Raw genomic sequence first — 139,113 nt, forward strand, 5'->3', positions numbered from 1 at the left:
CATAACTTAAGCTATTGGTGGTGGCTCTTACGATGTGTGTGGAACACATTTTTTAAGTTGTGTAAAACACACAGACATGAACACAAACCCTGGGCTGATTACAGCCACCCTCCTTATTATGATCAGCACCACACCACAGCTAGATTTTAAAGGTCCCAAACTCACACTTAACATAATCTGGCCTTTGCAGAATCCACACACACATACTGTACTTACAAACACTCAAGCAAACGTTAAGAACACACATTCACTGCCACAGCCTCCTCTGGCAGGTCCCTGCCATTATCCTGTCCTCTACCCTAAACACGCAGTTTTAATTTCAAAGCCCTGATTAGCTGATGATTGCATGACAGCCGCCGACCAGGTTCCCTTTTCGCCCGGCTCCCAGACTGCAACTCAATCATGCCCAATTAGTGGGTCCCCAAACACTCTCTCTTATTAGAGGACTCATAATCGACTCATTGTGTCCTGATTTGGCAAATAAATCACTCTGGAGGCTGCTGACTCCCCCACTTCCACTACTCCTTTTCTCTATCACCCCCACTTCTCTCCCTAGGTCTTGCATTGCCCACTCCCCTTCCAATCCTCGGGTTTGGTGGCAACGTTTTCATGCGCCCTTCTCATTGGAGCTGACAGTTTGAGCAACGGCAGACTCCATTTTTTTCTCCCCTGAAGAATGAAGAATAATTTAGCAGCTAAGGCAAGGCAGGCAGCATGTGTGTGTCCTTCTCATACAAGGTTAAAAATCCATTCCATCTGAGCAAGAAAGGGGTGAATTAAAATAAATGATGGCCAGATATTTATTGCTAGTTTGTAGATTAAGCCAAGTCATTGCGGTGGACCAGTGGGGCTTGAGCCGCCAGTAGCTCAGCCTAGTTGGGTGACCTCCCCCCCTCTCTGCCTAGCTGTGAAAAAACGCTCAATGTCACATCCCATTCTGCATTTCATTTATTTGCATTCTTGTTTGTAATTATTTCTATAAATGCACAAGCTCAGGACACATCAGGTCAAATACAAATGTGAAATTATCTAGTTGCAAAATGCATTAAATAATGATTTGATTTTAATGAGGAACATATTTGGAAAACTGAGCTTAAGAGGCAAAGTTTTTTTTTTGCTGAGCAGAGACACATTACAAACTTAACTTTTTGTGAAGTGAATATTTAAAAAGTTAGCATTGTCTGAGTTGTTTGTTTTGTGTAGTTCTTCAGGACTGGGATCCAACCAGAGAGACTTAAAGGCTCAGCTGCTGACTTCAGAGGCCTGTGATGTGGCACTGAGGCGGCAAATGTTGGACTGTGATTTGGGGTCAGAATCTGAGAGAAGCTTTAGCAATGTCCTGCTGTGATGCGAGCCCCCTCTGCAAAGCTCTAATAACCACAAATCTTGCAAAGAAAAACCTCAACCGGCTGCGCTCCTACGCAAACAAGCAGAGCCTTTTCACTTACTCTCCCCCTGCACTCCACCTCAGGGAGAAGTGTTTAGTGTGTGTGTCTATGTTGAATGGTCATTAGTCTCTGTTTACAGGGGAGAAAGTCTGGCCAGCTGGCAGGTGACATGTGATGTGCCGTGCTGTGGTCTACCACTGTGAGACCCTGTGGCAGAGTCACACAGGCCCACCAACCCCTTTCCCCAGGCGGGCTGCAAAGACCGCAGCGAGCCCTCAGCAGATGGAGCCTCCAGCGCCTCTCTTCTCCTTTCCGCAAGCTACGAAGAGGTGGAGCAAGCACTGGAGGTGGGACTGGCCCGAGCTCCCATCACAGATGCCAGGAGAAGGCTGAGACCCTGACGGGACCCTGCTGAGAGCGTGCTGGGCCGGAACAGGTGCAGCCTCAGCCCCTCTATCCACTCTGTCAGCACCTCGGTGGTGGAGCTCGACGCTCTTCCTGTCCTTACTCTGCCTCATTCACACACTCCAGGGGTGTTGCGGGACCACATCCAGCCCTCCCCGCACCCAGCAACAAATAGGCAGCACAAATTACAAGCAGTTCAACAATAAAAAGAATAATAAATGTCCCGCCTCTTGCCTTTTGTCTTCCCCTCCGAAGGAACAAAATTACAAAGCACAGAGTTCAAGACAGACTTGACCCTCCGAGGGCAAAGACAGAGTTTGTGTCGACTCAGACATTTTCTTCTGTCGGCCATTGTGCCTCTTTGCTGCCAGGAGGCCAACAAAATCACTTTCCCATCAGCCAGTTCTTTATCGCCAACACCTACAGGAAAAAAGTGGTTCTGCGGTGGACCTGGCCAACATTCTCCACGACGGAAAGTGTTTATGGCTGGGGCAGGAGGGGCAGGGGTATCAGACCCAACAGGCCACCTTGACCCGTCCCTGCACACAGAGCCCAGATGAGCCTTTTTCCTGTTGCCCCTTCACCTTCACAGTGACCTGGTCATTCCGACCGCCACTGAATTATTATCATAATTTCCCGGGAAGGCATTGCAGGGCCTCCGGACCAGAGAGGCATCCATGTTTTACGGAATGTTTTGTGTTTTATTGCCTTTAAGTCACTCATAGGCCAGCAGAGAGGGCCCACAATGATAAGAAAACCACTCATGTGAAAAATGAAGGACCTTGCCTACAAGACAGAGAGGTGAGGGAAGGGAAATAATAAAATACATGACAAATGTTGAACCTGACTGTATTTCATGTTCTTCTCGCCTTCAAACATGCAGCAGAACACCAACAAAATATATAAAGAATCAAATAAAAACGGGGAGTTATGCTCCAATCCCAACAGTTTATACCAAAAACTGTTTTTTTAATGATTTCTTTTTTCAACCTTTCTACTCTTTGATTTACTGGTTTGCTAACAACATGAAGGCTGTCTGATGTTTAGGGACTTTCCATGTCATATGCATGTCATTTCTGAGCCCTCCTGGGGTAAACAAAAAAAAAAATTAATGACATAGGAAAAAAAGTAAATTTATAAAAAGAAATACTTTTGTGTCACTTTTGTAATGTAACTCCCTCTCCCCTCCCACAACCCCCTGTGGGCTTCTAACCATGCAGTAAAACTGATTAAAAAAATCTGTTTAATCTAACATTTTCAAAGGTAAACCGCCTGTTTGATCAAAAATGATATCGATTTGACTGCGTTTGTCGCATGTGGAGGACTTTAAAGTAAAAAAAAAAGCATGAAGTCTTTGTTTCATATCAGTACTGTGGCCTCTTTCGAGGTTTATTTCAAAGACTTCTGAATGAATATGGTTGTGTTTGCATGTCGTTCCATTTGACCTTGCAAATATGTGTAACTTTATAAGTAAAAGGTGCCATAATAGTGATTTCTATTTGCCACTTATCCTGTTTTAGTTGGTGCTACCCGCTACAGACCCACCGGGTCACTGACAGGGAAGCTGTGACAAGCACACGGCCCTGGCTAAAATGAGACGGACCTAATAATGCTTGAGCTTTATCCTGTCTGTCCTCACTCCTTACTCTGTGTCGGAGGGGCCCCAACCTATCTCCACATCTCCCCATTTTCTTTAATTAACGACTCAGCATATTGCTTTTAAGCCATATGGAAGGGAGATATTGAAAACAGATAAGATGTATAAACTTCTGTCAACACTACAGCATATTAGCCTGAGCTGGAAGCATATTTGCTCGAGCCTGCATGCGCTCACAATTAGCACCCAATATCAAATACATTATGAGATCCCTGTCGAAGGACAGCAGGAAAACACTTAAGTGGGCCTTTACTGGATTTTTCCTAAAACTGTATTACTTTGCAGCGGGATAAAAACCAGATGAGTGGATTTGGCATAAACAAGCTGCAGCTTTTAAGTACAAAGCTCCATCATTAATTTACATCAGTGTCAGTTCATACGGATTTTAGCAGAACAAAAAGGTTTGTTAATAAAAAAGGGAAAGAATCTTTTTTTTTTTAAATCTGTAAAAAAAAAAAAAAGGATTTAATCTCTCCTTTATATTTTGTTTTTATACTGGGAAATTAAACATGATATCAGAAAGATCCAAAAAGAAAAATAAACCACTTTTTCTGCTGGAAATCTTTTGTTGTTTTTGACTTGATGTGATTGAATTCCCAGCACCCGGACAGCGAGAGGTCATCCTCTGCCCCGCTGCAGCGTCAGGATGTACAGTAGACACAGAGACATGGAGAGAATAAAGGAGGACAGGAAAGCAGCGGGATGAGGCGGGAGAGAGGTCACTTTGAAAATCTGGATGCAAGCACATGGCAAACAGCACTTTTGGATCCATGTCTGCCTTTAATCCTCTCTCTGATCCGCAGACGGCGGGGCCAATCATTCTAGGCCGGCCGCAACTCATGATCGCAGGCCCTAATCTGAGTCCTCGGTCCGTCCAGCGTCCACCTCGGACAGCACCGGCTGGATGCCAGCGGAGGAGTAGCAGGCTTAGGCTTCTCTAGAGAGACAGCTAGAGGTTGTCTCTACATGGATGGGCACTTCGCAGCTCGGCGGGGGCAGGAGGAAGGGGCAACATAGCAGCTGCTCAGGGCATATGGGCAGAATTCATTATGTCTGGCTGAACAAGCCAATTGTGAAGGCGGCAAAGAAGAAAAAAAGTGTGCATTTGTATGTCTGATGGAGACCTGAGATCACTCACAGAATGAGAGTGCCAGACTCTGATGTCCTGTACAAACATTCTGATCACAGGTATCCCGAGTGAAGGCTTCAACCTGAGTATTACAAATGAAGAAAGCTGATTCGAGGCCTGCTAAATAAAATTAAAAATCGGGATGTTTAAGTGATGAGCAGTGATTGAGCTGTTGGATGCGTACATTGTGTCCTTGAGGGCTTCGCTGTGCATCTCCAAATGCCACCAGACTGATCTCTGCCACTGAAATAAACTTAATCACACATCTGTAAATGTTACAACCATTTCCTCATAGACCTTCCTGGACTTTGGAGGTCCGCATTTATATTCAGACGCATGAACCAAAGACAAGATTGAATGTTGATACATGCAATCAGCACGCCTGAAGCACGACATGCAACATATTTAACAAACCACAAATGACTGAAGGGAATTAGAGCAAACGCAGTCTGCACTCTGTGCTTCAACAGGCCTGTGTAGAATTTGCTCGCTACTTTGAGAAAGATTTCACATTCTCTTGATTCAGTAAAAAAAGTATAATGTATGTTAATCCCTCAGGTGTCAATCGGAACTCTGTTCAATGCATTTGAGATAATAGTGAAGAAGGGGCTGTTCCTGTCGAAGAGCTGCAAGATAAAGTCAATGGCAGAGTCAATAACAATAAGGTTGTAGGCTTTAATGAGGAATGTTAATTTAAACACAATCAAGTGGATTTCAGCTTAGCTGATTATCAACCTTGGACTTGTATGTTGCTGTTGATAATGTTGTCGGTACAGAGAGGGCATGTTTATCTGTGACTGCTATTTTTAACAAACAATTCAAAACCTTGTGGGTTTATATACAAAAAAAGTTAGGCAACAAAACTGTTTAAAGACATTTATAAAAATACAACTCTGTGTAAAGAAGTAGTAAAATAAACTTTAATTAAAGGATCCAAAGTCACTTCAAGCCTGGTTCGCTGCTCTCTCCTTGATCCCATTCAATCAGCAGCTCCGAGGACACCTCTGTAAACAGATGATCCCAGTCCCAGCTCACATCATCCTGAAGAGCAAGGAGGAACAGAACAGAGGCCGAGAGCAGGAGTGTAGGAAGCAGAGGGAAGCACACCAAGAAGGAAAAGCAGAGAGCAAGGAGAGGAGAATGGGGGTGGGGGGGAGCAGAGGTTGTTAATGTACACATCATAAATCTTGATTACCTGAGAGACAAGAGTGGCAGCCTCCACTGGTGCTTTCAGAACAGCTGGGCAGTTCTTTATGTGGAGCTCAGGAGCTATATTTACTAAAAAAGAAAAAAAAATATTCTCACCTCTTTCACCTCCTGCTCTGGGGCTAAAACCTTAGTGAGAAGCTTCAAGTCGATCTCTCCATCCTGAAGAAGGAGAGATGTAAAAAGTTCCTGATTTTCAGTAACTGATGAGCATCACAGAGCTGAAGAGGCCATCTTGAAAAATGAATGAACCCAAACGCCATGACTTACTAAAGTTTGGAAAGCAGAGTAATGCTTGAGATCGTTGTCCAGATCTCTGTAGGTCATCACCTGGCTCACGTGGATGCTGAGAGTACAAAGAAGTCAGAACAATGAAGAAAAGTAAGCCAGAAAAGAAGAGTACCAAAATAATTATGCCTTCACTTTATCTGATACAAATCTGAGAAATATCTTCAGATAAGTTTGAGGTTTCCTCTGAAATAAGCTTCAGGACTTCAAGCAAAGACCACAGAGAGAAAAAGATGGTTGCCAACTGTTAAACGCTTCAAATTGAAACCCAGCTGCTTATCAGTGGGTTGAAATTAAGTGGGGGGGGGGGCTCTGAAAGTGGCCGGGACCTAGCAGCGCATGCCAGTCCTACTTACTGCACATTATACGCTACATTGCCCCTGCAATGAGTTCAATGTGGATATTATCTCTCACAGAGAGCAAGCCCCAGCCTAATAACCTCCACCACTGTCATAGCCTTGCTACACTGTCGACACATGTCGCCGTGTCTCTCACTGCCCTGTAAATCAGAGGACCTGGGTAGTACGGGGCCTGGAAACGGAGTTGCATAAATCACATCAAACTGTTATTTCTCTATTTCAGACACATAAAGCAAGGCGCACTGCGACATCACAGTCCCCACAGCAGCCTGCTTATAAGTATCCCGGGCACGGTCAAGGGTTAACTGTCACCCGCCTGTCTGGGACGAACAGTTCATATTTATTTGAATCTAAAGTGGTTGGGGGGGGGGTGACTTTAAGGAGCACCTTGGTGGAACAGCAACCTGCATCGTCAGATCTTCCTCCTGCACTTCATCAAGGTCCGGAATCACAGGAATATCTAAAAACAGAAGCAATATGATTGTATCTGGAAAAGCGTCAAGAATAAAGTCAATGCTTATCAATGCATAAATAGTTATTGAAGCACACTGCTTATCCAGCGTGAGGCTGCTGGAGGTGTGTGGGTCTGCATGTCATCTACGCTGTGTGACACTTTCTTTTCTCTCACTGCCTCATAAGAGCTGACCTGTCACAATAGCCATGCGGCTATGAATATTCAGCAGGCCGGGCAGCAGCTCATCCTGCTGTGATGGGGGGTGGGGGGTGGGGTGCTGGCCAGGGGCTCCCCCAGAAAGCCCCCCCCCCACTACCTTAGCATTTGGGCCCTGTCAGCGCCACAACCCCCAGGACCCACGGTGGCCAGTAGGCCGACCTCCACGTCCACTCTGCCACTCCGACTGGGGCCGCATCCAGCCATGTGCAGGAGTATTTCGTCGCGGGCCCATCTGTGTGGGGTCGGAAGTCACCGGGCGGCCTGGCAGGGGCTGCGGGTGGCAGCCGCCAGCCCGCTGCTCAAACAGTGGGAACCCACTTTAATTGGCAAAACGCAACAGGACAGAGTATGGCTCTGCTCCCAAGAAGGCCAGGGCAAACCATCACAACGTTTCTCAGACTGACATATTTATTTAAAAAACTGAAGCATTATTGAGAAGTAGCTACAGAAAAAAAGGAAGAAAAAAAAGTTAGGACTTAAAGAAATGTGTTTTTATCCTATGAAACATAGTTCCAGATGGGGAAGCAAACTCTACCCCCTTTCAAGGACTACATCCAAGTGTTGATGGAGACAGAGAACGAGGAAAAAGAAGCTAGACGGCTGAACTGCATGAAGAAGGTTGTCAGTAATCTCTAACCACACTACTGCACCCTGAGGGGAAAGTCAATAGAGCAGCTAAATAGAGGTGGGGAGATGGAAGTCTGAATCTGATGTGAGGAAATATCTCAGCATCTGTGTCACCCCTCCTTCAAAATAACCGCTGAAAATAAACTGTTTAAAAAGGCATCAGTGTGTGTGGTGTGAAAACTGAAAAAAAGTGTCAAAAAGTAGAACTCAATCGTTGAGTTTCACAGGATCGCAAACCTTTTTTTTATTTTTTCCGATGACTCATTTCTTTTTCTTTTTTTTTAATTAAACCCAATTAAAAATGCCATGCTCGTTTAGCTGCTGACAAGATTCATCTGTGTTTCTGATATCCAAATAAATGCAGGCGCGGGTACTTCATATTCATGAGGCCCTGGTGACACTTTGTCCTCTCATTTACAAAGCACAGCGTTCAGCAGAATCCGTCCCCCCTGGACTCCCAATCAAATTTAATGGTCTTAGTGCAATGACATCAAAAAGCTTTGCCTTCCAGCTTTGCAAAAAGCTACCTGGCTTGCCTATGTGTCCATTGCTCACTTTTTTTTTTTTACTTCAGCTGATAATGTGCCCCTAACACACTTCATGAGAGTTCAATGTGAACCACAGATCATATGCTGTCTATATGCAAAGTTTGTTAAAAAATAATAGAACAGGAGTTTCAAATGGTTTTTCCAGCTCAATCTATTACAAGAGGTCAACAAGGCCGTTGGAGGTGCTGCAAACAGGCGTTTTCCTCCAAAGCAAAGGGCGACTTCATCAGCAGGACTCGTCTCTCCTCAGGGAAGCACACATCTCATTCAGCCACTTCCTGCGCTCAGCTGGACGTGTATCAAGGTGGCTTTTGTCTGGCAGCAAGCGGGCCACGCGTATCCCTATTACAGAGCCACGTCCGGCTTCCTCACTGAAGCATGTAAATATCAAAAGGGGATAATTTGCTGAGAATGTACACATACTCCCGGTGGGCGCATTCCAGGCAGCGACTTTGAAGAAGAGGACATTTCTGCGCACCACTTGTGCTCCAGTAATCTGAGTCCAGCCAAATTATTACCTAGGCGCAAATCCCTCTGAAAGGACTCCTAAGACAATATTCAACTCATCGAAGTGTAAGAGTGAGACATGAAACAGATGATTGTGTTTGGGAGACTGGGGCTATTTGAAGGGACCAGCAGGGCGCTGCGGGGGCAGGTGATAGGAGAGGTGGGAGCAGGGAGCCGGACAAGCCTTCTCTCTGCAGGTCCCTCTGCTTTTAGCCAGGAGACATAAGGGATAAGGGTTGGGGACATAATCAAGATTGCAGGGGCTATCTCACTAACCCTCAGCACTGTAATTTCCAATGGCCCTGCCTCCAGCTCTGTATTAAGAGGTCTCCCTTTTTTCAGAGTAATAATCTTTCCAAAACCAGCTGTCTGTACTTTTTATTCAGCTGGCTATTTATGGACTGCAGCTTTTGCTGGTAAAGCATTGATTTTTTTTTTGCTGTTCAGCTTCATATTATTCCAGTTATAGTGTTCTTACAAGACTCAAAGATGTGTTTTAAAATAACAAAATAAGATTTTTAATAGATAAAATTTGAAAACAGAGGGAGTGGATGCTGCACAGCTGTAATAAGTATGCTTCAGAAGGAGTGATCAAGATCAAAAATGTCAGTTGTTAATTTGTCCAGTGCTAATATCTCAGACACAGGGGTCTGCAAGTTCTTCAATAAAAGGAGGCGAGCGCAGCATGCTAACTGCTCTATTCTGTGACTGTTTGACCGATACGTACAACAACTGCGAAACAGAACAATTATCTTCAAGATCACCTCAAAGAAACACCCAGCCTAAGTTCACACTCTGTTTGGTGGGAGCCCAAAGGTCACTCAGTCAGAGCAGCAGAGCTAGCAACACATCTGTATTCAGCAGCCTCTATCTGACACTGTGCGTGCATGCAAGTGTGTTTGTGTCTGCCATTCCAGGTGGATGGCTTCCAACCAGCCGCAATGCTTTCCATTAGCTGTGGGTTTCTATAAATGAAAGCTTGTATTTAAAGAACAAGATTTTGATTATTTCTGGATTGAAATGTATAAAATGGACTACTTGTTTGTACATGCTGGAAACATTTTTTTTTTTTACATTAAAAAAACTTTAAAGGGGAGCTTTTTTTAACACAAATTTAGATTTCTTTGTGGTCTTATCATAAAAAAAATGAGTGTTGACTGATTCGTAGAATCCATCCCTATAGTTTTTATTTTCAAAAACCCACTTCTTCGGGTTCTTATTCAGGGTCTCACAGATCTGAGAGGTTGCTGCATTTACGAAAGTGTAAGAGATGAGGTGCAACCTGGACAGGTCACCCATGCAAATCATCCCAGAATTTGACCAAATGAGCGATCACATGGGTTTTTATCATGAGGATTATGAAATGAACTTTCACAGAAAGACCCACATTCACTGTATGTTTGTTTTGCTGTCCTTTTGAGTGCTAAGAAAGCCTTTAATCTGCACATTTTTTTCTGCAAAGTTTAGTCTGAGTTTGAACTACTTGTAGCAATTTCTAGGAGTCTTAGTTACTCTGAAGAAAATTCACTAGGAATATAACATGCCGATGCACTGTATATTTAACTGTTTGTGTGAACAATATGTAAAAAATAAAGTTACCGGTAATACCAAATGGGAAAAAAACTTATACACTTCTTAAATCTCACAAATGTATTCATGGCTTTTACACTGCCTCTCTACATTGTTCAATTTCAGCTGGATGTGCTTCACATGGTCAGTAGCTTTCTCCTACTCTCCATTCATCTCAAATACATTTGCTAAAGGTGTAACGAGTAATTAAATTAATCAATTGTTTTCCCACCATCCCATCAGATGGATATGTCTGAGGCATGTTGTTTACCAAATTGACCAACACAATGAGAAAAACCGTTTCGGACTGAAATAAACCAACTATATAAATCTTTGAAAATACCATTTGAATTTTATTTCATTTTACTATAACGTAAAAACGACCAAGTACCATCACAGCGGACAACACACACGTGATGGCAGCAAAAAACTGATCAGTCCATCATTCCAGTCCAATGTATGGAAACACTTTGACTTTTGCAAAGACACGTGACTATACAGTGGGCTAGAATGTTCTAATAATGTGTTATTTTGATGTGGAAAAACAACAGTGGGCTGAACATTAGGAAACCTAAATGTGAATGGATTTACCCTTAATTCCCATTTACTTGTTAAACATACATTTCATTATCTTGCAAGACATACAAGGAATCTTGAAAACTTCACCTGTACTGTTCAATACCCAGGTATTTATCTCCGAGTCACACTGGTTGAATTTTAGGCTAAAGATTTTAGATCAGTGAATTGGATCAAAATGAACCAATATAAATTATGAATCATATCATTAACCACAAATTATGATATGAATCGAATAATTCTTAGAATGAATTGTTACACCCATTATATTAATATATATATACTTCTGTTTAATGGTATTTAATTGATGCCAATATAATTATTTGCATTTGCTAACAACAAAAATACCTTTAGATTTAATGTTATAATATTTTAACTCTTCCCAATGATCAGAGAATGAAACCAGTAAACAGTTTATTCATTGGTTTTTTAGTGAATAAGGGTCCTGGGATGGACTGACGAACTGTCAGGATGTAGCCTGCTATCGCTAGTCAGTAACTGGCCAGGCTCCAGCATCTCGATAGGAATAATGGTTGTATAGACACTGGATTAATGAACGGAAATATTGAGATCTGTAAACAGTTGAATTTTACTAGTAGATCCAAATACTCCACACAAGGTCTGATTTGAATTTTTTTCCCCTACTTACTCAGTGGTTAAACATAAACTTTTAGTTCATGAATCCATGCAGGATTCAGGAATAAATATGACATGAGCGTCACTGAAAAGCAATGATCTGACTGTCTGCTTATCTGCTCTATTTTCAAAAGATAAATGTGCGGGAGAGGCACTGGAGGGCTCCTTTTTGCCCGTGAGGAGACATCACAAAGAGTAGGGGGGTGGGGGGCTGTAAGGGTGCTCTTACCTCCTTCATCATCTGATCCTTTGGGGGTTTGTGGTCGCAGGCGATGGCTGTAGGAACAGGAAGTGTGAGCGTATGAGTTACTGAATGCTTTTAAAACTCATCCTGACAGTGAGGTCATGCTGGGGAGTCGGAGGCGAGAGAGCTGGCTAGTAGGCTTGGCTTTGATGATTTACCCATTTTTGTTTATTTTCCAAAAGCTTTAAGAACGACTGCTTCAGACAAAGCCACACTATTGTGTTGTCAGGGCTGCAGACAGACTGAATAACCCTCATTTGTGTGCAACTACAAGTCTGTCACATTGCAGCAAAATACTAAGGCCAAGTTTAACAATATTTCTTAAAAATTGTTGTTGCAGTTGTATGAAAATATAGCACCTTATTAATCATGCAAAAAACTGACAAAATAGGCAAATTGTTTTACTATAAATGCAAAAATATGCACCCGGAAAATTAACAACTTTGTTGAGCTGTCATGTGAACTTACTCCTCAAAGTTCTCTGTGTGTCTTCTAGAAGATCTGTAAAACCACAGAAAAAAGCATTAGCATTTACGCCACAATCAATCAGACTGCATAGTATTACCCTTTTATCATTAGTTTCTTCATGGTCACCTATTTGTTCACATGCCCCTACTCTTGGCAATTCATCCTCAATGACAACTAAAGAAGTTACTAAAACTTCTTTTAAGGATTTTAGTTTGACCAAAAGGATTTTCCTGGGACTGCTGGTTGTGTAATGCCCCCTTCTGGGCAGTTGTTTCTCAGTACCGCAGAATTCCTTCCATGTTACTACTAATATAGATCACACACTGCCCAAAGAAAAAAAAACTACAATCTTTAATTTTTTTAATCAAAAATGCAACTGAAAATTACATCTAATAAATATGTGGAATATCATTCTATTTATTGTAATATCCCAGGAAAAGTTGACTATTTTCTTTTTTGACAACCTTTTGTAAAAGGTATATTGATACAAGTTCACAAAACATTAAAAATTAAATGAGTGAGAGTCAATTATTCTGGATTACCACTTGTATTATGATATGAGCAAAATGAACAAAACTGAACTATCAAAAAAATTGTGTTTTTTTTTACCCCACATATTTTAAATGCAGTTCAACACTGAAGCTAAAAATCACAAATGGACTTTCCCAGCTAGGCATGGATGAGCTGAAGAAGCCTACCTGCCTGCCCTTGAACTGTGTCCTGTCTAGGGGGCGGGAGTGGCGACACTTAAGACACATTACAGGCCCCTTGATTAAGACTCATGTAAGGCAAAGCGATAGACATGGTAAAACTGTCTGGAAAAAGTTGTTAGGGATAAAATATATTGTGGCAACCTAGTTTCAAAGGTTCATCAATAAACTGACAGATCATTTAGTGTCAATTACAAGTGATAGATCTACAAATCCTGGGATTTCTGCGCCTGGATTAGTGGGAGGAGGGCGGTGGTGATTGAGCATGAGGGGTGACATTGAAAGGAAAAGTCCTTGCTGGTTCCAGTGGGGACCATTACTTACTTTGTTTCAGAAAGGATCAATGCACGTGCAAACCCCCTTTACACCTCTTGTGTTTCAATCACTTTCAGACTCAGATTCAAGCCCAGTTACGCAAAAGCGGCGATACAACACGCTGACCTTCTGTTTGAATGGAAATATCCATTGAGTTTGCTGTTTTTCCTGCACTAACGGTGCAGTAAACTACGTAAGTAAGCACAAGTGACTCCGCCCGTTGACTTCAATGAATCCTCCGTGTCCTCATTTGCATTGAGATGAAAGAGGAAAAGCAGAGAGTGGCAGGAAGAAGAAAAATCTGCTCACTGGTATATTAAAACATCTCATGTTCAGTTTAGAAGAGTATTGAGATCTCTGGAATAGTTAGTTTTGGATCAAAACCTGTGGCGAGCACTTTCCATCTGTTTCAAATATTTCAGGAATTCTCTGTGTCGTGCTCCCAGAGTAAAGAGCAGACTGCAGTGGTAAGGGGTGATAAAGTGGCTTGAACCCCTGTGATGAAGTGTCTGGCTGACTAACAGTGCCCTCCTGTGGCTGATGCATTAACCATGTCAATTACTGCCTTGCTCACAGATGAAGACGAATGGAGAGTTGCCCGCTCAGAGGTTCCCTCTAACCTTGTTGATGCACAGGCTGAGTGCCAAATATTCACTGATAAATAAACTCATTCAGCAGTATGAGAGTTCATTAATAACACATAACACAGACTTGCTGTGTCCACTTTGAAGGAGACGGGAGAGTGGGAGTGACGATACGTACTTGGCAGAACCTGATCCAGAGCTTTCTTCTGCCCAGCCACCCTGCCGCCGGGCCGGCTTAGGAGGGGGGCCCTGCAGAAAGAAATTCATTTTTACTATAGAAATCAGTCAAACCTAATTTTGTCATTTTGACCATTTTTGCATTTTTTTCAAAAATTAAAGCACCAATACGGCATGATTCTGCTTTAGTCTCGTTTTTATTTTAATTTTCTGTCAAATCAATGTATTGTTTAAATTAGCACAGATACGATGTGCTTCTTTGACTTTTAAGATCAATAAAAAGAAATTTGTGTCTCAGAGGTGATTTAAAAGGATAAATATTCCAAAAACCAACTTGAGCGTATCTAAAGAATGAAGGGAAAGACCAGGAAATAAAAGTGCCCGTTCTGGTTTTAGTGACCAGAGGCAAAAAGAGCTGCTACATTTCTACCTTTGTGTCAGCTAAATTTAACACAAGTAACAGTAAAAAAAAAATTTAAAAAAAGAAAACTTCAGTTAGCGTCAAATCCACTCGTGATTAGCAGTGTGCGGCGTAATTTAATGTTGAAATCTTTTTAAAAATACAAAAAAGGTATTCATGTTATGAATGTTATTCATGATAATGATTGTCAAAAGCCTTCATAGATATCGAAAGCAATACCTGATGTGTAAAACAAATATTCATATAAAATGAAACGATGCGACTAATCCATGGTGGCAGAGTAACAGTTGTGGTTCTTCATTACCAATTTCCTTAAAGAAAATTAAAACATTTCTAAATTAAATATCTTGTTACACTTGACAAAACTAATTCACTACAATAATTCATTTCATTGTACAAATGACAATGACAAATAAAGATCTACCTATCAACCTATTTTAGGACAATAGATCTTGAATAACTGTTGATGAGTCATTGGATTTCAAAACATCTTTTTAAAGCAACACATGTAATGATAAATTGATCTGATGTTTTTTTTCAGTAAATAATGTGAATAGTGAATGGTCTTGTTTAAGAAACCAACTTGCTTAATTTGGGGAAACATGACAGTTTAAACCTTTGAAAGTAACTTTATATATAGTTTTGATCCTAAAAGCTGCAACAGTCCGTCTTCAAAAAGATTACTGTCTAACAATAAGAATTGTTGGACTGCTGTAGAGGTTAATATTTGGCATTTTGAGGGAGACATATCAATATACCTACTTTGAAGATATAAAACTTGTTTTTTGAGCAATACAAACTTATTTTAAGACCCAATATTTCCAATTACCTGAACTATATACCTAAATATGAGGGTTCATGGCTACTTTCAAGATTTCATTTTGACTTAAAAGGGCAGGGCATCGCAAAGTACTTTGAGATCTCCTTAAGACTAATTCTATTATTGGCAGTTTTTCTTTTTGACTTGGTTGTGTCCAAACTCCCTGACTACTTTCTTAATGCACTATTTCAGGCGCTCACCGTTTTGATGGGGTTTCTGAATCTACAATTCCAAAATCCAATGTCCTGGAAATTTCCCACAAGTCTCTACAAAAAAACTAGCGTGCTAACAAGATTGGAATATATATGAACAATTTGCCATTTGAAAAAATATATCAAAATTAATATTTTTGGACATTCTACAAAATTTCATCATCAAAACACAGTGGATTCATAAATAATCTTCGTAAAATGTTCATATTTATTAGCTTTTTACTTTGGCAAAAGAGTGACGTCACTATTAGCGTTTTGAAAAAGAAAAAAGTAGTGAGCATGTGTCTGAATTGCATTAAAATCGAGGGTGCGAGCGCTATGAAGTCTTTTAGGGGTTATAGAGAGGGAATTTGCACGTTTTAACTTGTTTTGAGAAGAACATTTTTTTCCCGTGTAGGGTCGTGTAGGAAGCCTATTTGTCTGACAAAACATCTTTAAATGCATAAATGGTAAGCAGTCTGCTACATGCTAAAAAAAAAAGATCTGCTTGCAGTATTCTATCACTCATATTTAAGTGTGGGAAATATATGTCTGACCCAAAAACAAATTTTTCTTTAGGTTTTTCTTTCTGAAAATAGCACGCTTCTTGATCCTGAGACCAGCTCCGGAATGAAGGAATTCCTCAGGGAATATGAGTGTGGAAGTTGACTACTATAGACAAATGTTGGAAATGAAAAAGGCTCAGCTTTCCTCATTACTAAATTGCGTCTGCAAAGGACAATGTGTTCCTGATTAATTTATTTCATTTATGATGAAAGGAGAAATAATCTTTCATGACTGGTTCCTTTACCGAAACCATTTATAAATTTAAATGTCACCATTAAGTAAGGCAGAGAAGAGGGGGGGACCCCCCCTCTTCCCTAGTATATTACTATTAATCAGGAGAGCCAAGGCTGAGCAAGCTCTCTCAACTTTGTGTGATTAGTAACTGTCTCTTTAATAAGAACCGAGATTATTACAATGACAACTTTCTGAGCAAGATTATAAAATTCCTCAGAGTGATCTCTAATATTTAGAATTTTTTTGACAATGAGTTATTTTCAAGAGAGACAAGATAATGAGGTCAAGCACCCTTGTGAGAAAGAATTTTATCCTCTGCTATTTTTTTTTCTCTTAACAAAAATGTATAAGACCATACATGTCCTGAGAAGCAAAACAAATCTCCTCCTGTAAATCTTCATGACCAAATATGAACCCGACAGTTGTAGTAAAATAGTTTGGGGCTGTTCGGGGCAATTAACTTATGGTTTCTAAATTAAGACTCACTGCCAGTCTGTATGGAACTTGTGGCCAAACCTTAAGAGCCCATAAAAGCAACTTTTTTACTTAAACAATGTCAAGAATGTGACCAGTCAGTTGGGTATTTTAGTCAGGACACGAGAGGGTTAGAAGCAAAGAAAAAAAAAAAATCTGAATTGCACGACACTGAAAAAATGCATTGCATGTGCACAGGAGGTCAGAGGGGCGTGAGAATATGGGTTCATACATTAGGGAAGTTGGCCTAATTTGGAAAGAATTGCCTAAAGCGAGTGCACTACTGGAATTTCTGCTTTGGGAATGTTGGCCTGTTTACAGTCCAGCAGAGCAGAGATGTGACCGATTCCACAAATGCCAACAATAGCATCGCAATTTCCTTCTATTTGACCTCTCTCATAATGTTTAGTCTTACTTGTTAAATTCTAAATTTACCATCATCCTTTTTTTTTTTTTTTTTTTAAGAGTTCACAGAGAAAATGTTCCCTCTCTATGGGGAGTGGTGTGTAAATTTAAATTATGCCAGGAGTTTTGCACAAAATAGCGCTTCAAACTCTTGCATGTAGATAATGTTAGTGTTTTAAAATAAATGTTTTAATATATGTGTTTATTTCATGTGTTTATTACTTTTGTATGCACTGGAACAACACAAAAAAGCAGAACTTAAGTCAAACCTGACAAAAATTCAACACATATGAAAAATGAACTGGACAAAATGATTTAAAAAAAAAAGCAAGGCTGGAGAGAACTGATATAGCAAAAGTGCAATCCTGGAAGAAAGTGATACAAAAGTGGAACTTTTTGGTAAAGGACATCATAATACTGTTTACAACAGAAGAAATGAGGCCTTCAAAATAAAATATACAGTACATGTTGGACCTTCAAAGATTTTTTAGGTTTGCTTTACTGGATGCTTTGACTGTCTGAACGCCACTGTTATCAAGACATTTTTGATGCACAACATAGTGGTCAGAAAGCTGCATCTCCTTCAGAGATCATGGACCTCCCAGGAGAACAATGACCCAAAATGTTTTAGAAAGCACTCAGAAATAGATCCAAATAAAGAGCTGGAGAATTCTGCCAACAAGCAATGAGTCCAGATCGAAATCTAATAGAACAGCTGTGCAGAAATTTTAAAACATTAAGGAGAAAGGATCCTCTTGACTTGAATAATCGGGAGCAGTTTGCATAAGAAATGTCCAAAATTCACGTAGAGAGGTGTGAGATACACTTTCATGATTACAGGAAGCAACAATTTTTTTAAAGGGTGCAACTAAATATTAAGTTATGGGTGCCAATACTTTGATTCATGGAGTGAATTTTAGACAGTTTTTTTGTTTCCGTTTCTCCAGTGCAAACAAACAAACGTAACAACAACAAAACGGCAAGAACCAAAAGATTTTCAAACAGAACTTTCTAAGAGCAATATGCATTTTCCGATAGAATTAGGAATAACAATATACCTATGGGGAGGTACTATTTCATACCAACTAGAAATAGGCAAACGTGCAAAAACAATTTTAAAAAGGCATCTAAAAACTGTAAAAATGTTTAAAGTAAATTATATTTAGAGCATTAAAGGCAAATGTCAGGCATGGTCAGGCAACCTACCTCATCAGCATCATGTGATTCATGTATGGGACAAAACAAAGCAGTTATTGCATCGGGAAATGTTTAGACAAAAGAAATGCAGCTAGCTTGGCCTTATCAGTAGATTACATACTTCTAATGATGCAGAAGTGGAGGACTTCCTTGCATGGCGAGAATCTTCAAATGACGATTGGTTCGCCTGAGGACGAGCTCTTCGTCCAGATTTAGCAACCTGGAAAATGAGGAGGAACTTAGGAAAATGTTTTTTTTTCATCAGTTACTAAATATTTGCAAGTTTTGCTTTAAGCTTTTCATGATACTTGGGTTTGCACAAAAAAATGCAACATGTCTTGCTCCACTAAATATACATGAAAAAAATTTATCTATTATTAATACCCATTAAAGGGCTGCTGAAGCCCTTCATAGCTACCGTAGGCAAAGGTGGGGTAAAGCAGACCAGGTCACCAGTTTAGGGTCACCACAACCATCCATTCATCCCTAAGGTACCATTTAGAGTCACAAATCTCTAATCAGGAAGGAACCTGGAGAGCCTATAGAAAACCTAAGCAGGCAAAGGGAAATGATGTGAACCTGACCCAGGTTCACCAACAAAATAAGTTTAAAAAAATTGAGTTGCACTCAATGTATAATCTTTATCACAGTTTTTGTTTTGTTTTTTGTAAAAATGCATAATAAGAATATAATAACCTATATATATATATATATATATATATATATATATATATATATATATATATATATATATATATATATATATATATATATATATATATATATATATATATATATGTTTTTTTTTTGTTGTTGTTTTAGTAGTGCCCCTGTCGTGACCTTGATCTGTTCTACATAACTGTCTGGTATAGCTTTCTATGAAGGTAAAATGCAGAAAGAACTGTCCCCTAACGAAAAAAGGTGCATGTCGGGAATTTTTTCTAGCTAGCATAGCAAACCCTTTCGTTAGATAGCAACTCGAGTACAAATCTGTCGGCTTTCGTAGCCCAGAAACAACAAGCTCATTTGTATCGGTGTCGTTGACTGTTTCAATAAAAAGTGAACTAGCTGTAACAACCCCCGGCGTTTTAACTTTAGGGCCTACTAGTGGCTAGTTAGCTAACCGTACCGTGATTTGGCTTTTAAAGTGCGTCTTCACCCCTTACGCCACACAAATGTGCAAAGACGTGCTCTTCTCCACCTGTTATGAACCAATTCAACCAAACTGCTTACGTTTTTGGGCGCTCCACCATATTCAAGCTGAAAGGTGTCGTCCATTTTTCTCCTCAGCTGAGGAGAAAAAGACAGAAAACCAAGCTCCTGTTTGACGCTAACGCGTTACATAGCAACAGCGTCCATAGCAACACCAATCAGCGTGCGAATCCGAGTTGCTTGACTAAAAGACAGGAAATCAATTAACGTTTTTATAATTGCCCACCTGTATTTAATTTCAAAATATTACACACATCACCTAAAAAGTATATATTTGCCATACAGTTATAAAAACAATAAAAGGAGGGGGATGGCAAAGCTTTAAAAATGGATGTGGCTAATAATTCACAAATTCACATTTATTTGGGACCATCTGACGATAAAAGTAAACAAATATACAATATTTTCAGTTTTCTGCAAAGAAACAAAAATCATTCTGAACACAGTTCCCTTCTTTTGCCACTAGATGTCAGTGTTGTGCATGCTTTTAAAAAACAGACGGCCCATTGAACGGTAGCACTCAAAAGCGGATCAGGTTGCACTCCTGCGCACACTTGGTGCACCTCATAAATGTTGCTTCACCATCTGCATTTGCACTTTCCATCAAATGCAACTTTTGAGTTTAGTCCTCCCAAAATATTCAAAATCTCGGCTTATTATCGCCTTCTTTGACATTTTAAGGATCCCCAGACTAAATCAACAAGGAAATTAATGATTAATAAATTACGCATTACTAACTTTTTTTTTCTTTGAAAAACGAAAGTTCTTTCACCTTTAAAATGTTAAAGCATATTTAATGCCATCATTTAAATTGAGATTGCAAGAGCGCCCATTGTTCAAGCACAATAAATTGCTGCCCCTCCTTCCAAAACGTCACTGCTTGTAGCTATAAAGTCTGACTGAGGGCTCAGCGCAGAGCGTGTCTGAGGTCGGACTACAGGGAGATAACGGAGCCACACGGACCCCAGAAAGCGCAAGTGGATGGGGAGGGAACCCTCGTGGAATAGAGACAAGTTCACCACGGCGCAGAGATTGAAATAAAGCTAAAGAGGAGAGATGCTTGAATGACACAAGGGGTAATGAAGAGTGTAATTGAGAGTTTTGATGGAGAACTGAGAATATTTTCCAAAATGGTACGGATTTGCGCCCAAGCAATTGCCCATTTTGCAAAGATGACATAGCGCATGAGAAAATGGGATTTCTTCAGGAACAGAACTCACTCACGACTTGAATTTAAAATATATATATTAAAAAGGATTCAATAACAATTGGAATTAGATTTTTTTTCTTATTGCAATTTTATTTCTCTACGTTTACTTGATCGGTTTTGAGTGAATGCAATATGAATCTGGGCAAAGCTCTCCTGCTTTTCCTCCTTTGCAACTGTGTCACAATGACTTTCTCACTGTCCACTTGCACCACTGTGGATATCGACAACATCAGGAAAAAGAGAATGGAGGCGGTGCGCGGACAGATTCTGAGTAAACTCCGGATGACCAGCCCGCCTCAGACAGCGGGGCCGACCCAGGTACCCTTTCAGGTTCTGGCCCTTTATAACAGCACCAAGGAGCTCATTGAGGAGCTCGGAAGAGACCGGCAGCAGAGTTGCGGACAGGATAGCACAGAGACTGAGTACTACGCCAAAGAGATTTACAAGTTCAACATGATCAATATTTCACCTGAAAACAGTGAGTTTTCTCTCTATTCTGAGTCTTTAAAGAATGATTGAGCAATGTCACTTGAGTTGCAAATTGTGTTGGGATGTGTCAGCAAGTGGCCACATTTTAGATGGATTCAAATAAAACAAAGGGTCTTGTCATGCTTTGCAAAGATTGTTATTGTGATGATAGGATGGCACAGCATTTATGCACAGTGAGCAGGGATGCATGGCGCAAAGAAGAGAGCAAAGTAAACAGCCTAATTGGTATGAGCACCATACATACTTTACACTGAAGCCATGGGAACTCCAGCCTGACGCATTCCTAAGTGAGGAAAATTCTCAGGCTCTTAGGTGTAGTATTTATTGCCAACTCTAATACCTCATTTCCATTTTCTAGCTGTGTTCGGTATTTTTCATCCACTCTTAGTCACCTCTCCCCCCCTCCAACTATTTCTTCGGAATAGCTCCCTGTTATGATCTAATTCCCTGCTCCATCCATATTGGTATTTCCTGTATAAAATATGTCCCATTGATTGTTCCATAAATCAGAAGCTCACGGAGACCAGGGTTCTCAAGAGACGGGTTGTTTTTAAGTGGAGCAGTTGGGCCCGAGCCCATTGGCGGTCAGAGGTCAGAGAGTGTGCGGCAGCAGCCGCTTTTAAAAATCAACAGGTGTTTATGCTGTGACACTGAGCAGAACCTCAGCATACAGTAATCCCTGAATCGAATCCATTTCAGGGGTCCCACAAAGTGCTTTTGACATTCAAAATACACAGCTTCGGGTTTATCCGCTGGTCAGAGGTAGCCAGAGCTCCCAAAACAAACAGAGGTCTATGGAGTGGGATCAGGGATGGCCAGGTGCCCAGGAAACATCATTCTGTAGGTCATACTAAAGGTGATAATAAAAGACACAAACCTGATTCATTACTGGCAACACTTTCTTCCCATCAGCTTATAATCAAGGAAGATATTACTCAAATTTACAGAAGGTTCCAGAAACCCATCCATTAAAGCCTGTCCCTCTCTTTCCATTATGTAATTTTAAGTGGAGCTAGGCATGTTGCAGTATGCAGGAACATAATGTCTCTCACCTTGATAATTTTGCAGTGTACTTCATTTTCTTTCTTGATGGATATAATGAGTTTTACATGCGCTGCTTTTGGAAGGTTGTTTGGGAATGTGGTCAAGTTTTGCTCTTGTTTTTTTTTTTTTTCTCTTTTTTCTCCAGGAACAGTTAAGAAGTTAAACAGAACCTTTTCTCGCATGCTTTCATGCACCACTTGCTCCAGACTACTATGCTAGACATTACTACAAATGGAAATCAATGCATTTGCCATCTAGGAGCAGACAAAGCTGAATTTAGACATGGCAGCAGTTTGGAGCTCAGCGTGTCCCGCTGCAGAAAGGAGACGGCCGTATATTTCAGCCTGTGGTAGGATGCTGACTTACTTGCCTTGCAAATTGCATCATGCCGTTTCAGTGAAATTTCAGGCCAATCTTTTGACACTGAGGTGAGTTAGTAAAAAATGAGTAGCGGTGCTGAAGACAGCAGGGTTTCTGATATATGGGATAGTAGAAGGGTGATGTCATCTGTACAAACAGAGACGGCGGTCTCTCTTTTGGTCCCAGAGCAACAGCATCGCTCCAAAAAAACTCCCACGTGTTCACAAGGTTTTTCTTCCCAATACAAGTTGGGGGGTTTTTCATACATAATCTCATCTGCAGTCCCAGCATAGTCTGTTAAACCAAATAAAATGTTGTAAGTCAACTTGTAGATTCTTAAATGGAAATTTTGTCTTTTTTTGAATTTCTTGAAGTTTAAGTGAATAGCAGAATTCAGGTTTCAAAGAAAAACACTTTTTTTAGCTTTAAGAGATCTGGAGCCCACATTATGTAGACACCTGCCAATTTATGCTTTCATCCATCCATCCATCCATCCCTTTTCTTAACTCGTTATATCCCTTTCGGGGTCACAGGGCTGTCAGAGCCTAACAGGTCACCAGCATGTCACAGGGCCACACAATCACTCCCACTTCCAGTCACACCTACAGGCAATTAAATGAAATCAGTCAACCTATGAAGCATGTTTTTGGACTGGGGGAGAATATGGCCAAAAGTGGTGATTTCTGGGACCATTTACCTCTATGAGGATCCACCTGTGGGTGTCAGAGTGGCAGGTGTGGATCTATTCCGCGCCATGACACTTTATGAGAATCTTTTCTGTAAAATATTGAAAAACATTTAAGAGCAGCTCAAATGGGAGTGCTTGATTTTAAAAAGAGTTTTTTATTTATAATTCTAAGATCCAACTAGTTGTTTAGAAAATACACTTATTTAAAGAATATGAACTCATTAAATCAATAAATCACTCATCTCAGATGGATAGCTTTCTAGCTCATTGTGGTTGGATACTCCCTTGGATTTTATTTCTAAACAGATTATGGAATAGAAATTAGACCCTAAAATCTTAAATCTGAGCTTCCTCCAAGATTTTCCAGACTCATTTTGGGTTCAGCATCCTGACGCCCAGCCTGAAGCCATAATCTATAAATGACAGGGGTAAAAAATGATTGAATTTATTGAATTTTAATTATAATCCCAATCCCCTCCACTCACCCAACATGGAACAAATTATCTTTCAGACCCTTGGCAAAATAATCTCTAATGCAAAATCCCCCTAAAACCATTGCAGTGGGAAAAAATGAAGTCACCCAAAAGGAAACCAAAGACTTGATTAGAATTTTAAATCTTTCCTCCAAGTGGGGCTTTCCACCTTCTGTGGAGGAGGCTCAGTGAAGGAAAGGGGAGATGCAGATATTGAGGGGAGAAAAAAAACCTTTCAAGGTCCCTCCTCTCTTATTGTGTACAAAAGTGGACAGATGTGTGGCCGGGAAGAGGCACTAAAACAGTCACCCATAAATAAAGAAAGTTGGATGACATTACTATGTTGCGCAGCAAGACATTTAATGAGGATGATGCAGAAAAAGCTCCTTCTTTGCACCAAACAGGAGCAACTTCTAAGTTTTTCTTTTTCCACAACTGTCTGAGGTGCAAATTGGCTCAAGGTGCTGTGCGCCAATCAGCCACCAGCAAATCTCAGGCTCAGTAATAAAGCTTAACCTTGAGGTAATAAATTAGCCAAGGCTTGGCTGTAAATGACTGTTTCCAGTGGGCTCATAAAAGGTTTGCTATGTGCTTGTTTTGCTCAACGCTGCATGTGCTTTGCCTGTTATAATAATAAACTCCTCAGTGATATAATGGTACAAAAAATCCAAGGGGTTTTAAATTTAACAGAAAGCTTTGGAGACTGAATCCTGGCGCGACCAATTACTTTGTTAATTCTGTGTAAAATCATGCGAATACATGATGCCAAACATACTTTCAGTGGCTTTAGATGGTTTTCTTGCGGTTAATCTCTGATTTCAACTGCTGTCTGGACCCTGGGAGCACCTGTTGGGCACAAACACTGATATGAGGAAGAGGATGAATCATCTTTACTACCACATGGTCCGTTTGCTTCTCATTCAGTGATCTCAACTTGTGCCTCACGCAAGTGCCTATACTTGGCAATGATGGCTTCCTTACGTGGGCTGTAAATGGTTAAACCTTTCAAATCTAAATTTTCTTTGAAGGACATGTAAATGCTTTGATCCCCTCCTTATCTGCAGACGACCTCTCCTACTGCCCTAAGGGCATCACCTCCAAGATATTTCGCTTCAACGTGTCAATCATGGAGAAGAACGCCACCAACTTGTTCCGAGCTGAATTCCGGGCCCTGCGGATCCCCAACTCCAGCGCCAAGCGTACCGAGCAGAGGATTGAGCTCTACCAGGTGTGTGAACTGACCGATCATTTGCACTGTTTGCACGGGCGGGGGGGGGTGTCAGTAGTTATGAGCTCAACTTCTCTCCAAAGGCCTACGTAGGTCAGTGAAAAGGACGAAAACATTTATATTAGGGTGTCCAACTCCCTCTCTCCTCTTTTCATGTGGTAATCATTATTCCATCTGCTTATAGACCACTGGATTCTACATCAGGACAAATATATGAGTTGGTGCTGCCATATGTTGGAAACTCGGCATTACCGTTCTGCAGATTTGTCTTTTAAGCAGTCGGACTCAACACAATTGCTCAGAAAGCTTTTTATACTTGTCTGCACATACATGTGCTTATGGTCAATTCTGAAGCATGCATCTGGTTGGTGTCTGCATACGAGGTGGCAAGAATAGTCTATTCTCTGGTTCCCCATTAATCTCCCGTGAGAGACTAGGAGTAACGATCAGGTTCCAGCACTTCCTGCCAGGGAGACAAGCGTCTCCGGACTGCATACCGCCTGTGAGGCAAGGCTCTGGCCAGCACTGAATACAGACTGTCAGGCCTTCGAGATTTTTTCCAGGGGCCTAGGAGAAGATAGAGGCAGGGTCACCCACCGGTGGGAGTAAATGGAGCCGATCGCGCACCCCCACACTCTTGGGGCTAGAGCTGATTGGCAGACGGGCTGACGCTGGCAAATCCCGCAGCCACTCATTCCCACAGGAAGACAGATTAGATGCCGACATGTTCAGGAACCTGATTATCCATAGCACTGCTGCGAGGGCCAAGGACTCAAACCCACCACCCAAACACATGCTTCTCACCATAGATAAACACCTTTGTCAGGAGAGGTGCTGGGTCAGATAGGACTGTCTGAAACCCTCTTGTGCATTCTCCTTCCTCTCAGTTTTACCGTTTATTTATGGTATTGACATGACATGTTTCAGATACTTTCTGAACCCTAAGACGATGAATGTTAGAGGTTGGAGTCAACGTTTGAACGGCAGAGGTGAAGGACAGCCAGCTTTTCATTGGCAGGAGGGTAACGCACAGGCATTAACTTGCAAAATGGGGATATCAACACAGGGAGTCACTTTTTCCATGAAGAGTAGACATTTGGCCCAAGGCATCCTGGAGAGTCTGGCTCAGACAGACAGCCTTGGTTCTGCGAGCGTGTGTGTGTGAGAAAATAAAGTTTATGCAGCTGGGTCACATTTCCATCTTTCTGCACAGATCCTGCAAAAAGACGACCCCAAAGCCAAACAGCGCTACATTGGGGGCAAGAACGTCCCGACCAAAGGGACACCTGAGTGGATCTCCTTTGATGTGACAGAGACAGTGAGGGAATGGCTCATGTACCGACGTGAGTGAGATGCCTCAAAAGTTCCTTTCTTTGCACCAAATTTTGACAGAAAAGAAGAGCTGAATGTAGAAATGGACGGATGAAGCAGAGGGGAAAAATATTCTTGATCATTCTGCTCTTGGTGTCGCTGCAGAAACCAACCTGGGCCTGGAGATCAGCGTGCACTGTCCCTGCCACACCTTCAGGCCCAATGGAGATATCATCGAAAACACCAATGAGGTGCTCGAGGTCAAGTTTAAAGGTAAGACCAAAGGGGTGAAGTGGATTCGTTTCACCTTTTTTTAGTTTTAGAACAAAACTGTTGAACTATTCTTGAAAAAAGAGTTTCAATTTGGCTTAAAGTTAATTATTTATAGGGAAATCTAAATAGATTAAAATGTTGAAGAGGGCATCCAGTAGTATTTTTAAGAATTATGCTTCCTACACACTGAAAAAAAGCGTTATATCAGAAAGTACACTGCAAAAACTGAAAGTTAAGAAATTAATAAGACCCTTTGAGAAATAATTCTGTCTTGCTAAAGAAAGAATCTTATTAGGAATTTCTTTTAATAGCGAAATAATTGTAGTTTAGTGACAATATTTGTCTTTCTTAGAGTAACAATCCTTGGTAAGACCATTTTTTCTTATCCCAATGGGAGATTTCGTTTTTGCATAAAGAAAATTGTTCACATTTTAAGAATTTTTGACATATTTTAGGTGGCCTGTTCTTACAGTGTGTTTGATGGATTTTAAAGAACAAATGTTTAGTTTTTGTGTTTTGACTAAATGCACAGTCGTGTCCAAATTAGGCTCAAACATTAAGAACTACTCAAGTGGCACCTTTTCACGTATATATTCTCACTAAAGTGTCTGCATATTCATAATAAACAGTATTTTTCGGATAATACTCGGATAAAACTTCAACCCCTTTTCACAGGATCTAGTGTCTCCTCTATCTGGTAGCAGCTTAAAATGTTGCCACAGAATAAGTAGCATTTAATCATAGAATATTTGACACAATTAATCGTTTAAACATTATAATCTACACACATTTTTTAAAAGTACCTGCAAGCTATGCATGAAGAAACAACGCCGTGCGAGATGCACCTGCATATCAGACTATTTCAAACTGAGATTGAAAAAAGCCAAATTCCTTATCAAAAGAATTCATATTAATGTAGTTTTAACAATGCTGCTTTGCTCTGTCTGCTACTGTAAACATCTGCAACAAATCCTGAGAGACTCCTTTATTTTTTCTTCAATCGCAAATCAATCACAGCATTGAGAACATTGAAATGGAAACTGGCCTGATCAGTCTGAGCTGCTCATTCCTGTCAATGCCAAAACAAACTGGAACTCTGGTATTCTGGAAATGTGTTTCATGATGATGCTGGTAAATGATGAAAGGCCGGGAATATTAATAGTATGTTATTTTTAGATTCTTTTGCTTCTCCCCCCTTTTATTTAATCTTTTTGCTTTGCAGACATTTGTCATGCACCAAAATGCTTCTATATAGCACAGTCAATGGGAAAACACCCAAAAAGCATTTGAGCCCCTCTTTCAACACTGCATCTGAGTTTCAAAGCAGTTTGTTGAGGGTTTGACTACGCACTCTTCCATTCGGATGTTTTGAGATTTCCTTTTAAGTGTCGTCCCGTCTGCACGGTCAGACTGTGGGGGCCAAGTCTGTGTTTGGTCAGGATTCGACGCCACTTTGATCTATTATTCTCAAAAGAAAAGAAATGCCCCGCCAGCTCCTTTTCACAATCAAGCGCCACATAACGATTATGTTTGTTTAACTTGAGTTTGAATTGTCCAATGTTCAAGATAGTCATCTCTGTTCTGTTTGAAACTTAAGATTTTTCTTTCCAAGTAGTTTTTGTTAAGTTTTCTTGGACACATTTTTTATCCATAATTTTTTACTTTTTTATTGATCTTCCTTGATGCCCATTGATGCAAATACACATCAAACCTTATCAGCTCCAAATTTACCTTAATCTAGCATCTACATGAAAGCAAAAAAAGTGATTTTTTTTCCCTATAGCTTAAAATAAATACAGGCATTAAGGGGTAAGAAAACCTAGAAACCTAATCCCCACTATGTTGGTTTCAGTGGCTTTAGTCTTCATAGACGTTTTGTTAATGTCAGATTCTTTATTGTTCATTTTTTATGAGGTTTAAAAAAACTTCAAAGCAAACACATCATCACTAAATAGGACAGTGGAGATTTTTTTTTAGTTTTTATTAAAGGTTATGGCTTTTGTGTCTAAGACAAAGACACACACTCATGCATAGAGCATGGGAATACAATTGATCTGGTATCTCACTTAGCCCTGGGGCCCCTGGGCCTTCAGTCCTGGGAACACTCCTGACTGGCCTGGCCACAAGGAATGTGCTGCAATGGCGCTCAGCCGTTTGGCCACAAATTAAAGAGGGCCATACACATTTACCAGCATTTCTCCTGAGATATCAACTGCTTTAGCTATCAGGCGCAGATTGGATGAGCAGACATGAACCGAGAGGAAAGACGAGGAGAGAAGCTGGAAAGAGCTGTGTTAAATATGGAGAGGGATGAAAAGTGAGCCCGAAATGACTGAAGCTGTGCCTGTGGATAATCCTAATGTGAAAAATGACCACAGTCAGGCTCCAAGCTATCTTTAACGTTCCCGTAAAATGTTTCCCTGCAGGTGTGGAGGCGGAGTATGACGATCTGAGCCGTCCCAAGAAGCAAAAGGAGCAACTGTACCCTCACCTCATCCTCATGATGCTGCCTCCACACAGGCTGGACGCCCACTCCTCCTCTCGAAGGCGCAAGAGGGCACTTGACACCAATTACTGCTTCAAGTAAGGTCCACTACTTTTGGACTATTGTTCATTGTCTTAAACCTTTTGAAATAAAACCCCAGCTTAACTGTAGACATTCCAGGCCTGGCCCGGCTCTAAAGTCGAACTTGAGACACCTGGCAGATGCAAAATTGTACTAAAGCATGAAAATTGGGGAGACAAATTTCAATATCAGCTCAAGTGTAACAAAAAAGAGGTCAAGAATGAAATGCGCATGGGCATGAAATGCAAACTACGAAGCACATTTACCCAGATAGGACAGACCATACAAGTTAGGATCTGTCCCAGCGCTAGAAGGGGGCACCACCTCTAACAGGCTGTCTCCTTAGCTTTCCATCTCCTCCTTCAGGGCAGCAGGCAGTACCAAATTCACCTGGGCTGATTCCAAGAGGGAAAATAAGGGCACACCTAAAATAGGAATTTCTGAACTTCTCACTCATCTATGAAACCATGGACAACACACGTATAGAAGTCTTAAAACTCTGCTTTCTTTCAAATTTTGAAGTTTTGCCTCTTTTATTTTCAGCAACTATGAGGAGAACTGCTGCGTACGACCACTATATATTAATTTCCGAAAGGATTTGGGTTGGAAGTGGATCCATCAGCCTGAAGGGTACTATGCGAACTTCTGCTCTGGTCCCTGTCCTTACCTCCGTAGTGCAGACACCACCCACAGCTCGGTGAGGAAAGAGTGGAGTCCATCCTTTAGATTCTTTGTTAAAAAGCAATTTCTCACAGTCCTCTCTGTGCCTTTTTTTTGCAGCTGCTGAGCCTCTACAACACGTTGAACCCTGAGGCGTCTGCCTCGCCCTGCTGTGTTCCTCAGGACTTGGAGCCCCTCACCATCTTGTACTACGTGGGTCGCTCCCCAAAAGTGGAGCAGCTCTCCAACATGGTCGTTAAGTCCTGCAAGTGCAGCTGAACTTCAGGGCTTCGAGCCCTGATGAGATAAAGGACGTGGAATGAGACGGCTCGCGGCACTACTCTGAGGCAGGTGGAAAAGTGGGGTACAGTTCTTCCAGACCCGCCCATCTCTTGTGAAACAAAAGTCCACCACTCTGCCCACAATTATTGGCAGCATTTACTAAGACTGATAGGACACCACTTCATCAAGAGTGCTGTAAAACCCTAAGCATTGCCTTTTGTCATCAGTATTACTGTTTTTTTTTTTATCTTCCTGTGTTTTGAAAACCCTGTAAAATCTCCCAAATAATGATAATCAAATCCTGTTTTTTTATGAAAAGAGGAACAATGATTGTTTTGCTATGACCAATCTGAAGGACCTAAAATAATCGTAACGGCGTCGGGACTGAGACCGCAGAAGACGCTCAGCATGTGTCAAAGAGCGGGATGAAGATGACCGGTTTGCTGAGAGCAAATGCAGAGGACACATTGGAAAAAATGTCCCAGCTGGAAGCTGTAAATGCCACAGCTCTAGACCGTCTAGGATTTAACGCTGTCAATAATAAATAAATAAATGAATGACAATAGGAGAAAAAAAAAGAAAACATGCTGGAAACCAATATGTCTTTCATTGTAGTATTTTGGTGGTTATGTTTACCTCTGTAGTACAACAGGATGGTGATTCCAGGGATTTTATTCAAGTGAAAGCCTTTCTGTTGTATGACACGTCTGTCACTAAGTGAACTCGATCACAAACTGTAAATGTTTTTATTACTCTTGGAAACACCCTCTTTTTTTAATTAAAAATACAAACAACTTAGTAGCTCTGTTCAGTTTTTAATGCTATTGGATAAAATCAATCCTCACATTTAAATAGTTTTAAAATGTTTATTTCAATTCCACTTGCTACGAAATAATTCCATTTCCATGCATGTACACAGTAAACAATCACTTTGTGGCGGGGGCTAGCTTAAAAGCACAACAACTGGTTATTTTATACTGCACCAACACCACAATATGTGTAAAAACATGTAAGGTAACGGTCTCCAGTTAATCGTGCATAAAATTCAAGTATTTTGGACAACATGAACAAATCCACAGATTTGTAAACACACCCTGAGAAAGCTCACTGTAAAGGCCTACTGGTCTGGTTTTAGCTAACATTACACCTTTGTACATGTAAGTAAAAGGATCATTTAAGTTCTGCTTTGAGCTACATACATTTAAAAAATGCATTTTAAGTGCATTGTATAAATAATGTTCATTTCTACATTAGTTCAGTTTGTTATACATTTGGTCCATTTGAGGAAACATTAAAAAAATCACACATATGGAGACTTTATTTTCTCTTAAATATTAAACTCTAGTTATTTACGAATGAACAGACAAAATCCATAAAAGTATCAGAATCATTGGAAAGTGGTGTACTGCACTTAGATTGACATTTTACTAACAAAAAGTGTTGAAAACCCATCAAAGGTCCTCTATTAGCTCTTCCCCATCTTTTACTTTTCTCTTTTTTTCAGGGAGGAGTGCCCTGGACTTGACATGCTTGTGCCTACACATAGAATCAAACACTAAATCCTGCAGTTAAATACCAACAGGGCTTGAAAAACCATCTGCTGAAGGCTATCTGTCAGTAAAATCTTGCTGTGGCATTAGTAGCATGGAGGGAATGGGGGCGGGCAGCTGTTGGGATGTAAACTGATTGTAGCCAAGGGGAATGAAAGGGGGGGGGGGGGGGGGGGGGCAGGAGGAGGTGTGCAACAAAATCCCAACCTGCGTCAAAGCTGGGCATTCCTGAGCTGGCAGACGACTTGCTCGCATGTCTGCGGCTACACGGAAGAGAAATTAATAGGTCCCCGCTCGATCTTTAGGATACTTTTATCTGTTGTCCTTTCCCAGAATACACTTCTTGTGTGAGATGCAGTTACATGCAGAGACACCTGTTGGGCCAGCAGAGTGGCATGACGCCCCCCGGATCTTTTTCTTGTCATCTGTGAGAAGACTCCTTGTCCTGGAGGAGCTTCCGGTAGAGACCTAAGAGACAAAAGGAAAACCCACAAAGATTGTTTGTCATAAAGGGTGTTCACAAATTCCTCCCAAATAGTTGTCTATTTGGAAAATTGTGGTGCTAACTAACATGTTTATCTCGTTTTATGACTGAGATGGCTACCAGTTGATCTGTTCAGATACCACGCTTGGTAGTTTTTTTGTATCACAGCTTCTTCCCTTCAAAGTCTCATCTTATCATCTGGAGTCCAGCCAAGCATTCAGCAGAAAAAGATCTGGCATGTTCAACCGGAACGACCATGCTTGTGTTCCTAAACACGGTTCCCTTTCATTCTCCCTCCACAAGCTTGTTTGTTTTGGTGCTCCTTTACGTTTTGAGGCCTGGATGAGCTGGAAACCAAAAACATTTCCCCGATAGCCACGTCTGTAACATCATTTCTATAAAACATTTTCTTTTTTTATGCTTAAAAATGAAGACAATGAGACACAAAACTCAAGCACGAATCAAACCTTTAGGACATAAATGTGAATACAATTACTTCAGTAATTCCAGACAGTTTCCCTGCAAACTATTTTGATACTTGCAAACATTTCAAACCTTTGTTTTTAGATATTCCAGATATTTCACCAGGTTTGGATTGTTTTAACTTCTCTTTGCTCTGCACCTATTAAAGGATTTCTCTAAATCAGCACTGTCAGTAATTTTTTGTCTCATTAAGGGCTAGGATATAAAGAAGGAAATTATTAATAATATTAGGTTAAAATCATTTAGCTCCAATCTCTTGACAATAGAAAAACAGGATTTTAGACTGAAAAAACTCAAATTGCTGTCATTTTTGGTCCAAATTCAATTATTTTTTTTTAAAGGTCTTTAAAAGTTGACAATTTCGACTGGGATTCATTCCTTTGTTGTCTCTTTTTTGCAGCATTTGCCCTTTTAATGGAATGTGATTCTACAACAATTTAAAGATGGAGTGCATAATCCATCTGAATGAGGGCGTCAGCTGGTTCATAGCCTCCTTTCCCAACAACGCCCCATACAGCCTCAGTTTGATAGCCTAAGCTATCCGTCCCAACATGATCAGACTCCCATTAAAGTGGCACAACTGCTGCATTCATTTCCCTCGCAGGCTTCAGCAATAAATCTCCACACAGTCACTAACTGAGTGGTCCCGAGAACTTCAATGAAACCTCAAGGGAAGCATTGTAAAACACATGTGGTGGATATAATCTAGTTTTGCGGTAGCTTTCAGTAGGTCCTCACGAGAGCCCCGCCCGGTTGTCATGTCAGGATTCAACACAGAGGAAGTAAGGGAAGGCTGAGGGCGGGGTCGGGCGCGTGAGCAGAGAAACTTTTTGCTTTTCAAGGGACAGGAGGAGAGCTTTATGAGCATCGAGAGGAAAAGATTAAGGGAGTGCGCAGGAGGGAGATAAAGGGCGAGTGTGATTAATGATGGGTGACAGCTGATCATAGAGAATGTTCTCCATTTGGACTCGCTCTAACTGCCTGTCAGAGTCGATCAGGGCAGCTTCAGTCATCCCGCTACAAAGGTACACTGAGCAGGCAGAAAGACCTGACGTACGGCCGTGCTTCACAAAGGCTGAGCACCCTTTTAACACCCCCCCCCCACACACACACACTTCAACTCAAGTAGGGCTGGGAGTCTGTGAAACTCTTGGAGTCCTCCTCTGAATGCATACTTTTGAACCATAGAAATATACTGTATAAATATATATCTTTTTGCCTCGTTGCAGAGATTTTGGAAACGTCTGAAGCCCGTCCCCACTTTGTACACCCAGAACAGTGGAAAATATGCACTCAGAAGGTGCTCCCAAAGGATCCAGTTTCAGTAATTGATTACTTTATAAGATGTCTGCTACACGAAGCCAGCATTCATAGCCGAGGGCTGATGGAAGAGGAAAAACAAAAATAAATATTCGTATTACAGAGAAATGCACAACATATATATGTGTGCTTCAGTTTTGCCTTGTGTTTGTTTAAGGAGGAAAGAAGCTTGATTTTTTGGCAACGTCATGAATAGGAGATCAGCGAATGTATAGAATGTCTGTGGAAAAAGATGGTAATCACGTAAACAGACGTGTGCATCGAGCTATATTATTGTTGTCATTTCAAAATGCACAGAATGGAAAAAAAAAACAAGACACTCTGTAAGCTGCATTTGTCCTGAGAGAAGCTTAAGCTGTCCCAGTGCTCTTTTAATTATGATTCTGTCTTTTTAGGTCCCAAACCTGTGTTTTTTTCTAGAACATAGTTTACTGCAGAGTGGCAGTTCATTAGAATTTTGCCTCTGAGTTGTGGGTGGGACCATTGGTGCAGAGCAATCCCACCCTCTCTTCCCCTCCTCGTTGCTGTGATCTCTGTTAACAGGCTCTCCCACTAGCTTACAGCCTCACCATAACATTATTGGTGCAACAAAAATGGCGAGCAATATTGGAGCTATCCAGCCGTCCAGTTTTGCGCCAGATGCCAGCTTGGACGAGGAAAATGAAGACGTACACGGAGCTTGTTGCCCGCCCAGCTTATTTTTTACATAACAAAGGCGATCTTTTTCAAACTGCATTTTTTTCTGCTCCTGGTTCGCAATGATTTGAACAAAAAAATTACCCAGAAATGCAACTTTGAGCTCAATCTTTTTCATATATGTCCTCCATCAGAAATTTAAATGCCACAAGAAGATGTTAAAACACCAAAACAAAATTTTTATCGATCGGGGTCAGTCTTTAAAGGATGGATGATGCGTGGTTACAGATGAAGGGGAATGGTCAACAGATAGGAATGCTTGAATAGTTCCCATCACTGGTTTTCATTAAAAAAAAGAAAGACAAGTTGTGCTCACTATCTTTCAGTAATATTTTAACTTGATTCTGACATGCACAGAACATATGATCAAACAGAAAATGACTCCGCAGATCCTTTGTTTTCTTTTGCACATGCAGCGCTCATGAATGATGGGACACTAAATTAAAAACACAGATTGCGAACCTTCTGTAAACCTTTCAAACCCTGCATGTGATTTAAATGCTTTAAGTGAAAACTTGTGTTTAAAAACTCACTCCAGTCAAAATTCTGTTTTTGGTGTTTTAGCATGTAGGATTTTCTCATGATGATGATGGGGGACATATATTACAACTGCATTCTGAGTTCTTTTTTTAATTGTTGTGTAGTTAACGGAGCAGAGGATAATATGCTATTTCAAAAGCCTATAGCTATGATGCAGCTGCTACAGTCGGTGGACCACAACCTCCCTGCTCTGCTCCATTTCGATGCATCCACCAGCAGAAAAATTATATCCATATAGGTCTATATTTTACTCGTCTGATCTGGCGTCTGGCTCACAACTGTATGGCTAGTTTAGCTTTAATATTGCTCACCATTTTTTTTGCGCCTGTAATGTTAGGTTGAGGTTGTGAGGGGATGTGAGCTAGAGGGAAAGAGTGTAAACAAAGGAATGATGGGAAATGAGTGCAGGCTTACAGACTTAGTTTTCCGACCAAAACTAATTGGTGAATTTCTAATAAATTAATGTTAAAGGCCTGTTCACACCGGGACGAATTTCGCCGGCGATTTTCGCCGACGTTTAACGCCTCGTGACTAAACAAAGGGCACCAATGAGAGTGTGCACACCGACGCGAAAAAACGCCAGGCGTTACACACCGGGACGAATATTCGCCAGGCGTTATTCGCCAGCGTTTTTCGCCACGTTTTTTGTGTTCACACCCAGGCGATTTTCGCTGACGATGAGTGGAGTGAACATGCAATTTCATTCCCTGACATTAGATGGCGCTTAATGTAAACAGAAATACTCCTGTACACAAGGTGGCGCTGCGCAACTTTACGCTTCTTAAAGTCGCTTTTCACTCAGAAGAAGAGAGCAAGTATTTACGCGCTTGTCAGAATCAAACAAAGAAAACATGAATATTTCAAGCACCAGTAGCTCCAACTGGTGCTTGGTTCGGGGATATTTTAGAATGTCCGTCATTATTTCTTCGCGGCTGTGTAGACGCTACTTGGCGTCTATCTTCTTCGCTGGTATGTGTGCTCAGCAAGGCAGTTTTGTGTTTGAGCGCCCCCAAGTTGTGTTTTACTGTAACTTCAGAAGCTCCAGACACGTGAGCAAAAGCGCCATTCTCATTGGTCGAGTAGATTTCGACGCGACGCGTCGAAAAAAAAAAACGAACCCGAGGCGTTTTTTTTTTTTGACGCTTTAACGCGTGGCGTTTTTTCGCGTCGGTGTGCACACTCTCGTTGGTGCCCTTTGTTTAGTCACGAGGCGTTAAACGTCGGCGAAAATCGCCGGCGAAATTCGTCCCGGTGTGAACAGGCCTTTACTCTGTGGAAACTATGTCCTAGAAAACAACAGGTGTTTTGATTTTGGCTAAAAACGTCAAAATTATAAATACAGGCCACAGTAGGAACGTTTTAGAAATCGTTCAAAAGGTGATTGGAGTGGGATTCTAAGAAAGATTAACCAAAAATACACCGAAATCAGTCTTTAATTGTTTTGTTGAAACAAACAAGCTAGAATAAATGAGCTAAATTTATGGCTGACTTAACAAACCTTATCCAAAAACTTTATTTACCAACAAGATTTTTCAGATTGTTGTATAAAACATCAACATATGCCTGTTTTCTATCATGGAAATTTCTGAAAATGTCAAAATCTTTTATTGTAGTTTTCATTTTTTATTTGGATTTGAGTCATTTTCCAGATTTCTGGATCTAGTTTACAGAATATGGACTCTCTAAAAACTTTCCATTTTTCTATCAAAATACCTATTCTTTCAGTGCTTGAACAATTATTCCTTTTTTTATTTTTGCTTTGTTTTCTCTCTAAGACTGTAAAAATGCCCTTGCTATCATCAATATTAAAGATAACCCCAAATAAAAATGTACACACAAATAGTTTTCAAGCGTTGACCCAAGTTCTGAGCTTTTTTTTTTATGATTCTGGTAACGTTTTGACTATTTAAAATAATATCAAATCATAGGCTATTTTTAGAAGAACGTAAAAAATCCTCTGTCTTTCTTAGTCCAGGATAATCCTGCACACCTGGGTTTGTTGAGCAGGAAATGCAACAAAAAGTTTTTTGATTTTCTTTTAAATATATCATATATCAATAATTAGTACATGGAGTTTAGTCCTTTGAATAACACATAATATGGTTCCCGGTCATCCTCGCTACTGCTAAACTCAATAGTTTCTAAATGTTTATGTTAGCCTATTGGCATTTTCAGCTGTTATTTGCAAGCAGACCCAGAGCCATGCTTTCAGATGGACCAGCATTTACTTGTCCAAACCAGATTTAGGGTGAATTTTTACAAGAGTTTGAACAATAAGAAGAACAACATAGTTCTTACGTTCTTATTATTTGTATATTTATTACTAGACAACAAAAAAGTTCTGAATTGTATTAATTAAGTGTTAAAGTCAGCACTTCCATAATTTATTGGAATGACACTTTTATTAGTGAACAATTGGGCACAAATTAGATAAGTAAAATTATTAGGTGGTGTTTATTAGTCCTCTATGAGGAATGTCCACTGCGCCTGGCTGCAACACTAGCAGTGGTGTTCGAGATGCATAGCCTTCCCCCTGTCTGAGGATAGCAGCACAGTGTGGTGCATGTGGAGAGCTGCAGCATCAAACCCACCTGTTTTACCGCAGATGGCCTCGTAGATCACCTGCTGGCCACTTGACACAGATCCCGCGGCTAAACTCTCCGAGGAAGTCTGCCTGTTAATGAGACACAGGATGAGTGCCATCGAGGGCTGAGAAATGAGCAACTCCAGCAGCAAATCCTGCATGTTTAAGACCATCTGCATCCTCTCTGGATTCTATTTTCAGCTAAATATCCAAGCAAAATGCTATGAATTCCATGTGACTGTCATGTGCATGTGACTGTCTCAGCTGGAGTGTGTGCACGGAATCCTAATGAGCTGTTTTCTGACAGGACAAAAGGGAAATCGTTTCAAATAGTTACTCTTTCTGTGCGGTCAGTGAGGCTAAGTGTTTACTGAGAGCCTCTAGAGAGCCGTTGTAGCAGGAAGGGGAGAAATTCTTGCTCCTTGTCCTTGGTGATGTGATTATCACACCGGCAGGAGTGCAGAGCTGATTACTGACTGTACTGTGCTGAACTGTGGACAGAGGGTTGAAACAAGAGCTGAGAACACAGCAAAAACTCACATACAAGCAGAAAACATATGGTTAAGTACATTAACCTAATTAACCTGTTGTACTTGCTTTTTGTTTTTAAAAGACAAACGAAAAAACTGTGACAAACTGTGACATTTGCAACTTCTTGCAAATCCTAAACAAATAAAACCTAACAAAAAGTGTAGCCACTACTAAATACAGAACTATATCGCATTTTAACACAGACCCAGAAAATGTTAAAAACTGACACTTTTTAGGTTACACTAGAACCTTTCCTTTTTACTTTTCACAGTTTTTGGACATTTGCTGGTACGTTTATTGGCTTTCCCTTTAGTTCTTTGTCAGGTTATATAGCTGAAGCAAATAAAGTCACATTTCTACACTCCTACTGTTTTTAGTAATCGATAAAAAGGTTTGTGTTGATCTGCTGTCTTTGCCATCCATGGTGGTTTCTCTATTGCTTTAATGGTTTTTGTGAGTTCAAATAACACTGATTCAAAAGTGTTATGGTTTGATCAAAAGAAAGATGACTGATCTCAAATGTTCTACATTGTTATAATAATAATAATAATTGATACTTTATTTATCCCACAATGGGGAAATTCTTCTCTGCATTCTGACCCATCCCCTGGGGGGAGCGGTGAGCTGCAGGCTGGCCGCGCTCGGGGGCCGACAGCTGGCTGGGGAGAGTGGGTATCGATCCCCCAACCCTTCGTTTGTTGGACGACCTGCTCTACCGTTTGTAAAAAATCATCCTGGGCCTTCAGAGTGGTGGTGTAATGGTTAGTGCTCTCGAAGGCCCTGGTTCAAAACCCAGCTGGGACCTTTCTGTGAGGAGTTTGAATGTAAAACAGTACCTGGGGCAGAATCCAGTGACCCTGAAAGGGTTGGAAAGGCTGAAAGACGGATGGGGCAGGATGGTATCATAGTGGTCAGTGGTCTTGCGTGGTTCAAATCCCAGCTGGGATCTTTCTGTTTGGAGTTTGCATGTTCTCCCTGTGCATGTGTGGGTTTACTCTCGGTATCCAAAGACGAGCTCCTAAAGTGAATTGGTGGCTCAAAACTGACCCTTAGTCTAAATGTGAGAATTTGTGTGTGTGGCCTAGCAACAGAATGGCGACCTGTTCAGTGTGTAGCCAGCTTTCACCCAAAGGTAGATGGGTAGGCTCCAGCAACCCTGTGACCCCGAAGGACATTCAGCTTGTTCTGAAGATGGATGGATGGATAGATGAATGAATGGAAGATGGATGGATCACACATTCTCCTAACAAGAAAAGCTTTTTCCACTTCCTGACTGTATGATCATGAACTTTACAGCTAAAATGCCATTTGACACTCAGATGATGTTCTTCAATTCCCAGCAATTTTAAAACATTTTAGGCCGTGTGTTGGTGAACGTTCTCATTTATCCAGGTGACGTCTTGAAGTTGAGTCATGGCATCTGGACTTAAAAATCCAGATGCCATGACTCAACTTCAAAACAATTTTAGGTAGTACTGTAGAGGAAATTTAGAAAGGACCTTCACTCATGGGAAAGTTTTTACAAAAGGTTTCTTCCCTGCATTAATGCAATCAAAATCATTTAAAAAAACCAATAAATTGCAACAATTGTCCTTCTAAGATGATTGTTCATGCCAGGTTTCTAGATTTTCTATTTGAATATGACTGAATGCAGGAAAGGAGCTAAACTCCCAACACCTACGAGCCAAAAAATCTGTTCTATCTTCACATTCTAACTTTGTTCATTTTCAGGCTAGTTAAAATGCAGGAGGTCTGTTTTTTTTTTTTGAGTCTTGATACATAAAACCCCAGAATGCAAAGAGGCTCTTTTATTCTCACTCGAGTGTATAAAAGCTATTAAAGCCCAGAACAGGAGCAGACACGTCTGTAACTTTATACATCAAATCTGTTAAGCATTTTTTTCTCTAAAGGAACAATAAATAAAGGGTAGCTGGCATTAACCTCTCACCCCAGAGCAGCGCCTTGCCAAAGGAGCATTAATAAGGTAATGAAGGTGCACACTGCCTCCTTGTAAGGGGCTGCACAGTTGTTCTTTCATACCATTACACAACCACAAATAGAACTGGCCCACATTAAGCGCAGCTCAACAGGAAGCAGCCCCTTTCGTATAGAGAGGTAGGGAGGGGGGGGTGGTTGACCTCAGGGTTCTTCACATCACTTTCTTTGTCAACGCTCCCTCAGTCTGTCACTTCCCCACTCGGGCACCACCCAGAAACACTGCAGGTGAGAAGTAATTCTGAGCCAGTAGTATGTGCGGATGACATGGAAGCCCAAAAGCTAAAAATTTCACACCGCTCACACAGAGCTGGGGTCCTTGTGTAAACATCGCTTATGATGAGCGGCTCCACTCCAACGGTGTGTCCCAACGCTGCTCGGACTGACCAAAGGAGGTGGGGGGACAGAGCTGAACTGTAAACACACGTTTGGAGGCTTCTTAGTGTGTACATTATCCTGTGAAAATAACTACCGTTGCGGCTGATTAATAGGGAGCGAAAGAAGTAGCGACGCTGACATTAATGGCACTGCTGTAATTTTCACCCTATTAGTAATGCCACACGACAGCCAGGGTTTCCGTAGTTACAGCTGCCACCAACCAAACCCCGCAAACAAAAACACCAAACGGGCTCATTCATTTGTGTAACAAATTGCTCTTTTCAAAGCCTCCACTGAAGCCGGACCAATTTGAGAGCTCGCAGCCCCCCTCGCTTTGGCAGTGGTATGTTGATAGAGCCCTGCCCTGTATGATACCCACACAGCGCAAGCTTGCTTCAAGCGAGAGTGTCGTGTGCATCCATTAGGGGAGTCTGTCAAAGTCTGTATGGATAAATGTGAGGGGTCAACGGGGCCGCTTACTGGATCTTTTAAGGTTTTCAAGCTCAGATGACTTTTTTTCTACGAAAGAAATCTTTCTTCTTGTTCGCAAACAGCTTGAACGCAAAGAGAAATGTTAATCTAAAGAATAAATGTTACTTTGATTTGTGTACTGCTCAGAGAAAAAGTGAAAAAAATCAGAGTCTTTGCATCAGATAATCCTTTTTACTGTGGGCAACAGCAAAGTGTTAAAGAGCTGTGTGACCTTGAACTGTTTGAACACACCCAGAACAGTGATTCTATTATAAGTTGGAGGGGCTTAGCCCTACACTAGGATACATTTCAGTTGTGCCTCAGCAACAGAGGGATTGAGTTGCCCCTAAAATGAGCACTGGAAATCCGTGGAAGCAACTTATTATCCCTCCATTTTCTGCAAACAATAATCTCCTTTCTTCTGGGCAGAGTTTACTTTTCTTTGTCCCCCCCCCCTGTCTTTCTCCATTTTATACTCGATCCTTTTTATTGTTTCCATCGGTGCATTTTTTTGGTCCTGAAGCTTCCGTTTTTCCCACACTCTCCCCTGTCACACTGGTCGACCACAAAAATGCAGGACAGAGGAGAGTGTGAGGGGGCTCTGGAATTCCACATGCAGAGGGTAAACACAGCGGCTGCCAGGAAGGCACACACACACACACACACACACACACACACACACGTAGGAGCAAACACAGCACCTACTCAGCTCACTATCCTATATAATTCATACAGCACACTCCAGATCTTAACCCTTTGTTGGTCCGGTCACAAAAGATAACTGTTGGTTAATATGTGATCAGCACCACATCAGCAGTGCTGCAAGTGTGAAGGAAACGATGAACAAATGAAATGTCTGGGTTTTTTTTTATAACCACTTAAATCTAACTCTTGAACCATAAGGATGAGCAAAAAGCAGTACCAACTGGATGGTGTATACAAACAATCCGCCTTAATCACAAAGGCTTGCCGTTCCTGTGTAATTTGGACAGATGTTGCACTAATACAATCATAAAATGAGTGAGGGAAATAGCTAGCAGTTGAGCCCAGTTTCACCCTGTTTCCTTTTATTTTTCCTTCTGTACTATTCAGCTTATCTCCAAACCAAACAGGATTTAAATGCAGCTTGGAGCCCGGGGGCCTTCCACTGAACCACAGTCTGTTTATGGTTCAGGCAGAAATCAGGCCTGTGATGAGGTTGTTTACTGGGGAGGCAGATACACCCTGCGGCCAAAAGACCGGGAGCAGTCCGCTGCACACATATTCTAGCTCTCATTAGCATTAGCCGTGTCCTCTTGAACTCCCCAATCCCATGAACCTTGTCTCATTTTACAAACTAGGGGCCAATGAAAGCCAGCACAGTGTGCATAAAGTGTTGGATGTTACAACGTGACTTTATTTACACATTTTAAACTCAAACGTTGTTTTGGGGTAAATACAGTAACCCACACTTACTTAATCAGGCGCTTGGACACAGTTTTCCTTGTCTGACCCTCTCGGGCGACACTGGGTGGCTTTGGAGCAATCGTCGGACTGACACAGGTGTGGTGGTGGTTGCGGCCATGGCTCGGATTGGGCTGACTATGAAAGGTGGGCGGAGAGTAGCTGGATGATTTTGTGGGAACCTGAGGGTGTAAAGCACATACCTTGTCAGGAAACTGCTCTAAGGAGAAATAAAAGAAGCAATAAATAGAAAGATCCTCCAAAAAGTGATTCCGATTCCGATTTAAAACACAAAAGTAACCAGATGCCGTTCACTGAATCACCACTAGGGTTGCTGCAAAATTTATTAATCTGCTTTAAAAAAGTAAAGTTTTATACTAAATGCTAATAATTCAGCCCTTCAGCACAGTTTAACAACAGTTCATGATTCCAGAGTAATGCTTCCTTTTGCAGATGCCAGGGAGCATAAAGTTAAGGTTGTGGTTACTCTGTAGACCAAAATGACACATTTTTTTAGGTCCTATTTGATCTGTGACATAAATATGACTTTTTTGAAAAATATTTCCTTGGTCACTGAAAATGATGTTCTTAAATTTGATTAATCCTTTTCTGTGCAACCTCACTCTATCTTAACTATTGACTGTATATAAGAAGTGGACCGAGTGAGTATGACATCACATGTGGAAAATGACCTGCTACCGGATCCAATGAAAATAAGTCATTTCAGTCATTAGTTTTTTCGCTGCCATTTTGGAACCAGAAATCACCAGTAAGCAATGATTGGTCCAAACTGGTCTGGGTCAACATTTCTTTTGCGATCACTCTCGCCAATCAGATGTGGGCGTGTTGGAAGTCCACACCCCTACCAATTGAAAGAGGGCTCTGGAGAATCTGTCAATCAAACCTTTTGAACGTTTGACATGGGGGGCCAGCAGACGCCATACACTATTATAGAGGTATCTGATTAGTCGGTTTATAACTTGAATAACTTTTATTACAGAAAAAATATCAAGAAGAAAAGAGAGGTGGGGAAAACTAAGCGCTACTGAGACGTTTTTCTCATTTTCCTTCAGTTGAAACCATGTTTTGCCGCCACACCGCGAATGTAGGTCACTTTGAGGTTTTAGTTCATTCAAGGATCTGACACAAGTCAGATTCAAATGAAAAATTAGAACATACGTCCAAAAAATGTATCTTAACCAACATATCTGAAAAGTGCAATGGGAATCCAGCTTTAGAGTCAAACTGTACATCAGATAAGATGCTGATTGAATAAGAAAATGAAATATTAACATAACATAACATAACACAGATAAAATATCCAATAGGTATTTTAGGAAGTATGACATCATCAAAGTTATGCAAAAGCAAATTTGCAGTCAATAAAATCAAGTATTTCCAAAAAAAGAAATACAGAAGTGTAATCAACATTGGAATGGGTTAGTGGGGGAAAGAAATGTGGCCTAAGGGTATTTAGGTGAAATATGAAAAGTGCTTCACATGAATTAGCGCAGATATTAATGAAATGCCATCCCATATCAAAACAAGCTTAACATTTTTGTGAAGTTGGCTAGCCTGAAATCAAATTCCTCTCATTGTTTTTATGTTGATGCAAAAGGCTTGGGAAGGAGGGATAACACTGTTGTCTTTCTGACATAATATTTTAGGATCCACATTTCAGTTGCTCCGTGCCGTCCTGGGGAATGCTTGCATACATTCCTTCCACATCTCACGTTGATGCTATTTTCTCTGCTGCTTTATACGGCGGTCTAACAAAGCCAACTCCATACTGCAGCCGTTCAAAGGGCCAGCAGGGTGACGGGGAATATCTGATGTAATTTCTGTGTTGATAAATGAGAAGTTGGGTTTCCAGGTTGCAGGGCCTATAGCCACAATTCAGTTTGAGTGGGGCCAGGAAGGGCACCTTTCTTTGGCTGCCAGGTGGCCCAAGGCCAAGCCAGTAGAGGAGCCGTGCAGTCTGCACCCAGTAACTGGAACGTAGACTGAAGTGCCGGAACAGACCTCTGTCTCTTTCGCTCTCACAGCATTGCACATTAGTATGTACACAAAGCAAATGCATATACTGGGGACCCCTTTGCAGCTTGATTGAATCAAAAATCAGAAATAATTTATTGCAAGACAAGATTAACATGAAACAAGAGCTGAAGGATAATTTTGTTTAGCTTTTAGCTGTTTATTTAGTTGAAGACCTCTGAAAAAGAAATGTAAAACTGGCTACCACGTCAAGTCAAGTCAAGTAATCAGATTGGAAAAAAATGGTGCAAATCCGGTTGTTAAAATCAATTAAATGTCCCGTGGCGCTTCCCTATTCCAACTTCTGTCCGTGGATCGACTGACATCCCAAAATTCCCCGGAAAATGATTAAGTACAGTCTTCCTGTTGAAACCTTCTTTTTAAGTAACAGGAGATTTTTCCCTAAACACTAAAAATTACTTTGGGAAAAATGATCTACAACTTCCTACTCCGTTGATCCCCCTTTAAAAAGAGCCAAATCACATCTTTCACGGCTAGTCAGCCATGATTTCAACAGTTTGTTTGTTCCTCTAAAATACTACTATTAGGAAATTGATATTACAAAAACATTTCTGCACTAAAGTGAAGCTCATACTTAAAACTTTTATGTAAAACTCATGGATAAACTTTTTTGTGCCTTTTTATTGGTATTTGAGGCAGTTTTTGTGATAAGCCTAAGCCCAGACAAGTTGAAAAGTCAAATTATGTAAAATGTTTAAAAGAAAGTTGCGTTTGGCTTTCCAGGAATCAGCTTCCATTGGGAGATATTCCCGTCAGACATAACTCTGCTGAGTGGTTTGGAAAAGGAAAAGAGAATTTTTAGTCCATTTCTCATCATAATGCTAGTGTTTAGGATATCAATGTTTTTTCTATTGTTTAGATTTGGTTTTGAGCAGGAAAAACAATACTTTTTGAACTACTTAATAGTTTAACTTTTGATGTAGGGAGTCTAAATAATGACGACAATTATCCAGAACAATTGAGCAAAACTATAATCCATTTTTGCCAAGTTTGATTTAATCAAAACTTTTTAATTTCATTTGAGTCAAATAAAAAAAGAAAGTTAAAGATGGTACCTGATGTCTAAAGCGGTCTTGGTCTGGAAACTGTTGGGACGTCAGGCTTTGCTGTTGTAGCTGGGGAACTGCAAACTGATGCGGGTAGCCGGTCTTGGCCGGATGGTGGTGCTGCTTAAGATCCATGTCGGACACAGTCTGGACCTGCTCGCCCCAAACATCTTCCTTTGGTGGTCTAAAGCTTAAAGAGGATGATGATGAGGAACACAGTGAGATTCAAATCTGGAGGAACACAAAAACTCTCTTCAAGAAGTTATGGTATGAACCTGTAATCAAATTATATCATTGTGTGATCATTTCCAGAGACATCTTTTGTTTACATGAAAGTTTTACACTCATCTTGATGAATAACACAAAATGCAATAAAGACAAAAACAAAACATTTAGGTAAACTTTTTAAATGTAAATTCTTTCAAGATTAAGGCTGTTAGCATACTTCTACAGGTCACTTCATTTATTAATTACCCAACAGTTTTTATTTAAAGAGGGACAGTGCCAATTTAACTTGAAAATACAAACAATTTGATATTTATCATTGAAAATATCCATTGTAGCAATGCTTGTTCGAATGTTTTTTTTTTTTTTTAAAAAACTATGTATTTCTCTTCTTATTTTGTAGTTGCATCATATGTGTTTTGCTTACTATTTTAATTGGAGAGAGCTCTTTGGGTTTCCATAGTTCCCTTTGGTCCCTGTTTAGGCTTATGCCTTCCTATTACTACAGATCGCAGACCCATCACTTCTTAGCTTTTACTTTTCATTTTTGTATTGATCAATATACATAGCAATTTCTTATTTTTGTATATTTTATTTTGTTTATATAGCTAGGAATCCTTAATTTTTTTTTTTTTATATAAAAACTTCCTCTCAATCTGGTAATGTTTGATATTATTAACTTTGAATAGGACTTCCCGAACAACACCAGTGAAAAGGGTCTAGCCTAACATAGAAATTTGATATTTTTTGGAATGATAGAAGAATTAAAAACTAAAGCTTTTTATCTGTAAGTCAAGTTTTTATAAATTAAAAAAAAAACTCCCAAACCCAAAATGACAAGACAGTTCACGGCATCCTAACTAGTAGCCCTGTAGAAGTCTCAAGTGTGAAGATCAGAGTCAACGCTTAAGGTAAGCCTGTGGCAAACACTGAGCGGACTAAAGCGTCTCCTCTTTGCCTCAGTGCTCCCTGAGCTTCACGTTGAGTTCATATCACAAAGCCACAACCTAAAAGGCAAACCTTTTGACAAGCTGTGTGAATTTGTAACTGGATTATCTTGCATTAGAACTAAGCCGGTTTTACCATCTTATTTCTGATTTTTAGGCTCCTGTTAAAGGTGCCTCCTCTAAAGACAAGCAAAGTTTGGTATGCCGCTGCCGTTTTCAATTTTAAAGCAACATTTTACAGAAGACATTTCACCAGAGCAATGCATATTAATACAAAATAAACAGAGAAAAAACTAAAATTCATTAAATGCTATTGGAAAAAAGGAGAAATGCTTTTGCAGCTGAAGAAACAGTCCCCACCAGGGGTCCCAATGACAAAAATATTCTTGGGAATTCCAGCCATAACATTTATTCATTGGTCTAGAGCAGGGGTCACCAACCCTGTGCTCGCGGGCGCCAGTGCGCCCGCGAGCACCCCTTGTGGCGCCCGCAGGGAATGCACCCAAAAAAAAATCTTTTTTTTTTTTTTATTGAAGCAAATATTCAACAAACAACCACCGCATGTCTGTCAATGACAACAATATCAATTCTGAGATAAAGGTAGACAAAGAAAACCCAAATATGTAAACAAATATAACTTAAAAAATAATCACTAAAAGTAAGGGTCTATTACAAAAGTTTAAATAGATCAAATAAATTACACAATTTCTGGACATTCTTATGATTCATGTAATGTAAAGATTTTGAGAATAGGTTGAGGTGGTTGAGTAATCCATTAATGTGAGGATTAATATTCCTGTCTGTTTTTTATTTACATTTATGTTTAAAAAGTTAAAATTAAGTTAAAGTTTTAAAGGTTTAAAAGTTTAGCTTTAGTGTGTTCAATAAATATTTATCTTGTTCGGCTGCAACCTAAAGTCTGTTTTGAAATTAGGCTCCCTCTGCAACTGAGTTTGACCCCCCCTGTAATACGAGTCTAGAAAATTCATGCATGTTTTTGTGTGTAAAATGAGCAAATAAAAATAGGGCACACAAAAGGAAGTCCTCAAATTGTGTTTTTTTTTTTTTTTTGGGGGGGGGGGGGGGGGGGGGGGGGGGCTAGGAGGTTTTTAGTGGCGCCCTTCATACCACTTGGTGCCCATGAAATAGCCCTCGGTCTCAAAAAGGTTGGTGAACCCTGGTCTAGAGTTTAAGGAAGCACAGCAGACCTAAAATCACAATAGCTGCAATATTTTTTGACCTCAGCTGCTCTAAAAATAAAATTCAATTAAGTCTTGACCAACAATGTACATTGTGGGATAATAATCTTGTGTTGATCAAGTAAAAAAAATACCCCTGTCCTGTGGGGCGAAACAAAGACACCAGGGAACCCATGTGAAACATGCAATCCGCCCATGCAGTTCTCATTTCACATCACAGGACTTAAATTGCTAAAACAACCGGTGAGACCGTGAGCCAGTTTTTCGGTTCTGGAAACAAAGGCTGGTTTGTGAACCTTGCAAGATCAGAGATTTAAGAAAGCAGAGAAGGAAAACAAGTCATTTCTTCTTGTTTACAGCAGTGTTTTTTCCTCTAACTTGGCTAAAGCTTGTGCAGGAAGTACTCTGAATTAGCATTATATTTTTTAAAAGTATCACAAGTACAGTTTCCTTTTACATCCCCCTGGAGAAGTTTTCTCAACCCAATACATGAAAAGCAACAAAATGCAAACGGCCCTGAGGAAGTGGTTTTGTTGTTCAACATGGCAACCAAGGAAATAAAAAATAGAAAGAAAGAAATCAGGAAGAGCAGAAGTTTTACGCCTAAGTTTCTCATCAAAGTGCATAAGGAGCTTTAACCATTGGACTTCTCTCCTGCAGGACTTTTAATGGTATGCCTAATCCCTACTGTGCATACCCTCCTTTAATAAAACTTAATGTTGAACAACAGAGTGGTGCAAGAGCACATGTGTAGCATCAATCTAACTGGGGGAGAATGTGGGAAAATGGACTGCTTGGGATGACATCATTCCAAAGTATCTCAAAGCTCTGCCTGGTCAGTGTAAACATCTGTCGCTTCAAGAGTGTGAGGGTATTTCCAGTCATTAATCAGTGTTTATTTACGATAATTTAGTGAAACAACACTACAAAAGCCTGCAAACCTCTTTCAAATAACCCAGAATGTCTTTAGAGGCTCAATAAGCGCGGCACGGTCCGGGATGCTGATGCAAGTGGGATCTTTAAATGAGTCAATCAGGCTTCAGATGTTTCCTCCAATGGTTTTTCCCTTCCTCGCTAAAGCCAAAACCGAATTTAAAAAATGTAAAAGAAAAAGGTCCATGCGATAGATAAAAACTTGAAATTCAAATCTGTTCACAGAGATTTCATTTCTTACCTTGAAAATTCTCCTTTCTGTTACCACATCTGTCTCCAATCAGTGAAAAGAAAACACAGATCTTGTGGGACTTTTTCCACAATCAGTGAGTTTTTTAATGCATTTTTAACTGTTAATCTGTGGGGCAAATTGGGTGGTCAGTAAATCCAAATCCAAATTAAAAATAGTATTAAACAGAATGAAAAGCACTCAGTAGGTGGTTTGAAAAAAAAAACGGTATAAATTATGTTTTTTTTCCAGTCCTTTTTGATACCTTGACACAAATATTCAAACCTCTTCTGTTCCAAACTTACATTAAAGTCCCCCTCCAACCTTTTTTTAATCTATTGTAAAAGGGTTTCCAGTTGCCTTTTCATTATTTCTATGCAGTGTTTAGGCCAAACCTAAAAACCTGTGTCGTTTTGTAGAACATAGTTTTAGCAGAGCGCTACTTGATTAGAAATTGGCCTCAGAGTTGCGGGCGGGACTGTTGGTGTTAAGTAAGCCTGCCCTGACTTCCCATCATCCCTTGTTTACACACTCTCCCGATAGCTCACACCCCCCCCCCCCCCCCCCCCCCAACCTAACATTAATGGTGCAACAAAAATGGCAAATAATCCAGACAAACAGTTTGAATCTATTTGTCTGCAAGTGGATGCATCAGAATGAAGCGGAGCAGGAAGCGAATGCCATTTTTCGTCTACTCCTGTTTTAAAAACAATTTGAATAAAGAGGAACTCAGAAACGCAATTTTAAGCTTAATTTCGTTATATTTGTCTATTATCATAAGAGAAACACCACACAAATGTGTTAAAAACACCAAAAACACAATTTTCAAAGCAAACATAAATTGATTATTTCATTCATGCCCAGAAATAAATTTAGGTATTATGGCAGTGGCGGAGCTAGAACATTTTATATAGGGGGGGCAGAGGACTTTGGAAGCGTGGCAAAATGAGAACAGTAGAGTGGAAGGCCATTACAATAAAAGGATGAAAAATAGGTATTTCAAACAGTTTTTTATATTTAATGCTTCTTTAAGCGTTAAGCTTGTATTGATGATTTCTTAATCTTGTTTAAAGTAAAAAGTCTTGTTTAAAGTAACAAACACCATTTTCAAAATCAAAATCGTTGTGTTTTTATCAGTTTTGCTGATTCTGATCTCCCATTCTAAAGAAAAGCATTAATGATGGTGATTTAATATATATAATTTTTAGTTTTATACATTCAGAAAAAAAATGTAAAAATATATAATGTGACTGTACAAATATATTATAGTAAAAAGTAAGAATTGTGGATCTGTCTGTAATTCTTTGAGCTTGATTTTTGATTCGAATCACAACGCCACCTAAGCAAAGATCCACAGCCCCAGGCAAGTTGGGGGGCCAAAGCTTTTTGCTGGGAGGGCAGCTTCCCTCCCTTGCACCCCTATAGCTCGGCCCCTGCATCAAGGGGTTAAAAGTGAGTGAAGTAACCTGGGAGGGAGGTCTGACGATCAGGTGACATACGTCGCGGGATAACTTAAATGTAGCACACTAAGATCAATAAATATGGAGATTGGTTGCAAAATAAAAAACTAGGTTGGATTTTAGTGCCAAAGCATCAAAACATACTTATTGCCAAGATTAAAAAAATTAAATAAAAAAAGGCACTACTTTTACGGACTACCTATAATAACTGACTATTTCCCATGAAAAGAGGCTTTAAAAAAAAAAGGCCCAATTGCCTCATTTTAATGTAATTAGTCTTTAATATTCCGAGACGTGCTAAAGCGGAAATGGAAGCTGTGTGTGAGGACAGGTTCTACAGTTCAGGACCTTCAGCTTTTTAGCACATGAATTTCGACAGGCATCCTGAGAGTGCTGAGACAGCATACCTGTTAGATCCTGGCAGCAGAACTTCAAAGAGCCTTGCTACTCTTTGAAACCCATCATACTTCACCCCTGTGGTTGCTAAAAGAGCCAGGGAGTTTAACAGTTTCAGTATGTTTGGCACAAACCCAACAGCAGGAGGAGGGAAGTCAGGAAATTAACTGTTTTAAAAAACAAAGTCAGGATGAAATCAACACAATTTATCCTAATATCTCACTTAAGACATATCAGACATAAACTGGGAGCTGAGGAACAAAAGACGGGGGTGTATTCCAGCCCAGTTTTTCTGGATCTTGGAAATTTTGTATCCCGAAATTTGAAAAAGCCAAACGGTACACCCATAATAACGTTTATTCTCTGATGAGAGCAGAACAAAAACAGCATATGGAAATGAAATGTCTGAAATCATAGGAGAAAAAAAAATGTGAAAGGGATTCCTGTTTCCAAAGTATCACATAAAAGCCAAAAGGATGGAGCCATCTGTAAAATTATAAATTCTATTAAAAGTCCTCTTCTTGGGTTGTGGAAATAAAAACATTTTAAAAAGAGAACTGGCCAGACATTCCAGAAATATCTTGACAGCTCAATACATTCAAGGGTTGGACTGGAAAAACAGAGACCGAGATTAAGGGCCAAGTTGTCTGAGATGCTGCCACTCACACGTCAAGAGAAATTGAGAAGGGGAGCCTTCTAGGATTATATCTCCAATCGAGTCACGTTTTCTAATCCGGTCCTGCCACCATTATCAATAATCCTTTTTTTTCCAACGTAGTTTCTTTTCTTTCGTAGTGGTGTAGAAGGGAGAATTTCACTCAGGTCAGACGCCGCCTACAGCACGCTTCCGGCACAATGTTTCAAGCTTCTTCACACACTTCATTCCACAAACCCAACTAGAAGGGAACTAAATACCCATTTCCAGGGTGGTACTGAGCTGCCCAGAGGGGTGTTGGCACATTACAGTTCTTTTTCCAAAGATCAACAATCTCAAATCTAAAAATTTGTCAAAGACCATTAAAGGAGCTTTGAGATTCTATTGAGTGTGACTGCTCAGGCTACCACAATTTAAGTGTCTAAAGTGAAGTAAAAATAAAAACTTTTTACTCAGAAAAATCCTCAGAGCAGCACTTTGGTCAAATAGAATCAGACATAAAGCGTGAAAGGCTCCTCTGAAGATTTCAAAAGCAGGAATTAATGTTAGAGAAGAGGCAATGCCAGCAAACTACAAGATATTTTACACATTTCGACCTGATCTTAGATCTTAAATACCTGTGCAGGCTATGCATATTGGCGCCAGCATTGGTCTCAAGAAAAGGGGAGGGGATGCACTGTTTAGTTTGAGGTGAACTCCACTGACACTGTTTTGACATTAACTTTGAGTGAGCAAAGATGCAGATGTGCACATAAGCATGGCAATGCGACATAATCAGAAGTTTGATCTATTATAAGAGGGCAGCTGAAAGAAATATGTTTGACAGCGGAAAAATGTTCAGGAAAAAAAATTCAAAGGAGGCAAAGACATGTCAGAAATGTTAAGCAAACATTTCTTTAAAGTATTATTAAAGATTTTTCCCTTGAGATTTGAAAAGAATTTGGGGCGTTAGCCTTGCACAAGATGACCGAGCCGTTTAATTGTGCGTCTGAACGGCCAGCTAGCTATGAACACAGTCTTAAATCAAAGAAAATCCGCTTTCTTTGATACATACAGAAGTGCGGCTGCAGAAAAATATTGAAAAAAATATTTATTTTTGGAAAAACTAAAGATGGTGAGGCTAAAAGGTTAAAGCTCAATGGATCATCAGTCACAGAGAAACATATATTAAATCAGTGTTATGAAGACTTGGGCTATTTCCAAAACTCCCTCACTACTCCCTAATCCTTAAAAGACTAAATAGTGCGGGACAATCCTGTGCCCTGGATTTTAATGCAAACCTGCTTTTTTTTTACGCCAATATGTGACATCATCCATTTCCAAATGTAAAAACCTATTAATACAAACATTTTACAAAGACTATTTATAAGTCCGCTGTGTTCTGATGATGAAAAGATGGATGACTTGAAAAAAAAAATCCTTCACATACTTTTTTTCAAATGATGAACCCTTCAAACACGATGCATTGTGCTCTATACTCACCAGTGTGGACTGAGTGAGCCCTGGCATTTCAAATAGGGAGTTCTTACTGGTTCTAAGAACCCAAAATCCCAATAACCCCTGTTGAGAAATAAGTGCTATTACTGAGTCATTCTATTTATCAGAATATCCTTTCTTTATTTACTACCTTTTTAAATATGTCCTTGCTCATCCTATTTTTTTATTTGTTTTGTTTTTTGCAAGTTAATCAAGTTATAAACTGACCAACCAGATGCCTAGATAAAAGTAGGGGGTGTCTTGCTGGAAATTTGAAAAGTTTGATTGACAAATTCTCAAGACTGCTTTCAAGTGATAGGGATGTGGGCTTCCAACAAGCTAACTCCTGATTGGCCAGAGTGGTTGCCATCAATCTCTGCTTACCGACAACTTCTGGCTCCAACACGGCGACTGAATTGACTTCATTACATTGGAGCAGGAAGAAAGCCATTTTCTATGGGTGATGTCACACTCACTCTGTCCAGTTCTCATATACAGCCAATGGCATTGATGCACACTATTTTTTTGCAGAGAATTCAGGCAAATTTCCAGGGCGCTGGATTTTGGAATTGTAGATTTGGACACCCCGACAAAATGGTAGAAAACCACTTAGTTAAGTCAAGTTTAGCAGGACTGACAAAACCTGTTTCATTTTACATAGTTGAATTTAAAAAAAGCGAAAAGCACCAAAACTGGGACTGATAGGAAGAGCCAATAGGGCAGTGCTTTGCCTCTTTTGCTGGCCTGTTGGTGCATGTTGAGATGTTGGTTTGTTTGCTCCATTCATGCAAGTCATTAGAGATGGTCAGAATCTGTCATTCAGTGTCTATCCATCTATGTATCACATCTACTCACTTCTTACTGATGAGGGCTGTAGGGATTTCTAGTGTCAATTCATGTTCAAATACAGATACTGGTCTATTGCAGGTCTTTATGTGGGGAACCTTCACTCCAATGGGACAATTTAAAGTTACTAATTGACTTGTTAGAGCCATGTTTGATTTATGAGAGGAAGCTGGAACGCCCAGGAACAACTAGTGCAGGACGTTCTTGCTATGAGGCAACAGTGCTAACTACTATTTCAGTCGATTCCTCCGAGAAAAATATAAAAAAGCATCTCAGAGTTGAGATTTAAAAAAAAAAGAAAAATCACATTATATTCAAATATTTTACTGACCTGTAGAATTTTTCAGTTTTAAAGGACAGTGTTGCAAAGCAAAAACAAAAAAAAAAAAAAAGGAATGCAACATTTTTTCTGGTTTCTGTTGATTTTTTTACAAATTCTTCCAATAATGGATAAATAATAATGGAAATAATAATAATGGAAAACAGCCAACAATTCTGGGAGGTAACCATAAAGGCATGCATTCTGACCTCTACAGGACTTACCTTGTGCTGCCCTGCAGGTTCTTTCCAGAGGTAATATCTTTCATGGGTCGGACAGAAGTTGCAGAGTTCAGCATCCCATTAGACAGGTTTAGTCTGGTCAACTGTAAGCAAAAAGAAAGATAACGTGATAACATGTAAACTACCAACTTATCAAAGTATTACTACATTAATGTGTTTAACCATATGGATGCTCCTCTTTGCACAATTTCTGTCTCCTATATCAGTGTGAAATGTATGAATGCAGAGTCGATATCAGTGCAGAACCTCCCCCTGCCTTTTCCTCAGCAGATCCGGTTGCCAGACTGAATGGGTTTCAAGCCAAATCAGCAGTTTTTTGTCCCACTCTCTCCTACAAATAATGTTGAGTCAAATTTAACAGGAAAACGAATCATACTGGTGTAGGATTATATTTACTTTTGTTCGATAAACATCTACAAAGGGGAAAAAAAGGAAAAATGTAGAGCTGCCAAGCTTTACACAACGAAAAAAGAAAAAATGTGTCAGTGTGTTGATACAAAGCCACAGCTCCGGTTTGCTTTTAAAAGTAGATGGATCATATTTTCACAGAACGCTATCCCTAAAATGAGGAAATTAGGAGATGTGGGTCCAGCTGAGGGAATGAAAGGCTTGAATCCTTTGCCATAAATCATATATAAGTCAGGACTGAACTCCACGTCGATGCGTCGCTGTCTCAGCTCAGATTCCCCACTGCGATTGTAAAACTGGGATCATCTTTTTGGAGCGGACATAAAGTAATACAGTCGAAAAAGGATCCACCATCATCAAGGCAGCTCAGTCAGGAGCATGAAGATGATGGTGACCATGCCTGCTTTTCCTCTGCTTTGTTTACATGGCCTACCATGAGTAATTGCTTAAAACCCAAAGGTCAGCCATGCTACTGAGTGTTGTTCATATATGCAAAGACCCACATTTATCCCAGCAAAATGATTTAATGACTTTCAATCTGAGCCCTAAATGTTCTCTGAGTCAAACACTGGGCTGTTTGACTAAGCTGCTACCATGCCCCGGATTAACCACCCTGAGAAAACACAGCAAACACTTCTCAGATAGATGGAGTAATGTACAGTCAGGAGGAAGCCATAAAACTGCAGTCTGTGTGGTCTGGTGCCATCACAAAAAAAACGAACGGAAAAAAAAATCTACTGAGGGAGAGGAGTTGAAGGAAGAAGAAGAGGGAGGAAAGGTTTAGAGGCTCTCTAAGCCGAAGGCCAAACCGTCAGGGAATATAGGAGAAGGTGGTGATGGAGCCAGCCGAGCTGCCACTCCCCTGCTCAGTGCCAGTTTGCCACATTCCTCTATTTATAAGCATCAATTACTACAAAAAAAAAAGTGGTTGCCTGTTCAGTATCAACAAAAATCACTCCCCCATGGTGCATCTGATAATGAGACCTCACACAGAGCTGAAGCTTGATGCGGCACACCACTGTTTAGGGCAGCCAGCTTCAAACTCCTCTTACAGGCCCACCCCCATGCCAGCCCCGGTCCACAGACGGCAGGCAAACTGACAGAAGAAGGTGTGCGGTACGGCGCGACGAGCCCTCCGGCTCCAGCGGGTCTGCTGAAAGAAGCAGCAGCTCGATGCTGCTCCCCAGCATGGGGTCAGAAGCAGTTTTATGCATCAACAATATCAAAGACCTCACAGAGAGAGGCTGCTGTGGAGGGGCCAGATTCTTCTTCTGTACATGAAACAGATCACCCCACAGTTGCTGAACAACTTTTTGGTTTTCTGAGGGGTTTTGAGCTGTTGACTTAGCTGGCTACAAACATAATAAACGTACATGTTGTGTCAAGAGGTTGATGTGGCTGGAGCTGGCACAGCGGCGTGCGACCTGCTTCTCGGCCAGCTTCTGCAGAGCTGAGATGAAGGACTGCTGGTTCGCCTGGGCTTGGGCAGACAGAGAGTGCAACTCCCTAAAAGTTGTCACTGAATTTGACTTCAGGTTGTTGGAAATGCTCCCAGTGACCGCTGAAAAACCAAAAGTAAAAGGTGAGACTGTAAGAGTGAATTTAAATTAAATGCTTCCAATCCGGGGCTTTGAGGCTACCTTGGCCAGCAGATGTGGGTCTGGAGAGCTTCTGGTTGTAAATGTGTGTGGCGCCTGGGATCGAGGCGGCTGCTCCAAAGCGAGAGGCGGACATTGTAAATGAATGTATCCTTCGGAGCGCTGGAGTCGCCACCTTGGCCGCAGTAGAGTCGGTGGATGGGTAGGCCCACGCCACTCTTGGTGGCTGCGGGATAACAGTTGGGGAGGGGTATCCTGGAGGTGCGGGAAATGCTTCTGACTGACAGAGCTGGGACTTTGCCAAGCTCTGCATGTAAGATGGAGGCTGACGAGGTGCAGGCGGTGGAGGACAATACAGAGGAGCTGACGCTGTGGCAGATGAATAGTTCTGGAAGCAAATGTGATCGGAGTCCAAGTTCAATGGGAAATCTGAGCTGTGATGAGATGACTGGACTGCTGGCTGAGTTTTTTCTCTTGTGGCCTCGAGCTGTTGGTCTGCAGAAATCCCAGAAACAGATGACTGTTTCTCGCCGGCCTTGATGTTTGGGTCACAGTTGAGTTTCCCCGCGCAGAGCGAGGACTGTGAAGCATTGGAATCCTCTTTGGCTGTAGGCAGAGCTGTTCGAATGAGGAAAGAAGCCAGAGTCCTGTTATCATCAGTTTGCCATTCCTCAACCCTGACACACATTTGTTTTCCCACAATGAGTTCTAATCATTTGAAGGTGACCCGCTCCTGACCTCATATGACTCACATATTTTCCCCTTTACTGTGCAGAAACGATTAAAAAGAATGTTAAAAAGCCAAATGAGACACATAAAGACAAAACCGGAGCTTACATCCAAAATTCTCACAGTTGTTTGAATCTCCAGGGAAATTTATACCATGAGTGTCCTTCTTAACACTTTTGTCTTTGGTTCCTAGAAAGACAGAGGCTGCTTTATTTTTCTGCGTGTAGAATGTCAGGACTTCCTCCAGACTGCTTTCACTGTAAATAGAAAAAAACCCAAAAGGATATTAATCTATCAAGTCCTATATGTAAATCGAAAAAGGAACAAAAACAGAAAAAGGAAAGGGGATGGGATTCCAAACTCACAAACCTTGCAGTCGTGATGTACTCTTCAAATATGGAGTAGTTAACACAGCCTTTTTCCTCACTGTTCCCCTGCTTTCTCACCATATGTTCAGTTTCCTTGTAAAGAATTAAAGACACCAGTTGGATGTATTGCAATCCAAACTCAGAACTGTAGCTCAGTGATTTCAATAGATGCCGAGTTGGGGTACCTTGTTGTAACAGAGGATAAATTCCCCTAACTGGTGAGACAGGAGGCGCTTGCAGTCCCGAAGTGGTAACTGTGGATCGGGGGAGACTACTTTGATGTCCTGCTGAAGGTTTCGAGCTGCTCTTTTAAGGAAGCGAATCACCAGCTCCTGTATATTACAACAGAATGTGATATGTCAGCTCTTTATCACTACTCTGAATCATAACTTTCAATTTTAAAACCCACTGATTTTTTTGTTCTGTTTGAGGTCACATTTGGATTTTTTTGAGTCCTTAATGATTTTATTCAAAGGTTTTAAGTTTTTCTTGTTGGTTCAATGCAGACTTTCCAATCAGACTCTCTTTTACAAACACTCTTTTTCTTCTATGCAGCCACAATGTCTTATCGTCATTTCAGCTAAAGCCAGAATACACATGAGTGAGGAATAATTGCAAGGAAAATAAATACAAAGGAAACAATGTTTCAGTGAATTTAACTACTTCTATTTATCAGGAAAACCAAGTTGAAAATCTGCTTTGTATTTTACCATTTGGTCATTGTCCCTGTCTGGCCAAACTGGGATGGAGCTGGCTCTGCTCTCTGTTAATAGCCTTTGCTGGACGCGCTGCAGATATGCCGAAAAAGCAATCCGGGCCTGTACTTTACTGGAAACGAGAGAGTGGGGTAGGGAAAACAGAGGCATCAGCAGGACAAACGCAAAGCAGATCCCAATAAGAATTACATCCACCAACTTTACAGATAGATATTGAAGCTTTATAGAAGCTACTCTCCTATTTTCATAGGATGAATGGAGGATTTCTTTAAATAGCCTTCCTTTCTCTGTGTCTTATAGTGGAACAATCTCAAATCTGATGTGTTTTTACTTTACTTCCATCGTGTTTGGGTTCAACTCTGAAATACTGTAAGGTGTCATCCTTGATGTGGTGGAACAGTTTAGAGATGCTCCAAAAAAGACAGAGCTATTACTTTTTTTGAATACTCAAATAACAACCCCAAATTGATTTTAGATTGCTTAAAAAATTATATTTGATCGCTTCTTCCAAAAGCCTGAGTGAGGGTGTGCCATTATAGAAGTCCACAAGAAAAACAAATCTAAGAAAATGAAACTGAAACTGAAAGAAGTCATTAATTGCCTTTTTTAATATTATTACTGTACGAAGTCCTTCATTTAAACATGTTAAAATAAGATATTGTGTCCTGTGATAATCTCGAGAAAGGACTGCCAGGAAACTGCAAATGTCTGAAAGAATGTTGTGAAAAAAAGTCTAAAACACAAACACTGATATGCTGTGTGGAGATGCAGCCACTAAAGAATCTCTACAAGTTCTTACTTGTTTCTATAACTGTTCTTAATGCTTAATTTTAAACACTTGATACTGAAAAAAGAGGGGAGTCTGACATAACTAGAGAGCTCAACATGGGACTAAAAGTCCTCTGAGTTGTCTTATTTAAGAACACTTTTAAAAGTGAAGTTTTGGCTTCTATTGCAGATTTTGCAGTAAACTGTGATTTCAATTATGACAGCAATGGACTAACCTGAGATCCCAGCTCTGCTCAAGGATGTGGAGCAGGTTGATTTTGGGCCTGGCATTGTGAATGGCTGCGTCTGAGCTGGACAGAGGTATGCTGTGGCAGGGCTCCAATGGTGAGGCCACTTGTTTTCTTTGCTTGTGTGAAATTGGCTCAAAAGGCTCTTTAACCTCCTCTCTTTCCTGTGGAGCACACTCCTCAACCCCTGGACTGCTGTTCTCAGTCAGGGAGGCCTTGGATTTATTTTCTGAGGTATGCACCAGTGAAAAGACAGATAGACACCAGTTGCATTACTGTTATCTTGAATAAACCTCCCACGAGTGTTTAAAATAGGCATTTTGCTGTTGCTACAAGAACGTTATTAAAAGCCTTTAGGTTTCAAACTAATCGATAACAGAACAGAGGTAGAATTGAAAAAGCCTCACCCCATGTTTTCTTCCTTCCAGCAGAGCTGTAAGTCAGGTGGCGCTGTCTCTTTTTCCGTGCCTCCAGAGACAGCAGCTTCCTCTCATACTGGACAACATGACAGTCATGGACCGTGTCCACCTGCAGCTGCACATTCTCGTTAACATTCCTGAGAGAGAAAGCAAGGACTTTCAACGGACTGGTAATAACCACAGAAATCCTGATTTATATGCATATAATCAGCAATTACAAAGCAAAGAAATGCTTGTCAGTTTGAAGCCAGCTCAGAAAAGTTTAAGCGGAGGTGAAACACATGACACGTGTGCACTGGAAAAGTTGTGCTTCATCTTTTTGGGCTCATGTTTTTACCTATCTGACCATAAGATCAAACAAACACCATGCAAGAATGTTTCCATGAGAACTTTATTTCCAGCTACCAACCACATTGGAAATGATTACCTTCCATGGAAAAGTCTGTTCGCCAGCATGAAGTTCATTGATGGTTTGGACTCCAAGTATACACTGAAAAATGAAGATACAAGCAAAAAGAAAAAAAAAAAAGTACTACTTTGCAGCTTATGTGCAAAACTGGAACAATTGTGCAACACACATTCTCAAAAAAAAGAAAAACTTAAAGAGAAAAACTGGAGAAGCATTACCATACAGTATATAATTTAAACAACACAGAAGTAGGGGTTCTGCAAACCTAAGTTAGAAGAATTCTTGCTTTAAGCATGTGATTCTGCTAATTTTCATTAATTATTCATTGTTTTGTTTTTTACAACATGTTCACAAATACGAAACAGTGTAAAAAACAAGATGTTAAAGAACCACTCCAATCAAAACTATATTTTAACATGTTCTTGAGGCATTTTTCTGCTAATGGAGGACATGCATAAAGAAAATTACGCTTAAAGTTGCGCTTCTGAGTATTTCGTTATTCAAATCGTTATGAATCAGAAAAATGTCATTGGAAAAAGCTTGTAGCAGGGACGTAGGACCTACTATGGGAAGCCACAAGCTCCCTGCTCCGCTTCATTCTGATGCATCTACTCGAAGATCCATTAATGTCTTTGTTTTCCTCACCCAAGCTGCCATCTGGCTCAAAAGTGTACGGGTGGATAGCTCCAATATCAATCACCATTTTTGTTGGAGCATTAATGTTTGGTTGGGGTTGTGAGGCGCTGTAAGCTAGCGAGAGAGTGTGTAAACAGAGAGCTCTCAGTAACAGAGAGGGGAACAGGGGTCAGGGTTGCTCCACACTAATGGTCCAGCCCAAAACTCAGAGGTAATACCTTATGCACTACTGCTGCTCTGCAGAAACTATGTCCTAGAAAATTACAGTCTTTTCGACTTTACCTAAACACAGCATAATCATAATTAAAGACAACTGGGAACACTTTTACAATAGATCGAAAGATGATCTGAGTTGGACTTTAAGGGATATGTGTGACGTCTTCAGCTTAAATTACCTGTAGAGCTCCCACGTTTCCACAGTGGGGAAAATCCTTATGAAACCTCCTCGTCTCTCATGTTCCTCCTTTATCCTCCTCAGCACTTTGATCTACATTACAGACAAAAGAAACAGCACAATTTCCAAAACGTCCAGTCTTCCACATCAACACAAGATCATTTTACTGAGATTTCTTTTTTGTAAAACTCAAAATATGTTTCGACCCGCCTTACCTCCTCTGAAGTCAGGCTGAGTGTGCTGTCGCCTCTGCTGTGTTTTGGACCCTGCGTGTCTGTTTCTGGGTTTGTGGTGGATGTTTGTTTCTGCCGCTAAAAAAAAAAAAAAAATGAGGGAGGATGTTATTTACCTGCTTGGCTCTCAAAAAAATAGGTCCATTCAAATTAGAATGATGTGATTTTGTGTTTTGACCTCTAAAACTAGTCAAAACTGTACATCATTTAAACAAGTTCAATGAATGATAACCTTTGACACATTTATTTCAGTTTCATGTTGTGTTTAATCTCAAGTTGGGAATGAAAATGCTCAAACTACATCGGTCACCAGACCTTCCCACTCCTATCTTCTTTCTGCCGAGAAATAGCGATTTTTTGCAACCCTTTGGCATTTTTGACAACCTCCCTTACTGACATTTTTGGCAAACAGTTTGGTACTCGTGCCAGACATCAGGCCTCATCCCCATGAGATCAAACACAAAATGTGTCATAGTAATACCTTAAGGGTTATGTAAAAAAATGTTTTAATGTGTTAAAGGGTGTTGAGACAGCCAAATAGTGACAAAACCTCAGAAGCCTCAACTATTTCTCCCGATCAGAGAAAAAGAGAAGGCTGCACACTCATTCCCGTCTATTGCTTGGCACCATTCAGTCTGAGCAAAGCAGAGTATGCGCAGCTACTTTTTTGGAAAAGTGGTGCACTGCAGTAAGTGAGGCAATTTCTTATCGCTAATGAAATGAAGATTCTATTAAAATGCACTGTTTGCAATCAATAAAACCCATCTGTCTGTCACAATGAAAAACTATAAAGCTACATAATCAAATCAGCAAAGCACATGCAGCGATTTCTTACTGTAATGAAAGAGACATCAGGGAATTGCAAAGAGCAAACAAGGATTAATTTGTCTGATTTATAACTAAAGTGCAGCAGTGGCTGTTACTGCAGAAAAAACCTTCCTTGCACTGCACCATTATTAAAGTTAAGCTGTAAAAATACATATACAGACATAGAACAACACAATGCTACTGTGTATCTAGCTTCCAATACAATATTAGGTGGAGCTAAAATCTGTCAAGTTCAGTCATCTTTTCCTCAGCCGTTCTGCTGCAAATTTTTATGAAACTGTAATAAAAAGAGGAGCCAAGTGCAAATGCTGTTGTGGCATCATTAAGCAATCAGACCCAGAGAGTAAGAGTCATTCAATTAGAAGAGATTAACTGATATGGCACAAAATGTAGCTCTGACAAACTGATGTCACTCAAACACTGTAATCACATTAGCAGTTGTTTTGAATTACAGTGAATTTTCCATGAGAGCAACAGAAGAGCTCGATTTCAGTGGCAGGACCGTACCGTAAGAAACAAGAGGGGGGTCACGGCAGGAATGTTCACAGGGGTGAATGAGTGCAGGGCTTAACATTAACGTGTCTCTGTTCGTGTCATCTACCTGTGCTCTTTGGGCTGCAGGGGGCTTTTCTGACATGACCCTGTCAGAGCGAGCCTGTTTTGGCAGCGGATCTTGACACACAAAGCCTGCAAAGACAGAGAGGAGTCAAATAGGGCTTTATTCATCACATCTGGTTTTGTATAAGCTATTCATTCAGACCTTTTGCATATTGCATCAAATCCTCAACATTTGTGCAACACACTTTTTTTTTTTTATGGGAGGACATGGAGACAATAAACTCAAGAAATCAAAGAGGGTACATGATGCATTCTTTTGTCAGAACAGTTTCACATGGTGGTGCTATGATTTTTTAAGTAACCGCAGTCCTTTATGTAAACCAAAGATGACTTTTCACATTTTTAAAATGAACTCTATGTTCAAACTTTGGTAAAATAAATTAAAACAGGTTTTATATTATAAATTCGAATTTTAATTAAAAGTTTTGTCTTCCTATTGTTACAGAAAATTCACTATATAAAATAAAACATCATATAAGCTGTATGGTATTGCGATGTAAAGCTGAAGTTTTACAGTGGAATATTAGTTAAATGTTTGGTCATGGAATCAGATTAAGAGAGAAAAATCAATCAATAATGTGTTCTTAGCTTACGATTTTATTTTCTTAAAGGAAATGGAGGGTTTATGGACACAATATTTCACTATTTTCTATAGGAATGCAAATGTATAGAGTGTCTCTGGTCCTCCTTCTACACTTAACTGTGTACCCGGCCTCTGGCTCGTCTCCCACCCCCAGCCGTCCCCCAACTCCATCTGGATGAAGCCCATCTGCTAGACCAGTGCTTCTCAATTATTTTTTGCAAGGCCCCCCCTAGGAGAAAGAAAATGTTCCGCACCCCCCCTCACTCGCCTAATATATTAGTTTAATATCTATAGAAATTGTGTAAGTATTCCTAAAATTCTATCTTTTAACATTAACAAAAAAAACCCCGATATAAATCCACTTTCAACAAATATTAACTCTATTTAGCCACACAGAAACGCTGTTATAGTCTAAAACAGAAAAGAATAAATAAAAAATCTGTCTGTCTTTATTTAAACTAGAAACATTTTGACCAACTGAACCATTTGATGCTGAGAAAAATAATTCAGTCAATAAATATTATTAAATGTAAATTGATCTGAAACATTAACACAGCAGCACCCATATATTTAACGTTTTAGTCTGAAGAAATAGGTAAAAACATTTTGCTGATTTTTTTTCTAAATGATGGATTGTTTATTTATAATCTCATAAAGTGCAGCTGTTTTCCTGCATTACCTGCTGTCTGTATGTCAAATACTGACACCAAGTAAACGACAGGCAGACAAAGAATACATTTATGGACAATAAAGACACGTCGTAAAAATGTCTACAATAGTTAATAACCTCTTTATTTAAGTTGCTATTGGATTGCTATTGCTTGTTTTTTTTTTCTGGATGTTTTTTAAGGCAGCTATTCTTGGGTTATCTATTATCATACAACTATTTTTGCATTAATTTTGAATTTTCCCCTGGAAACAAAGAAATGTATTAAAGAATTTCCCTAACGTGGCATAAATAAAGTCTTATCTATTGACAAAGTTGAGCATAAGGTTGTTTGTTCAACCCCCTTGCAGATTGTCAGATGAGCATCAGCCTCCGGCCGTGCCTCCAACTGAACACTATTCATAACAAACATGAACTGTCTGACGGCTAAATGCAGAAAGTAAATGAATGCAATTGGAATGCTGTCATTATTTACACATCTGGGATACCAACCAAGTTCTATCACCTGACATTGACTTGATTTGTTTGTATATGTGTAGTATTTTACACGCCACCGCTCATTTTCTCCAGATCTACAGGAATGTTTCTGTCCAAAGATAGAAGACTAACATACTGCGGTTCTATTCCTCCAATAACTGAGACAGAGATTTGTTTTGGACACACACATATAGGTAATAATCTAATATTGTTAGTGTAAGACCACAAATACACATTACACCTTGGTGCTGCTATAGTCTAGTATGTTCATCAGGAGATTCAGAGCATTAAGTAAATGAAAATAAGAGAGGGGCTGATAATGATGAGATGCAACATAGGGAAAACAGCCGTATGCTATCTTAATACTTTACAAATAGCAATACATGTAAAATTTAGAATTGGATCAATACCCATTAAAACTTGTAATGGGACATAAATACACAAATATTTCTTTATGTCAAGCAGGTGTGCAGAGATAATTAAGAACAAGCCCATAGACCAGGACTGCAGCAACAAAAATACTCTAAGAAATGAATGGTTGTGGGTCATAAATCACAAATGACTGAGGCAGAAAGAATGGATTAAACCAAACCTCGCTGATTAACTGGCATTACTACACTAGCAGCTTCTGTAGCTTTTACAATGCTCTCCATTGCAAACTGTTCTTAGTTCTTTTATATTTGCAAGAACAAGTTTTAAAGTAAGGTATGAACCAATTCTCCTGTGCTTCTGTTCATACAGAATAGAAAGCAAATCAAAACGTGAAGGTAGTGCTTGACAAGCCCCTTCTGTGGTCAGCTTGATCCACATGGAAATTCATTTGGGGCTACAAGAAATCTGATATTTTATAAACATATAAGGTGGAAAAGGTTTAGAAAAATAAAGACGGAATTTAGAAACAGAAGATGAAGAAAGATCATCCAGGCTGTTAGCAACATTTGTAAAAATACAAAAACTGTAAAAGCCTCAGACTGTAAAGGTTTATAAAATATAAATCAGGAAGAAATTTCTAAAAGGGAATTTTGGCTGATTTAAAGTTCAAGATTAAGTATATTTTTAACTGCTGTTTGTCAGGAATAAGACAAAAGATTGTCATAGGTTTTGCATACAGTACACACAAGAAGGTCTGTGATGTTCAGTCAACTCTGGAAAATTTTGAAATTGAGTAAAAGTTGTATTCAGTCATTGCTTCAGTATGCACTCACCCACAAGTGAAAACATGTCTGCAATCATGCTGGCCTTTATCTTTAGATCCAAGGGAGCATCACTGTAAATAATCAAACAAAGTAAAAAAAAAAACACATTACACATGACGATTTTGAGTCAAGATTGTAAAAAAAAAAAAAAGAAAACAGGGAAAGTTTTTACAATTCCTGCCATCTCTCCAAGTATGGAACTTATTTTATTATTTATCAAATGTTCTTTTGTTATTTTAAGGGGTGGGAAAGTTTCACTGAGGCTGCAGGGTCATAGGCTTTTTCTAAACTAGAGATTTTTTCTGGAAAAACAAACAAATCCAATAATTGAGTTACTCACCATGATAGTGAAGGGGAGAGGTTGACCTCTAACAACCAGGGTTTGAGGTTGGAGTCAATGAGCACATCAAATCCATACAATTCTACAAAGAGGGAGAAACATTTTCCTTACAAACTAAACAAAACAGAACAAACAGATACTAAAGTTTCTCTTCTGACTTTAAAAATCTAATCTAAAATCTCAAAGAAATGTTATAAAAACATGAGATTATTGAGTTTTATGAGCTGACCTGAATGTATTTCCTCAATTTGGTCTCTCTTTTTGTGTGTTTCTGATTACTTCCTTGTTAAGTACCCAGTCAATCAAGAAATGTATCTGCACTCGTGCTGACTTTAAAAATAATACATCAAAAACTGAGTTGTGGGGTGAATATTTTAATACATGCAATAAATCTTTCATGATTGGGTCTAGAAGTCAACGTTGTCAGAAATTATTCAACACCGCGATCGTATCTGCTTCTACTAAAAGCTTTAGTCTCGTTTGAACATATTCAACTGCAGAAATAAATCCAAAGCTGGAAAGTTGGGAATGTGAAGGCCTGTCCCATGTGGTGAGCCCTGGGAAAAATAGAAAGCTTAAGGCAGTGTATTGTACACACAATATTTCACTGCAGTAACAGCTCAGCACTGAGTGACACATTATAAGCCTTTCACAAAGTGGTCAACAAGTAACCAGTGTTAAAAAAAAAAAAATCTTCCTCGTTTCACTGACTGATATATGGCTCACCAGGGCAGCTGCCTTAAGTGGCATCTGAAGGGCCTCACACTGTTCTGGGGAGTGTCACCCAATAGGCCTGCGACGTACCGTATCCAGCAGCAGCACACAGACAAACCACAGTCTTTTACAGGGATAGAATGCAGCCCAGCCAAAGAGGCAGAAAAAGAAAATCCCTCTAATGGCACTTCAAAAGAACGGAGCGTATTGAGAATAGCCTAGGGGGGTGGGGGGGTTCAAAGCCGCAGTAACCAGCGCTGTTTGTTCTTGCATCTCAGGTCAACGCCAATGTTAAGTATACAAAAGTCAGGATGACAGCAGTTCGACGCCTAACCCTTCAACTAACATTACAGCGCTGCAGCTGTGGTTCAACTTCACCTAACCGATACTGTCATGATGTCAATAACTTCATGCAGAACGTTTTTTTGAGACTCACTAATTGAAAAATAACTGTAAAACTAGGGCAATGTCCAAATTCCCCTGCAATTCTCTAACCCCCAAAAATACTTTATAGTGCTGGGCTATCGACTGCCATATATTTTAACGCAATTCAAACATATGCTGGCTACTTTTTTAAAACATCTAAATAAGAAACTAATAAGATAATTTTACAAAGATGATTTATGAATCCACTGAGTGGATTTACAAAATCTCTGAATGATTTACAAAAAAATACATCTAAATATTTTTTTTTTTCAAATGACAAATCATTAAAACGCAATGTACTTTGGTCTATATTAATCAATCAATGCATGGATGCACACTAGTTTTTCTAAATCTACAATTTTTGGAATTACAGATTTGGACACCCCAACAAAATGGTGAACGCCCTATAGTGCCCTAGCGGTGAGTAGTGAGGGAATTCGGACACAACCTAGAAGAAGAGACAGAAGGAGTCATTTTTCATTTTGATTGTTGTTGGGAAATATCATAATGGCGTATACTGATAAAGCGCTTCCCTACCTTCTAAGAAGGCTTAAAGTGCTTTACAGCCACAGTCCCATTCACCCATGGAGGCACACATTCACACATTGATGGCAGCCGAGCACTGGCACCAGCATATAACCAGCAGGAGCAATGTGGGATTCAGTGTCTCGCCCAAGGACACTTCAACACATGGGTGGCAGGGCGGGAACCGAACCTGCAATTTTTCCTTCAGAGGTCGACCGCTCTACCTCTGCACCACAGCCACCCAATGAAATTGGTTTGTTGATTAAGAATCATTAAAAACGCAACTTTATAGTTTTGATAGAAGACAAAAAATTAAAATTTGGGTTTAATGCGTTCAATTATGAATGCTTTCATTGGCAGTGTGATAGTTCATATGCAAGAATCTTCTGTAATAAAGGTATTAATCTAATTTTCAAAGTTTTTTTCAATCAAAACATCTTTTTTCCACCTTTAGGGCTGCTGCCTGTAGTAAAAGAACATCAGTTTTTTAGAAGCCCCATGGGGATAGCATCATTGCAGAGTATAAATATAACATGTATAATCTTATTTGTAAAAAATGCACTTTTGCCAGGACAGTTTTAGTGAAGCAACATGGAGTTTGTTAGGTTTTACCCAAGGCTGTAAAGGGGTATCGGACGGACTGATGGCTGTAGAGAGCAACCAACTGAACATGATTTTCAGTAAGCTTGTCCTGAGGGTAGTTCAGCAGTCTCCTCCTATCCCCCCAGCTACACACTTCTGCTCGTCTTCTAGGGCCCACCCAGAACTTTTCTGTGACAATACTGACTTCAATTTGCTCCTGGGTGTAGGTTCTTTTCACAGTCTGGATTTAATTTTTTCCCAGTATCAGGAAACACAAAAACATCCTTGTATGAAGAAACAGCTGGGCACTCATGCAAATGATGGACGCAGGTCCACAACAAGGTTCTGAAGACAGGCGTGGACAAGCTATATAGAAATCTACAGTAATTATTCAACATCAGCCGGAGTCAGGAGATTTCTCTAGAGCTGTTGAAGGCATTACTGTATACGTTTGTTTCTGCTACGTAATATAAATTAGTTTTTTATTTAAATCAGCTCATGAAATTATTGAAGAAATCTGATCTGTAACCCCAAAGAAAACAAGAGAAAACCCGACAGGACACGTAGTTTTCTGTGCAAACCACGTTTTCTCCATTGAGATAATGTGGTTGAAAAGTCAATTTCCTCTCTTGTGAAATCTGTTTCCCTACACTTTTACTCTGCAGGTATCAAATGGAGAAGAAAATAGAAGAGAACAGCCGCAATGAACTGCATGTGTCTTCTTTGCTTCACAAAAAGTCACAAGAGGGTAAAACGTTCACTGGTGAAAAGTTGTCAAAATATACAGCCTGACATGTTCGAGTCTGCTATACAGTTTAACACTTGTTGTAATACGTGGCAGAATATGTCAACTGAAAAAAATGCAAGAAACTAAAAGTGATACAGTCTTGGCCTATGACTGTTTTTCATTATGTCCTCTAAACTCTTGGCTTGCATTTGCTGTTATTTGGTTTTTGCTGTTTTTTATGAACCTTCTTTATATAGTTACTAAAATATAGTAACTGTTCGGTTTGTTTTATTCTATTATAGTTATGCCCCATTGCATCCTGCGTTGCTTTTCTTCCTGTCAGTCTTCACACCTGGTTTAAGTTTCCAAACATAACAGCTGCTTTGTGTTTGTCATTATCCAGTGTGGTTAAAAGCAGTCCCAGGTTTTCTTTGTTCTCCGCTTGATCCTCGTCAGAGTTCTGTGAGTGGGTTCTTTTAGCACATTTTGTAAGTGTTAAGCTCACAAAGTTTCTGCTTTTGGAGCTTTTGTTGCTTTATATACATAAAAAAAACTGCAAAATTTTCCATCCAGCTGTGTCTTCCTCTGCTAACCCTCCACATAAGTCTTTACCATTTTTATTCCCCAAAAAATGTAGTTAAAAAGAAAATTATTCTAGATTTTTTTAAATCGGTTAAATGTCTTTTTGTCGTACATATTGATTCCCTTTTGGTGTATCTATATTTGGATAAGAACAGCTTCCAAAAGAATGGCCTAGTTGAGCTTTAATCATAGTTTAGTGGAGCTAAGACCACAGTTTCAATAAACTTTGCATGGAAGTTTACTAAACGGGCCAAGTGCTGCAACAGAGGCAGCAATTGTCATTTTTTTCTGTTTGCAGTATGGACTTCAAACATGTTGCTAACTCTCTCCATACAAGCTTTCACACATTTTCTTTTGAGGTACCACCTAATTTGTTAGAAAGCACGTTCACAGACCAAAAGTCAAACCCAGTGGGTGGGTGTATGTCTCATGAAACATAATCCTTCAGTTTGGGGGAATGGAGTGTTGAAATGAGTGGGTTTGGGTCTGCAGTGCTTCATCAGTGGCACCACAACAACAGAGGAAAATGGGGAGGTGTTACTCGCCCGCTCCCGACAAGCAGGCTCCATGTGCCACAAATTTTCCCCCAATTAGAAGCAGACGCCGCTAATGCCCCAAGAGCCTGCTGAGCTGCTCAACGTCAGAGGCGTTTGTTCTGTGGCTCAACCGCTGTCGGGGAAGCACTTTTAAATGCACCCACAGACAGCCCACAACAAGCATCACAGACAAGGAGACGAGAGCTGCTGAAGATCCACATCACTTCAATTAAAGAGGCAACGAGGGGGGATAAAAAACAAAACAAGAGCAAAGGGATGAGAGCATGCTTTTTTTTGTATTCTTTATTATAGGAGGGGTGTGTTTGGAAAATTTACCACAAGCGACAAACGCCCAAAAACAATGATCTCCCCACCCTGGCCACGTAGCCTGGTGTACCACAGCAACAACAGCATCCTTCCAGTGTGTTTTTCAACTCAATCACATTCATGTCATTGTGAGATAAAGGCTTAAAAGAATGCTGTAAGGGACACAGCTGAAGGAAACGATTGTAAAAACGCTCTACGTACCCTGTGCAATCCCATAGTAAGACCTTTGACTGTATATGAGAACTGGACTGAGTGGGAGTGACATCACCCATTGAAAATGGCTTACTTTTATCTCCAACTAAATTAAGTCAATTCAGTCGCCTTTTTTTCGCAATACAAACGGCATCATGTTGGAACCGGATGTCTTCAGTAAGCAGTGATTGGTCTGAGCTAGTCTGACGCAATGTTTCTATGGTAACCACTCTCCTCAATCAGAAGTAAGCTTGTTGGAAGTCCACCGCCTACCACTCAAAAGTGGGCTCGGGAGAATCTGTCAAAAAATGTTGAATGTTTGACATGGGGGCGAGCAGGAACCACATGCCTTTATTGAGGCACTTGATTGCCCAGTTTATACCTTGAATAACTTGCACTACAGAAAAAATATCATCAAAATTATATAAGCAAGAACATAAAGGTACCTAGTTTACCTAGGTAAACATTTCTTTAAAGAAGTCTATGGCATTTTGGCTTCTTGGAGCCAATGGGTATTTCCTATTTGGATTGGGGGGAGGGCCACTCAGTCCAGTTCTCATATACACCCAATTAGGCCTGCACAATGTACCGCAAATTTATCGTTATCACAATATCCAGCTCTGCAATACGCATATCGCAAAAGACTGTGAAAAATAAATCGTAAACCTTAAATGTGTTAAAACAATCTTATGGCAGCTTGAATCATTTCTTTTTTCTCTTTCGGCTTTTCCCATCAGGGGTCGCCACAGCGAAACAACCTTTCCTTCGAGGATGAGTCGCATGGTTAACTTGGCAATGTTTTACGCCGGATGCCCTTCCTAATGCTACCCTCTCAAGTTATCCGGGCTTGGGATCGGCACAGAAGCAGCGAAGGACGGAAGGCGCCACAAACCAGCACGAGCTAAACCGGCTCCCTAGCCTGAACCATTTAACAAATCAAATAAATCCTTTTATGCATTTGACCAATCGGATGGACGTCTTCACCTTGTTGATCAATCGGATGAGGGCCTATTATGTTAGACGTTTGTCACCTATGTCGACGAGGGTCATTTGGAGTATAATTTTTAAACTGTTGCAATGAAATGGTAAAGATGTTTTGGGTTATTTTGCCATTTGTTAATATACTGCAAATTATATCGTTATCGCATTTTTAATCTCTAATGTCGTATATCATGAGTTTTTCTCATATCATGCAGTTCTACAGTCAATGATCTTAACATGCAGGTTGCATTTTTCAGTCATAACATATTTGCAGGGAAACCAAGAGTCTCAACGCGAGGGGGAGGGTCACCCAGTCCAGTCATTGACTGTAGTAGGGAACTGGACTGAGTTGCATTCAAAACAGGTGTACTGGCTACAAAAAGCCAAATTCTCATAGACATAGCGATAAATTAATGAGAAATAAACAGCTATTACTCAGTCATTATATTTGTCAGAATAACTATACTTGCTCGGATACCTTTTTTAACATGTTCTTGCTAATCCTAAATTTTTACGAAAAAAAATTAGTTCCATAAAAGTTTTCATAAAAGGTTTATACAAACTGATCAATCAGATGCCTCAATAACAGTATGTGCTGCCCGCTGCCCCCCAATCATTGAAACATTTAACAGATTCTCCCAAGCCTGCTTTTAAGTGGTAGGGGTGTGGACTTTCAACAAGTTTACTCCAGATTGGCGAGAGGTGTTGCCATAAAAACAACCGACTTGGACCAATCACTGCTCACTGACATTGCCTGGCTCCAACATGTCATTGTCCGTATTGCACAAAAATGATTACTGAATTGACTTCATTTCGTTGGAGCCATAAGTACCAGTAAGCCATTTTCTATGGGTGACATCACATTTGCTTGGTCCAGTTCTCATATATAGACAATGAGTGAGACTCAAATGGGGTTTTTCTATGAAAAAATAGCTACACTCTCATACCCACGAGACAAACATTGAGGTCCGTGGGCTTATGGGAGTATCTGACAAATGTAAAACACAGAAAAAGCGCCACACTCAGTGTTTCATGGGGGACATTCATTGTAACCACAGAGCCGGTGAGTGGAATGTTTTGTGTGTAATAAAATCGGTCTTTGGGCTTGGCTAATCAGATCTTAGTCAAAACATCTCTTAATCAGCATCTCTTAGCAGAAAAGCCTGTCCATTAATCACACAGCGGCAGTAAGAAGCTGCATGGGGGGCATTTCTTTTAGACACACACTTCTTACAGTGTAAAAAACAAATAAATACAATTAGTTTATGTATTTTTTCTCCATATCTTTATAGGTTTTCAGAAATATCCCAATTTATTACTACTGTGCAGGGTGTAAAGAAACAAGATCTCCACTGAAAACAAGACTGCAATAATGCTATTAAGAGACATTAAAATAATAGGCAACAGTTTTCAGCAAATAAAGATTATGTAGTAGTTTATAATCTTGAGCGGCTTCCTTCCAAACAAGCCAGACTGTATGAAGTCTCCAAACAATGGCAGCTTTCATCAGCGTGTTCCCTGACTGCATTCGCATGCTTTATTTACCTGGCTAACGAAGAGAACTGTATGGGATGGGGGGGGGGGGGGGGGGGGGGGTCGTAAGGATAAAGGCAAAAGCAGGAAGGGAGTCGGCTGCAAATAACAACTGCGAGTAACAGCATATGACATGCAGGTTTGGACACATTTCTGAGAGCCACAAAGGCACGGGAGCAAAAACGTCTCATGTGTTTGTAAAAATCCTGCCACACACGGGTTCCCGCGTGTCCCTGTATTGATACTACAGTGTGGATTCCTGTAGACAGAGAGCAAGTGTGCATTCAATAGGACCAGTGGGGAAAAGACAGATGAGTAGATCCGGGTGGTCCTCTGAACCGTCACTGTCTGCCTGTGGAAACTCAATGCTGCAGATGGACTAAGAATGTCGTAATTAACTTGCTTGAGGGCAGAACAATGAAATTACGCTCAATTCAACAGTAAAGTGATCTAGCTGAAGGAAGATAATAAGCATGTGCACCACAGTGTGTTACGTATCCCAAGCCAAAGCTTGGGATCTAATTACTTTTTGTCGTGCAGGTTTATTGATAAAACCGCCTTTATCTAAACCTGATACTCATGCAAATGCAGGTTTATGCAATCATCTTGAAGATACAAAAATGTTTTTGTCCGATTTGATCAAAATTTGCAAAGATAAAAAAAAAAAATCAAAATAAGAAATTTAACAATCCCAATGTTTCTTTAAAATTCTCCCTTTTAACCTTTAGGACGTTGTCATGCAATTTTAATACAGAACTGTCACATGAATGCTCTACCGTTGGCTGCATTTCGCGTAGCGCCTTCAGTGTTCCTAAGTACCCCAGAGGTACTCCAAAGGGGTGAGAAGCACTACACTAATGAGCAGCTAAAACCGTTTAATTATGGTACAGAAAATATGTCCCATGTTACATATATGACTTTCTTATTTTTTTCAAATGTATGCCCCATACCTTTTTGCACAGTGATGTTCTTAACTTTTGTATTTATTATTCAGGATCATTTCTTACATCTTAGAGATTTACAAAAGATTTGACATTTGTTGTCTCCAACATGATCTTCTTTTGATAATCAAAAATGTTCAGTGAGGGTTCAAGAGTGTTTTTTATCATTGCGTTAGGTGACTAATATTTTTTCAAAACCCTGAGTTCTGGTACAGAATTCTTTCTGTTGTTATTTTGTTTCATTCTTCCAAAAAAAGATTCAGGAATGCAACAGTTCAGTGTTGTCATGTTTCCAGTATCACGATTTTGCTCACTGGGATGGTAAACAAGATAGACTTTCGTTGCATCAATCCTTTTAAATGATGAGCTGTAATCAAAATTTAAAGCAAATAATGATTAAACTTTACTTCACAATTCCTGGAAATTTAATTCATTTGTATTGTCTGAAAAACAAAAATATATATTTATGTCAATAGATAGTACTTATGCATTAAATATTGATCAGCTGCAAAAATGACATTTAAAAAAAACGCGTGCATAAAAAAGATCAAATGGTGCCAATTTTTTATATATACCATTCTTTCAACATTCCTTTTTTTTGTGTTTGCAGGATCATAATCGGTTCTACAGATGCTTTTACAAACCTTTGAGGTTCCTTTGTTTTTTTTCTTGTGTCTCTCGGGTGTGTGTTTGAGGCTTCTTTTGCCACATTTGTCAGTAAACACCTGCATGGTCAACCCTCACATACAATGCTAATGTAATTTTTCAACCTAGCTGAGATGCTGAGGGTGGAGATAATATCTTCATGCAGGCGAATCCCTGACTGTGAACTTGTGCTGCTATGTGCCCAATAAAGCCCAGACAACCACCAATCAGAGGGCTATTATGTCTCTGTCCCATCTGCAAAAGCCTGTATCATCTGAAAGGTAAAAAGCCTTGTGAGCAGGAGAGCGGGAATTATAAACAAACAGAAACAGTGAGTGTAAAGGAATAAGAGACAGTGGTGCTGAAGGAGGTTGGTCCAATAAACTCGCTTTCAAACCCCAAGATCTCAGAAAGACTGCCAGACTGAGAAAGAGCACAGACAATTAGTGCCAATACTAACATCGGTAATAGCTCCAGAATGGAGTTCACACGAGCCCACGGCTGAGCGAGACTCGCCAAGAAAACAGTGGGTCTAAATCAGGCGGAGTTGAACGGCAACAGAAGAGGTGAAGCGATTTCCTGTTTCAGTCGACAGGCAGGAAGGCTCCACGCTGAGGAAGGACGCTCTGCTACCTCAGCACAGCTCAGTGGGCAAGGAGTATGGGGTAACTTATTGGACATTGAATTTGAAGCTGAAAGGAAATGTGGTGGGAGTGGCGAGCAAAGAATAAGAAACTATCCAGAACCCAAATGTATTCGGACAATAAATATAGAAAGTGGTTCATGTACTGAGACTAAAATCATTTTTTTCCACTTAAAATCTAAAGAAAAATGAAAGTATTTACCAAAGCAGTTGGTTTTGTGGGGAACAAACGTCTTGCATGCGGTGGATATCTGGTGCTCGGCACTAAGGACAGCTTTGATGATAAGGTCCTCGATTTGACTCATCAGTACTAGACCAAAAGAAGAATTTGAATTTGAAGTTTTTTCTTAAAGAATAGGAAAGAATAGGATGTTTGATCAAATTTAAGGACAGACTTTTACTCTACAAATCAAAAACAAAAGCCATGGTCTGACTCACATGTGGTGTCCTTTCCCTCCTGCTTCAAATACCTCAACACTGCACTCATACTCCATTTGTTCCCATAATCCTCTACTTCTGGGTCATCGCAGCTGAAAAGCAAGAAAGGCACTTCAAAAAACCTGATCTATAACAAAGAGATGAGTCAGGGGCTTCCCGTCAGAGCTTTTAGTGCATGCATGCTTCGCGCTGATGAAGCTTACCTGACATAATCACTGCTCTTTTTGTTCAGACTGTAGTTGGTGAGATGCATAAAAGTGTTCTTGATGTTAGTTGAAGTCTGATCGTACTTCACCGTGGCAAATCTGCAGGAAAAAAAAAAAAAGTCAAAACATGATTTGACTTCCACATTCATCAGGTTGACACTTGACTCAATAATAGGGGCACTTTGAGGAGAGATTAGTCTGGTAATGTTTTCAGAGGGGTGGATGCCACATGTGCAATAATGAGAATTCCTTGGCACGGCCCATATACCTAAATACCAACACCAACAAAGGAATTTCGAGAGATAAAAGCCGGATTCAGGTTTGATCGTGAATTATTGCTCAGTTAATAACAAAGCCAGGAACCACAAAAAAAAAAGAGGCCAGTGGCACTCTGTTTTCTGCAAGAGCACGCACTCACATCAGAGCGAGGCGAGGGGCCAGTCGCCCCATAAATTATCTACCCCCTTCTGGCAAATCTGCATCTCATGCCATCCTGTTCTCAGTGTGGTCATTATTTTGTTGTGAACAAACTCTGAAAAGTGGAGCGATTACATAAAGAGCTCCTCTGAAATGATCTTTGAACAATGACACAATCAGTAACATTTTGTTAGCACATCGTTCAACAGAAACAATGGGCCGCTTTGTTTCAGGATCACCACGCTGCACACTGAAGTGAGTCTGCAAAGTTTAGGATGCCCCCTTCTGGACACTGAAGGAATGCCAGCAAGATGAATCTTAACAGCAAAAGAAGTTATATTAAATAAAAACATATATTTCAACTATAGCTATGAATGAAAAATGAAGCTCTCGTTCCCTTTTAAAAATAAATGTGGAAAAATTAGGGATGCAAAGAAACCAGGAACCTTTTAAACCACTTTAAAAGTTTAATTTTGACTTTTGTCAAAATGTTTGTAGAACCGATGACTGCAATGATACAACAGTCAGACAAAAAGATCTTTAAGTCCCATTCCAATCAGCTTTTGATCTATTTTCAAGGTGTTCCTAATGGTCTTTTTAATATGATTATGCCATTTTTGCCTTAATCGAATAACCTGTTCATTTTATAGGATATAGTTTCTGCAGAGCAGCAGTAGATCATCAGAAAATTAACTCTGAGTTGTGAGCGGGGCGGTTAGCATGGAGCAACCCCGCCCCCGTTTCCATTCCCAGTGTTGAGAGCTCTCTGTTTAAGCATTTTTTCATCTGCTCCTGATTCAAAATAATTTCAATAAAGACAAACTCAGAAATGCAATTTTATTTTCTTTATACATGTACCCTATCATCTGAAAAATGCCATAAGAAAACACCCTTTTCATCAGCGTGGGTAGTTTCAATCTTCCTGTTTAGTTCCACTTTACATCATGTCTTTTGTATTAAAAGTATGTGTATTTTTTTGTGCTTTAAAAAAAACATTTGTTAACATCTTTAAAGTCTGTCTTGATGCTTTTCCTCTGTGTTTATCTATTCTTGAATGCGCAATTAAACTTAAGCTATCATAAAAAGACATAATTCAGAAGTTCAATTACTAAGCATATCGTTGAATAAAAGTAACATCTCTGTTTCTTCTTTGCTCTCTTAGAAAAAAAATGATTTTCGTTGAAGGAAAACCTTTAGGCTCATGACCATTCATCAAAGCAGAACAGGCAGATGGCTTTTGGAAGACAAGAAAAAACAATCCTTGACTTGAAACCATGTCATTAATTGTACAGAAATCGATGTGCGCTTACCGAGCCAGTCCCTCCTCATACACATAGATGAGAAGAGGATCGTATGAGGTTACCAACACATACAAACGCATGTCAAACTTGAAGTCTGTGAAGAAGACATTTAAAAAGTAATTTATAAAGCTGTTTTTAGTGTAAGCATGTCAGCTCTTCAACACATTTATAATAGACGTGGATCTCACCATCTATCAATAGTGGGTTGTTAATATAGCGGGAGACCAGGATGTTGTCATCCATTGAGATCTGATTTGGCTGCGGAGACACAAATGAAGGCGAGTTTAATGAAAACACAAAGGACAAAAAAAAAAACCATGTGGGCGGTGTTTGATCTTTGAGTTAAAGAGGTGAAGCTAAAACTCTTATAGAACTGCACTTAAAAGTGGGCTGACGTGACACGGCGCTCAATCATAAACATCAAAAGAAGCATCGGATGAGGAAAAGTTTCAGTGACGCTGGCAATGGCAGGTCAACCTTCAATAACAGCCTATAAAAACACAATCTGGTGGTGGGAGATGGGTCATTTATGAGGCTGAAATGTGTTGCAGGTGGCGAAGTTGAGAAGAAACCAGAGGAGGGGGAGAGGGGGGGGGGCAGTGTAACCTCAGCGCTGGCGGGAGTTCAGAGGAAAACAGAACCCAAAAGATGAACGTATTTCTTTCTTCTCTCCAAATATCAAGCAGACATTCTTTCCACTGTTTCATAAAAATGCCTGAGAAGAAGAAGAATAGTGCAAATGTTTTCCAAGAGCAAGAACCTTGTTGTGCTCCTCCAAGAGCGGGGCCTTGGAAGTGGCTGATTTACTCCACGAAGCTTATTAATGTATGGTTGAAATCTATTTTAAAAGACAGCTGTATCAGTGTAACCCCCCACCCACCCACACACACACACACACGCTCTGATAACATCCGTCCAAGCCTGAGTTCACACGCCCTTTTCATTGTTGCTTACACATGGATCAATATGATTTATTTTTCTTATGAAACATAGATTGACATTGAGATTAGTAGCAGAGCATGAAGCAAAAATATTTTTTTATTCATCGCCGTGGCCTTGAGGTTAACGTTCATTAACATTTTTTTTATGCATCAAGTGAAAATAAACTGGAAAATTCAATGCAAAAACACACTACTACTGAAAACTAAAGTTTTTGAAAATCCAGAAACGTTACAATATATTTTTTAGGAAATGCCACAAAAATGTTTAAATATTCAAGAGAAACGATGGTGTGTGTTGCTTAAAGCTAAAAAAAGTTATAAACTACAAGTTCAGAACTACAACAAACACGAAGCTGACCAATTTTAAACAAATGAATATCTTTGTTTTTTCAAACACACAATGACACAGGTTTATTTAAGTCTGAAGCTTCCAAACCTGGGTGGGGGGGGGACCACCCAAGCTGCTCTGAAGCGCACGCTGACTTCAGGGAGGGAACACAGGAAAATATATAACTGTTATTCCTAATGATGTTTGAGTTTGATGGTTTATTCCTGAACTTTGACAGTGCACTTTTAAAAGGTCAACCAAATTCATAACAGACTGTCACGACTGGATGTGTTTTCTTTTTTAATAGCAGCAAACACCACCCACATTTTGGCCTCCATCAGTCCTTTGAGTTGAGTTGGGTCCTTAACTCAAATCTGGATTTTATCGTGTCTAAACACTGACAGGTCAGCTCTCAGTACGGTGCTTGAGGGGAATGAAATGGGAGGGTGTTAAACGTTACTCACATTGCTGACTAAATAGATGCCCCGTCCTCTTGATGATGCTACTGGTTTAATTATCCATGGTCCCTTGTCTTTGGCAAAACAGCCTGAGCAAAAAGAAAGAATATAGGACATTTAAATCTGTGCAGAAAGGCTTGGACTAAATCATTGGGGTGAGGTTTTCTTACTGCGGAATTCCTGGTACTCTGAGGGAAGCACGAATGTCTGAGGGATGATATGAAAATGTTTGAATCCGTGAGTCTGTTGCATTCGCTGGATGTTTTTATACAGCCGGTCTTTGCGGGTTAACTCGTACGACCTGGAAATGAGCAGAGACTCCGGTTAGAAAGCGTGCGACGGTCAGAGCGCCCCCTGCCCCCGACCGCGGCATTAACGTCAGGCTTCCACAAGGCATCCCTCCAAGCTAAACACACGGCCTGAGGCGAGCAGCAGCGGCTTCCTACAACCCCAAATGCAAAGAAGATGAACTGAATCGCAACACCCCACCTGGGAAAGTGATTGACCTTCTGGAAGTCTTGAAGGCTGCGCAGTATGTAAGGCTTCAGGTGAGATCCCGTCCACATCAGGTTGAAGTCATTACTGTTCGGGTGAACCTTGAACAAAAGAGGCCGTCGTTAATCTTAACTGACAACTTTGATTAGCGGAAAACCCGAAAAGGGATAAATTTAATCATTGAGAACCAAAAAAAAAAAAAAAAAAAATTAAAAAAAAAAAAATCAACATTCACATTCTAAAAAAAGAATCAGGCAAAGTGGAAGGCCCTGCAAAAATAAACTTCCAACATCTCTCTCTCAGGAGGACGGCCAGCTCACAGAGTTTCACCACTACCACGTCATTTTATCCGTTTAACGTTGTTTATATTCCAAAAAATCCACATCACCATTCCGCCTGGTGAGGACCTACCCCAGATGTTTTCAATGAGGGCTCATTAAAGTTTGGCTCTGTGGAGACGGTGGCAGACACTCGTCTGCCTTTAGTCAAGGGTTAAGTGTCGTCAGACAAAATTAAAACAAAGGAGGAATAATCATGAATGCTTAAAGAGACTGACAATGATATCCCAAAGATGGAAAAGACGACTGTTTCCGTTGGATGAAATCCTTTTTTTTTCCACTGAGGACTTTGAAGGCATCCTTTGCTGCATCAAATGTTCATTTTCTGTGGTGTAGGGGTGAAGGTTACCTCATGGAATCCATGGTTGGTGAGTATTCCTCGCACCAGGCGGCTTTCTGTGCGCACAATCTTGAAGGCCATATTGTATCGCTCTGAGCAAAATAAAAGACAAGAAAAGCTCAATAGTGTCCTTCAAGGAGCTTCTATAGTTTGTGCGAGTTCTTATATACCTCCCACGGAGCAGATGCTCCGGTCTTTTGAGACAGCAGCCTCGGGTAAAAACAGGAGAACTGGGATTGTCTTGCTCAACCCGCTCCATGAGATGCACTGATGGTCTCTAGCAGAAAACGGACAAAAAATAGGAAAAGTGTCTCAATAAACACATTCTATACACTGAAAACTTTTTTATTGGAGCTAAATCGTGCGCATTTATGACTTAATGTTGAGAGAATGTGAGCCAGCATTATGTTTACCTCAGCAGAGACAGATAAAGTCAAAATCTTACACACTATCAGGAGTAAAAACAAACCAGTGTCTCATGCGAGCATAAACTCGTGTAGAAGTCCAGATTACCTCATAGAACCAGACGCAGCCTGCTTATCAGTTGGTACATATAATGGGGTTAAATCAGGTATGACTGCTATACAGTAGATAAGAGGGTGGAAAGCAAACATCTTCGTTGGTGTAGTTTTGGACTCCACAGACAGCAGATTTAACTGCTCTGATGGCACTTTTGAGATATTTTGACAGTTTCTGCTGGTTGATTTTTATAAACATCAAGACCCTAGAGATGCAGATGCCTCTGTATTTTCTTATGGAGCGAAAAAAAACAACTTTATTGTCCATCTAGTAACACCAAGTTGTTGCAACAAACAAAATGTAAACTATTGCTCGATAGACACTAATTCAGAAGGTAACATCCACAGAAATGTGTGAAGTTAATGCATTTAGGTCACAAATGAACACATCAGTGTCCATAACTATCTTTTATGGGAAGACCTTGCATAGATCCTGTGCATATAAGAGCAGATAAAAACTATTAAATATGAGAAAATATGGGATAAACAAGTCAGTTGAAAGAAGAATTAGGAAACTTTTATTTTGAAATATTAAAGGCAAAATATCCCCCCCTCTTTTTTTAAAGGGTTTCGAAAAGAGATGGTTAGTATAATGTAAAAAGTTCAAGTTTTAATTATGAGAAGTATGAATTGAGAACTGCTGTAAAATAGTCTTGTTGTTGTTTAATGTAATATGCATCAGTGTGAATGGATGTTTTATGATTATATAAACAGATATATATCTCTCATTCTTCCTTGTTTCAAAATTGTATTTTTTCTAAATGGTTTTAGTCAGAAGTAAGCTCTTCACTGTTTACTCTGTAGGATCATAATGGACGTTGCATGTTGGTTCAGATCGACTGACTCCTCAGCGAGGAAAACTGCCAGTTTGGTTTAGTTTCAAAGCAGATCTATTTACTTGGAGATTAGGCTTTAATTCGAGGCAATCGAACCTAAATCAGGAGATGCAGCCTAAAAGCAGTGGCTCTCAGTGAGGTATGACTAAGAATAGTTGAAGAGGGAATTATTTGGCAGACAAGTTCAGATTTTCCTCCCTTTTGTTCCAAAGCCTTTAACCAAAAAGCATCCAAACGCTGATTTTTTTTTTTTTTTTAATTGCATGTTGCTGTAAATAATTGAGCAGAATCCAGGACAATCCTTCGTTGTGAAGCCTTGATTATATAAAATAGTAATAAATTATGGACAATCAGAAAGGCAAAGGCTTGGCAGAGTTGAGGAAACTGCTTTTTGGTCCACAGGGGTTGAACGTTAATCATGTATTAAAAGGCTTTTAAAAGCAGTCAAGAGGCCCAATAGGCTAAGAACCTAACAGGAGACAAAAAGAACCTGCAAAGTTTACAAAGCATCCTGAAAGTGAACTACAGCCTCTCCATGGTTCTAACAACTCCTATTTGGAAAAACAGTGAAAACACATACCGGTACAAAGATAGTTCTGAAATGATCAATAAAAGATGAAAAAAAGTTCTAACGTTTTCTTTTTTTTGCAGATTCTTAATATTTTCTCCTAAAAACATTAGTGACTCATGGGACTTCTTGGTTTATCGCACCATTAGTGCAATCTAGATTCGCCATCCATTTCGTTAGTTTGATGACTAACTGTAAAAGACTAGACAATATATACATTTTTTCAATAATAGTTGAGAAAGAAAACCTTTGGAACAACTCAGATAATAATAGACTAAAAAAATGTTAATTGAATGGAATATATCAAGATTCAGAAAGACGAGTTTGATGTAGCTCTTTTCTCACAAAAATACATAGTAAACTATAATATTGGATTACTAATACAATGTTAATCAATAGCATCCATATGTCAAAGGTCTTATGGGTTGTCTTAGGAAATAAAAGATGTTATAGCATCGATTGCTATTGAAATTTTACACCACAAATATACAGAAGTGGTATGTTTGTCAATTGAAACGTATTGCTCCTCTGCAAAATAAGCCAAAATAAAGAATACATTAATAAAGATTAAACCCACATGCAAAACATATATTTAGGGCAAAATCTATGGATGCTTAAAAAGACTATAAGAAGTTCTTAAAGTTGTTGTTAGGTTTTGCCAAAAATAAATATAAATATATTAATCATTCTTTTGGAATCCTTTGACTGGTCAAGTAAAATCTATATATTTATAGATATGATGCAAAATGAATATTTAGGTGTGTTTTTTTTGCATTTGATGCAGAAGTTAATATGAACAATGTTTATATTGGTATACAATTGTGATTTCTTGATAAATTATGTGACAATACTTTTCTGAAGCAGGTAAAAGTGGTTTGTTTGGTGGACAGGAAAACACCTGCTTTGTTCAAACCGTTAACACACAAGGGAGATCTACTTACTCTTTCTCGTCTTCTGAGGAGGATTCAGAGTCTCCTTTCTCTTTGACAACCGCTGGCATTTTTTAGGTGAAATGTGAGCGGCTGTCTTGTCTTTTGTTGTTCTAACAGCTAATAGTGACAGATCAGCTTAAAGAAGTCACCGAGCGGTTCATTCACTTACTGTTGAAATGACCAAATACATAAACTTTATCACTGTGATTTTCTACGCATTTGTAAACAGATAAATTAAAGCTGTGATGTAAGTCACAAAGGTAAAACACTGCGGACATTGCAACGGACTAACAACAATCTAGCGGGAGTCAGCTTAAAGACGTTTTCCATATGCTACTTTAGAAGAAGACCGTGCAACCAAAAGCCAGCTTACGTATAAACCCCTTAAAGCGGATACTTTTTGGGAAGGAAACCCCGTCAGCACAGAAAACTTGAATTAGACTTTCTAATGAGTCTGTTGGTAGCTAGCTAATGTGATATCGTCGGGGCTTATTTATCATTCTGATAAACCTTCCTGGTTACTACAACAACAGAGCAGCAACAGATAACCGAGCATGCGCACTGGCTATGATCGTTGTATCTCGTCGTTTTAGTTATTCTGGCTATATTTATAAACGTGTATTGCGCACTTAAAGTATTCGTCAATATAAAACAGTGTGTGCTCTAATATTTCTTTAAACAACGCCGTAATATCTTTATACCTTATCTAAATGTATTGGATTGTTCTCTCACTCTATCTACAACTCTTTTCTCAGCACAGCCTACCTTAAATGAATACTTATTTCTTATTGGTTGCACCAAAAGAATGGGCGGCACCACTGCTTTAGAAGGACCAATCAAAACAGTGGTACGATTAATGGAACCATCTTCAATGTTGTCCCATTGGATAAAACTTACACTTAAGATTGACTGACTTGACACTGCAAGGAGAGTCAAACACTCGGATGGGACAATTGCGTATTTTATCATTTTTATTTTATTTTTAAGGATATTATGACAGTATAATTTATTAACATTTGAAGGTAAACATTTTACAGCTATATTTTTTATTTAAAGTTAAATGACATAAAATTATCAGCAAGGTTAGCTTGTGTACATTTTTTGTATTGCCAGTAGTACTAGCTGATTGATTAATTAATGTAAGTATTGGACTGGAGCGATAGAAACCTAAGTCGTTTTTGTTTGTTTCTGTTTATTGTTCAGGACTTGACTGACCTTTAGCTGTGACGTTGTGTGTCCTGCTGGGGTCTGTCCGGGCTTTGCGGCACGTGCGTGGGGCAGACAGACAGGAGAGATGAGCCGCTTCCTCAACGTCCTGCGGAGCTGGTTGGTGATGGTGTCCGTCATCGCGATGGGAAACACGGTGCAAAGTTTCCGAGACCACAGCTTCTTATCAGAAAAACTCTACACGGGTACTCCAGAGTTTGGTGAGCAGACAATTGCTTTCCAGTGAAAACATTAAAACAGGTCGAATAACAGTGAAAGAAATGACGGATCTGTGGTGTTATTTTCTGTTTGGTCACGTTTTTAGTGAATGGCCTTCAGGCTCGCACTTTTGGAATATGGACTTTGTTGTCTTCCATCATCCGCTGTGCTTGTGCCATTGACATTCAGAACAGAACGTAAGGCTGCCTCTGCTAGTTTCTGCTGTATGTTTTTTTTTTTTTATGACTGCTTTAATGTGTCATTAACCTCTGCAGGCTGTATCACATCACTTTATGGACCTTTGTGCTGGCGTTAGGCCATTTTCTATCAGAAGCCTTCATCTACAAAACTGCACCACTCACTATCGGAGTCATGGCTCCACTTATTGTTGCAAGTGAGTATAAAAAGTCTAAATGATCAAAGAAAACAATCATTTGTTGGGGGTAAAAAAAATCCCATCCCCATCTCGTTTTTGCAGGTTTTTCCATCATTGGGATGCTCATTGGATTCCAGTGTTTTACAGAGACTCAGGAGGAAGAGACCGTCCGACAGAAGAAACGAAACTAGAGGCGACTTTTGACCAGTCCTTTAACATGCCCTTTTATATGTCTATCCCGATATGTATGCATAAATGTATTTTCACAAAATGAACAATATTCTAGAGAATTGATGCATGCCAAAAGGTCTGTTTTTATTTTGTTTTAGTCATTCATGAGAAATATTTCGTAAATCAACCCTCATCCATATTTTTCTAGGAGCATATGCGACCCAAAGAACCCCTACATTTTAAAATAACCAGGGTTATTACCCATCAGTTTTTAACCGAATAGTGTTGTGCATAATTGAACAATTTCAAAAGATTTTAAAAGAAAATGGTTTTTGTCACTGCTTTTCAAAAATATTTATAGATGTTTGAATTGTAGTGAACATGTCAGCTCATGTCCAAAACCTTACTTTCTCATTTTACTTTTGGCTGCCATTCAAATTTACTGCCATTTTCTGCATTATATTTAATGCTCTCTTTCTTTTCTTCCATTAGCCTGTTCAAACAGATTCACAAAAGAACATTTTATGATCGAACTAGAATATTAAATGCCTATTATTAAAATACATTTAACTAAAGTGTTCTAATTGTTAAGTTTCTTGTTCTGTTTAGTTGGTTTTGTAAATTGTTTAGTTTATTTTCCTCTTTTTCTCATTACCCAATTGTTTTGACTGTGTGGTTACTATCCTATCTTTTTTGTGGTCATCTTCATACTTGTGTCACATTTGGCATTTCTTTTATTTTGGTGACATCTAATTGTGATCCCCACATGTAATGACCCATTGTCCAACTTGTGTTCATTTTGAGGGTTTTCCATTACTGTGGTGTCTTTGTGGTTTCAAAGTTTGAATGAGTTGGTTCTCTTTGAGTCTTTTTTTCCAGACATTCCTTATGCATTATTCTTTTAATTTATCATTTGCCTGTGGTTGTTTGACTTTTCTGTGAATCTTTTGAAACTGTTTCCATTTTGTTGTGAAAAAAATATCCTGCAGGTTTCTAGGATGAAATTGGGCCTTTAGGTACCCAACTCTGTCTTGTGTAAACAGAAAAAGTCACACTCAAGACTGCAGTCTAAACGTTTCCTTTACCAACACCCTAAACATTTACAACACAGAAAATGGAAGTATTTCAGTTCCCATCACAATAAAAGTACTAAGAGCTCACACACAAAATTAAATTGTTGCAATTACACAGCTGTACTACAGTACGTCAGTCACATAGTAAAATGCTGATCACAAAAGCATATTTTACACACCAAAAGCATTTTATTCTTCCACCTTAAAATACAAAATAGGTTGTGTGAAAATATTAGGAATTCTTTGAACGTTACTTTATATTTTTAGAAATTCAACCCCTGTGTAGACGTGTCGAATTCACCCATAAATTTGGCAAATTCCTCACTAATGATTTATAAAGAAAGATGCACAGCATCAATCATATGTATAAACAGGATTCAGAAGATTTTCTTCCAGATGATCTTCAATGGTAAGATGGCCTCACTACCATAAAAGGAAAAACATCACAGTTGTCTTCATTGACCGTAGATATTCTAAAAACCCTTAATATTCAAAGAAAACTAGGTTCATTGTAAAAGTCACACTTTGGATAATTGTAAGGAACTTTAGCAGCTTGGTGTTCCAACCACATGTCAAATGTATATGTAGACTGCTCGCATGCAGTTCAGGGTGGTAACAGTCTCCATGTCAGCATTCTTTTGAACATTTATACACATTTCAATAATATTAGATTATTAAGTAAACATTGTTTTCAGTACCACATTATTTTACAGCGTTTTCGTACTCTGGGATGTTATATGGAGCAACAACGTCATCTGCAGTCATTTTCTGTAAGAAGCAAAAGCAGATAATTAGAATTCAAAATGAAATGCAGAATCGTTCCTGCTTACATACATACATGCCTCAAATTAAGTTAGGGAATGAGTCTTTAAGATTTGTAGTTTATCCTGCAGAATTAGTGAGGAATTCTTAAATGAATTGAATTGTTAGTAACTGTTGGTCAATTCATACATAAAATATTTCATAATGATTGCATTTAGAAATTAAGGAACATTTTCTTTACAGCTGTCAATCCCATAAGAAAAGAGAAGCATTGCAAACATGCAAAGACCAAGGTCTCAAACAGTGAAAACTGTGTTTCTGGTGTGTTACAAGTTGGATTTTTTGTGTAAACAATCAAAAGTTGCTTCATCCTCTCAAAGATCCAACATCCTAAACATCTGCACCAAATGTACTCACGCTCTCCACCTGCTCGTTGGCCTTCTGCCGACGGAGCTCTGACTTAATAAATCCTGCAAAAATCCAATTAAATTTACCTGCAAATACCAAACACAATCCAAACAACCAAATCTACAATTTCGTGGATTCTCCAATTTACTTTAAAATGCTCAACAATATTACTAATATGTTTGCTCTAAATATTAAAAAATAGTTCATTTTGTATTCCTTAAAACCGAAAGCGTTTACTGCAGAAATTGCATGTACACTTGTTTTGCATAAAACTTAAAGTAAATAAAATACAACAATTGGCCATTAGGGGGCAATATTTGACCATAGAAAGAATTTCTTGCCCATTTCAATTCCAGTATCAATGGAGAATGTTTTTTGGGATTTCCAATATTTATCGATCATGTCTGACTTATTAAAATACGTGCAGTATCTTTGTCCTATTTAAAAAAAAACAATAGACTTATTACCTGTCATGACTGTTCCTATTAGAAGAAAGATGCATAGGAAGATGTTTCCAGCAAAAGTTCCCCATCTATCCATGATCTTCCCTTGACCGATGGTAAAAATGATTCCGAAGATCTGCAGAACGATGTTCACAAACAAATGAGCACCTCCAAACACAATGCATCATCTGTAAGTTGGACTAAGAAAACACAGCTGACCTGAGCTGAGCAATTCAGCAGTCCAGATGATGTTCCTTCAGATTCTGGATAAGTGAGCTCAACAGCAAACTCAAAACCAAGAGGCAGATATCCTGTCATGAAGAAGCTGCAAATGCACAAGGACCTGAATGGTTGCAATCTGCCAAAGCGATTGCATTAAATGCCATGATTTGATCAGCTTTGATACAGTTATATATAAAATTCAGTGAATGCATCCACATGATGAATATTTGGGGGGGGCGGGGGGATCACAATTGAAATTGAAAAAGAAAAAGTGAAAAGAAATTATGGAAACTTGTTCCTGCCATAAATCAGGTTACTCTAAAAAGTAACAAGGGGAAAAAAGTGCCAAACTTGAACCAATTAAACTTTAGTTAACAGCTCCAAACTGCAGGATCTAATTATTATGAAAAAAAAACATTTTCCCTGTCTGAAAAGTTTAAAAGTCTTAAATATTCAAAATTAAGAGAAAGATTTGGGTTGCATTTGCCAAAAAAAAAAGGCCAAGATTGAAAGAAAAATATATTTGTGGAATTTAACGGATGCCGTTTGACAACAACATACGTCGAAGTTAATTTTTACTCAAAGTTTATAGTTTGCTGTTAAAAATCAAACGCTCCCAAGAATGCGAACTACTCCGCAATGGTTACAACTCATTTATAATTAATCCACATACCCCAAGACTCCAGCAGTGACAAACACCACCCAAAGGTGACCCAGATTGAGGGTAAAGGCGTAGACTAGCATTCCAACCAGAGAAAGGATGTACACAACCAGGGTGGTTAGTCTGCGGAAACAAGGGGATGTTACTATTCACTTTTTCCTTAATTTTTATTTTTTTATTAATAAAAACAAAATCATATTGGAATTATCTTACTTATTTAATGATTCTTGCTACAAAAACAAAATAAAAGACATCTGGAAAGCCATCTTTAATACAATTTTTTAAAGCCGTGCTGTAAGATTTTCTTTTCATCATTTCATTTTAAATATCATTGAACATAAAAAATAAACAAACTGTTGATACATCTTCCACATAGATTATATAAATTCCTCCTGATCCGATCACTACAGATTCCCAGAAAAAAAAAAAACTTAATTTCAAAAATATAAGTAATATGAACTTTGTTTCCTTATTGACCTATTGACAAAACTTTTTGGTAAAAAAAATAAACCTACTCTGTCACACTCCTGCACAGTCACGCGCTAAATATCCTGCAAAATATTTTTGTTAGCATGGCAAAGACCTTTGATTCTTTTAACAGAGCATAATGGGAAGGCAAAAGTCCACAAAATCTGAATCAAAATTGCTTTGACAGAAAGGCTCCTGTTGGCATGTAAGGAATCTGAGGATTTTCACCCGTCATCAGTTTTGACTCACCGTCAGAAAGCAGGGTACAAATAACTCTCACACAAGCAGGAAGGAAAGGGGCCTTTAAGAATTATGGAAATTTGTGCATCAACATTTTATTCACTTCAAAAATAAATAAATACAATCAAAACAAATCTTCCCAGCCACAAAATTAATGGTCAAAATTCTGGGGTACCTTTCTTTAAATGGAAAAACATCCCTTTTAAAAGTTAGAATACTGCAGTTAAACTTGAAAATAAAAGGTGAAGTGAGCTTCTTAACCAAAGATTTATTTTGCGGTTCCTGAGGTTTTTGATTCCACTCTAGCAGCATTGTTAAATGGACATCAATGATTGTTCTTTTTTTATTCATTTATTTATTTTTTAATCCAACTGATGTTAATGATTATTGGAAAACGGGCATTGCCCCTAGATTATTTCAGTGTTTTGTTTTTGGTTTCTCTTGTACTTTTTGTATTTTAAACTTCTGCATAAGAAGATCTTACTTGTAGGTTTTGGTCTTGTCCAACCAAATGCCACAGATGAGGGACCCACCCATGCCAGCAGTGACAATGGTGAGACCGATTCTCCCAGCATTCACCTCCTCACCCTGAAAAAACAAAAAGTTAACATCTCAAATTTAAAAACATGACGGCAATACTTGCAGCCATCTTTAACAGTTCAGAGGTGTTGGTCTTTTGCAGAAGCAAATCAGACAAACGGGGACTTACAGGATAATGTTCAATGATCATCCGGTTTAACAGAGTGGAAACAGCATAGAAGCAGCCCACATTCAGCCCTGCACACAACAGATGCAAATTTAAGACCACAATAGCATTTCTTTTGCATTTGCCAGATTTAACAGCAGCATTCTGTAACATCAAGAAACCAATTTAAACTATATTTGGTTTATTTTGCATAAGTATTTATTTCATAATTAAATATTTACAAATGTAACAAGCAAAAGTCAAAGTCATGAAAGTTCTAATGGCATCAGGCTGCGAAAAAAAAAGGTCAATTTATGTAGAGTTTAAAAATGACTAATAGGTTGTCTTACAACAGAAAAGAGTAGAAGCAAAAATAGTTAAAACGATTGCAATATCATTAAAATTTGTTTGAAAAGAAATTAATTAAGACTGAGACTTTTGTGGAGAGATGAGTTTTTAAAAGCTTGAAAGTGAGTCAGTGTTCCAGATGTCAGAAGGAAGAGACTTCCATAGCTGGGGGATCCAGAGAATGAATGCTCTGAACGCATGGTGACAGGCAAAAATGGAATTTAGCACACACGATTTTTGGCAAATATTTAAATGAAACACTACTTTGAGACAAGGACTCGCATAGACTTTCATTACAGATTCTTGGAGACATGTATAACACAGATAATACAGATCATTCACTTAGTACTCTTTTTTTTTCATAGTAATCATTTAGTAGCAGTAAAGTGTTTTTTCCCCTCTGTTTCATGAACAGTAGAAGCATCAGGAACTCACCATAGCTGATCACAAGTAGCATAAAGGGCTTGTTGACCAACAACCTGCAGATGGATGCTGTGTAAGAGTATTTGTCTGCACAGATGGACCTGGCCTGAGCCTGGGAAAGGGATGGAGGGTTCTCTGGTCTCTCTTCAAACACTGCAGAACAAAAACATTAAAACTTGCATGTTAACCTATAAGATGCTTAGAATTACAAAGACAAAAAATACCTGAACTGTCATTCAGGAGATAGTCAGCAGGTGTAAAACATTTTAGATGTGTCCTAGTGTTTGCACAGAAACATCCTGGCACACACAAAGTAAATCAGAATTCAACTTTTTGGACCATTGGGTAAAAGAACCTTGGAAAGCCAATAGATCCTCCAGGTTACGGATTAGTTATTAATACTGATTTGTTATAAATACAACACAGCTAGTCAGTAAGTGTGTTGGGAGAAACCACAATGCTGAGATGCCAAACTGCCTCTGCATTGCTGACCAAATGCTCCCCTGTTTCCTGACACTACCAATGACCAATAATTAGAGCAGTGAAATGATGTGAAAATACAGGGTATTGAAGGCAATCATTTGCAACTTTTTAAAAAAACCGCTGAGCACTTAAAGTGAAAGAGATTGACATCATTTGCTAATGGTTAAAATATAACTCAGGTTAAGAAGATTTTAAGAATTGCCAAAACTAGAGGTTAAATCGACTCACAAAACACAAGAGTTGAGTTTGTAACGAACTAATGCTACACTTAAAAAGTCATTAAGAAAAAGAAGGGGGGAAAAAAAAAAAATCACTAAATTGTTTTGCTTACAATAAAAATAAAGCTTTACTTGTGGGATGTTTTCTTGATGTAATCACCTTATTTTGATGGGTGAAGGTGAGAGAACAGATCGGCTTCTACATTCCTGCATTCGTGTTTGTATTTCACAATGTGCCAAATCACATCTCATCTGACATAAAGAGATTACAATTACAGCAATTACTGCAGCGGCTCATCCAGCGAGCAACAATGACTTGAAAGGAAAACACATCTCAGGTAGAGGTGGCTTTGCAGGAGTTAGTGCTGGCTGGGAACCGGTCGGGGGAAAAAATAGTTGTAATTAAAACTGACTTGGCAATTAGAAAAAAGGAAGTGAGGTAACAGCTTATGACCCAAACCATCAGAGACACCGCAAATGCTCCAGAAGACAGTTTACCACATTCACCCCATGCCGAAGACTTACCAATAGCAACAAGGATAAAGATGAAGGTGGCCACACCTGCACTGATGTAGAACATAACCCTAATGTTATGCGTTAGCTCGTTCATATCGTTCACATTTGGGACAAGGATGGGGGGGAGCAGGAACCCAATGGCAATACCCATCTGTGAATGAAATGTCCAGCATTGGAGGCGCACCATACAATATATGCACACACAGGTAAATACAAAAACAGAAGGGGATTCAGGGAGCATGTCAGATTAATAGATTAAATTGGAATGAGTAGAAAAGAGTTAGATTTCAGAATGTTTGATTTGAAAAGATATGCTCAAATCCTTATATTCCTTAAGGCTAAAACATTTCCAAATTGATTATTTGCATCTCCATAACCTAAACAAAAAAGTGAGTAATGCTATTTTTTGGGGGGGGGGAAACCATTAAATTTGAAATAGGCAATTTAAAAATATGTCCGTAAGAGATCATAAGAACAATTGTGCATCTTAGGATGAGAGAGAATACATTGTGCAACATTCACAAAAGTAAGATAGGTGGCAGTGACTTTTACAGGGATCCTGGTCAGTATGGGATGCTCGGAATACTAACTGTAGCTGCCAAGCAAACCAACTCTCCAGAAATTATCTTGGCAAACATTGGGATCATCAGAAACAACCTTGATCATCAGGGCACTTGAAGGCAACTTCAACCACAACACCACCTTGGTTATAAAGCACCCATATGAATAAGAGGGGTATAGGTGAGAAAATAGATGATAGCCTGTTGATTGTCGGGGTGCAGTAGAACACAAAGATGTTGCTGATGATGCCATCCTGCAGCCACATAAAAGCAGCATAGAGCAGATGCTGAAGAAGAACAGCAGCACCCATCTCCACCTATTGGCCTTCCATCAGTGGGAAGGAGTGTCATTTACATCAGTGTGTGATCAAAGCTGAGGCTGCCGTTCGTTCATAGTCATCAAAATGAGCCCCCTATTCTTTATGAAGAGCAGCCATTGCTTTGAGTATGTCCAGGATGTCTATTTGTGAGAGTTCCTTCTTATAAATTATGTTAACTCTGCTTAAGTTCTTCCATTTGTCCTCAATTTATGCTACATTAGGGGGGAAGAGATGATGTTGGCTAATGGGACTTTAAAAAAACCAAAAAAAAAAAAAAAAAAAATCCAACTGGAATCAAATGGGTAAAAAAGTTGATGCTTATGTTTACTAATAACAGATTTTTTAAGTGCAATAAATCAAAGGACATATTGTATGCAACTGTGTGCAAATATTAAAATGTATATCTTCAAATCATGTATCAGCCAAAATATCAGAAAAATGTTGTCTACATAAAGCCAATTTTTCATATCTTATTGTACAACTTTCAGCCCAGAGGAAAGAATTGCTTTCTTTAGGCCTTAAACAGGATGCAATTCTGCATAAAGTATGCTTATGACCATTCCTGGTTCTTGAAGTGACCGGTCATGTTACATTAGACCATTTTTTTAAAGCAATTTACTTTCTAAGAGAGCCGAGACTGGCAGGTTATGGTTAGGTTGGTTGGTTATGTAACAGCAGTCAGAGCGCATCACAGTAACGTGTCACCTTCCACATCCCAAAAATCCATAGAAAGAATAAACACACGTGACCTGTCTTGCACTAATAGGGCAACAAAAAGGTGCTCAAGTAAGAATTTGTTTGTCATGTGAGTCTTTTGTATGCAGTAACTTATGTCACTTTAAACATTTGAAAAAGAAAAAAATTGTCCCATTTTAGAGGCTAGTTGTTTAAACTTTTGAAGCACATAGAAGAGAAAATAAAAAGTGGGGATCGTAACTATGGTCTTTGACAGTCAGCAGTGCAAGAACAAAGACATACGGTCAAACAGGGGAAGAAGAAAAAAGTTTTGGATCTTTAAAAAAAAAAAAAAAAAAAAAAAAGGCCAAAAATAAATGAAGAAATGCTATAAAGTACAGCTCAAAGTCACAAGACATTTAGGAGACAAAAAGCAAAAAAACAAAAAATAAATAAATAAACACCATCTGCTTCCAGAAAAAACAACACAAAGGGTTTGTCTGGAACAATTATGCAAAAATAAATGTATGAGCAGACAAACATTTTCTGTCTTCGGTACAACGTTATGAAGAGACTTGTTCTGGGTTGCTGCAATGCTGCTACAGATTGTTCTTACATATAATCATAGCAACGCGTTATTTCTCTCTCTTCCATATTGATTCCCTATAACTGATCACCTTTGTCACCCTTATGCTATCCTAGGCACTTTAACTTCGGCAGTTGGGTCATCTAGACCCACTAGACAGTGCGCTAAGCCTTTTTTCTTCAATGATTTGTGATCTTCACTGGTGTCCATGGATTACATGAAATCTTTCCACCTTTATCCACCTTTGTCATGGTAGGGAGAACACGTCAATGTAAGGGTGGGGTCATCTAAGATAGCACAAGGGTTACAAACCATTAGAAACCAAGCCACCCTGTTTGACACCTACTCTGTTGATAGTAGGACATGTTTACGCATCTGCCAAACAAGATTCAACTTCCCTCCAGGGATTGAACAAACTTTGAAGACTGCTTTAAAGAATTTTCTTTCACCACTTGTTTTGACGTGTTTACCTTTGGGGTAAAAAGTTAGTTGATCACCTGACTGGTTCTAAAACTGCACAGTTCTTACAGGTTGATAAATGAATTGGATTTTTATTTCAGTTAAGATGATTAACATAAATGAGATTGTGCGCAAAGTAGTTTTAAAAAAAGTTCAAATGATTTAATATGAATAATGGGAATATGTTGAAATGTTGTACTTTTCAGTCTTGGAACATTTTCACAATCAAGATAAACCCCTTTAGGGCTTTTCAAGGTAAGCTGGTACTGAATTATGCAGAAATCCTTATGCATAATATGCTTATGCTTAATATCTTAGGGCAATCCCTATTCCCCCAAAAAGCCTACAACAGGTCCTAGCGGTCGCCAGGGCGCATTTTCGTAGGGGATGCAACAGCACCCCACCCAAAAAAAAAATACATATATTTTTTTTTGTTCTTTTACTTCCCACAGCTTTCCTTGACCAAAACCGCCAATGTCTGCGTAATGTTAATGCAATTTGCACTAGGGCACCCCTACTATCAAGTCAACTTCCTGCTAGAGTGACAGTATTTTGCGTTGTCTGTGTAAATCACGCAGGGGGAGGGGAATACGACCAACCATAAACTGTAAAGACCATTGGATGATTCGAGGTGTAACATCACTTGGAAAATGCCTTAACTCCAGTTCTCGTGAAATGAGGCAAAATCCCTCACCATTGCTTCCAGATATGGGCATCGCCATGTTGAAACCAGTCAACAGTGATTGGTCCAAATCGTTCTGAGTCATCGTATTTATGGCAATGGCGGCAGTCGTTGCCATTGATACGATGCCTCAGAGCAACTTGGACCAATGGTTGTCCTACACCTGTAAAATAGGTATCCGTGGCATCAAAGTGAATTTGTTTTCATCATCTCACTCATCTTGACTCTGGGTGTTTGACAGAAAATGAACCAAAGATCAAAGGAAACATCTGGTGCCCAGTTTAGAAAGAAAGGAAGAGGAACACTCAAAGGATAACGGAATACAGGCCGTCTAAAATTAATAATAGCTACGTGTCAAATACAACCAAATTTACTGCTTAAGGAGTAAGATTGAGCGAAAATTACCATGTAACTTTTGAAGGTTTGCACCTAGTTAGAAAAGTCTTGTTAATTAGCTTATTGGTGGATTTCACCTAAGATCTTCTGCCATTCTCATGTACAGGCAATGCATCAGATGCAATGTACACAATTGTCTTTTCTTTTTCCTTCAGTTTTATGTAACACTTATGTGGCACAAAAAAAGAACATATTAGTTTCCATTGATATTCATTCATGAAGCCAATGGAAATGACCAAAATTAAGTCATTTATAATTCGCGTTAGGGCTGTAATCCGCTCATGAAAAACGTACATACTATTAATTGTGAATCCAACTTTACACATATATTTTAATAATGTGATTAATAAAGTAAAATAAATGAACTATATTTTGTGTTGTTGGTATGCAGGCAGGGGCGGGGCTGGAAAGGGGGGTGAGGGTGCTTTCCAGTGTTTTGCCCAGGGCTTCAAACTAGCCAGGTCCGGCCCTGATAACAGGTGATCATGGTGTTTGCTTTGGGATCATGTCCACTGATCTTCATGCAGTCTCAGTTTACAAGCTGCTTTTAGCATAAGGAAGAAACAACCACGAAATGCGAGCTTGCGTTTTCTACTTCCCTTCGAAAGCAAGAGGCAGGGAGGATATAACTTTTTCCCCCACAAATGCCAATTTCTCAAAAATCAGGCCAAACTCAATTTAATAAGCAAAAATGCGTAAAATAATCATTCCATGTTCTTCTAATATATAGATTTAAACCATGACTAATGTGATTACTTGTAATTCCACTTACCTGATTGCCAAAAACTCCAATGGAGCAGGCGGTGGAAACTTCATCTGCGCCAAACCAGACGCCGGCAATCCTGGCAGGTAACCCCAGAATGAAGACTTGGGCGACTGAAGAAAACAGCTGTCCAAGCATGGTCACCCAAAACATGTCACTTCTGGCACTGGCCACTTTAATCCACGTCCCTGCGCAATTGAGCGCATTTGCCACCAGCGCCGTGACGCGCAGTCCCTTCACATCCAGCAGCCAGGTGACCGGGAATATGAAGGGGATGTAGACGAGCATGTACACCATGGACAGCCAGTCTACAGAGAAGCCATCGACTCCATAAAACTTCATGAAGATGTTGTTGATGATTCCGTACTGGATCCACTGGTAAGCGTTGCTAAGAGAGTAGAAGGTGAACAGGAACAAAATCAGCCAGCGCCGGCTTTCCAGACGCGTAGGAACGCCGTTACTCTGCTGGGTTCTGTCTGGTTCTTTGGCTTCAGAGTATACACCATTTTCATTCAAATCCTTTTGGGTCTTCATCTTTACAAGAATTTAAAAGAATCTTTCTGAAAAATAAAATACAAAAACTGAGTTTGGATTACCTCAGACTCTCAAAAGAGCCAGCAACTGAGAAATCTCCTTACAGAGTTGAGCAGAGTTAAGCTGAATTTTGCTCCACCCAGTTGCTGCAAAAAGAAGTGACAAAATCTCAATGACACTGCATTAGAATTTCCCATTTTCATCCAGTTCTTTCATTGCAAGATCAATTCAAGACAGAATAAGGTTCTGTTATCATATACTAAAAAAAAATTATTTGCAAAATTATCTTTTAGAAATATTTAAGTCTCATTTTTTAATGAATTCAAACAAACTTAAATAAACATTTTAGGCCAAATACAAAAGTACAATTACTTATTATCTGTTTTTGTTCTTTGAGTGGAGTTTCTGCTGAAAGTTTGCCCATCAAATTGGGAACACCTGGTTTAAGTTGATTGTTTCAGCTGTTGCACACAATAATTATTAGCTCTTCTTCTGAGCCCTTGGACTTTTTTTTTAAACTTTTGTTCCTGATTTTTCTCTGCTGTATATTCTCGACGAAGATATACCAAAAATCTTTGCAAATTTGCCACAAAAAAAGAAGATTAATACAAATTAAAGCTACAAGTAGCATTTCGGGAGCCCGAGCACGTGCGACCGCCTGGCATGGGCGACAGCCCCAAGAGCAACGTCCTGCTCGAACCGTTTGGCTTAATTCTTCCTTCTGGTTTCTGGAGCTGCAAGCTACATTTAACATGATAGCAGCATGTCGGTGGGGGGGCTGTAATCTGTTGGCTTTAAGGACAGACACTTTTGCCATTGTCCTCACAATAAGTAAAACTAAAACTATTGTTTACATTTTTTGACTTAGAGTAAAGGCAACTAAACATAGGAAAAGTGAAATAAAACCATTCGTTGCTAGACAATGCAAAATTAAACTCAAACTCAAACTTTATTTATTTATATAGCGCCTTTCATTTCAGTTAAAAACACAAAGCCCTAACAGCTGAGATCCTCCTAAACTGGTCAGTCCACCAACATCTGTGACTAAATGCCACATGAGCTGAACTAACCTGAATTTCTGGAGTTCCTATTCAAAAGAAAATACTAAAAATGTCTATGAAAGTTAGCAATATCAGATATTTCTGAGATACTTAACTTATTTCTTTATTGCTTGTTGCACTGAGTTAAATTCATTTGTGTAAAAAAGATCCCAAACAAACAGCACACGTGTGTCTTCCTCAAGAGTCAGGGTTTCAAAAATATTTATCCTGGTGGAACTTGGAGCAGAGCTGGGGGGTATTCCAGAAAGCAGGTTATGCTAGCTCCCACGGTAAGTTTGAGGCTAAAGAAGTTGATAACCTTAGCTTTCGGTTCCAGAAATGGAGGTGTGTTTCAGGGTATGTCAAGTTGCCATAGCAACTCATGCTCTGAACATAACCTGGTCTGGAGCAGGTTTAGTTGAAGGTTAGTTTGTTTTCAGTGAGGTGAAGCAACATGACATGTCCATTTGAAGATGATTTAGTGGATGAAGAAGCCCAGATGATACTTTTTCCACCGTGACAGGGTGATAAGACCACATGTTGATGTTGGAAAGATCTGTTTTTTTTACTTTGATCTAACTTAATTATTTGCTTCAGTTAAGATAAATCATTTTTTTAGTTAAGTCAGCTTAACAATAACACATTGTCAGACAGTTATTTTACTTTCATTAAAATTAATTCAATTAAGTTGGTGTAACTTTGGTGCTGCTTTTAGAGCGGCACCGCAATGGATTGTGGGGTACCATTCCCTTTGCCTGTCTGGACGGATTTGGGTTTAAGTGTGGGTATGTCACCTAATGTGTTTAGTTGTTTAGCTGTTTTGCCGAGTTATTTTGTCCTACTATGCTTAAATCTCTGCACCATGAAAGAGAGGGAGGGAGAGGATGATAAGTTTATATAGCAACCCTACTGGTGTGTTATATGAACACAATGTTGGAAAGTAGGTTTGTGAATGTATGCCTGCTGAGCATATAGTATCTTTCTTTTCATTGTTATAAAAATGAGTATATCTGCCGGCTCAAACTTAGACATATGACAGTTCAAGAATTATAATATATTAAGATAGAAAAAAGATTAATTGAATTGGAGTAATATGACATTTAGTTAGATAAATGTGTAAAGTTGAGTTGTATAGTATAAACACTAATTAAGATTTATAAATGTTAAGAAATTAGGTTGAATAAATTTAACTCAATTACTTGTTACCAATAGAAGTAATTCATTTAAGTTGTCAAAATTGGATAAGTTATATATATGCGTCACAAGGAAAATGGAAATAAGATCAGAAACTCTGAATTTACTTTGTCTGTTCTTTTTCTCCAAGCAGAAACTCTTTCTTTTGCTGATGATGCAGCCGTATTACTTTTTTGACGGACGTATAATCTTCACACGCCGTCATTAAAATCTCAGACTCCGTCTCACTGAAGTATAGTGCTCTTTTTTGTTCTCCACGCGGTGATCCATTGAGAATGTCTTTATGTACTTGACGTGCACGTGCATTAACCCAGGGTTACCAAGTCAGGCGTAATTACGCTAACTGATGTCAGGTCTTTTGGAACCGACATACCCAGAGTAAGCAAGTTCAGGCGGATTTCAGCCAGAGTTCAGGGTTAAAGTCAGGGTAGTTTAAACATGCTTCCTGGAATACCCCCCTGGACTGAAAGCCAAAAAAAAGATGCTGCCCACTGTTTTTCTCAGACTTGAATAAAAAGCTTGTCCAGAAGGTCATTTGTAGATCCATAGATTAATGAAGATGCATATCATACATGTACTATTTTGTCTTTATGGGAAAATGTATTGTTTTATTTCACTAGTAATTTTAAGATGATGGAAGCTGTGGTAGACATTGTATTTATTACATGCAGGGTGCACCATTTTTTACACACGACACAAAAAAATCTAAAAATATGAAAGAAATAAAAAGACATGCATGCGTGGGTTTTCTCCGGGATCTCCGGCTTCCTCCCACCGTCCAAAAACATGCTACATAGGTTGATTGGCAACTCTAAAATTGTCCCTAGGTGTAAGTGGGTGAGTGAGTGGATGTGTGATTGAGGATATTCCACCCTGCGACAGACTGGCGACCAGTCCAGGGTATCCCTTGCCTACGCCCAAGTGGCCGGGATAGGCTCCGGCAACCCTGTGACCCCGAAAGGGAATAAACGGTTAAGAAGATGAATGAATGAATGAATGAATGAATAAAAAGACATTGAGCTTTTTCTTTGCAGATGCAACGTTTTTTAAATAAAATATTTATAGTATGTTTTTTTGTAGTTTAAAAGTAGTTGTAGTAGTAGTAGTAAAATTGTGCATTTGTTGGGTCTAGTGTGATTATCAACATACCTTGACCACAACATAAATTTCAGCTTTTTAGAGATTGATTGGCATTTGAATTAAGATGTTACAGTCAAAATTGCCCGATATGTTTCAACAATCCAGTCCAGAAGTGAGCTACTTTGGGAGTATTTCAGGCAGACTCTAGCAGTGCTTTACTTCGGTTAGTCCTCCCTAGGGCGGTCCAGTTAATCAACTCACCTGTTCAGCGTCCTCCTGCGTTTGTCGCCCTGAGCTCCTCCCCGGCTTCCACCTGTGAGCTCCGTTAGGGGTAGTTTATTACCCCTAACGGGGGGTAATGGAGTGGGGCCTTATGGAGATCTTGTCTTATGTAATTGAACGGAGCCTTATGCAAAACTAAAAGAATGTGAAAATAAATGTATTTACTGCATGACTTGTCTGACTGAAATAAATATAGGTCCAAGTCCTTAAAACCAATCAAAACAAGTCAGATTGACTGCTTGTAATTTCATTACCATAAAATATTGTATCAATTAAGACACACTAAGTTTCAAAATTAATTAAAAATAACTTGCATGTGTGAAACATGGGCTATATTTGTAAAACTCACAGGACAAAAGGGCTGGGCAAAATAAAATTGGTGATGAGAGGGGAAAAAAACGAATAACCAAGCAGATGCTGTAAAAACTAAACAGTAATTTATTCAGAAAATATAATATTGAACTTTTTGGATAGCTTATATGCTTATATAACATCATATACAAAAGTATAAAAAACATAATTGGTTGTAACAATATTGTATCAGAAAAAAAGGTACAATGTAAACACTCCAAATATATATGTGCATAAATGACGCCTGCGCCAAAACAATCAAATAGAGAACAAACAGGTTCTGCTGCTGGACCAACAAATGTAAGAAGGAAAGGTCAGGAGGCAATTTGTGTGATAAAGTAAACTTCTGTCTTTGTAGGTGCAACATTATCCTTTAGAAAAACTGGTAAATAGTTGTTTTCATACGTGTATGACATTTCATATCATCAATATGCAATGATAACCTCTTTCTAGTAGTTTTTTGGATGTCCTGTTTCTTCTTTTTCTACTTAAAGTAAAATTTTACGATCTTTATTTATTTATTTATTTTGGGATTAATTGTAGTAAAACAAGATTTTTGGTGACCAAACAAGAAACGAACAAATTTTATTTACAACATGACAACTGATTTGTTCAAGTTATATTCAACATGGCCATGTGTAAACTTAAAACAGCCTGTAAATCAAATGTTATTCATTGGCAAAATAGTCATTTCAGTTGACGGATCTGATCTCAGGACTTATCCACTTGCTTTTAGGTCAGCTTTTCCTTGTAGCTGAACATTTTTAAAAGGTTTTCTATAAAGGTCATGCCCCTTTAGGTAGGAATTTAAGTAGGAACAGCATGGAAAAGCTAAAAACTGCTTGGAACGTAGTTTTTTTAACTAAACTTGTGACATTTTTTTTTGTTTTGTTTTAGGTTCTGATGACCAACAGGAGAAAGCTAAGAATAGCCCTGTGACTCCTCGTGTGTCAGGACCGCCTTTTTTGATCTCGAAGCCCCAAACCTAAGTGCTAACAGTTTTCTACAACTCCTTTAAGTGTAAGAAGAGTCTGTGCCTTCACTTTGCCTCCAGCTGCTGCAGCAGGGGATTCACCTCGTTCTCCGGGGTTTTAACACTGTCTGTCCTGACAATACATGTGGGCCGATGACGGTTGAGCATGAGGATCAGCTGCTGTCGCTCATTCTTCAGCTCCTCAATCTGAGCTTTAAGGTCAGAGTTTAACATCTCCAATCTTTCCGACTCCTTTAAAAACAAATGAGATGGTTTTAATGAGAAAAATGATCAAATAAACACAAGGATTCAATTTTTTAAACATAATATCTCACCTTTTGAAGATAATCTGTCCTTTCTTTTTTTTTGTTCCGACATCGAGCAGCAGCCACTTTGTTCTTCTCTCGCCTTCGCTTTCTCCTCTCTTCTTCTTCATCTTTCTACACAAAGGAATAAAAACAATCATAGTTTCCTTTTCTAATGTGGAAAGCCATGGATTAAAGTGACAAAAATGGAATTATAAAGTCACATTTCACATTAGTAGTATGACATTTTACATTTTGGCTTAAATATTAGTGCGTATCTTTCTATTTACTCCTTTAAAAAAATTCATGGACATTTTCATTTAAGTGATTTAGGTCATGAAATGAAACACTTCTATACAAAACACACTTAGAGCATTCAAAGCACATCTTCAATTGCTTAAACTACAGTATTTAGATAATATTCTAAATTAGACTGTGCATGATGAAACCCAATGTAATGTGATTCAGCAGGAAAAAAAAATACTAAAGAAATTAGATTAAATTCAGAGTAACTTAAAAAAAGGCCTCCATTGTTTTTCCTCACTTTAAATGCAAGTTTGTGCTAAAATATCACTTTTTTTTAAACATCCATATTTGATTTGTTTCACAAAAGCACTGATGCCACTCCACTATGAAAGAATAAAAGTGAAGGTTGAGTTTAAACCTAAGAAAATGTGCCAGCCAGACAGCTATCAGGTTATAAGTTACCATCTTCTCATGGGGTCCTGTACCTCCGTTTTAATGACTAACGGCCTCTTTCCCAGACTGTCAAGGAAGTGGAGGGGTGACAACATTGTCCCAAACTCCTGGAAGTCACCGATTTTGAGCTTGTCAGTCAGCGTTGTGGCAGAGATCCCGGCCAGCGGGCCCAAGCTGGGCAGGGAACCTGCTGTTACAGACGGATCTGGAATTTGTCCTGGCATCACGTCAGACTCGACCTTTATCACCGCTGTTGAAGGAAGAGAGTGAAGATGAACCAGTTAGACCAACAAAAACCTCAAACATTGTGTCCCGTCTGCGTGTTATTACGTATCCATATTTTATTAGAGGGGAAGAAAAGCCCTGTAATCCTGGCAGAAATAGTATAAAAAGGAGTTTCATGTAGTGTTCAGCTTGTTCAAAGACATTTAGATGACATTTACATAGACGTTTGTAGATACCGGTACCTGAGCTGACAATATCAGGAATTGCTTATTTTTTTATCACCAAAAAAAAATAGGAAGCTGAAAAATAAAAATTATTGTCTGTACCATTTACAATTAAATCTGCAAAACTTTGAGTATTTGAGTGATTTTATTCATTTTTCCTCTGTTCACATGAACAGCAGAATTTCTGCTTTGGTGCTCATGAATGTAAACATCAAGTTTTTGAATGCAATTTGAAATGATATTGGTGTTAAACACACTATGTGGATGAAAACTTGGATGTTGATTTAAACTGAGATCATGAAATTTGAACTAAATCAGCTCATTGGCAGCTATATACCACCATTTTCTATAAAAGTTTGAATTTTTGCTGCTTTATTATTTTTCTGAGCTGAGCTTTTTCTGTTGGACAGATTTTTCTGTTACAATAGGTGGTTATGAATCTTCTGACATACTAGGTGTATATTTTTTTATAAACCCCATTTGTATTTGAGGCTAAACTTTTGTATTTGTACTTGTAATGGTATTAATTATTTTTGAATACATCTTTTCATGGACTGGATGGGAACAAAAGGAGAGAGTGGGATGTTTTATTATTCTTAATATTTTATATTTAACATCCCTTTTTTAGGAGTTTGAAGAAAAAAATCTAATTTCATCTCAAAAATAGGAAAGACACAACATAAAGACAAAAGAAAAAACCCCTCAGAACTATATTTGTGTTGCTAATTTTGTTTTACCAAATGCTAGGTGGAAGGAGTTTCCCAAAATTAAAAATAAATAAATAAGTGATGGCCAGTTTAATTCAAAGGATTCAAATGGGTTTAATGCACAGTTAGGAAAAAGGTTTCCCTGCACAATGAGATGCTTACTTTCCTGTCTGCTCAAAATAAAATATAACTTCTCATCAGTAAAAATTTAGTGTTTTTCTTCCAGTTTTGGTTTGGCAAACATGTGGGTATGATCAGATAAATGCTTCCTTATATTTTGTAGACAAAAGCTGACAAGAAAAAAGAAAAATCAGCAGCTCAGAGTGTTTCTAAACCACACGACAGCCTCTTATCCCAAACAACCAAGTTTGAGGAGAACGTTTGGTGCTTAAACTTTGTTTTCAAGAAAAAAATGAATTCACAACAACAAAATACTAGTTTAAGATTGACAATAGTCTTATTTAACAAGAGGTCAATGGAGAAAAGTGGAACCACGTGTCGAAACTGACTCAAAACGCAAGTTAAAACCTTTTTGTTATTGTTACAAAATAAAAGTGTAGTTTGAAGCAAATAACAAATGTCTAAAAGGTCACAAACACTCATTGTAGTTGATTACTGGCATTAAGGCTTGTAAATGTGAGTGAAATGAGGATTAAAAACTCATAAATAACACTATAACATGCTGGGAAAAAAGGTCGACCTGAAAGCGGAAGTTACTTTTATTTTTTTCTCCTTTTTTTCTTCAGTGCGGCATTTATCTTACGTAACTCTGCTTTTCCAGCACAACGGTCGACCATCGCAGATAATCGACTTCCTGTTAATAATTCCAGTTTAAAGGCGCTGTCGGCACCGCGCCGATGGAGATATTATACAAGACAAAAATGAGAACATTTTGTCCTGAATTGTGTGAACGTTAGGGGAGCTTCCAGGCGGTGCTGTTTCTGAAGCGTGCCTGGCAACGAGGCGCGTTGACTTTACCACGAAAAAATGCAGGGAAACATCAAAATAAAAGCCTACTTTTTATATAGAAAAATGTGACCATTATTATTCCCCTCTGCGGCCAGAAAGTCGTTCATGGATTTAAGTTCATAACTTTGTTACTGACCTGACTTTGATCCCAGGTGCAACAAATGTCCTTTTTTCTGCTCAGCCGAGGGTCGAGAGTAAATCCTGAAAAGTGGAAATCGTTGCATCAGCCCGATTTGTTTTTTAACGGGATCCCAATCTGGGAGGATTTGGGAATGCGGAAATTAGGGTATGCCTACCAAAACGTAAGCAGGGATGTTTAAAAAAAAAGTACATAGTGGGGGGAAGAAGTAGGGAAGTCACGCCGCTCCTCCCATCAATAAGCAGAGGCTGCTTGAATGAGGCTGCAGTGATGTGGCTCAGATTCGGGCCGAACTGCAAACACGCAATCACCCACTACTGGGAGCCCACTTTCCTCTAAATTATAGCTGCTGATGACCAACTCAAATAAGAATAGTGATTTTTTTGTTTTTGTTTTTTTGGTAACTTGTTCTTGTAGCATTTTTCATCAGGAGAAGACGGACAATAAACCTCGTTTGAAAACCCTTGTGTTTATGATGCAAAAACTACAATCGGCAATTCACAAGCTCCCTGCTCCGCCCTTTTTAATGCATCCACTTGTAGATGACTAGATCCACTTACGTCTTCATTTTCGTCGTCCAAGTTGTCATCTGGCCCCAAACTGTACAGCTGGATAGCCCCAATATTGCTCTCCATTTTTGTTGCACCACTGTTAATGATAGGTTAGGGTTGTGAGGGGCTGTAAACTGGCGTGAACAAAGGGATGATGGGAAATGAAAAAAGGCTCACTCCACACAACTCAGAGAAGATTTTCGGACGAACTTCTGCCGCTCTACAGAAACTATGTCCAAGAAAACAACACTGTTTATTTATTTATTATTTTGCCTAAAAACAGCATAACTATAATTAAAGACCACACGCTTTGAAAATTGATCAACAGATGATTGTACTTAAAATCCATATCAGGTAAACTACTGGTTCCGATTAGATAACTTCACTTTGGGTATCAGATATAAAAACCTTTTATTTTAAACAAGAAATAATCAAAACCATCAGCCACAAAAAAGAGTTTGAAGAATTTATTGATATCATTCACCAGCATGGATATAATCAATTATGTCTGGGTTTTAAAAAATAAAATTATGAATTGAGTTTTATCATCAATTCACACATCAAATAATCAGAAATATTTTTGTTATTTTATGTATTTTCTTTCCAGTCAAAAATAACTCTTATTTTTTGATGACAATATTCCCAACTTAATAAATAAAAAGTTAAGCTTTACTTCTTTTAAGAGTGTGAAAACATTTTTCAAACCAAATTGGCAAATTTGTTGATATTTCCCTTAGCAAAAAGTAGTCTATTTCAGTATACTACAAGTATACTTTTTTCATAGTAAAAGTGAGGCAGTATACTTAAAGTGTACTTTTTATATTCTATTTATAGCTATATTGTAAACTTAAAATGGTCCAATTTAGACTGAAGAAGTATTCAGTTGGTATACTTCCCACACTATAGTATACTTGCTAATCTCATTCTCAAGTGTACGTAATAAAATAAACTTCAAGTGGTCTACTTTTTGCTAAGGGTACTGCTATTGTTAATTTTGGCAGTGACACACAGCCCTAAAATTAATGCCTATCTTTTCATTTTTTTAACAAATCTATAAGGTAAAAAAATAAATAATAAGTTACATCTTTATAACATATATATGTACTATATAGCACTGGATGTTTTCATGGAAAACTGTCAACATTTGAACATTGAGGTCAATCCACAGTTGATGGCGTTTGAGGTATGCAGGTATACTGAACACGAGTGGATGAGTAAATACGGCGTTTACAGCAATCGATACACTACCGACACCAAAAAACACAAAACCGTACTGGAACACTTCGACTGCCACGATACACTGTAGATCGAGTAACAGATCGGATATATGTGGGCTCTGAAAAATCCCTTGGAATATCTTCATGCGCGTTATAATCCAGTCTTTCCTGGTAAGTGAAGAGCCATGCTTTTTAGCTACACCGCTCTGTTGGCTGAGCATCTGGAGAATGTTTCTGATTGTGTAGTCACACACGAGACATTTCATGAACTCTTATTACAGCATAAGGGGCATTCATTGCTGATTTCATTTCAAAGTTCTGGGTTTGAACTCATCTCTTTTGCATTATAAGGCCAGAAGAGTCGGGGAGTTGAGAATGTCTACGGATTCTGCTTTGCTTCCTGGACCTTTGAGATGGTCCAGTCCCTCTGCCAGAGAGTCCAGCTCAGGACAGGCAAAGGTAAACACAGACAGGTAGCTGCTGCAGGTGGGGGTGGACGTCACTACAGGGGTACTGAGAGGCTCTAGGTCACTGGAAACAGACTTATACAAGGTCTCCCAGTCCGACACCCCAAGAGAATTGCTCAAATCTATGTCTGGCACTGATCGAGCCGTCTCCGAGGAGGTTTTCTCCTCCAAACTGGGTAACATGTTGTCTAGAAGTCCATCCTTAATGTCCAGAGACGGCTCAAGATCGCAGATGTTGATCTCAGCGCTGGCACACAGTAAGATATTAGAGTTCCCAGAGATAGCTGTGGATGGATCATTGGGGAAGTCCAAGTCTGGGAGTGAAGGTGCTTCCTGGATGTCCTCCTCTGGAAGTCTGTCCTCATCTGGACTGGGCAGTAGCTCCAAGGACCCCGCTGGCTCCTGAAAAATGGACTCGAGCTCTTCTGGCATCTGACAAACTGGTTTATGTGAAGCAAGGACAAACTCAAGGCGCTCTTTCTCTTTGAGCAGGTTGGCTATTTCCGTCTCCAGGGCTGTTTTTTCCTCCTCCAGCTTGTCCGTCTCCTTAAAATAGGATCCACAATGAAAGTCATCAAACAGACAAATGCACAGCGGTGAGGTGCATATCAGGGCATCGCTGTTTACTTACAGCTTGAAGTGTGTCTGTGAGCTCTCGCCTTCTGTTGCGACACTTTGCTGCAGCCATTTTATTCCTCTCCCTTCTTATCCTCTTTTTCTCCTCCTCTTCTGGGGAAAGCTATAGGATGCGGAAAAAAGTAATGGGATTATCAACTGTAAGAATCCTGCCATTTCATTAGCTAATCCCCTCCATCCGCTCCCACTTTCAACCTCAGAGGAATGGCAAAAGCATGTTTCGCTGCAATGCTGCTAAAAATAGACCATTGTTGCAGACTTGTTGTGACCTGAATATAAATTGTCTGCCTATGGAAGGCAACACAGCACCCCTGCACACGAGCATCCCTTCACTGGCGAACGTGCAATATTTCCATCCAATCACAAATGGACTTCATCAAAGCTGACGGACCCACCTGCTCTGCTTTTCCCTTCCTGGCAGCATTTTTTCCCTTATTCCCGCCTGCTTTGGGTGTTGCCTGGTGAGAGCTTTGCGGTTCATTGGCTTGCTTCCTACCCAGAGACAGGGAGACAGAAGTAATAATCGTAGGCTGGACCATCCACTGGAAATCTGGGGTAGACGATATGGCTGTGACTGTAGGGACAAATGCAGTGTCTTCAGGGGCATCTGGGCAAATCTCCTAAAAAGAAGAAGATTAAAAAGAAAAGCAATTTGATTTTTAAATAATAGATTAACTGCTACCAATACAAAATTACTAGAAGACCTTAAATCATTTTTAGAAACCAGAGGATACCCCTGCATGCTGCAATTTATTTTTAAAATCATGCCTCACCACAAATAGCCTCTTTCGGATCGATATTTGACTTTATGGCTGAGTCTGACGTCAACACTGACGCAGGGAGGCTGAGGAGTCTCCTGAATGGATTTATTTTTCTCAATGAACCGCTGCATCGACACGCTCACAATTGGTCCGGAGGACTGGGGGGTGGGGGGGGGGGGGGTCATAACAACCCAGCCACAGTTTAAAATGCGCCTGCACTATATTTTTAAACCATCCCCTATCATTTTGTTCTTACATGTAAATGAGCAAGAATCCCATTGAATCAATAACGTAAACAATGCTTACAAAAATAAAAGCAGCAGGGCGGATGCTGCACGGATCCCAAAAGGAGGAGGAGGATGGGGTGGGGGTGGGGGGTCCATACCTGCGTGTTGTTCTCGGATGAAGCTGGAGAGGTGGCCTCTTCAGGCGATTTCTGGCAGAGTGTCCCGACTGGAGACTCTGTCCGCAAGCTGGAGGGGGCTGCATCCATATTATCAGGCGTTAGATTGTGATACATCACGCATGCAGGGGAAAAACAAACAAATAAAAACAAAACCAATACCACGCTGGACAAATATGACGCCGGACCTCCGTTTGGGCTGAACGAGTGGGGTCTGTTCTCCAGGTGTATACCTGGTTACTGAATGACTAGAATGCAAGCCCCTCCTTTTATGCTCCGCTTGAATTTTATGAATGAACCAAGACTGTACCATCCGCGGAAGAGGGGGGCGCCATGAGAGCCTTACATTTTTCTCGAAGGAAAAAAAAAAGGCTCACAAATAAAAATATTTCCCTAACAATAAACCATTATTATCCATGCGAGCAGGGACTTTTTCTGCCCCATTTATAAATGTATTAAGGAACAAAAACAAAAGCCTGTTTTTACATTCATGTATGATATTGACATTCTAACAGTAAAAAAATAAAAATGGCCAAGCATTTCTAATATTAGCAAAAGCTAATTTCAATACAGAGTTAACGATTCTTAACGCCCTTGAACACAAAAAATGAATTATATTGTTGTAATTTTTGGCAATCTGCCCTGGGGAGGCTCCCCTTGAGCTCAGCAGCTGATATTATTGTCCAAAACTGACAATTGCCAGAGGAGCAGCAAAATTCTTGTAAACTTGTTCACTAAATTTGATCTAAACATCTATTGTTTAGTTTTTCCAATGTCAGTCGCTCTCACAAAAAATTAAATAATTCAAATATAGAATACTAGCTATATTTCTTAACAAGTCCAAATTTTCATATCTATATTTAAAAAAACATGTTTTTTAAATTTTCTGTTTCGTTTTTAATTGAAAACTATGTTGAATCTGTGAAATCCTTTCCAGACCAAAATTTGTCAAGACTTGTTTTGCTTTGGATTTTGTTGGGTTTGTGGTTCCAAATTTAAATGGTTTTTATTTGTTATTTTATAAAGGTATGTTATTACCTTTAGTATATCCTCCTGCCATTAATGTTTGCTCATTCCATTTGTTAATATATATTTCAGCATTGTCAGCAAAGGGGAAATAAGAAAGGAGCTGCATGTCTGTTCAGCAGTTAGTGTTACTAAAGATTAGAAGAGGTTGGTTTGGCTGTCATCACTCCCAATTTGTTGCCCTAACCAGCCTTGAACGTCTTGCTTTAATCCTATTCTTATACCCAGTTTTATGAGTTTACTTTGTAAAGGTGGTTGTGTCACATTTAATGATTTGGAACTGTGGGGGGAAAAGGGCAATCAACAGTGCATTAACATCATTTTTCTTTTGAATCTTCTTCTTTCGATTGCCTGGACTGTAAAAAGATGCAATTTCAGTTACTTCTCACTAAATAAGAACAGTATTTGCTACATAAGCAGAGCGATTTTACATTTTTACAAAAATAATATGACTTCTATTAACTTGTAAGGGTGTAACCTGTTTTTTTCTTCTAATTATAATTCAAATTTCTTCATTTTGTTAGAAAAAACAACAACTGAACATTGATTCTTAATTTAAAAGGAGAAAAAATATAACTAAATCCAATTAATATGTTAAAGTAAAAAACAGTTTAGACACCCAATTTGTAATTTGGTCAATTTGAGAATGTTTTTGAAAGCAAACGTAAAACTAGGTTTACATTTGTAATTTACAAGGGTGGGAGAAGAAATGTGCTTTAGCAGTATTATGAAGAGATATCACTCAGAATGTGAGAAAAGTGAAATAATAAATAAAAAAATCTGTCAAATAAAGATACATTGTTTGAGAAAAACATTACCTAGAGTAAAGTCAAAGGTTAACCTGAAGTTAGTAGAATTTAGTGTTGAATCTACCTGTTTTTAACTAAGGTAAGTGCTGGTTCAGGTAGTCTGGCTAACCTGGAGCCAGTTTACTACTGTCCATGCAAAGTTGGCAAAGTGCAGAATTACTAAAATACGATTTCCATATTTGAGAAAAAAACTGTGTTTACCAGGTAGAAAGGCAGAACATTTAAAAATAAATATGTTTAATATTAATAGAAGAAATTGTGTTATCGTTTCAAGTCAATGCTCTTCTGATTTCAAAAGATTTAACGATTTAACTTTTTCCCCTGTTTTTTGCAGATGTGTGAAATCTTTTAAAAGAATTCTGCAGAAACGTGCTCCTAAACGGCATTTACCGCTGCAAATGACCAAATCGAGACACCTGCTGCTGTTGCACAAACAGCACAACAAATATCTGCTCGCCAGATATTCTGCGGTACCAAAAAAGGGAGTTAAACGGCCTTTAGAGTTGTGTAATGATGTGATTCTTTAACCGAGCCAGAGCAAACCTGTAACTGGGTGTTCACTGTAGAAAAAAAACATTACAAAAGGTTCTGATTTTATTTCTGCAGCAAATTTCTAGTTTGCACTTGTACAGGTAAGTTTGAGTCTCTCTCTTTATTGAAAAAAAAAGTAACTATTGACCAAAAGACTATTTCAAATAAGGACTATTTTCCAAAATCACACATGACCACTAAATGTGATCTTATTTCACTTTATGCTGGCATATCTTTTTTTCTTAAACTTTTAAAATTCAGACAGTTTTTCATACATTACAAATATTAGCTGTCTTTTAGTTATAAATGCCTTCCAGCAGTTTAACCGTGGCTTTGGTTTCAAAAACATTTATTACTAAAATTAAAAAAAAGGACAACTTAGATATCCAAGTCATTTAATAAATATGATTTTATGAAGTGATTTAGTTTTGTGTTGCTGTGAGCTACACATTAAATATTGAATGAGCACTTAGATGTTCCCTTGGAGCTGCCATGCTTCATACATTCTTCTCAGCTTTTTCAGATTCGGTTTCTGGAAATCCTGTAAGAAGAAGAAGTCTTTGTTTTTAGTAAACATCACTCTGCAAGGTCAGATCAAGTCAGATGTGCTGCTAAACTCTGGTACCTTCGACTCTTCATCCAAATGACGAATATCTACAAGAGGGGCAATAGAAGGACGGCCGTGGGCGCACTGGAAGGGCAGCTGGCAAGAAGACAAAGATGCCACTAAGCTGTGGCATTCGTCCCTGTTGAGAGTGTCATTGAACTTGACGGCGCCTGTTTTAGGTGCAAAGGTAAGACAAAAAAAAGGTTTGGGGATCATTACTGTATGGAAAAATGAATGTAAGCTTTAAGAGAAGGGATTCCTCTTTACCGTGGCACGCAAGCGAGGCGAGGACTTTCAGCACAGTGATGGGTAAAGTCCTTTTCACCCTGCCAGTAGAGAGCAGTAACTAAAACAGAAACAGTAAGAGAAAGACATCTCTTAAAGAAAATGCTCACTAAGAATAAAAAAAGCTCCTAATTAAATTCCATCTTACTTCAATCTGCTCTTGAAGATACTCCTAAAGTGGGGTTTAGGCAATAACAAAGAGAGTTAAAGAGAGCCTTCCTCTGCAAAATGAGTCTCTAAATAAAACCGCATTGGGTCAAACAGCTTACCTCAACGATGGTCTTGATAATGGATGGTCTACCTCTCTTCAGCTCATTAGTCTCTTTTTCCAAAAAGCACAGCGGCACCTTCCCTACAAAAATGCTGGGTCTTTGTGTCTCTGAAAAGGTAACTTCCAGGCCCAAACTCCTCAACTGTGACCTGCACGAGCTGCATCCAGAAGACAAAAAAATATTCTAGGACAAATACGAAAAGATGTTTGATCATCGCTATGAGGCTTGGCAAAAAATATGACAAAGGTGAATTTATTTTTGGAATATACTCCACTTTTTAGAAGAACAGGCAGAAATTTTTTTTTTTTTTCATTTTGGAAAAGAATTTTCGATTTAACTAAACTTGAATTTTCTTGTTATTTATTCTACTGTATTTCAGTATAGAAATATAAGTTTATAATGATGCCAACTTGGAAAAGAATGTTACAAAGAAAAGACATTCAAAACATTTGAAAGAAAATGAAGCTCCAAATTTCATTTCTGCGTATTTCTTCATTTAAATTGTGGTGAAGCAGAAGAAGACAAAACGATGCATTTGAAAAAGATTGTCTTTTTGACGCAGAAAATCCGCTGGGTGGGGCAAAAGCTCCCTGCTCCACTTTATTCTGATCCATTCACTTGCAGACAAATAGATCCGAGCTGGCGTCTGACTCAAAAACTGTACGGCTGGATAAACAAGGGAGTTCCCAGCAACGGAAAGAGGAAGGGGGGACGGGGTTGCTCTGCCCCTACAGTCCCACCCACAACTCGGAGGTAAATTTCGAATGAACTAATGCTGCTCTGCAGAAACTATGTCCTAAAAAAAAAACACAGAGTTTTGATTTTGGCTAAAAACGGCATAAAAGACCACTGGGAATGCTTTAAAAATAGAAACAAATTATTCAAGCTTTGTTCACTGGTTTGTTTCAGTCCACATTCAGACTGTCTCCACCTCAGCAGCCTGAGCTCCTCTTCTGTTACACTGATCTCCAGAGGTGGAACGATGGTCGATGAGCACAACCACTTCTCTCCAAATATTTCTGGGTTGTCCTCGTATGAATCTGACAAATGATACAGTAATCATTCAAATGTTTCCCTTGAGATTCCAGTAAACACTATTGCAATTTTTGGATTTCCAACATTTTTACTACAGATGTATTTATTTTTTGTAACCTGTGATGAGGTTTTCAAGTCGAACTCTTTCATGTGCAGCATGCTGATCCACCAGTACCAGCAGATTTCCTGAGAAGTAAAAACAACAATGTAAAATACATAAATGCCAGCAAAGCTTTGATTTATCCTCCCATACCTTCAGTGTCACCGTCTGATGCCAGCTCTTCTTCTCTTGTGTTGATAAGACACGCAAGAAACTTCTTATCCACTTGATCAACGACCTACCGGATAGATGGATTATTCAATTTAGGACAATTGTGTCGAAATGTGCTGAAGGATCCTTTTACCTTCATCGAGTGAATCATGGCTTTGGATAAACGATAAGGAACCAGAACACTGTGAATCTTCACGACTAATCCGTCCACTTGCCCGCCAGAAATGTCCACACCGACCTGTGGACACAACAATTCACTGAAGCCATGGAAATGAAACCCCAACACATTCTATCAACACAAAGTGAGCAATAATAACAGACAGAAGTCAAACAGATGGTTTGTTTACCTCAGGGGGTTGGACGAATACAGGATTCTTCCATTTAGAATACATTACTGAGAGGGAGTTAGAGCTTTCAGGGGCAGCATCTGTGAAGACACATGTAATGTTACCAAATCAGCCTCATCTGGTGTGTTTTCAAGAGTCTAATCTGTCAGTGTGGTACCTCCGCAATCAAGCCCTGAGCTAATCAGCCTCTCCGACCTGGATTTAGGCAGGAAAGGCAACACTACATCCAATTGAAAAGGATAACACCTGTACTCCATCCCTACAGCTCCAAGCACAGGAAAGCAAACACCAAGAAAAAACAACAACTTTCTGCTCATAAACTGTTTTTTTTTTTTTTTTTTTTTTTACATATTATGGTTTCTCTGAAGGGTTATTTGAGAACTCACCCGTTTCAGAAATGACACTAACTGCCATATTGGTGACGTCGGATGTGCAGCAGACTTGCGTTTCTTCGGCTGGGTTGTCATATCTGCTGAGCCCGGTCACTCTGTTGATATAAACGGTCTTTCCGACAGACGTATTGTAGTGGTGAAGCCAAGTGCCAGATGCTGAATCCTCCTCAGCCCCGGCCTGAAGAGGACTTGTACTGCGGTGCGGGGTGGACCCAGCATGCACTGCAGTATCTTGAGGATTCTGACTGCTGCTTTCCTCCTCTGTGCCTTTATTACAGCTGCTAAGACAGATTTTCTTCTCCAACATAGTGCTGGGCCTGTGCAGAGAAACTTCTGCCTCTTCTTTCCTCAGTTCCTTTAACTGGGAGAGTTTTGCAGAGAAAGATAATTTGTCTTTATTCTGAGTTTTCCTAGCAGGAAAGCATGACAGATTTTGGGAGGAACTCTGTTTCTCCCTATCCCCTTGCACCTCAGCAGTTGTACGTTCCTTCCAATCATTGCTGCAAACAGACAAACTTGAGGAATTTAAGACAAGGCTGGACGTCTGGGGACCTCTTGCATCTTTCTGTAAATGCTGACGAGGTAGTTTCATCTCACCAGAATGGGCATACATTTGTCTAAACTTGTCAAGGGATCCGGATTCCTTAAATGCAGACAGTTTCTGACAAGGAAAAATTCTGGAAATCTTTGTGGGGGGGACAAAAGAAGGGTCTCTGCATGGATTTTGAGTGGATCTTTCCTGAGGTGCATTCAGAGAGATTTTGCGTTTTGGTGCAAAGTATTTATTCTGGCTATTTCCTCCTAACGTCTGCAATGGAAACGTGAAATTGTTAGTTAGCTGATTATCTTGAACAATTGATTCAGACAAACTGATCTTTCTGTTGCTTGCTAAGGACTGTTGTAGCCTGCCTGCGACTTGTACATTCCTTGTTGGCTTTTTATGGTTGAAGTCATTTCGAACTAGCTGTTTTGGCGAGTTAACGCTTTGCCTCACATCTTCTGAAAACCCAACCTCGTGTACATTTGGCATCTTTGCATTTTTAACGACTCCACCGTCTTCTGACTCAATTTGTGTTGTCGTTTGTGACTCATTTTCAGATGCACCCGTTTGTCCTGATTCTTCGGTCTCATCAGTTTTGCTCTTAGTCAGACCAGACTCTGGGCAAACCCCATCATCTGTACTCCTACGATGAACAAGTTCAGATGCAAGTTTCATTCCATGGTGGCAGTCCGTGGCGGAAATGTCTGGGGGTGCCGCTCTCGTTTGGTCCTCCTCTTGATCTGCTTTGGAGGCACAGAACACTCGTGAAGACTCGCAGTCCAAGTCCTCCTGAGAAAACTCTGACATCAAGTTCTCCCTCCTCAGGAAAGCTCTGACTGCCTCTTCAACGCAGAGTAAAACCTCATCCCAGTCTCTGAACTCTATTAGAGTTTTGGTTGGTTCAAAACAGATATCATATTCTGAATAAGAACATTTAATGTTGAGGATGTAGACGCCAAAAAGCTCATGGCTTTGCTTATTCTTGGGACTTTTAATGACAGAAGGGCCATCTGAGGGGTCCGGTTTTTGTTTTAATCTGCGCAGTAGGAGGTTCAACAGCTTGTGGATCCTTGTTTTCAACAGCAGCCTTTCATTGACATACAGGAATTGCAAGCTGTTATTGTAGTGTCCCTCTTTGCCAAGGTAACCGACTGCTTCAAACTGCTTGTGGCTGTAGCAGATTTCTCCCAGCTTCTCTGCTCGTGTGAGACCGTGGATCTGCACGAACCTGTGATAGGTGCTTTTAGCTTTTGGGAGCTGTACCATCATGGCTCCAGTGGAGTCATTTTTCAAGGTAAAGGACACAGACGGGTTCATGAGGGAAACGGCCTCCACCCTGTGCCTGACCCGTTCCCCCTCCAGCACAGCATCCAGCCTCCTCCTCCGCACCGGCATGTTGTGGAAGAAGTTACAGACGATGACGGTTGTCCCCGCAGAGGGTCTAACAGTCTCTGCTTCAAATACATCCACGCCCCTCCCGTCTTTAAACAGCTTCACGAGGGTTTTGGCAGACGCCCGGGAACGGGATGAGATTTCAACCAGCGTTGCCATAGAAACGATACTTGCCAAGGCCTCTCCTCTGAAACCGTGCGATTTGACGTTGTCCAGGTCTTCCAAAGAGCCGCATTTGCTTGTGTGATATCTGTTTCCCACACGCTGCATGTTCTCAGTGTTCATCCCGGCACCATTGTCGATCACCTGGACTTTAAAAGCCTCCAGGTCCATTCGGACTCCCACGCAGGTCGCCCCGGCATCTATGCTGTTCAAAACGAGCTCCTCTACGCACTGCTGCAGGGAGGGGATGGCGACGCCGGAGCGAAGCTGCCCCTGAACTTCTGGAGGCAACAATTTAATCATTGTACTGCTTCTCTTCTCTGAGCATTGAGTTGTTTTCATCTCTGCTATAAATAAAACTAGTCAGCAACTGATATAAAACTAAAAGTCATTGACTAGAAAAAAAATAGAATACATATTCTTAGGTCAAATATTACAAAAGCGTTTTTTTAAAAGCCTTCAAAACAGCAAATGACGTCAATTTAAAAATAAATTAAACGCAAAAGCAAGTGTGTCGTTGTTTACAACCAACGTGTTGAAAAATGAGAACGTTTTCCTCAGGTTTTAGCTAACAGCCAAATCCTACAATGCCATCTAGCGGTTAGTGGTGGAATTGTCGCCGGGCAAATCTATCCGGTTAGCCCTTGTGCTATCTTAGATTACCCCACCCTTACATTGACGTGTTCTCCCTACCATGACAAAGGTGGTTAAAGGTGGAAATATTTCATGTAATCCATGGACACCAGTGAAGTTCACAAATCATTTAAGAAAAAAGGTTCAAAGCACTTTCTAGTGGGTCTAGATGACCCAACTCCCGATGTTAAAGTGCCTAGGATAGCACAAAGGTTAAAAAAGTTCCCAGAACAGAGTGAAGTTATCCTTTATAAGTATTATCTTGTTTTCTAGAATCCAAAAATATGAACAAAATGCCATAATATTCAAAGAATATTCAAAATTACTAGGATCTTGAAGAAAGCCTGATAAAAACTCTTATTTTTTTTTTATTGGTAGGTGCAGCACAATTTATTTGGTCATGATGTGATTAATATAAAAACAGGGAGAAATATATTTAGGTGGGTGAGGCTACTTCAAAAATTCAACTTTTTAAACGTTGAAACAGATTTAGTTTAAATTATGTTTAGACAACTACAAACTTGTGACCTGGCCTAAATAAAAAAAATATTCTTACAAAAATAAAATGAAAAATTTGCCCATGTATGTTGTGTGAGTCTGATTTTATTCTCACAGATATCTTTTTTAACGTCATCCTTTACTGACTGCATTTACTTGAGACAATTTATTTTTACATCCCATTCACAGTGTTTAACCTTTAAAATGGAGCACCTTTTAAAATAAAGTTTAGATTTTCTTTTTCTCTATATCAGTGGAAATACAAACACCAGAAAAACCAGTTTAAATTCATTTCAATTTATTTATTATTGGCAGTCCAGGTAAAGGTTGTTACCAAATGATTTTCTTAATAGGATATTAAGGAGTGCCAGCATTAGTATTACACATATGGAGCTCAATAAGGTTGTTTTATTACAACCATTTAAATAACATTATTTTTAAAAACTAAATAAATATGTAATGCATTTTAAGATTAACAACATAGTGAAATGAACCTATTTCATTTCACTATGTTGAAAGAGGAGTGTTCTAAGCTATCAATTGTTTTTTCATTGCTGAATTCTGCTTTGGTTATGCGTGACTTAGGGCTGCCAGTGGATTTCAACCACTCTTGCATTTCCTTCACTTTGCTGCAGGGACCTTGCAGCTGCCCCTGGACCGTTCCTGCACCGGTGTTTTGAACCCAGCCGACTAAGCCAAGTTTCTTCCCCTCAGCCTGGAAAACAAAAAGAGCTTTTATAGTATTTTAGAAGCTGTGCAAGAAGCAACATAGAAAATCAATCAAGCTACGTCATTATCTGTGCATACTGAAATGTTAGAATGTAGACTCGATAAATTAATACAGAAACAGAAATCATTTGTTACAAATTGATGACACTTTGACAATAAGTGTCTTAAAAAACAATGCTTTACTCACAGTAGGTTACAGAGCCCTGGACACAACATAAAAACCCCAAACAAATTGTTCCTTCAAATTATGAATTTATGACTCCAAATAAGTATTGTGGGGACAAATTAGCATTCTGTGGGCACTAGTAAGGCTTTTGTGCACACAAATTATTATTTTGTGACTGCAACATAGAACTTTTTCACCACAAATTTGCATTTTGTGTGCACAAATTAGTATATTTGGGCCACAAATTAGTACTTTGTGCGTAAATTAATTTGTTGCCACATCTAAGTAGTAGTAATTCATAACAAAATACTAATTTTGTGGCCACAAAACATTAAATACTAATTTTACTCATAACTGGATGCACCCAAACACGATGGCAACCTGTAACCCTTGTTGTATCCTAGGCACTTTGCCATTGGGAGTTGGGTCATCTAGACCCATTAGACAATGCGCTGAACCTTTTTTCTTTAATGATTTGTGAACCTCACTGGTGTCCATGGATTACATGAAATCTTTCCACCATTATCTACCTTTGTCATGGTAGGAGAACACATCAATGTAAGGGTGGGGTCATCTAAGATAGCACAAGGGTTAATGGCATCATACTGGTATATGGTGACAATAAAGCATTCCATTCTATTCTTTTCTATTTGTAGCCATGAAGCACTACTTTTACTACTAATTTGGGGGTACAAATGGTTAATTTAATTTAAAATATGAGGCCATAATTTATTAATTTGAAGGAACTGTTGAACGTCATGTCCAAGCTTGCAGTAGGTTATAGAGATGGGGAAAAATGTCAGATGACAAACAGCAAGTCTACTAACAAAACATACTATGCATATTGTTGTAGGTAATTGTTGTGTTTTTGAAATACAACCATAAGCTAGTTTGAATTCAATAACAAACTCACTTGAGTATATTTGCGAAAAAACACTCCTTGTACTCGGCCAGATATTTCATAATCCACAGAAATAAGCTCTTCATCAGACATAATGGATCTACAAAAGAGAGAAAGCAGCGCAATCGGTTCTGAACATTGATTTTGGAATATCATGAAATCCATCAAACACAACTTGCTTGCTTAGCAATGCCAAGACAATTACTTTACCTTTGAGCTTTTAGTGGCTTAAAAATTAAAACATTCAAAGAAAAAAATATGGCTATTTTCGCAACGATTATGTAAGGTAACTGCATTGGTACTACGAACGTGGCAATGTAGTTTACCTTCTCAAGAAACCAGTGAAAAGATGTTGAATTCAAAACATACGGGGATGCAGCTTCAGGAAATGACGAACACTTTACCCGGAAATGACACAATACCCCGACCAATCACGTAGCGCGACAGTGAGGTTCTTGTTTAAAAGATGGATTCAACCATGTTTTTTTTTTTTTTTTTTAGGATTCAACCATGTTGGAGTCAGGATACAATAAAATGTGCTTTCATCAGTTTTTTTGTTTGTCTATTTTAATAATTCTAGGCATACAAATATTTATATAATTGGGAGTTAAAAGTGAAAGATGAAATATGTTTAAGATGAAATATGAAATATATTTATGTTACATTTTTTTAAAAATATTATTCTCATTCTTTTTTCTTTCTTATGTTTACAATGCTGTCATTGGCTATGGTAACGAACACATTTCCCAAGTGTGGGATCAATAAAGTAATTCTGATATGTTTTATATTCAATGACAACGAGACCCCCCCTCCTCGTGCTAACAATGGAAGGGACAGTTGAAAGAAAAAAAAAGATAAGGGGGAGAGACATAAGATGAGCCAGTGAATATTATAGATTAAGCCACCCCTTTGATCTGGACATAATGGGCCACCACTTTTTAGTTATACATGATAAATTGCATTTGTTTCAATATTATTATGATTACAACATGCAATCTGTCTGGATTACAAATATTATTCATATGTTTTTCAGTAGTGTGTTTTGGGGAAAAATACAATGTTAGAGGCAAATGATAGGCTGTGGCAAAGACAAAAGAAGAAAAGCTCAACCTGCTCAATAGATGGTTTAAAAAAGACAAGAGAAACAGAAGCATTTTTCTATAGGAACAGCTCAGACAAGTTAGGAAAACTGACAAAATTGCAGGTTATGGAAAATGGAGGCAAAACAAAGAACCGACTGAACGAGCAGAAACTTTAACAGTCTTATCTTTCTGACCACTGGAGACAAAACAAAGAAGCATGCTGGTAAATGTAAGAACGCTTGATTCCACTCTTCTGTAAAATAATAAACAAATCAGAGATCAGGCAAGAAAATGAAAAAAAGATTTGAGGTTAGGAAAGACAAAAGTAGACCTTATACCTTTACAGAGCAAAGTAAGAACATTTGAATGATAGAAAACATTGTCTTTAGTTGCAAATTATGGTTGACAATGATAAGTAGTACTTTCAAAAAACAAACCAGTGGAATGTCATTTTTAAATTGGCTTTTTAATGTACGGCAAGCTTGCAGAGGTTTAGTGAAGGCCTTCAATGCTTTAAAAACAAGCATAGAAAATGTCTGTTTTGAAAGTCATTCCTTCTACATTTATGAATTCAGTTTTTAACAGGAGGTTGAGATTTACAATCTTTTTATAAATATGATAAAACATTTACAAAAAATATATAAAAAACTGGATAAGCACTTTTCAAAAAAAAAACAGTTTTCATAATCAAATCAACCTTTCCTCCTCTAATTATCTATTTATTAATACTTTTTTCTTTTTCGTTGGTACACATAAAGTTTGACAGCATTTTTTAGACGGCTAAAACTCTTGAAAACATCTTTAGAAGGAAAACAAGCTTTCGAACAATACAGGGTGGTAAATATGCAGTGCATACACACCCAAACCAATAAAAACATCCAAAAAAACAAACATCAAAAAAAAAAAAAAAATGCACCAAAATATCACAGAAAGTACCAACAACTAAAACATTTCAAAAGAAAATATTAAAACCAAAATGTTATACTTGCAAAGAAAGCTTTTTTTATTTTTTATTCTTGTGTTCACACGCATTATGGAAACTTTTAAAGTACTACTATTTCAAGATCTTTGGAGGGAAAATTAAGGCACAGAAGAAAAGCAACTGTTTCAAAAATATATCAGTAGTTTTGTGTTTTACACAGTTGTTTATAGTACAACAGGTGCATTTAGAAATTATGCAAAGTTGCATATTTTTTTTGCATAGCTAATCCCAAAATGTTAAACAAATGTGGGAAAGAAATCAAACACACAGGTGACACAACTTCATAAAGTTTCTTTTTCTTCGCATTTTTAAAATACTAAAATTGAGGCCTTCTGTGTAAAATGATAAAAACATCAAGTGTGTTAAAAAAAAAACATTTAATGGAAAGATTTACACTGCGGGATAACACTGATCAGATTCTCTTTCTCGTGCTTTTATTTTCCTAAATGCATCTAACACTCTCAGTCAGCTGCAGTCAGAGGAAAAACAAAGACGCCTGAAATGTTTTCGAATCTTATGAATGCATCTTTGCGGACACCTCTTTTCTCCCTCAAGCATCTCGCAGGTCAAAGGTCACACGCTTGCCCCGGCAGATCGGCCTCCGTGATTCGTGAGTTCCCCTCTTCTTCCGCCTCCCCCAGGAGCAGAGAGGCAGTTTCTGTCGCTGTTAAGACCCCTTTCCTGCACAGCGGTGCGGTTGATGGCTGCCCAAAGCTTCTCATTCTCCTTTTTCTGTTCACTGACCTTCAGATACCAAAGGAAACGAAAACATGCTTGGTATCCCAGCAAGAAAGAGTGTTTGTAAAAGTATTAGAAAATACCTGCTTTTCCAGCATCTGAATTCTCCTCTCTTGATGGGCAAGCATTTCTTGCAACTACAAAAGAAAGTTGGGTCATCACTACATCTCTGACACGCGTAGGGCGGATTTGCCCGGATGTGATTAACTGCGATACCTGAGCCACCTCTCTACTTGCTTTACAGCAAGCACCAGACTCCCCCTTTCTGCAGACATCCCCTCCATCCAGACCGTTGACTGTATCAAAGCTCATCCGTGTGGCCTGCAGAGCAGCATCAGTCACGACATGGATTACAGTCACTGCTACGGAAGCATCACTTGTCTCTCGATATGCTGTCTCCCATCAGGCATTACCGAAAGGCCTTTTGCGGTGCTGACAGCATCTGCTGCTGCCTTGAGCTCTTTCAGATCCTCATATGGCCGAGTAAAGCTCTCGGAGACAGAAGGCAGCTGGTCGTTGTCGCACGTATCTGGCATTGGGATGAACTCTGCATCTTCAAGCTCCTATTGGATTAGTGAATATCTGTTAGAGTGCTCACACATTCAGGGCTTTCTGTTGTCAGAGATCTTGCTACACTCTTAAAGACGATGAAAATTGTGCTTTTGGTGTTTCTTACATGTTCTTGTGATGACGATGGAGGATACACATAAAGAAAATTAAACTCAAAATTAAATGTTTATGTCCTAGAAAACAACACATTTTTTTTTTATTTTGCAGAAAAATGGCGTGATCCTAATAAAAAGACCACTGGGAACAGTTTTAAAACAGTTCAAAGGATGATCAGAGTTGGACTTTAAACCATATAAGCAAACCTTTTGAAGCCACAGCGGACAGGAGCTGTCTCCAGTCTGGTTTGCAGCCGACATCACTGGGGCCTCCATCGAGCATCCGTCAACGTTAACCTCTCGCGTGCCTCCAAGACTCCTGCCACGACATTCGGTCTCCGATCCGGGATCCAAGTCCAGATCAACGGTTGATGTCGATCCGTCATGGCCGAAGCCTGTTTCATGTCCACAAAATCAAATTTCACTTCTTTTTGCTTTTTGTTGTAAATAATTAATCAGTTAGTCACAAAGAAAAGGTGGTCTAATGTGTCTTATTTGAACATTAACAAACTTTTCCATCAATGGCCCTGCTGCTCATTCAATCTTTTTGGGAGGATTCTCTTGGGATTACAGATTAGCAGTTTCCTCCAATCCCTCAAATTAAATTTTAAATCCTTCACTCTTCTGCTCAGTTACAAACTCCACATCTGGACCAGAGCAGCTGCCATGTGATTCAAATAGCAGAACAGTTGAACACAATGAGCTATATCACAGGATAACACATTACGTCAAGCTATTTTCTCATTTTCACACAAACATTAATAGGAAATTGTATTTTTTCCCCCCATTTCCTACACTTTGCCTAGGGACAGCAGTTGAAAATGAGCTTTGCAGGTAACACTGACACATTTACAGAAATGTTCATAAATGTGCCCCTCTTCAAATAAATATTAAATAAAATAAATTACCAATTGAGAGTCCACTGCTGTTTGAGCGGATGGTCTTGGAGTTGAGGACTTTTTCTTTAAGTTAAAGGGGAAAAAAAAGTATTCATTGCATTGTTATTTTGCTTTTCTCATGCGTCTCTCAAAGGTTTTTGAGCACTCACCCATGATAATAATAGTGTGCCAGCCGCGGCACGAGAGGTCGGGTACATGATGGAGGGAACCAAAAATGGGCCTGGGCAGGGCGGGGCAAACCTCTGAACCAAAGCCCTTATCAGGAGGCATTCCTAGCCTCCCATTTCCTGCATTTCCCCATGCGAAGATCTGATTGTCTGAAGGGAAAAGAAAACACTGTATGAAAAACCTGCTGAAAGTGGCAGCTGCCACAGAACTTTAAATTAAACTTTAAGAAATATCTTTGTTTAAAGGAATTGAATTCTCTGCAGAATTGAAGATTTCACTTTACTCAAACGTTTTCCTTTTCTGCACATTAAAACACTAAGATTCGAAACAAACAGATTGAATCTAAAGTTTGTTTATTTTTCCTTCATTTTCATAACAGTTTTGACAAATAAAAGGGTGACTGGTTTCCGGTTAAAAGTTAAAAAGAAACTGAGGGTCTCATAAAAACTGTGACTCTTTTTCAGGATATTTCACCTTCTGTAGCAGCGATGGTGAATCCATCTCCACAAGCCACTTTGGTCACCGTCTTGCCTCCAAATGGACCGACAAGGACTTGGACACCAGCGTGCTTCTTGAAGTCTTTCACACCCAGCTGTCCAAATTTGTTGCAACCAAACGTGATCAGACGACCTCGTTCTGCAAAGTCAGAAAATAAAAACACACAAAAATGACTGCTATTTTCAAAGCTTCCATTTGTTGTACTGTAAAACAAACAAATTGAAGTCCTTTTTGTCTACCATCAATAGCAGCAGTGTGAGTCTTCCCTGGAGAAATGGACTGGATCTTGAAGCGTGACAGCTGTTTCACCAGGGTCATTGCGGTGGTGTACGGTATCCCTTGGTAACCCTGATAAGTGAAGCCAAAAAACAAAAAAAACTGAGTTGATTATAAAGCTTCAACATCATATATTAAAAGCACTTTTAACACAGATTCATACCTCTCCGGGATGATTCTTGATTCCAGAGATGCCCTGATTTAACCCCAGTTTGTTGAACTCGTTGTTTCCGCACGCTAGCACTTTCCCAGACTCTGTCAAGAAGAAGGTGCTATCGCTGCCACATGAGACGGAGGAAATACTGGCACCTATAGGAACCTTTACCTCAAAAGACAAAAAAAAAACCACAGGATGTCAGACATGCAGAGAGCAATATCTTCCTTTGATGGTTGAATCCATCGATCCAGTTCTGCTTATCCAGATCTTGGTTGGGTGGCAGCAGTCTAATCCCAGACCTAATATCCCAAAGAAAGCAGTTCAGTTGATTTTCAGTTGACAACCAATTTTGCATAAAAGATATACCAAAAAAGACATAAATAATCAGGAGTTTCATTAATTATGATCCAATTCATTCCAGATTATTTCAATAAGGCCAGTTTGGTCCTTATTTGTTAGTATTGGCCAAAATATGTCACCAACAGATTGAACCTAAACCTTTTTGGTTTGATCCTAAAACTGAGCGAGCAGAAGAGGACAGTGTGGAGCAAAACGTCCTGCAGAACCTGACTTAGTAACAGCGACGATCTACTATGACCGCTTAAGGACCGAGAGGAAAGGAAACAAAAATAATGAATCAATTATTGAAAAATAAAAGAAGAAGAAGAAGCATATAAACCAACACAAAACTCCTGAAATGTCCTTTATAGGGAAAAAACAACAACACAAAAGTTATTCATTGCAGAAATTGGGGTTCAGAAGGCAAGTGAGCAAAGTCACTGGACATCTGTAGCAGGACAAAAGAGATACATTAGTAAATGCAAAGATGAGAGAGGATGGACAAAACTCTTCAAAAAAACAGCTGTTTTTTGCTTTACAAACCTGTAAAGCAAAAAATTAAGACTTACTTGCATCGGAGAGGAAAATTCGTCCTCACTCTCCAGACCAAGACGCCCTGAAACCAAAAGACAGGAGAAAGCATTTCAAATCGACAAGAATTTTCATTTTAATTCAAAATATTTGATTTGCCAAAAATGTTCCTAAAACTTCATCTAACTTTCTAACATTGACTTGCTGTCGCCATCTGGTGGCTGAACCTGATAAAACCGGCAACACTGAAGTTCAAAGCAGCAGTTAGATGTACCGTATTCTCCGCAGCCCCATGAGTAGATGTCCTTATCCCGGGTCAACACCACCACATGGTTGTCTCCACACGAAACCAGCTGAACAGGTCGCCCCTCAAAAAACTCCAGTAGAACTGGCTCCAAAACCTGCGACCCCAGCTGACCCTCAACCCCGATGCAACCGTCATAGTCTGACCCGAACATGTACATCTGGTCTTCATCTGCAAAAAAAACGAACAAATTTGTCGGCAGAATCTTTTTCACAGAGGGCTGCTTCTTCTCACTCACCAGTCACACAGGCAGTAAAGTCCGCTCCACACGCCACCTGCCGGATGGCCTTCCCCTGGAGCTTCTCCACCCGCTTCGGCTGTCGATAGGAGGCCTGATCCCCATGTCCCAGCTGCCCCACCATTTTGGCCCCACCTTGGACATCCTAAGAGTTTGAGGAAACTTCTTTTGAGAAGAAGAACGGCCGCAGTATGTGCACCAAATGTCACCTTTAAGCACTCACAGCCCAGGTGTACAGCTCCTTCTCCACCGTCACCACTGCAAAATGATTCTCTCCTGCACACACATGCTGGGCCCCGCTGCCTGCTTTGAATGAGTCAAGTTTTTGGGGGGTAAACTTCCCTCCTCCCCAATAGTACACCTCCCTTGAACGTGTCACCACGGCAATGGAACTCTCCGACACTGGATTTAATCTATACCATAAAAGTCAGTTGGTTACATATTACCTGTATATAACATTCATTTAAAAAAAAATTACTAACTTTGGTCTCTTCATTGATGAATTCAGCAAGACAACTTGCTCCTCAAGCTCCCTGAAAGAAAATGAAGCAAATGCGACAAATAAAAAAAGGGATGTTTTCCTACGACAGAGTTTTAGGGCCACCAAAAAAAAAAAAATTACAATTTTGAAACCTATCTGGAAATAAAGCTTCTCTAAAGGCTCCACATCTTTCATCTTCAAGCTAGGCTCCGATAAACAGACAACTTTGGTGTTTTTTCTCGTCAATTTGTGACTTTTTCTTGCAAATTTACGAGATTTTAAGTCGTAAATAAACGACTTTAAATTCAAAACAAAAAAAAATTAAAAAACTTGTTTGTAAACTGGCCCTAAAACTCCGTCGTCGTTTCCAAAAGTATAAAAATAGAAATACTCTCACTGTCTGCAGCAGGAGATGGAAGGCTGGTCCAGAATGTGCTCAGCTGTTGGCCTTTTTGCAGGATCCTGTAAGTAAAAAGAAGTGAACTGCCGCTCAGAGGTAAACGCTGTTTTCCCTGCAGAACTGATCCTCGCTCTTACCTGATGCAGACACTCGTACACCAGCTTCAACAGTCCGGACGAATAAATGTCAGAGACCCCTTCCATAGTCCAGTTGCCTTGGACTATTTTAACACAGAGGTTTAACGGGTTCTGTGCAAACACAGGAGTTGCAGAAATGCATTTAAGTAAGCAAGAAAAAGAGGATGGAACAGTTTATGAAAATCCAGTCAAACTCACTGTTGCATCAAATGTTCTTTTTAGAGTTAAGACTTCATAAAGGACACAACCCATAGCCCAAATGTCGGATTTGAAGTTGTACTTTGCTCCCTGGCACAATTCAGGTGACATGTAATATGGAGTTCCTACACACTGGAAACACAAAAGAAGACAAAAATTGATACAAGAATTACTACCAAGGAATTCTTTTAACGTTATGTAGGGCGTTTAAATCCAATGTTTACTCATCCACATCCTTACTGTCTCTGCCATTGAAAACTCAGAGTCCAGCTTCTTTGCAAGGCCATAATCCCCCAGCTTGATGAGGTCTGTCTTGGTCAGGAAAATGTTCAAAGTTTTGATATCTCTGCAAACGGCGGGAAAAAAGTAAACATATTTAAAACACAATTGTTTGAAAACACAAACTTGGGTTCCTTGCATGAACGTTACCTGTGTAAGATCCCAGCTTTGTGAATGTAGGCCACTGCTGAAGCAATTTGATAGAGGTACCATACCACTACCTAGGATTAAAAGGCACAAACGATCGTAGAAAAGTAAAACAAAAGAAATTTAGATCAATCAAAAGCCTACACCGCGCTCATACCTTCTCGGAAAAGGGAACTCCTTTCTGCTGGACGATTTTATCGTACAAATTTCCTCCTGTCAGGACAAAAGCATTCCCTGTAGCAAATCCTTGAAAGGAAACAAGAAGGTGGACGATCAGACGTACCGTTGCAATACTCCAACTCAATGAGCAGAGAGTTTTTGTCCATAAAGTGGTTGAAGTAAGCTATGATGTTGTTGTGCTCCAACACGGAGAGGATGTTGATTTCATTCATGACATCTCGACGTTCCTTCTCTGAGAGCGAGTTCAAGTCCACCTCTTTCCACACCACCAAGGAATTATCCTAAGACAAAAGACAACGGAAAATTAGAGACTATTCTATCACAGGGTTCGTGAATAATTTTGAATCAAGAATCTAAATAACAGGTTGTGTACACATAATAACCAGTCAAAACAAACACTAATGCTCAATATCACACTATATTTGCAGGATTATGCTTATCAAAATACAATACTAAAACCACATAAATAGGACACTATTAAATAATAAGTTATTTTTAAAATTAACTATTAGATAATCTATAAAAAGAAAATAATCAATTTTAATTTAAATTCACCAAAGAAAATGTTAATGATAAATTAATTTACAATGATAGGGTCAAAAATCTTGCTTTTTCACAGCGGTGGAAAAAAGGAAATATTTACATTTTATTTTATCCCAACAAAAAAAAAACAACAAAAAGGACCAATTAAAGAAAATGTATTACAATTCAACTAACTTTCATTTACTTTTATTTTAAAAATATTCTAATAAAATAGCAGTAGCACCTAGCTTACCTCAGTTCTTCTGTACAGAGTCGCTTCCCCAAACGCCCCCCTCCCCAGGATCCGGATAGGAATGTAGTGTAACTTCTCCTCTTCGCCATAAAACGTCCCAGAAGATGACCGCTCACTGCCCACAGACTCGCCGCCTAAATCCGAATTTAGCGACTCGAAATGCCGCTCATATTCCTGCACTGACATTTTCTGATGAGGGGGTTTGCTGTTAGCCAAGAGCAGGGATGAAAATACCTCGAAAGGCCTACAACAACACTTTCAGAGTCGCTCCTATAATAAGCTCGTGCACACGTACGACATGTTTACACAGTCGGCTAACAGAAGACCTGTCAAAGTACGAGTAAACAGGATTACTCAAAGGCACTTGAGGTATATAAAGTTACACAAACATAACGTTTAAAGAAATGCGTGCAACTAAAGGAGACAGACAAATGTCAAGTAAATTATAAAAGGAAAACGACTCTTCGGCAATTTATTTCTGAATTTTCAACATAAAAGACTGCCTTAATGTATTTGTCGGAGGGTGTTCTACGGCGAAAGGGTGCGAAATGTATTTCCGGAACGTCACTACGTTGCGACCGATAACTTGATGGAAACTAAAGGCAAACTACGTCTGGTATTAACATTCTGAAGTTAGACATACCCTACAATGTACACAAAAGTGCAACATTTGTATAAATCAAACGTAAAAGGAGGGGAAAATAATGAAATAAGTCAATTTTTTGAAAGCGGTAGTTTGTTGTTCTCGATGCATGAACCCGGAAATGATCGTCTGTCGCTGTCTTGTAGTCAATACGGAATAACTGAACAGTATCAGTTGGCAGAAAATCTATATTGAAACAGGACTGGATTGACAGGTTTGCTTTTTTTGTAAAAGATTTAACTGACTGAAAGAAATATTTTGACTTGTTTACATCTTTTACGGATAAATACTATCTCACCTGCTCCCCTAAAGAAAAAAAAACTCAAACATTTTTTTTGAACAACTATAAAATATGAAGGAAAGAATATATCATGTCCACAATCGAGCTTGCTTTAGATCACTTCCTAATTTAAACTGTCAACCTGCATTAGTTAAAGCACATTCAAAATACGTTAGATGGCCTGTACTGCTCCAAATAAAAGAAACTCCTTTTAAAGTAATAATAAAATTCCACCCTGTCTCTGAATTTCTTAAAGCAGATTTAAATTGGATGTGGAACCTTGCACTTTTTTGTAATGAAACTTTGGAACATTTCTTCATTCTGCATTTTTTCATGCAAGGATTTCTGGACTTATATGGAATTGGATTAATCTAAAACTAAACATTCCCCCTTTTTGGATTGCTGATGTAATATTGTTCATGGAAAATTTAGATAATTCTAACATATTGCTAATGTAATTTTACTTATACTATATCCACTGTTGCAGGGATTGTGATAATTGAAAATATTACAATCCTGAGAATCTGCTAAATAAATCTCTGAACAAATTTCCTTGCTGTTATTCTATTTAGTTTCCTGTGCCATTAGGCTCCCGTTTTGTTTTATTTAATTATCTGTTTTATCTTATTGTATTTATGTTGTTCTCTTATTTTCCTTCTGAAAGCAATCAGTAACAGAATGTGTTGATCAGTTCAGACTGTATCATTGTCTGTACTTGTGTCCTAGTATGTTGATCCTCTGCTGGAGTTTGTATCTTGTCATTGTTATGTTCAATTATTACACAAATAATTGTTTTCAAAATTTAGTCTATTTTTAACCACATTCATCGTAAGATATTTCAAGATTTAGCTTTTATTTTTCTGTTATTATTTAAATCTAAAATTAAATTCTTTGAAAATATATCTGGTTATTTTCAGCTGTTTTTGTCTGAAATGCTGCACCCTGCTTTTTTATTTGATCTAAACCGATTACATTTTTATTATCTTCTCTTAAATTGTCCTTTGTTATTTTATTTTTGTTCAAATTTATGTTATGTTTCTTACTTATTTTCATTTATATGAGGCACTTTATATTGCCTGTGTGTACATGAAGAGATAATGTGAGCCTTCCTATATTCCTTCCTCCTGTGCTGGTTTACTTCCCACATGCAGTCCCGACCACAACTCAGAGTTGAATTTCTAATTAACTACTGCCGCTCTGCGGAAAACATGCCCTAGAAAACAACACAGTTTTTTTTTTATATAAGCTAAAAACGGCATAATCCTAATAAAAAGACCACTGGGAACAGTTTTAAAACAGTTCAAAAGTTGATTGGAGTGGGACTTTAAGGATAATTTATCCTCCGTACCTGAAACTGAATGACCTTTACCTCATTACTTACAGGGTTAAATAACACTCCAGTGGACAGCCCAGGACAGAACTGGCCGTCCTGACCAGCTTGTTGGGTCTCTTTCTGTCCCGGTCTGTGCTGCCTGATCCCTGCTCTTCTGTTACAAGAACATTCAATAAAGTTGTTTTTTTTAAAAGGTATGACACTTTAGGTGGCTGAGACATGAGAAATTGATTTTTGAGTGGATTTTTTTTTATTAGTTAAAGATGCAGGCCCACTGCTGTTTTGCCTTTTATCTTAAATTTTATTCTTAAGCGGAAAACTCTGGAGAAAATAGACCAGAATATGCAAGAACAAAAAGTATGGGAAACTTGCAAGAGGACAGTGACTGAGCTTGGGCAAGTCATTGATGTAAACTAAATAGAAATCACAGAGAACAAATTAACAAAAACATAATATTCTTCTTTTTCATTGGCAGCACCCTTTTGGGGTAGCCAAAATAAATCATTGCTCTCTATCTAACCCTGTCCTCTGCTTCCTCGTCACTAAAACCAACCACCTTCATCTCTTCCTTGAATTTATCCATTGTCTTTGGTTTTCCTCACAGCTTCTTTCCTAGTTGCTCCAAAACATCTACCATTGAGCTGTTCTGCTGTCACTAAACCAATAAGATGGCTGTTCTCACCACAGCCTTCTACATATTTCATTTTATTATTGCTAATATTCTTTTGTCACACATCACACCTGAAAACTTCTTCCACCCGTTCCAACCTGCTTGCACACACACCTCTTCACTTCATTCCCACATCCTCTGTTTCTCTGGACTGTTGATCCTAAGAACTTCTTCACTTGTGACCTCACCCTTCCACTTGAGTCCTTCTCAGTTCCACACAGATCCTCCATATTGCTTTGACTAACATGTCAGTGTCATCCTACACCATCGTCCTATGCTGTAACATTACCCAGCCACAACTTTGCAGCCAGCGAAATGAAGTTCAAAACATCTGCACCCCAACTTATGTCGTCTACCCCTCCTCTAAAGTGGTTTGCTACGAAAACAGTTTCCTATTTCTGAAAAAAAAAAAAGGTTCACCACTGCCAGTTCCCTTCCGTTTTAGGAGGGCCATCATCATCTATTTTCCCATCTTGAATACAAAACGTATCGATCACTAGCTGGTCACCTCTGATTCCTTCACCCACATGTGTGCCAAACAAAAGCACTGCATTGTGACCTCCTAAAGCCACATTAAAGATCCACTCTGGTCATATTTGGATTTACTGTAACAGCGTTCCCCAGTGGTCTTTCTAACTGTGATTAGGCTGTTTTCAAAATCAAATAACCTGTCTTTTTCTGGGACATAATTTCTGCATAGCGGCAGTAGTTCATTAGAAATTCGCTTCTGAGCTGTGGGCAACGACGACTCTCACGACGGCGGAAGTGCATCCGCTGAATCATGTCTGGTATGTGAGAAACACAACAGTGTCTGATATGGAATAGAAGGAAAGAAGACTGTGGGCAGGGCCGTTGGTGCGGAGCAACCATGCCCCTATACAAGTGGATTCACCAGAATGGAGCAGAGCAAGGAGTTTGAATAAAGCAATACTTAGATATGCAATTTTAAGAATAATTTTTTTCATATATAACCTGTGAGATTTAGCTACATATTGACTTTTGTTTAAATCAGGCAGAAGAAGCACAGAAACTTCCAGGATGAGTCACTTTGTTGCCCCAATGAGGCACAAGAAGGTAGGAGGAAGAAATCCCATCAGAACAACTATCCAAACAACAGTGAGACTGAAAGCTGATAACAGAGGCAAATGTGGACACACGGTTTTGTAACACTGACCGAGTGCTCCACACAGACAACCATAAGCAAACCTGAAGATTTTTAAACACGGTCTCAAAGAATGATCCCTGCCCATTTGGCAGATCATCATTCCACAACATGGGAGGCGAAGGTGAGTTTCTATCATACAATTTTGTTGCTTCAAATTGATTTACACTCTTTGATTGTTGTTGAGCTCATGGCAGTGTGTGTTTGCTCAGGGTCCACGCGCTTGGTCAGAGTCGGGTCCCGAAGCTTTCCAGTTTATCCATTAGTTATTGTGTGTTTAGTCCTGCTGAACGTCATTTTGCTGTTAACAGCTGTTGTACTTGGGGTTAATTGTAAGTATAACTGATCTGCTCTTTCTATTGAAGTCAATTTTCAATATACTCTGTGGGACATAATTCAACAGTAAAGGCCAATACTCGATGAGTCCTTCATAAACATACATTGTTTTATTAGATATGAATGTGAAAAAAACAAATGGAAATTCAACATTATCGTTTTAAAACAATCATAAGTCACAAAAAGAAGTTTTATTATTTTTTATCCTTAGGTGGAAGCATGACGGATTCCCCCCAAAGCTACCTAACACCACAAGTACTCACGACGGAGGCAGAGCAGCTTCAGATAGTAATGAGTGAAACTGCTCAAGATCACGGACAAGCCCAGCAAGATTTTGTCAAAGAGCACAGGAGCCATCAGCAATTAAAACTGCAATTGGAGTCCAACAAGACTTACAACGATGAACTGCAAAAGCAACTTGAACTCCTTCTGGCAGAGAGAGCAGCCTTGCAGTCAAACACATCTGACATAGGTCAGACTGCGTCTTCTGAGGTTGACAGAGCTGTGGGATCAACCTTCTTTGTGGTTTTAATTAACTAGTTACCTATCTTACAGTGGAAAGCTGTGGATTATGCATGCCAGGATGGTTTTTGTCAAACACATCCTGCTACTTTCATGGGAAGAAACAATCCATCGTTGGAAAAAACTGGACCGCCAGCAGAGAGGATTGCATCAGCCGTGGGGGGGACCTTGCTGTGATCGACACCGCTGAAGAACATGTAAGTTACAATACAAGAAAAGAAAAAAAACACATCTGTAAAGCCTGATTTCAGCTAAATAATATTACATTTCCATATTTATGATTTTTTTATTTTTTACATTATGGTTTAATGATTATAAAAATAACCAAAACAACCCCATTTCAAATATATATTTACTTGTGTAGGACTATTAAAAGTTCAGCACAAAATGAATGTCAATATAATTGTATTAAAATGCACAATTCTAACATTTCCAACAATCATGGATTTATATCACAATGTAAAAACAAAGTAATTAAAGAAAAAAATTCATAAAAGACATGTATCAATGCAATAAAAACATGTATTGTAAAACTGTGTTAATTATGAAAAATGTGAAGTTCAAATCTGTTTAAAAGCCAGTGCAAAGAAGTGTGAAGAATTAAAACTAGAGTCAGAGCAGCTCTGAGAAAAAGAGGGGGACAACTCCATCATTTAGGAGCAACTCTGGAATCCTCAAAAGACCTTAAGTTTCTGCAAAACCCAACCACATAGTTTTAAGAACTATTGGTAAAATCTCAAATCCTGAAACAGGACGCCAGTGAAGAGCTAGAGTTCAGGGCTGATGTAGATTTTCTTCAGCTGGTCTCCATGCGAACAGCTGCATTTTGAGAAGGCTGAAGGCGGCAAACAGATGACTGGTCTGCAACTTAATAGAGTGAGTTACAGTAAACCAATCCAGACATTATCAGTGAATGTGTAACTTTTCCTTACTCAGTTCTTAGGAGGAAAAGCTTTTTCTTACAGATCAAGACAAAACATAAATCAACAGCATCCCCTTTCAAACACAAGTTACTTGAAATTCTTGAAATTAATAGATTATGTTCTAATTAGAATGATTTGAAAATAATAACTTACTTTTTTTTTTATATATAAAATTGGATATTTTGAGATACAGATTATTCATAGTGATTTTAGAACTTCGTATTGTACAGGAAAATGAGGTGAAGTGCAAAAAAAGTACCAGAATTTGCAAGATAAATCAATAACCCTATTTTCGGAAATATTTGAATAAAGGAGCTTGTTCATAAACAATTAATGCTCATGATGACACCCAAAACATTAGACATTTTGCTTTGTGATTCTACAGATGTTGGTTTTTGAGCACTTTCCCAAAGTGAAATGGGGAACATATCTGTGGGAAGTTGGAGGAGTGTGGATTGGCCTCACAGACCATCAGAGAGAAGGCACTTGGATATGGATCAACAACATGACTCTGAACTACACTGGGTAAGAACAGTAAAGATGGTTGGTTTATATTGTAAACCTGTAAAGAAAAAATGTTTATTTAACGATGAGTATTACAAAACTCTACGCCTAAATGTTTTATCTGCTGAAGAAGAATAAACCTGGATTTGTCAGAAAGTCTTTTTCCTTTGATAGGTTACTCAATTGCTTTAGAAATAATAGTTAAAATTAAAGTAATTAAATTATAAAAGCATTTTTCTTCAACTTTTCTTTAGGTTTTGGATGGGAGGGGAGCCAAACAATTATAGATCTGCTGAGCACTGCGCTGCTATTATGGCCACAGACAAAGGTTTACAGTCATGGTTTGATGCAAGTTGTGAAACCCAAAGGGAATGGCTGTGTGAAAAGAAGCGAAGCTAAAGTTGCATACAAAAGACAGACCTCACATTATTCATACAATAAAAACGCTGAAAAACATCCGGTAAGCTACTCTTACATGGAAATGAAAAAGTGTAACCTGTTGCAGGTTTTCTCTATTTTGATGTGTGTTTTTGAATGATTTTGACTGCCTGTATTCCTATTGTACCAAGTTGAGCCTTCATTTTAAGACATTAAATTGTATCACATTCTTGTTTTCATGTAACACAATATACAAAGCTACGAATCATTCCCAAAGTGACATAGATGCTGTCAGTTTATTTAAATAATCAATCTATATTATAAGTTTGTATCCGTGCCTTAATTATAAATCATATCCTCTGGAATGAGGAAATATTACAACAATGCTCGAGTATCATGCAGATTTGTAAATTAAAGTCAAATCCTTTAATAAAAAGTATCTGCAGTTTATATAAATTAATTATATTACGTTAGAACAATTGCAACTGAATACCTGTCAGCTTTATATTCAAGAAAATGTGAAAAGTTGTAGCTTGCCTTAATACACGGTTGGGTACACGCATGGAAAAATAAAGCTCTGTTTAGAAAGTGAAACATTTCAGCAATTATTTATTAGCTTTTTAGAAAGAAAAAAATCTAAATTCATGAAAACAGACTCTAAAAGCAGAGTGTCAGAGTTAAAGCCTGATTCATTCATATCTCATAGAAAATATTCTGCTTTCCAATACTAGTTGTTGTAGATTGAAAGAAGACAGAGTCACCATAAAATAAACAAGATGCTTGTTCAAAAAGGTCTCGGGACAATTTTAAAATAAACTTGAGTTCGTAAACAATGACTGTAAGTCTAGCCCAACTAAGTAGTATTTTTGGCAGAGGTAATAAATATTTAATTGGTTAAGAAAGCAGAGAGCTCAAAATATTGAAGCGGAAAAGGAAACTACAAATATATAAGGGAGTGTCTGATTTGTTGGGTAACGCTTTCTTTTACAGTACAGTACTTACAGTGTACTTAAGTGGTTTTTACATGGTACCTATTGTGTAACTACTGAGTACTTACAAGGTATTTACATGGTACTTTATATGGGACTTACCGGTACTCTGTACTCACAAGGTACTTTTTTGTGTCTGCTCGGTACTTACATAGTTCTTGCTGTGTATTTATGTGATACTATTTGGTTCATACTTATGTGGTATATACTGGGTATTTATAATATAATTAGTGGGTATTACATGTTGTGCAAAGGTGTCTTTTGTGGTATTTACCATATGTAAGAAAACAAGGTAAGTACAAATAAAGTACATTGACCTCTAGGTCTGCACTCGTATGTTTCATGGTATTTACCATGTATTTACCACAGAAACTACCCCTGAAGTACAATAAAACTGGACTGTAAAAGAAAGTCAGCCCTATTTCCACTCAACTACGTGGTATTTTCAGTACTAAATACTGGGTATGTTCACTTGAATATTAATTGGTACTTACCCCTTAAGTACAATGAAACTTGACTGTGAAAGAAAGTCAGCCCTATTTCAACTCTATTACTTGATACTTTCAGTGGTAAATGCCGGGAATGTTCATGTATTACCTTCCCGTACAATGTACATATACACATAGTCTTCTGACCTTACCAAATGAGACAATGTAAACTTGTTGGTAAGGGTGAAGTAACTGCATTGTAAAAACAAATTCTGGCCTAATTACTTCTTGTAACATGAGGCAAATTTAAAGAGAAACATACTGCAGTGAAAACAAAGATTTTTAATATGAAACACTTCTGCAGCATACAAAGTGTCATCACAATGAAATTTGTTTTAAGTTCTCAACAAAACAGTAAAAAGGAGCATTTCAGAGAAAAGATTTTTTTCATATTATTCATCTTTTTCTTCTAGAGTTTTGTGTTATTCCAGGAATGATTCACACTCCTTTGCATAGCTCATGAGTTTGTCACCCACCGTGAAAACAGGAAATGGCCCCAAATCCTCACCTTTTCCAGCCAAAGTAATTTCTGCAATAATTGCAGTGAAAGCTATTGTATTTTTGTTTATATTACACTGGCCACATGTGAGAGTCGTGCTTTTTGTTTGTCGAGATTCCTTCTGCAGAGTTTGGTAACGGTGCAGGACTTCTTCAGGGTTTGTAACTGCAAGAAAAATCACAATACAAGCTCAAATGAACAGGAAAAGTATAACAACTTTGATGATGTACAAAGTATATTTTAGTTATTTAATCATTTCTGTAATGAGTTTGTTTGATCTCTGTGAATGTCATGGTACCTCTGGGAGTCCTCTCCCCCCTCCCTTCTCTGCCTCATCATCCACAGATTGGACCCAGCTGCCGGCACTTTCCTCATCAACCCTGCAGTATTTTAGATGGCTTGATTCCAGTATTCAT

At 39.1% G+C, this 139,113-nt stretch overlaps 10 protein-coding genes across 28 annotated transcripts; 3 read left to right on the forward strand and 7 right to left on the reverse strand.

The window, feature by feature from the left end:
• Positions 1–5,240: 5,240 nt before the first annotated feature.
• ift43 (intraflagellar transport 43 homolog (Chlamydomonas)) lies at positions 5,241–19,764 on the reverse strand. Of its 2 annotated transcripts, XM_078940975.1 has the most exons (10): positions 19,609–19,764; positions 18,496–18,595; positions 18,385–18,404; positions 14,068–14,138; positions 12,281–12,313; positions 11,798–11,844; positions 6,820–6,892; positions 6,056–6,131; positions 5,885–5,947; positions 5,241–5,620 (listed from the first exon to the last, which is right to left on the reverse strand). In XM_078940975.1, the coding sequence occupies exons 1-10, from the start codon at positions 19,651–19,653 to the stop codon at positions 5,519–5,521; spliced, it is 630 nt and encodes a 209-aa protein (XP_078797101.1). In that variant the 5' UTR covers positions 19,654–19,764; the 3' UTR covers positions 5,241–5,518. The 2 variants fall into 2 exon arrangements, with proteins under 2 accessions (XP_078797101.1, XP_004082379.1); XM_004082331.4 differs by lacking the exon at positions 18,385–18,404 and having other exon boundaries at positions 18,497–18,595.
• Positions 19,765–20,494: 730 nt separating this feature from the next.
• On the forward strand, positions 20,495–30,969 carry tgfb3 (transforming growth factor, beta 3). The gene is made up of 7 exons (XM_004082330.3): positions 20,495–21,275; positions 24,916–25,079; positions 26,293–26,422; positions 26,556–26,663; positions 29,090–29,246; positions 29,773–29,926; positions 30,010–30,969. The coding sequence occupies exons 1-7, from the start codon at positions 20,930–20,932 to the stop codon at positions 30,166–30,168; spliced, it is 1,218 nt and encodes a 405-aa protein (XP_004082378.1). The 5' UTR covers positions 20,495–20,929; the 3' UTR covers positions 30,169–30,969.
• A 54-nt stretch (positions 30,970–31,023) lies between these two features.
• ttll5 (tubulin tyrosine ligase-like family, member 5) lies at positions 31,024–84,537 on the reverse strand. 7 transcript variants are annotated; one of them, XR_013653222.1, is made up of 32 exons: positions 83,789–84,537; positions 81,096–81,202; positions 80,935–81,017; positions 80,242–80,348; positions 79,923–80,053; positions 79,759–79,841; positions 78,214–78,283; positions 78,035–78,119; positions 76,305–76,406; positions 76,102–76,193; positions 75,866–75,973; positions 66,310–66,391; positions 65,979–66,040; positions 63,030–63,115; positions 61,583–61,678; positions 61,369–61,460; positions 60,356–60,418; positions 59,917–60,065; positions 59,498–59,738; positions 58,488–58,605; positions 57,963–58,109; positions 57,779–57,870; positions 57,518–57,666; positions 56,723–57,298; positions 56,456–56,643; positions 54,657–54,757; positions 53,274–53,351; positions 45,757–45,937; positions 42,659–42,828; positions 38,166–38,319; positions 37,836–37,918; positions 32,070–32,189 (listed from the first exon to the last, which is right to left on the reverse strand). XR_013653222.1 is itself a non-coding variant. In XM_023951957.2 (31 exons), exons 1-31 carry the CDS (start codon positions 83,845–83,847, stop codon positions 32,143–32,145), a joined length of 3,828 nt encoding a protein of 1,275 aa, XP_023807725.1. In that variant the 5' UTR covers positions 83,848–84,537; the 3' UTR covers positions 31,024–32,142. The 7 variants fall into 7 exon arrangements, 6 of the variants coding, with proteins under 6 accessions (XP_023807725.1, XP_023807726.1, XP_078797105.1 ...); XM_023951957.2 differs by lacking the exon at positions 38,166–38,319 and having other exon boundaries at positions 31,024–32,189; XM_023951958.2 differs by lacking the exons at positions 38,166–38,319; positions 53,274–53,351 and having other exon boundaries at positions 31,024–32,189.
• On the forward strand, positions 80,813–86,810 carry erg28 (ergosterol biosynthesis 28 homolog). 2 transcript variants are annotated; one of them, XM_078940985.1, is made up of 5 exons: positions 80,813–80,953; positions 84,983–85,206; positions 85,311–85,401; positions 85,480–85,598; positions 85,683–86,810. In XM_078940985.1, exons 2-5 carry the CDS (start codon positions 85,074–85,076, stop codon positions 85,769–85,771), a joined length of 432 nt encoding a protein of 143 aa, XP_078797111.1. In that variant the 5' UTR covers positions 80,813–80,953; positions 84,983–85,073; the 3' UTR covers positions 85,772–86,810. The 2 variants fall into 2 exon arrangements, with proteins under 2 accessions (XP_078797111.1, XP_004082377.1); XM_004082329.3 differs by lacking the exon at positions 80,813–80,953 and adding an exon at positions 84,668–84,801.
• Positions 86,811–86,813: 3 nt separating this feature from the next.
• On the reverse strand, positions 86,814–98,159 carry flvcr2a (FLVCR choline and putative heme transporter 2a). 4 transcript variants are annotated; one of them, XM_004082328.5, is made up of 12 exons: positions 98,049–98,159; positions 97,781–97,822; positions 97,152–97,702; positions 92,711–92,852; positions 91,497–91,637; positions 90,738–90,805; positions 90,513–90,616; positions 89,333–89,443; positions 88,657–88,762; positions 88,462–88,573; positions 88,004–88,056; positions 86,814–87,592 (listed from the first exon to the last, which is right to left on the reverse strand). In XM_004082328.5, the coding sequence occupies exons 3-12, from the start codon at positions 97,674–97,676 to the stop codon at positions 87,527–87,529; spliced, it is 1,428 nt and encodes a 475-aa protein (XP_004082376.1). In that variant the 5' UTR covers positions 97,677–97,702; positions 97,781–97,822; positions 98,049–98,159; the 3' UTR covers positions 86,814–87,526. The 4 variants fall into 4 exon arrangements, with proteins under 4 accessions (XP_004082376.1, XP_078797108.1, XP_078797107.1 ...); XM_078940982.1 differs by having other exon boundaries at positions 97,152–97,530; positions 97,739–97,822; positions 98,049–98,118; XM_078940981.1 differs by lacking the exon at positions 88,004–88,056 and having other exon boundaries at positions 98,049–98,158.
• Positions 98,160–101,687: 3,528 nt separating this feature from the next.
• jdp2a (Jun dimerization protein 2a) lies at positions 101,688–106,546 on the reverse strand. Of its 3 annotated transcripts, none has more exons than XM_020713703.3 (5): positions 106,425–106,479; positions 105,862–105,926; positions 103,633–103,850; positions 102,932–103,036; positions 101,688–102,848 (listed from the first exon to the last, which is right to left on the reverse strand). In XM_020713703.3, exons 1-5 carry the CDS (start codon positions 106,451–106,453, stop codon positions 102,663–102,665), a joined length of 603 nt encoding a protein of 200 aa, XP_020569362.3. In that variant the 5' UTR covers positions 106,454–106,479; the 3' UTR covers positions 101,688–102,662. The 3 variants fall into 3 exon arrangements, with proteins under 3 accessions (XP_020569362.3, XP_020569363.1, XP_078797110.1); XM_020713704.3 differs by lacking the exon at positions 106,425–106,479 and adding an exon at positions 106,022–106,142; XM_078940984.1 differs by lacking the exon at positions 105,862–105,926 and having other exon boundaries at positions 106,425–106,546.
• A 321-nt stretch (positions 106,547–106,867) lies between these two features.
• On the reverse strand, positions 106,868–110,159 carry fosaa (Fos proto-oncogene, AP-1 transcription factor subunit a). Of its 3 annotated transcripts, none has more exons than XM_078940983.1 (4): positions 109,882–110,159; positions 109,131–109,355; positions 108,731–108,838; positions 106,868–108,645 (listed from the first exon to the last, which is right to left on the reverse strand). In XM_078940983.1, exons 1-4 carry the CDS (start codon positions 110,014–110,016, stop codon positions 107,977–107,979), a joined length of 1,137 nt encoding a protein of 378 aa, XP_078797109.1. In that variant the 5' UTR covers positions 110,017–110,159; the 3' UTR covers positions 106,868–107,976. The 3 variants fall into 3 exon arrangements, with proteins under 3 accessions (XP_078797109.1, XP_020569384.1, XP_020569385.1); XM_020713725.3 differs by having other exon boundaries at positions 109,131–109,227; positions 109,882–110,121; XM_020713726.3 differs by lacking the exon at positions 109,882–110,159 and adding an exon at positions 109,509–109,641.
• A 2,484-nt stretch (positions 110,160–112,643) lies between these two features.
• Positions 112,644–118,128, reverse strand: mlh3 (mutL homolog 3 (E. coli)). Of its 3 annotated transcripts, none has more exons than XM_023952022.2 (12): positions 115,469–118,128; positions 115,240–115,341; positions 115,083–115,162; positions 114,869–114,973; positions 114,718–114,802; positions 114,582–114,650; positions 114,361–114,469; positions 113,427–113,586; positions 113,306–113,329; positions 113,140–113,218; positions 112,891–113,042; positions 112,644–112,806 (listed from the first exon to the last, which is right to left on the reverse strand). In XM_023952022.2, the coding sequence occupies exons 1-12, from the start codon at positions 117,909–117,911 to the stop codon at positions 112,735–112,737; spliced, it is 3,480 nt and encodes a 1,159-aa protein (XP_023807790.1). In that variant the 5' UTR covers positions 117,912–118,128; the 3' UTR covers positions 112,644–112,734. The 3 variants fall into 3 exon arrangements, with proteins under 3 accessions (XP_023807790.1, XP_020569474.2, XP_023807791.1); XM_020713815.3 differs by having other exon boundaries at positions 115,240–115,347; positions 115,469–118,117; XM_023952023.2 differs by lacking the exon at positions 115,240–115,341 and having other exon boundaries at positions 115,469–118,117.
• A 3,897-nt stretch (positions 118,129–122,025) lies between these two features.
• On the reverse strand, positions 122,026–131,032 carry nek9 (NIMA related kinase 9). Its single transcript, XM_011490412.4, has 23 exons — positions 129,971–131,032; positions 129,299–129,476; positions 129,173–129,228; positions 129,019–129,089; positions 128,830–128,935; positions 128,590–128,721; positions 128,392–128,502; positions 128,252–128,316; positions 127,856–127,906; positions 127,597–127,786; positions 127,374–127,518; positions 127,106–127,306; positions 126,870–126,916; positions 125,968–126,129; positions 125,768–125,876; positions 125,505–125,666; positions 125,012–125,179; positions 124,872–124,925; positions 124,171–124,358; positions 123,712–123,861; positions 123,515–123,619; positions 123,382–123,435; positions 122,026–123,304 (listed from the first exon to the last, which is right to left on the reverse strand). Exons 1-23 carry the CDS (start codon positions 130,154–130,156, stop codon positions 123,134–123,136), a joined length of 2,862 nt encoding a protein of 953 aa, XP_011488714.1. The 5' UTR covers positions 130,157–131,032; the 3' UTR covers positions 122,026–123,133.
• Positions 131,033–134,030: 2,998 nt separating this feature from the next.
• On the forward strand, positions 134,031–136,799 carry LOC110017541 (C-type lectin mannose-binding isoform-like). Of its 2 annotated transcripts, none has more exons than XM_023952024.2 (6): positions 134,031–134,182; positions 134,271–134,390; positions 134,606–134,866; positions 134,950–135,113; positions 136,225–136,364; positions 136,598–136,799. In XM_023952024.2, exons 1-6 carry the CDS (start codon positions 134,170–134,172, stop codon positions 136,740–136,742), a joined length of 843 nt encoding a protein of 280 aa, XP_023807792.1. In that variant the 5' UTR covers positions 134,031–134,169; the 3' UTR covers positions 136,743–136,799. The 2 variants fall into 2 exon arrangements, 1 of the variants encoding a protein (XP_023807792.1); XR_013653223.1 differs by having other exon boundaries at positions 134,068–134,182; positions 134,256–134,390.
• Positions 136,800–139,113: the final 2,314 nt, after the last annotated feature.

This window comes from Oryzias latipes, chromosome 22, assembly GCF_053564925.1.
Source record: "Oryzias latipes strain Hd-rR chromosome 22, Olatipes_Hd-rR_3.1".
Lineage (NCBI taxonomy): Eukaryota > Metazoa > Chordata > Actinopteri > Beloniformes > Adrianichthyidae > Oryzias > Oryzias latipes.

What these genes read in the sequence shown, in the direction of transcription:
- ift43 (XM_078940975.1), bottom strand. Translation starts at nt 19,653, where the DNA reads ATGGACGACACCTTTCAGCTTGAATATGGTGGAGCGCCCAAAAAC. An exon ending in CAGGTTGCTGTTCCACCAAG is followed by an intron (nt 6,132 to 6,819) that starts GTGCTCCTTAAA and finishes TTGTACTCTCAG; the next exon opens with CATCCACGTGAGCCAGGTGA. An exon ending in ACTCTGCTTTCCAAACTTTA is followed by an intron (nt 5,948 to 6,055) that starts GTAAGTCATGGC and finishes CTCCTTCTTCAG; the next exon opens with GATGGAGAGATCGACTTGAA.
- tgfb3 (XM_004082330.3), top strand. Translation starts at nt 20,930, where the DNA reads ATGAATCTGGGCAAAGCTCTCCTGCTTTTCCTCCTTTGCAACTGTGTC. An exon ending in CAATATTTCACCTGAAAACA is followed by an intron (nt 21,276 to 24,915) that starts GTGAGTTTTCTC and finishes CCTTATCTGCAG; the next exon opens with ACGACCTCTCCTACTGCCCT. An exon ending in GCTCGAGGTCAAGTTTAAAG is followed by an intron (nt 26,664 to 29,089) that starts GTAAGACCAAAG and finishes GTTTCCCTGCAG; the next exon opens with GTGTGGAGGCGGAGTATGAC.
- ttll5 (XM_078940976.1), bottom strand. Translation starts at nt 83,847, where the DNA reads ATGCCAGCGGTTGTCAAAGAGAAAGGAGACTCTGAATCCTCCTCAGAA. An exon ending in TATGAGGAGGGACTGGCTCG is followed by an intron (nt 76,407 to 78,034) that starts GTAAGCGCACAT and finishes TTTTTCCTGCAG; the next exon opens with ATTTGCCACGGTGAAGTACG. An exon ending in AACCTGCAGGGCAGCACAAG is followed by an intron (nt 53,352 to 54,656) that starts GTAAGTCCTGTA and finishes ATTTCTCAACAG; the next exon opens with GGGTTATTGGGATTTTGGGT.
- erg28 (XM_078940985.1), top strand. Translation starts at nt 85,074, where the DNA reads ATGAGCCGCTTCCTCAACGTCCTGCGGAGCTGGTTGGTGATGGTGTCC. An exon ending in ATTGACATTCAGAACAGAAC is followed by an intron (nt 85,402 to 85,479) that starts GTAAGGCTGCCT and finishes TAACCTCTGCAG; the next exon opens with GCTGTATCACATCACTTTAT. An exon ending in GGCTCCACTTATTGTTGCAA is followed by an intron (nt 85,599 to 85,682) that starts GTGAGTATAAAA and finishes TCGTTTTTGCAG; the next exon opens with GTTTTTCCATCATTGGGATG.
- flvcr2a (XM_004082328.5), bottom strand. Translation starts at nt 97,676, where the DNA reads ATGAAGACCCAAAAGGATTTGAATGAAAATGGTGTATACTCTGAAGCC. An exon ending in GCTACTTGTGATCAGCTATG is followed by an intron (nt 90,806 to 91,496) that starts GTGAGTTCCTGA and finishes TGTTGTGTGCAG; the next exon opens with GGCTGAATGTGGGCTGCTTC. An exon ending in GTCACTGCTGGAGTCTTGGG is followed by an intron (nt 88,763 to 89,332) that starts GTATGTGGATTA and finishes GTGCATTTGCAG; the next exon opens with CTTCTTCATGACAGGATATC.
- jdp2a (XM_020713703.3), bottom strand. Translation starts at nt 106,453, where the DNA reads ATGACAACTTGGACGACGAAAATGAAGAC. An exon ending in GCACCTGGGATCAAAGTCAG is followed by an intron (nt 103,851 to 105,861) that starts GTCAGTAACAAA and finishes TTCCTTCAACAG; the next exon opens with CGGTGATAAAGGTCGAGTCT. An exon ending in CGTTAGTCATTAAAACGGAG is followed by an intron (nt 103,037 to 103,632) that starts GTACAGGACCCC and finishes TCCTTTGTGTAG; the next exon opens with AAAGATGAAGAAGAAGAGAG.
- fosaa (XM_078940983.1), bottom strand. Translation starts at nt 110,016, where the DNA reads ATGTATCACAATCTAACGCCTGATAATATGGATGCAGCCCCCTCCAGC. An exon ending in CATCCGAGAACAACACGCAG is followed by an intron (nt 109,356 to 109,881) that starts GTATGGACCCCC and finishes TCTTCTTTTTAG; the next exon opens with GAGATTTGCCCAGATGCCCC. An exon ending in TCACAGACACACTTCAAGCT is followed by an intron (nt 108,646 to 108,730) that starts GTAAGTAAACAG and finishes TCCTATTTTAAG; the next exon opens with GAGACGGACAAGCTGGAGGA.
- mlh3 (XM_020713815.3), bottom strand. Translation starts at nt 117,911, where the DNA reads ATGAAAACAACTCAATGCTCAGAGAAGAGAAGCAGTACAATGATTAAA. An exon ending in GAGGAGCTCAGGCTGCTGAG is followed by an intron (nt 113,587 to 114,360) that starts GTGGAGACAGTC and finishes TTCTGGATGCAG; the next exon opens with CTCGTGCAGGTCACAGTTGA. An exon ending in ATCTTCAAGAGCAGATTGAA is followed by an intron (nt 113,219 to 113,305) that starts GTAAGATGGAAT and finishes TTTCTGTTTTAG; the next exon opens with TTACTGCTCTCTACTGGCAG.
- nek9 (XM_011490412.4), bottom strand. Translation starts at nt 130,156, where the DNA reads ATGTCAGTGCAGGAATATGAGCGGCATTTCGAGTCGCTAAATTCGGAT. An exon ending in AAAGCTGGGATCTTACACAG is followed by an intron (nt 128,936 to 129,018) that starts GTAACGTTCATG and finishes CGCCGTTTGCAG; the next exon opens with AGATATCAAAACTTTGAACA. An exon ending in AAAGAACATTTGATGCAACA is followed by an intron (nt 128,503 to 128,589) that starts GTGAGTTTGACT and finishes GTGTTTGCACAG; the next exon opens with AACCCGTTAAACCTCTGTGT.
- LOC110017541 (XM_023952024.2), top strand. An exon ending in GTCAAACACATCTGACATAG is followed by an intron (nt 134,867 to 134,949) that starts GTCAGACTGCGT and finishes CCTATCTTACAG; the next exon opens with TGGAAAGCTGTGGATTATGC. An exon ending in TCGACACCGCTGAAGAACAT is followed by an intron (nt 135,114 to 136,224) that starts GTAAGTTACAAT and finishes GTGATTCTACAG; the next exon opens with ATGTTGGTTTTTGAGCACTT.